Source organism: Macaca fascicularis, chromosome 7 (genome assembly GCF_037993035.2).
Source record: "Macaca fascicularis isolate 582-1 chromosome 7, T2T-MFA8v1.1".
Classification (NCBI taxonomy): domain Eukaryota; kingdom Metazoa; phylum Chordata; class Mammalia; order Primates; family Cercopithecidae; genus Macaca; species Macaca fascicularis.
The window spans coordinates 39,990,402-40,112,297 of record NC_088381.1 but is presented as its reverse complement, the minus strand read 5'-3'; the positions used below and the strand labels follow the sequence as shown (position 1 = coordinate 40,112,297).

Here is a 121,896-nt window from a genome sequence, read left to right as displayed (position 1 = left end):
TACCACCTCAGTGGTTACTTTTGCTTGTTCTCCCATTTGGAACAAGAGGGAATGGGAATCCTTTTGTTTTCCCATAGACACAAATGAAGCAGCCTATGCTGAACCCACTTCTGGAACTAAGGTTTGGTCAGGGCTGGTGCAGCTTTGCCTTTAAAGGCAGAAGGCAGTCAAGCAAAGAAGAAAGTAGCCATTGTCAGTGGCTTTCCTGAGAAGCCAGCCTCAGCGGGTGCCCCTGTGCCTGCATTACTCCACCGTGCCAAGATGAAGTGCAGCGGGGAGCGGGGGTTCTCTTAAAAACAAACCAAGGAACAGTCAAAAGGAAGCATTTCCCAAGGAAGGTGAGCCAGCTACTGCTGCTATTTCAAGCTCATCGATGTGGTTCTCAATCACAGCTGACACCCTAGTTTAGGCTCTGTCTAGGTGTACTTCTCCACTTAAAATGGATGCTGCAGTGCCACAGGTGGTGTTATTAGAAAGCTGCATTATCTTCACTTTCCCTCCCCAATCCTCCGCAAACCAATGCTTTTCAGAGGGTTGGCCCTTAGGAATAGGTGGTTCTTTCAACTTCTTGCAAGGCCAGAGCAGTACTTGTGCCTTCCACTGAGTAAGAGCCACTGCTTCAGCGTGGCTTCCACGTTGCACTACTGCAGCCCTGCTGGAATGGCCAAAGATTGGCAGGGAGCACATTTAGAGCCTCGCCTCTCTGCTGCCGCTCCAGGTAGGCTGCAGGAAGCATCCTGGACTACCAGGGCCGGGGGGAACACGCTCCTGCATGCTGCAGAGGGTCTGAGGCACAGCCAGAGGAGGTGACGAAGCTCTGCCCCTTTGGCCTTGTCCAGAGCTAGGCGGTTTGGCAGCAGGGACAGCAGCCACGCAGCCTCTGACCAGCACAGCTGCCAAAAGAGAATGTGCCCCATGGAATAAGGATGCATAACAGTTTGAACTGCAGGGACCTGTGTCTTCAATTTTAGGAGACTGACAAGAACAGGCAAAGGACGAATGTCAAAACAGGGTTCCGTCTGCAAGAGGCGTGGGGGCAGAGAGGTAGTCTACAGGAACTTAACTGTAAGCAGGATGCTTATTTAACAGTTATTTGCCTGTTTTACCTTAAAAGATGACCAATATCCTTTGCTCAGAACCCCAAAACTCATGCCTCAGGGTACAGTCTAGCTCTAAAGGGGAGGGAAGGGGCCTCATTTTTGTAAGATCAGTAGTCACAAGAGGCTGAGGTGATTTCACTGAGCAAGGGTGAGTGGGACCTCAGGCACCTGACTGCAGGCACTAATCTCCCGGCCATCACTTTGCCCGTACAGGTCACTTCATCCTGTTCCAGGTACAGCAGCTCCAAATCGTGGGGATTCTGTAAGATCTTCCTACCTGTTGACTGAGGAGGCCCACAAGTTGAGTAAGTACATCATCATTTATGTGGCTCCACTGAAAAAAGGTGTTCAGAAATAAGTCAAAAGGAAAGAGAACAGACTTTTAATGATACTTTTTAAAACAGTTCAGGTTGGTGAAGCAGAAAAGGGATGTGATTACAATTTAAATGAATCAGTCACTTGCACAATTAATCTTCTTGGCATCATACACACTGGGTTTTAATGGAAAATGATGACATCACAGCATGACCAACGCTCATGGAAGGCAGTCTAGAGTCCATCACGCTCACACCTGAGGGGGAAGGCATTGCACCCACTGACGAGCCGCAGAGACCTTGGACTACAGACGACAGCACATGCCCACTTTTTCCTCGCCTGCCTATGGCTACTCCTAGTCACCTGGGCCCCAGGCCTTGGCTGCAGGAACGGACTTTTTCCATGGGCTTTTCCAGGGCCCAAGTGAAGAGGCCACTTCAGCAACAGAGGGTACAGGAGAGAGTTCAGGGGCTGGTGGAGATTAAAGTGGGATAAGTGTATCTAAATAGACTTATGTACACTAAACCAATGAAGGAGAGGTTTGGCTTTAAGAAATAAATATGTCCCCAACCCCAGAAACCAAGCTGCTGAGTAGGTTCCACAGGTGAGATACACATTTAACACTCACTCTGGGCCAGTATACTTGACTGGTTTAATTCTAGCATATTTGTCATCACTATACACTGAGTAGAATACAGTGGATAAGCAAAGGTTTCTCCACCATGGAGAGAGATTTGTGTTGCCACAAACTGTTTCTATCACCCACCTGTGTGGGAGGACTTCTGAGAAAGTTTTCTTGTTCCAAGGAGCCATGTGACTCAGTGCGAGGCCCTGCCTCAGCAGAAGCTCTGAGCGAGAAGCCACATATATTGCTGGAGACAACATGGCACACGGGAAAAGCCCTGAAGAGCACAAAAGATCAGCTTTCAAAATAGGTGTGGTAAGGCTACACAGTTAAAAATTAAAATACAATAGGCACATTTACATCACTGGTGTTCAAGTGCACAATTCAAATGGATCCAATCACTTTTCTAAAGAATCTTCATACCATTCAAACGCTTCTGTTCAAGTAAAACCAACCAATAAAAACAAATTCAGAGAGAAGACGTGTTCATCTCTTAAGCCAACAGCATCACCTGTCTGAAGACCACTCTGCCCGACAAAGTAGTCCAATGTTGCTAAAGTTCCATTTGGTATAAAAATACAGCTTTTTTTCACCATCAACTCTGCCCAGGCCCTTACTGTTCAACAGCTGCCCATTCAGAGACTGAAGATGGAAGGATCAATGCTAGAGGTTTCAGCTGTCTACCTTCTAAGCAAAAGAGCCCGGATTCATAGGAGATACTTCGCACGATCACAGGAGACACTCACATTTTAGGTTCAATTAGATGTGGTGTTAATGTGTGATACATCAGATCAGGTTGGAGCTGTCATTTTTGTAGATCAGAACTCGTCAAATAACAGAGTTTCATACAGTTTAACCTAATGTAATTTAGCACTGTAAATTAACTTAAGCACACATTTCCCTATTATCTTTTAGGACTCCAAGTTGTAAGACCTAAACATGATGGCAAAGCTTTATTCTTTGGAGTGAAAATTTAGAGCAGCACTGTCCTACGCTGTCTGCGGGTGCTGAGCACTTGAAATGTGGCTAGTGTGACTGAAGGCACTGAGTTTCTAATTTCAATTTCAATCACATGTGGCTAGGGGCCATTGTACTGGATGATATAAGTTTACACATAATTGCAATTTGCTCCTTGTCATCTTAAAGCGTTTAGCAGATGTGTTCTGGGAAGATGTGGGATTTATCCAGTTAATATTAAAATGGAAATGAAGCTACATCTGATCCCACAACTTCAGATACCCAACCTGAGGGAAAGCCATCAGACTGTTCTTACATTCATAAACTTAAAAATAAAAAATGATCAAGATGTTTTTAATAGAACAGGCTGGGTGTGGTGGCTCATGCCTGTAATCCCAGCACCTTGGGAAGCCAAGGCGGGTGGATCACTTGAGCCCAGGAGTGCAAGACCAGCCTGGGCAACATGGTGAAACCCCATCTCCAGTAAAAATATTAAAAATTAGCTGGGTGTGGTGGTGCCAGCTACTTCGAGGCTAAAGTGGGAGGATAGCTTGAGCCTGGGAGGTTGAGGCTACAGTGAGCTGTGATCATGCCACTGCGCTCCAACCTGAGGGACAGAGTAAGACTCCATCTAAAAAAAGAAAAAAAAATGTCTGAAAGTTTTATTGGCTTAATACAAGATACATTTTGTTCCTTGTGGAGAATTGGTAGGCTACATCTACCAACGCCCCCACAACCAAAAAAAAAAAAAAAATCAAAGGACTGTCTTAGAACACTTGTAGAAACTACAACTGCTTTCTTTAATTGGAATTCTGTTTCCAAATTTGAATTTGAGTTAAATCTATTTTTTAAAAACAAAACTGGCTGGGTGTGGTGTGGTGAGGTGGGCAGATCACCTGAGGTCAGGAGTTCGAGACCATCCTAGCCAACGTGGTAAACCCCTGTCTTTACTAAAAATCCAAAAAAAAAAAAAAAAAAAAATAGCCAGGTGTAGTGGTGGGCATCTGTAATCCCAGCTACTCAGGAGGCTGAGGGTGCAGTGAGCTGAGATCATGCCACTGCACTCTAGCCTGGGCAACAGAGCGAGATTCTTGTCTCCAAAAAAACCCCCAAAAAACAAAATGAAAACTCTCCTTACTCAAAATGAGAATACTTTCAACTTCTCCTCTCAGGATAGGCCAGTGAGAGGTGTTAAAACCCAGAGCAGCAGAGATTCTAGATGTCCTCCGGTGGAAGCACACCCCCAGTGATAAACTGAAGTGCAGGTGATAAGCCAAGTAAATCCCAGAGGCTCACACCTCAGACTCAGGTGCCAAACACAAGCAGTAAGTCTAAAATGGACATGCCGTGACTTCCAGTGCTACAACTAAGGGGGAATGAGAGACTGATTCAAAAAGGAGGCAGACGCCATGGCTTTACCTCACTGTAACACCTATACCATGTCAGTGAGTCACAACATTTTTTTAAACATTACATGTATTTGGTCTTTACTCCCATCTTACCTCCCCGCAAACAAGTACGCCCCAAAACCAAAAAACCAACAAAGACAGTAATTCTTGTATTTGCAGGACAAGTACAACTGAACCAACAAATTTATTTAGTTAGTGCTGATAAACAGCAGCCTTGAGAGACAAGCAGTAATTACCTGGTCTACTTAATGATGCCCTTTGTTATCTTTTACAGGCAAAAAGAATGATTACTCAGCAGTCACTGTGAAATTTTGTGGGCCACAAGTTGTGTGCACACATGATCCTTGATTTAGAGACAACCTGATCTCCATTACAGCTGTGAAAAGACAGCAGGCAGTTGTGTCACTCTTCACAATAAGGAACATATCTTGCTTTCAGCATGTGAGAGGAACAAAAGCATTGATGTAAATGTGCCTCATAGTGAGAACTGAAAACATTAACATAAAATAAAAAAGTCAAATAAGACTAAGTTCTTAAAACTACATATAAAAATTGAATTATTACAACTAAAGCAGCAAATCAAAACGTCTGCTGAGGTTTTCTGGTAGAACAACAACAAAATTAGTTGGTGCCCATGTTCAGTAACTCACTACCATTGACAAAACTAAACCCAAAATAGGAAATTGAAAAGTGCATAATGAAATTAAATCTTGGATCAAGTATTTGTGGAAAACTGGAAATGTTTCTCTGGTATGGTTGATGAATGATGATTTGGAGGAGGTATTAAAGTTTATCTGATCCAGCTTTGGCCTGGCGTTCCACGTAGAAAAGGATGTAGGCCTTTGCCTTCACCACAGTCTCCTCGTCAGTCAGTGTTACAGTACTGTCATTGAAGTGGAACCAGCGGCCTTCGTGAGTTGCGTATGCTGTGTAATGTCCAGAACCAACCCTGTAAAGGCAAAAGACCAAAGGAAAAAAAGACCTCAGAAATCACAAAAAGACCTGTAAACTACATAATGTTAGATTTAAATTTTAGTAAGAATACATCCTAGACTTTTGATTTAAGATGCTTACTAAACTCATGTTTTTACCTTCCTCCAAACTGACCAGAAATCGAGGGTTTGCTACAATGCAAAGCAGATGGCCCTGGACTAATGGAGAAAATACAGAGGAGGAACTCTCAACCTAACGAGCACAGGTCAAGGCCTATGGAAACATGGAAAACTACGTACCAGGTTTTCTCATCAGAATCTTAGGAAAAAACTAAGCTTAACAAAGAAGGGCACCCTTCTCTGACACCGTGGTCATCGGGGCTCTCCCGGATCAGCATGACCCACCCACTCACACACGGAACCTTAGAGTCAGCCCTCCAAGAAAGACAGAAGGCCTGCAGGTAGAACAGACCTTCGTAACTGCCAGCAAAACCCTATTTAAACAATAAAGATCCATCTCATCATTTACTATGATTCAGAATAAACCACCAAAACCAAATTTTAAAAATATTTAAGCCTTTTGCATGCCTACAAAATCAAATTTTTGAGAGGAAAGAAATACCAGGAAGAACAAGTAAAGCGATCAACCCTGAGGAATTGAATGCAGAAAACCTAGGGGAACTTTAAATTTTTTAATTAGTGCTAATAGTTTCAAAAAGATAGTGCAATCATAAAACAAGAATAGGCTGTTATGAAAAAGTTGTCAGAAAAATGTGATTGATGTAATATAAATATTTCATGGAGGAGCTAATCTTTTATTTGGATACAGATGAAACCCAAATTGGTGATTTGGAAAAGTAGGCCATGGCAGTCCTTAGAAACAGAGACAGAAATCATTAAAGAATATTTAAGACATGTGGAAGAGAGATCCAGGAAATTCACTATGCATATAATAGGAAGGTACAGAGAACAAAGAATGGGTTCAGACCTACAGTATAAACATTTTCATGAGCTGAAGGCACCAAACTAAAAGTGTCCCTACCAACTGCCAAGCAGGAATACATTTGATGATGTTTAAGTCCAAAGATAGAGGATCCTACATACTTCCAAAGGGAAAAAAGCCATGCGCCTATAAAGTAGTGAGAATCAGACTTGTCCTTCATAACACTATGTGAGTGTAGATGTTACTTTATTGATCTCACAGCTGTGCGGGAAAAGGATTTTCAACATGGATAGTCGTTTGCACACATATAGTAGTCTTAAGTTTGAAGGTAGAATAGCAACTCTCAGACCAAAAACCAGGTTAGACCCCTAATACAAACTTTTAGGGAAAAAAAATAGTGTTATTTAATAAGACTTAAAATGAATCTTTACAGTAGATGACATGGAGTAAGTTATTCCAAATAATTTCCCCTCTTGCCCCATTTAAATTTCAATTGGTAAAGAAATAAGCAACTTTGGAGTCTGTGGACAAATAGACTGGGTTCTAAATACTGGGTTCAAATGAACCATTCTCCATTTCACTTTTATTTACCTTCCCTTAAGGCTTCACAACATCATCTCAAGAGTACTCTTCTACAGCAAAACTGAAGGAAATTTCACCTACTTTATCTGAATCCATTTTTTAGGGAGAAATATCAAGAGTGGTACAAAACTGCAGGTCATTAGGCTGGCCACCAGGTATTCCCACCCACCAGAAGCTAGCTGTTGTACTCACCCGGAACCATGGTGCACCACCACAGCGGCGAGGTCATACAGGCAGCTCTCCGGGCCACTGTTCTCAGGCTACAGAACAAGGAAGAAGGAGCAGTGGTCAATGACATCAGTATGTCAATGACCTCTAACCTCTCCGTGTGATGACAATCTTACTGAAGAGCCATTTTTTCACCATGCTAAAAAGGTAACCACCTTACCTCTAGTAAGTAGCATTTCATGTCTAGGCCTCTCAATGGAAATTCTACATATGTATCAACTTTATTTCTTAAATATGCTGTCCAGTGAAATCTTTTCAAATGTAAGCATAGCACCTGGAGGACAGAGATGAGGTCAAAGATTGTGAACACCTAAGTTACTTTTCAAAGTTTGATACTACTATCAGTTCAGTAAATAACATTTTAGCTGCCCTCTCAATCATTCTTCCATGCATACCTTATGCATTCATTCTGTAAAGGGTTTAGCTTTTACTGAAAATCCTAGAGACATACAGAACAGTTCACATAGTGTAAAGTTATAGACATAGTCTTAGCAGTCAAGCATTTTTCCCTTGAAATTGCTTCGTAACTCAAAATTCAACACTCACCTTGGGTAGTTTTTGAATCCAAAACTTTTTTGTGGACTTTTGTTTCTTTTTGCATTTATGGCACATATATAACTCTGTCTCATCAAGTTCTTCTAAGTCAGTAAAACTGCGAAGACAATCTAAACAAATTGATTTTGGCAGCATTAAAACAAGATACCTTTTATAGAGCCAATGTACTGTAGAAAAAAGACTGAACTTTGAAGCTGAATGACGCAGGTTTAAAATCTCAGCTTTATTAGCTATACGACCTTAGAAAAGTTAACCTTTCTCAGTTGCAAACTGCAGACAAAAAATAATACCTACTTTGAAGAACTATTGTAAGGGAGACAAATAACATGTGTAAAGCACCTGGCATCATGCCTGACATCTGGTGATCAATTGTGTTGGTTTTACTATTAATGAAAATTCATCTGGATAATTCTGATAAAATGGTTTCCTGATGAATTTAAAGTTTCAATTGTGGTTTTCTGTCAATATGTTACATGATAGAGGACAAAGCTCCAAGCTCATAAAAAAAAAAAAAGTCAAATTTAGATCATTTAAAAATCAACATAGATCACAGAAGGCTATGCTATCAACATTCTCTGTCCAGACTCTGTACTCTCAGTTCCTAGATAAATCACAGCTACATTTTTTTTTCGTTTAAAGATGTAATTGTGTAACCTGGGGTTTAGTAAACTACAGCCCTAAAACATCCAGCCAGCCACCTGGTTTTGTAAATAAAGTTTCACTGGAACACAGCCATGCCCATTTGTTTACATTACTGTCTGGCTGCTTTTACACTACACCAAACTGAGTCACTGGGGCAGAGATCTTATGTGGTGCAAAGCCTAAAACACAGCAAGTCCTCACTTCATGTCATGGCAGGTTCTTGAAAAATGTGACTATGTGAAGCAATTTTTTTCTCATCAATGTTATAACTAAACGTTAAAGGAAACTGTTACTGGAGGAGCTGCTGTATGTCATTTTGCTTTAAACTTGCAGTTTCCAAGAAATTACTGATGACATTAAATGAAGACTTACTGTATTTACTCTCTGGCCCCTTTGCCAATTCCTGATGCAATCAGATATTCATAAATCTATATAAAACGCACGTTATTCTGTAGAAAAATATGAATGCCTATGGACCCCACACTTGGATTTTCTCGAGTACTCAAGGAGCCAGGGTCTCTGTGCATGGCCTCTCCTAGAGTTGTGCAGTGGGCAACCTGTGCGGCCATGTGCTTCTTACCAAAAATAATTCCCCTTCCTCTGCCCAGAAGTAGCCATTATCCTGACTTTTATGTTAATCATTTGTCTTTACAGAGCATGTATGTATCTTTAATGTATTAGTTTACAGTTGGGTAGCAAGCAGAAACCTAGCTGTGTACAGAAAAGCACTCTTGTCTCTGTACTCAAGTTTCCAAGCCATAGTCAGCCTTTGTGTCTGTGACAGTAGCAGACGGCGCCCTTTCAGGGAAAGTTAGTGGAGGCAAGGTGTGGCAGAGGACTAGACAAAAGTCTTGAATATGCCTTTGTTGCCTGATCCCAGTACCTAGAAGGCACATCCTACGCCTGCCTCCCTACAACTCAATTCTCACTTCTTTCTTTGAACCTTTCTCGACCTCCAGTGGACAGTTACCATTCTTTCCTCAATTTTCCACAAATACTAGAATTGCCAACCTGCTCAACCTGCTATTTTATGTCAAGGATGGTTCCTGGGAAATGATATATTATATTTTGACATTACATTTCCTGAAGAAAGTCTCAGACTCTACACTCAAACTTGCAAATAGAGTGATGTTGTTCTCAGGAGCCTCCCAAGTCCCACATCTCTGGCTACAAAGAGCACTAACTACACAGCAGACTGGCTGGCTGGCACTGATAATCCCTTCAGACTGATCACTATGGTGCTTGTGAGCTCTGCAGGTGAAGTCATAGATGCTTTCATCAGCAAGTATTTGTTACATCATGTAAAAAGCTATGGCCTTGGCGGGGACAGGGCGGGTCATAGGGAGAATAAGAAACGAGGAAAGGAAACAGAATTTTCCACATTTAAAATCATCATTTGAACACTCAAACTAGAAAAAGGAGAACTTCAACATGACAAAGGCCATATATGAAAACCCACAGTGAACATCACACTCAATGGTGAAAGACTGAAAACTTTTCCTCTAAGATCAGGAAAACAAGGATGCTTACTTTTGCCACTTCTGTTCAACATAATATTGGAAGTTTTAGCTAAAGCAACTAGGTAAGAAAAAAAACATCCAAAATGAAAAGGAAAAAGTATAATTATCTCTGTTGACAGATCACATGATCTCATGTAAAAAACCCTACAGTTACAAAAAAATTAACTGTGCCTGAAAGCTATGAAATGTTGCTGAAAGAAATTTTAAAAGACATAAAGACATCCTGTGTTCATGGATAGGAAGACTCACTATTGATGTCAGTTCTTCCCAACTTCATCTATAGATTCAGTGCAATCTCAAACCAGCAAATTATTTTGTGGATGGTGACAAAATTAAAGTTTATTATGGAAAGGCAAAAGACCAAGAATAGCAAATACAACATTGAAGAAGAACAAAATTGAAAGACTGATATTACCCAACTTAACTTATTACAAAGCTATAGTACCAAGACAATGTGCTGGCGAAAGAAAGAAAACAGATCAGTGGAAGAGAATAGAGCACCCAGAAATAGACTCATACAAATATAGTCAACTGCCTTTGACAAAGGAGCAGAGACAATACAATGGAGAATGGATAGTATTTTCAACAAATGGTACTAGAACTGGACATTCACAGGCCAAAAAAAAAAAAAAAAAAAAAAAAAAATCTAGACACAGACCTTTTATTCCCTCCACAAAAACTATTAAAATAGATCAAAGGTATAAAACTTTCAGAACATAGGAAAAAATCCAGATGACCTTGGGTTTGGCAATGGCTTTTTAGATGCAACACCAAAGGCATAATCCATGAAAGAAGGATTTATAAGTTAGACTTCATTACAATTAAAAATTTTTGCTCTGTAAAAGATACTCTCAAGAGAATGAAAAGACAGGATACAAAATCAACATACAAAAGTTAGTTGCATTGCTACACACTGACAATGTATTCATTGTTAGGTATTTCCAAAAAGGAAATTAAGATAACTTCATTTATAGTAGCATCAAAAAGAATAAAATACTTAGGAATACATTTAAGGAGACAAAAGACTTATACCTGAAAACTACAAAACATTGCTGAAATAAAATTTTAAAGACATCCTGCATTCATAGATTAGAAGACTTGATGTTGTTAACATGATTATTACTACCCAAAGCAATCCACAGATTCAGTGCAATTCTTATCAAAATCCCAATAGAAATTTTTGCAGAAATAGAAAACCCATCCTAAAACTCACATGGACTCTTAAGGAATCCTGAATAGCCAAAACAATTTTGAAAAAGAACAAAAAAGTTATAGGACTCACACTTTTGATTTTAAAACTTACTACAAAGGTACAGTAATCAAACAGTATGGCACTGACATAAGAACAGACATACAGACCAATGAAATAAACTCTTACATATACAGTCAACTGATTTTTGACAAGAATGACAAGACTACTCAATGGGGAAAGGACCATCTTTTCAACAAATGGTGCTGGGGAAACTGGATATCAACATGCAAAAGAATTAAGTTGGACAGTTACACCATATACAAAAATTGAAATAGATCAAAGGTCTGAAACGTAAGTCTTAAAACTATAAAACTCTTAGAAGAAAACATAGAGAAAAAGCTCCATGACATTAGATTTGGCAATGATTTTGATATGACACCCAAAGCACAGGCAACAAAAGAAAAAATAGATAAGCTGAACTTTATCAAAATTAAAAAATTGTGTATTAAGGGACACTATAAAGAGAAACCACAGAATGGGAGAAAAATATTTGCAAATCATGTATCTGGATAAGGGATTAATGGCCACAATATATGAAGAACTCCTAAAACTCAACAACAAACTGATTCAAAAATGGGCAAAGGACATTAATAGACATATCTCCAAAGAAGCACAAATGACCAATAAACACATAAAAAGATGCTCAACATCACTAATTACTAAACTCAACGACAACAACAAACTGATTCAAAAATGGGGAAAGGACTTTAATAGACTTTTCTACAAAGAGGCACAAATGACCAACAGACACATAAAAATGTTCGACATCACTAATTACTAGGGAAATGCAAATCAAAACCATAGTGACATACTACTTCACAGTTACTAGGATGGCTGTTATTTAAAAGACAAAAACAAAAGCAGAAAATAATGTGTTAGCTAGAAAGTGGAGAAATTAAAACCATTGTACCAGCCAGGTACGGTGGCTCATGCCTGTAGTCCCAGCACTTTGGGAGGCTGAGGTGGGTAGATCACGAGGTCAGGAGATCGAGACCATCCTCGCTAACATGGTGAAACTCCGTCTCTACTAAAAATACAAAAAATTAGCTGGGCGTGGTGGCAGGTGCCTGTAGTTCCAGCTACTTGGGAGGCTGAGGCAGGAGAATGGCATGATGAACCTGGGAGGTGGTGGTTGCAGTGAGCCGAGATCACACAACTGCACTCCAGCCTGGGCAACAGAGCAAGACTTCATCTCGAAAAAACAAACAAAAAAACCGTTGTACCTTGCTGGTGGGAATGTAAAATGGTATAGCCACTGTAGAAAAATTTGGCAGTAACTCAACAAGTTAAACAGAATTATGATCCAGCAATTCCACTCTTAGGTATATACCCAAAAGAACTGGAAGCAGGAACTTAGATACATGTACACCAGTGTTCATAGCAGCATTATTTGTAATAGCCAAAAGGTGGGAACAACCCAAGTGTCAACAGATGAATGGATGAACAGAATGCAGTCTATACATACAGGAGAATATTAAGCCTCAAAAAGGAAGTAAATTCTGAGATATGCTACAACATGGATGAACCCTGAAAATATGCTAAGTCAATCACAAAGGGATAAATACAGTATGATTCCACTTAATATGAGGTGCCTAGAATAGACAAAATTCAGAGTGTAGAATATGAGTTACTGAGAATAAGAGAGGAAAAATAATGAGTTACTGTTTAATGGGTACAGAGTTTCTGTTTAGGATGACAGAAATTTTTAGAAGTAGTAATGGTTGTATAATATTCTGGGTATGCTTAATGCCACTGAATTACACACTTAAAACAGTTAAAATGTTACATTTTATTCTATGTATATTTTACGACAATTTTTTTAAAAATTGTTTTAAGAGACAAGGTCTTCCTCTGTCACCCAGCTGGAGTGTAAAATAGCTCACTGCAGCCTCAAATTCCGAGGCTCAAGCAATCCTCCCCAGTAGCTGAGATTACAGGCGTGAGCCACTGTGCCTGGCTTTTTTTTTTTTTTTTTTTTTTTTTTTTTTTTAAATAATTGACAATATCTGCTTGAAACTTTCACAGGCAAATAAGAGGGCAGGGAGAATATGATGACTCTGAGATACTGTCACCCCAGCCTCTCCATCCCATTAGCCAGATGGTTGTAAGATTCACCAGCAAGACATTGTTGCCCATGCTACCTAGCCGCACAACACTGAGAAGGAGAAACGCCTCAACAGCCGAGAAGTCTTTTTCCCCTATATTTAACCTGTACAGACCCACTTTCTGAAGGGGTCTCCCCATGTGTGGAAGCATGGGGTCATTCAGAGAGGGCTACTACTGAGTTGGTGGGTGGTATTCTAAATCTCCTTTAGTAACTATTTAGAACCTTTAATTTCAGGAATTTGATACCCTGAGGAGCACTGAGATTACTGAAAGAATGTATCAACATTTCACAGTAACTCATCTGCATTTATGTGAAATGCACATAAATACTACACTGCTCTCTTGTTCCTTCTCCCTGCCAGGCAAAGCCCCTGCCATCACCCTGCTCCTTTTCTGAAACCAAAGCGCCTCTCACAGCCTCCCTTCCTGTCCTCATCTTCTCTCCAACGCAAAGGAGGTTCTTTATGCCTTCTCCTAGCATCTTCTTGCTTTCCAACATTTTCTTCCTCCCTGCCTTTTTGAGCTGCTTAAACTTACAAGGTGACCATGTAGTGGTCTCCCTGCTGATTGATGCACAAGATAATGGAGAGTTAGTCCTTTTCATCTAAGGCCATGTGAGATACCAAAAAGGAATAGACACAGTCAGGTCAGGCCCATAAGATGATTCATAAAGAGGCAATATAAGCTGAGCCTGGTTTTTCAAACCCTCAGTTTAAAAAATGATGGCGCCACCTAACTGCCTTGAGAACCCCTCTCTGTTCTCCGTGCTGTTACAGCCTGCCAAGAGGTGGGGACATCCTCAGGATCCCAGCTGAAGCAGAAGGTAAGGAGACTGTTGTGCCCAGGGGGGCCTCCTGGGGAGTTCCATAAGGAAGTGCTATTATAGTAAACCCTAGTTGGATTACAATCTGCGCTACCACTGTCATCTCTTCATGGGTTTTAAAAAGTTTCTTGAGCATCCCTGGAAACCTGTGCCTATTTGTAATCCTCAGCCTCCCACAGTGCTGGGATTACAGACATGAGCCACCATTCCCGGCCCTAAAAAAACAACTTTTAAATCACAGTTTTTAAACATAAAATTTCTGAACTACAGTATGTCTGGATGATAAGCTTATAAGGGATGTGTATGCTCCTCTTTTTACTTTTTTGAGTTTTCTCCAAATTCCTAAATGAATATATGCATAAAGAAAACCATTATTAAAACATATAGGCCAGGCGTAGTGGCTCACGCCTGTAATCCCAGCACTTTGGGAGGCTGAGGTGGGGGACCATTTGAACCTAGGAGTTCAAGACCAGCCTGGGCAAAAGGGCGAAACACTGTGTCTAAAAAACATACAAAAACTGGCAAGCATGGTGGCATGTGCCTGTAGTCCCAGCTACTCAGGAGACTGAGGTGGGAGGATCACTTCAGACTGAGCCATGATCCTGCCACTGCACTCTAGCCTGGGCAATAGAGTGAGACCCTGTCTTTAAAAAAAAAAAAACATGGGCCAGGCACAGTGGCTCACACCTGTAATCCTAGCACTTTGGGAGACCGAGGCAGGCGGATCACGAGTTCAGGAGTTTGAGACCAAACCAATATGGTGAAACCCTGTCTCTACTAAAAATACAAACAAACAAACAAAAAATTAGCTGAGTGTGGTGGTGTGCACTCGTAGTCCCAGCTACTCAGGAGGCTGAGGAAGAAGAATCGCTTGAACCCAGAGGTGGAGGTTGCAGTGAGCCAAGATTGCACCACTGCACTCCAGCCTGGGCAACAGAGCAAGACTCCATCTTAAAAAAAAAACCACACACACACACACACACACACAAAACCAACACACACATACATATAAACGCATGAACACATATTTCTTTAAGAGGAAGACTATCTGATATAACATACCCTTAAACATTCACAGATTTGGCAACTATTTTAACTATTTGAAAAGCCTGAATGACCCTGAAATGTACTTCAGTTCAATATTTTGCAGCAGCATGAGTGTGAATTTCACCTCAGAGCTCACATGTGGAAGCGAATCATATATATGGCCGGTAAAGAGTCTATTAGCAACCAGGCATGGTGGCTTACGCCTGTCATCCCAGCACTTTGGGAGGCCGAGGCAGGCAGATCGCTTGAGGTCAGGAGTCCAAGACCAGCCTGGCCAACATGATGAACCCCATCTCTACTAAGTACAAAAATTAGCTGGGCATGGTGGCATGTGCCTGCAATCCCAGCTACTCAGGAGGCTGAGACAGCAGAATCGCTTAAACCTGGAGGTTGCAGTGAGCCAAGATCGTGCCACTGCACTCTAGCCTGCATGACAGAGCAACACTCCATCTCAAAAACATAAATAAATAAAAGAATCTACTAGCTAGTAAATAAAAGAATCTACTAGCTATCCAGTGTTCACATTTCAGTAAGGATCTGAGGAAGCTGCTTAATGTTTCATTTGTACTTTACCGCATTTCCTAAAAGAAAAAATAAATATATACTTATATAAATATTAAAATAATATATAAGTATATATGCTTATAATATATTCATATATATATATATGCGTACCAGTTTCTGAAACTCTTAAGATTCTCAAAGATTTCAGGGCATATATTTCACAACTGTCAGTCTTCCACATGATATAAACTGTTAAAATAGCATCTCTATGGAAAGCAGAAAATAAAGCTAGTTTGTTGAAGTTATTAGATCAACTTTATATACTATATAAATTTAATTTAGCAAAGCAGTAGTTTGGAATTATACATTAAGTTAATATGCATTTTTTACTCTCCCCCAAGTAGGTATTATAAAGGTGATACACACTGGTTAAAACAAATGAAAAAATAATTCAGTTCCATTTCCCTCCTGAATCCCACTTCCCTGAGATAATCACTGTGAACAGCACAGTATATGCTGTTTAAGAATTTTAGCACCCATATGTTTTTTATCTTACACAAATGGAATTATTCCACACACATACTTCCATGGACAGTTTTTTACTACACAATATTTTGTAGCTATGTTTCTATGGCGTAGTTATTGGTCAACTTTATCTTTCTTAATTGTCACATAATACAATTTATTAAACCAGTGCCCTACTGGTGAACATTTAAATTGTTTGATTTTTTTCAATAACAAAGAGTGTTTCAATTAAAATCTTTTACACATATTATTGTCCACCCTTGTAAGTGAAATTAGTATGTCTAAGGAAATGCTTATTAAAAATGGTGATCACTACCCTCCAAAAACAATCATGCCAATTTATACTTCTAACACCAACACGAGTGTCCTCTTCCACTGACATCCATCTTTATCCTTTTCATCAATCTTGTTTTACATTTTCTTGAATATGAGGATTAACACTTTTTAGATGTTATAATGATCATTTATATCTTACTCATGTACTCTGCCTAAGTCACCTTTTTCATATACGTCCAAATATTTGTCTCAAGTTTATCATCTCTTTTCCACTTTGTCTATGGTCTTTTACCATTGCTCAATTAAATTTATGAAGCATTTCCCATTATAGGTTCTGGCTTAGATTTCCCCTATGACAAGATCATAAAGATGCTTTCCTACAGTGTCCTGTGGTTTTATGTTTCATATTTAAATACTGAAACCTCAAATTAGGGAAAGGATATGAGGCAGGGAGGAAATCAGTGTTTTCCCAAATTAATTTTCATTAACACTAACACCATTTATTGCCTAATTTCTTATTCGTCCCACTGATTTGACATTCTTTGGCATATTGTAAATTTCCATAAATTCGTAGTGCTAGGACATTTCCTATTCCATTGCTATGTTTCTACCTTACTTTCATTTTAAAAACTTCTTTAACTCCTCTTGAGAATTTCTACTTACAGAGGAATTTTTTAATAAATTAGAATAGATGTAGGGAGTAATTTGGGAGAAAATGGACATTTCTGCAATATTGGGTCTTCCCATCCAAGAATATGATGTGGCTCTTTTTATTCAGGCTTTATCTGTCCTTTTATAATGTTTTACTAAAGTACTGCATATTCCTTATTAAATTTATTAAGTACTTTTGAGTTTTTATTGCTACTGTGAATAGATTATTCTGCTATGTACAGAAAATCAGCTGCCTTTTTGCCTAAACTTTTTAGCTCCATGTTTAGAACATATTTATCAAAGTATTACTTGTGTTTGATTTTTTTTAAATTGAGGGCTTCTAGAAAAGCAGGTGTCCTCCTGCCCAGTCTCAACTCTCCATGACAATAGTTAATATTTCTTGTAATTTTCCAACTGATTCTCCTGAAATATTCTAGGTATATAATCAGTCTGTCTGCAAATGTTAATAATTTGGTCATTCTTCTTCTATAATTTATTCTTATTTCTTTTCCTAGTTTATTGCCTTGTTTTTCCAGAAGACGTCTGAGCAGTATTTCAGTAGGTCTCTTGGCTTATTTCCGGCCTTAATGGAAAATCATCAGTGCTTCACCATTAACTGTGATGATCACTGATAGCTGTTAATAATTGTCATCAAGTTAACATTTCTATTCCTAATAAAAGTTTTTTCTTCTCTTTGTTTTTGAGACAGAGTCTCACTGTGTTGTCGAGGCTGGAGTGCAGTGGCACGATCTCGGCTCTCTGCAACCTCTGCCTCCCGGGTTCAAGCCATTATTCTGCCTCGGCCTCCCGAGGAGCTGGGACTACAGGCACATGCCACCATACGTGGCTAATTTTTGTATTTTTAGTAGAGATGGGGTTTCTCCACATTGGTCAGGGCTGGTCTTGAACTCCTAGCCTCAAGTGATCCACCCACCTTGGCCTCCCAAAGTGCTGGGACTACACTGCGCCCACCCCTTTATTCTCCTTTTAATCAGTAATGGATTTGGGATTTTATCGGTATCTTATTTGGACATTTTTGGTTTTTTTTTTTTTTTTGGAGACGGGGTCTCACTCTCTCACCCAAGCCTAAAGCACAGGAGCAGTGAAGGCTCAATGCAGCCTCCAACTCCTGGGCTCAAGTGATCCTCCTTGCCTAAGCCTCTCAAGAAGCTGGGATTATAGGCATATACCACCATGCCCAATTAATTTTTCTTATTTAGAGACAGAGTCTCACTCTGTCACCAGGCTGGAGTGCGGTGGCACGATCTCGGCTCACTGCAAGCTCTGACTCCGTGGTTCAAGCTATTCTGCTGCGTCAGCCTCCTGAAGGAGTAGCTGGGATTACAGGCACTTGCCACCACGTCCAGCTAATTTTTGTATTTTTAGTAGAGACAGGGTTTCACCATGTTGGCCAGGATGGTCTCAATCTCCTGACCTCATGATCAGCCTGCCTCGGCCTCCGAAAGTGCGGGGATTACAGGCGTGAGCCACCATGCCTGGCCTTCTTATTTTTGTTTGGTACAGACAGAGTCTCACTATGTTGCCCAGGCTGGTCTCAAACTCCTGGGATCAAGCAATGCTCCCATCTTAGCCTTCCAAAGTGCTGGGATTACAGGCATAAGCCACTATGCCCAGGCATTTGGCCTATTAGAGCATTTTCATTTGTTTTCACCTAATTATATTTCTAGTATTAAATCAGTCCTATTTGATCTCTGTATATTATTGTTTTAGTACACTACTGAGTTGTATTTGCTAACACTTTATTTAGAATTTTTCGATCTATAATATAAGTGAGATCAAGCTATATTTTCTTTTTCATGGTATCTTTGTCAGGTTTCAGAACTGGGGTTATTTAATGCCTTTTGCAATATGCATATTTTTAGTTAACTTCAAGTTATTTAAGTTATTTAAGATGGGTCTTTCTCACCATGACTTTTGCTTTTTAAAGGAAAACTAAGCTTAACAATTACAAATCCAAAAAGTACACAAGTAGTTCTTGTCAAGTGGACTCAAAACATGTAGAAGACTTACTAGGTAATCACAAGTCTCCATTTCCAGTAAATAAAGAAAGGTCTATGAGTCAAGTGAAGTCCATGACATTCTGGATGTCCAAGAGAAGTGCCCTTAATTGATAAGGGTGGTCAACAAAAACACAATGAGGAGGTACCAGACCCTGTCATGGACTTTTTAAAGCCAACAGTAAGCTCTTAAATAAAAATCAAGCCTGAGGATTCAAACAAAAGCCAGCTGATATTACAGGAAACGCTTTTCCGGCCAAACCCTAAATTACTTAGGATGGTCTGGGCCCCCTGAAGCTAACACCAATCACATCAGAGTTCAAGGATTCTGTGCCAAGGACAATACTCCCTGGGATGCAAGGCGGATGCCACTTGCCACTTTTGTTGTTTGGAGAATAATCGGCCATCTATAAGCTGTGTCATGCACTCTCCTCCTGGATGGGCTCAAGAATTGAGACTCTGCTTGGTATTCAAGTATTCTGGGATAAGTCATAACTGAAATGTTACGAAAGTCAGTAAGAACCACATACAGAACCACCTCAGAATGAGGGAAACAACACAGAAGGAAGGAAGGAAAGAAGCCTAAACAAACTAGTGTCTCTGAGTCTTCTAGCCAAAGATCATCTGGATTTACTAAGTTTTGTTAAATATCAGAAAGTACTGTTCAGGCTGGGTGCGGTGGCTCATGCCTGTAATCCCAGCACTTTAGGAAGCCAAGGTGGGCGAACCACTTGAGGTTAGGAGTTGAAGACCAGCCTAGCCAACATGGCAAAACCTCGTCTCTACTAAAAATACAAAAATTAGCCAGGCGTGGTGGTATGCACCTGTAGTCCCAGCTACTCAGGAGGCTGAGCCAGGAGAATCGTTTGAACGTGGGAGGTGGAGCTTGCAGTGAGCCAAGATCGCACCACTGCACTCCAGCCTGGGCGACAGAGCAAGACTCAGTCTCAAAAAAAAAAAAAAAAACCACAAAAAAACAAAAAGTATTGTTCAGATATATATCCATGTATATATAGTGAGGAACAGTTTTTAAACTAATGTGATTAGTACTATTCTTACTGAAGAGTTTATAAAATGATATAGTTTGAGGCTAATTCCTTTAATTCTCACTGACTTCCACTGTAAATAACCAGGTATTTATGATTAAGTTAGCTTGTATTCACATGCCCTAGATATAAAGAGAAAATGTGTGATATTTGACAATATCAAGCATACTGTGAATTTTCTTAATCTCAAATAGGCCAAAAACAGTTTTGGAGCCACATACTATAGCCATATATTTTGCAGAGAAGTGGAGTGGGGCTTTTTCTTCTGTATTCCTGTTAAGGAGACAACACTGGTCGTGTAGGTAAGGAACAAACTAAGAGCATCCACAAAATGTTTCATATACAGAGTTGTTCCGGTTCCTTACTGGAGTGTAGTCTAGTCATCCCACGTATCATCTGATGGATTTCTAGAAACTACCTGAGCAACAGTGCTACAAGTGTCTGAGACCTCTGCTGCTTCTAACAAGCCAAATGCCTCACATTACACAGAATGCCAGTAACGCAGAGAAGCCTAGCCCTTCTCCAACAGAAAGTTTTATTTCCACTAGGATAATGTGATTCTAGAGTAGTGCTGTCTAACGCAGGAGCCCCCTACTAGCCCCTGTGGTTTCTGAGCACATGTGGTTCAAGTGTGATTAAGCAACAGAATTTTAAATTTTAATTAATTTAATAGCTACATGACTCATGGTTATCATATTGGACAGTGCAGTTTTGCAATAAAAAAACCATCATGACAATACTCCCTAAAATAGAGAAAAGAGAATTACTTTTAGTGAACATACAAGTCAGAGTAGAAACTGTTAGCTTCAGTGTAGAGTTTCTGATAAAATACAGACTCGGCCCTCTTTTGTCTATCCTAGCTGCTTCTTTATATAACTAGCAAGAACAATTAGCCATTTTAATTGTGACCTGTGTGTACACTTATGGTCTACGATAAAATTTTAAGTAAGGTCTTCTGCCTTGATTACAGTAGCTAGTACTCATCAAGGAAAAAATATGTTCAAATCTCCCTAAATAAATGTGAATTTTAACAGTCTTAAAAGCAGGGCCTCAGGCTTAAGCAGCAGTTATATCATCCAGAGATTTCTCAAACTATTTGACAACAATACATAATACCGTAATTTATAAGACTCTGCTGAGTATTTTCTTCCTATAGATGCTAGTGGGATAACCACAGAATAACTTCTGTTTCATCTGGTCAGAAAAACTTCTGCTACAGACCTTCTATTTTAAAGTCAGTATTAAAAAGAAGAAAAAAATGCGAAATATTTTATGCTTCACACAATATCTTATGGCAGACATTCTTATTCAGTAACATTTTGGAGGGTAGGAAAAGACATTCAAGTTTGACTTTTAAGTTATAACACAGATTTATTAAGGATATTAACCACATAGCACATATAGATGAAGCTTATCAATCTATTCCATTATTTAAAGAAAAAATATTTTAGAACATTCAAGTATCTTTACCTCGTAATGAACAAACTGGTCCATTTTCTTGATTCTTAGAGCGCTTACTTCTGAACTGACTTGGAATATCTAATGAAAGGTCTTAAAAGGAGAGATAAGTAAATAAAGAGCTGTTAAAGGCATGTATGTCTACTCAAAAATAATTTCACAAACTGATGTATTTCTAGATTTCTCTTTACACTTATTTTTTGAAGGAAACATTAAAATTATTTTAATAAAATATTATATAGCCACATGCCACATAACTTACCTAGGAATGGATCAAACTTTCTAGATTCTGTCCCACATATGAGGCAGTTAACCTCATTTTGGAGAATGCCTCCGAATATAGCCGTGACAACAGTAGATGCTCCATTTCTAAACAAAATCACCATATAGGAAAATATCTCAGTAAGAAGCCATCTCTTTGACACTTAAAAAACTACAAATATTTGTTAAAGCCCTACAGATGACTCCCTTTGAGGGAATATTTAAATCATTTATTTCTAAGTTAAAAAATAATATAAAAATTTCAAAACCATAGACACATACTAAATAAAAGGTTTAAGCCACTGACCTCCCCCAATGCCTTCATCCAATCCCACTACTTTCCCCAAGAGTAACTAACACTGGCCATTTGCTATCATAACAGATCACATGCATGAGTCTGCACAGGGCGACATGACTCCTTCCATTCCCTCCCCAGGTTAGGCCTCAGAAGGAAGAAACTGCCTTGTATTGGAATCTTTGCAAGGCCTTTCATATTTCACAGGGAACTCTCACAATTACTTGACTTTGAACATCCTTGATCTGAGATAGTTTTAGAGTTTTTATACAGCCATCTGTCAGATTTGGGGAAAAGGAAGTAAAGGAATTTAATACAGATTTAGTAATTACTGCTGTAAGCAGGACTTCACAATTGAAAGTGCTGGATATTACTGTCAAAAACACTTTTTAAAAAGCTCAATACTGCAAATAATTTCCTTGTGGAGATGAAGAATATACTGTTTTAAGAACAATTTTCAAAACCATCTGCCCTAATGTTACTTAACCTTTTCATGCCTCTGCTCCATCAAATATAAAACAGGAATACAGAAGAGCACCCACCACAGAGGCCCAGTGTGGAGACGAGAGAGTTGTGTATGTGAAGTGCTTTTAGAAGAGTACTTACCAAAAATAAAGCACTTAAAGTGTTTGCCACTATTTTATTCGTATGAAGTCAGATTACACCTGCTTCTTGCTTTTATGTTTTTCCCTGCGTGTGTATCTTAAACAGGTACCTCATTCTTCCTGACAGCTACATGGTGTGTCAGAGTATGGACATACAACGGAAGCAAGAACCACCGAGGAAGTGTACCAGTGAGACCTGGAGTAGCAGGCACTTATTATAGCACTTACTACATGCAGGCTCCATTCCAAGCACATTCTTTCCATCTATTCAATCAATTAATCTTCACAACACATCAGAAAGGTAGCTACTGTTAGCCCCATGTTGTAGATGAGGACGCTGAGGTTAAGTTGGCCCAAGGTCATACAGCTGGCCTGGCCTGAACATCTGCTCTAACACGGCTCTTTCTCTTAATTTAACCAATATAGTATTAGTGGGTATTGAGGTAGTTTCAATTGTTTGCTATCATTAATAGTACTACATGTCTATTAGCCTTCGTGCACTTATGAAGTTACTTGAGCCAATACACACTCTTTTTTGCTAACAGCAATATAATGTGGTTTCTGTCACTTGAATCAATTACTCCTAAAACACTGAACTGTATTTTCTAGGCCACTTTAAGTTAAACCTACTGCAATGATGACAAAACCTACTCAAACAATTCTATTTGAAAAGTCTGATTCCTTTTCTAGGAAAAGGCTTCATTCTTTTACTGGCAAAATAAATAGGCTGTAACTTTATTATTACTTTTTAAAGTATTGTTTGTAAGACATACTGTCTTAATAAGTTTTTTGTTTTTTGTTTTAAGATGGCACTGGGGAAGAAACATTGGGAGCTGTAGGATCTAGTGGCCATTTCAGGTTTAGGTTTAATATCTGTGTCACTAAAAAAGTACATAGCAAAAAAAAAAAAAATCCTGCTGAAAATGAAGGGACTCTAACTGACCCTTTCATGCTGATGTTCACTTACAAGGTTGCCTTTAATTAAAATGGAAACTGCTTCATTAAGAATTACATTTAGACTCAATGTAGTTCTTCCTTATAATCACTTCCTCTGAGAAATGGATACTAATCAACTTTTTAGCTGCCTGACCTGTTTGACATTAAGTTTCATACATACCATGACTTAATATTCAAAATCAGTTTCATTTAGTATAACCACAAATGTTTAAATATTGAATACTTGGATAGGCTCTTATAATTCTAGGGTCCTTTAACTGGCACGAATGATTTTCTATGTACTATAAAAATCACATCTGCCACTTACTTCTTCCATGCCACCATTCTCACCTTCACCTTCAGTAGGGGTAGGTGTGTGTGTGCACAAGTCAACAAAGACATTACACAAGAGAACCTTTTTCTAGTTGTAGCAAATATTCTTAGATCCTGAAATGGCTTCTCCAATGCACTGAACGAAATCTGAATTTTTAATATTTGATAATGTTTGGTTTCTGTCCCTAACTCAGTAATGAAACTTGCAATTCCTAATCTTTAAAATGTCATGAAAAGGGATAGATTAATACTGAAAACTCATGAGGCACTAAAAGAACATTCTATGAGTATTACACAGTGTGATTCCACAGGGTGCCCCAGGCATCATGTAAAATCATAAAGACATATACCCTCTCTCACCTCACACAGCCTATCCATGATAGAGCCCATTTCAATATCCTTTGTGGATGAATATGCCATGATAAAATACAAAGCAATTTTTCATTTAATACTCTTTAATTTGGTGCTAGCAGGTAGAACAATTCTCCCAGGTCACAGGTCCTTCCCTTTCTATATTGTATTCTAATTGGAATCACAGCTACTAGGACCTAGAGGGACAATCATTTTGAGAAGTATGGCAATTCACATTGGTTGCCCTTTTCCAACACTGCTTGGTTAGCTATCAGCCTGCTTTGCCATTAAAAAGAAGTAGTCCTACTACATCCGATTCATGGGCTGCCAGGCAATACTACAATGACACCTACATGTTACTTACTCTTTTCTTTCTTTTTGGGGGGAGTTTGTCTTCTTGTAAATCTCTCCCATGTAGCTCAATAGTGGTGAAACTTTTCAAAACATCTGAACAAAGGAGGCTACAACTGACCAAAATCCAGGCTAAAATAACAGTAAATCTTCCCTTCTTCAAGCAAAATAAGTGTTCTGATCTCAGTGTATGTTTGTGGGCTACTAGTACATGGGAAAGCAATCCAAAAAACTTCGTTTTATTCATATTGAGAAGCAAGAAAAACTTCTGAGAACTTACAAATGCCTCGACTTCATTAAAGAACAGATAAACTTTAGGAAAGTTCAAGTCCACAATGAAGCTTTAGGAAAGTTCACATTCGAAATGTTTTAAGCTTTTGTTTTTAGTGAACAAATATTATTTTTGTATATGAAAATTAAGTCTCCTGCCCATCATTCAATATATTTGGAGGAAATCTTTTAAATGCTAAACTGTACAAATATGGTACAAATATTTTCTATTTTTTCAAGATTTAAAATAATCTACACCAAGTAATCACAGTCAGAACTAAATCAGGATGCAAATACAAGATGCCTCTGGTCTGGAAGCAAGAGGCATGTGCTAGTTCACTGGGTCACAAAGTTCAAGAGCACGAAAAGTTCCAGCCAATGTCTAGGAAACCCCTCCATCTTCTGTTATAAATCCAACACACAGTTAACACCAACAGAAATGTCTGAGGCCTTCCTAAAATCAGAAGGAAACGAAATCTTACATGCAACACTTGTTACTTGCAGATAGAGTAGAATTCTCCTGCAGAATTGCTGAGCGGGAAACACCATTGAAACCGCCCTGGAGTTCCAAGTGTAGGTGGTCCAAAAGGTAGCGCATGAATTCATGGGCGTCTTGCTGTTGATAGCCCCTAAAGCAAACAGAAACGGTCACTTATAAGGCTGGGGGGAAGGGCTCTGTGTGCCCAGTCACACCAGCAAGAGGCCAAGGCGTGGGAAAGGACGGCAGCCCCATGCTCACAAGCACAGCGAGGTTTCCTCACCTTCACGCCCGCAAGCTCTACAGGTAACAGAATTTCTCTTCAAGAATGAATTCTGCTTAAAGATAGGTTTGAAAACCAAAAAATATTAGAGCTAATTGGACTTGCAATGATCTCCTCACTTCAGAGGTGAGGAAATTGTGGAGGTGGGGGGGCGGTATGTGACTTCCCCAAAGTCCTACAGCAAGAGAGTAACAGAGATGGGACTACACCTGTGTTTCCTGGTGGACTCTGACTCTTCTCCCTGCCCACATAACCTCTCTAGAAGATGCTCCAATGTCACAGCTTCATCTCTTACCCTCACTAGAAAATCAGGTGTGAACCACTACTATAAGAAAGGAGAATTTAAAATTATTAATGACTCCTTAGATTGAAAGATACTAATTTTTAAACACTGGCTGAAAGGAAGAAAAACTTCACTGAAAGAGTTAAAGATGTCTAACCTTCTCTACCTGCATCCTAACTTCTGACTTAAGACATCTTTTAAATAAATAAATACTTTTAAAAAATGCATTGGCTCACATACAGTTATGCTCTATCCTAAAACTTGAATTTATATAACAACATATTCTTAGGTTACTTCTTACAGTATAGTCAGACAGGAAACTATATGAAATTCTTATACGAATACAGATCAATGACAGAACAGGAATGAAGGCAGACAAAATGAAACTGGTACAGGTGGAAGGTCTGGGAAGTTACTTGGATAAAATAAAGCAAGCATTGTTATATAAAGTACTTTTATAAAACTAAAATAAAAAAGACTTCCGTCTACATTTTGCCAGCATGGAAGGTTCTCTTTAATCTAAATCATTAAGTTTTTCTGGCCTGGTCTTAAGATTCAAAACTCCCGCTACTCTTCCAGGCAGTGGTTCCACAAACAAAATTTCTTCCAACCAGAGTTTCTGTCAATATATATTCTCCCCCTTTCCTGGAAATTCTAAATTATGAAAACAATCTCCCTAATAAATGGAACTGTGGAACTTAAAGTCAGAAGTTACTCTGGCATTTCACTATAGCTTTTTCTAAACTATCTGGCAACTAAATTTCAATATATATGTTCAAGTACTTCTTCTAAGGCTCATCAGTAAAAATGTTACTTTGCACCTGCTTGAGTGTGAAAAGCAGACGTTCCAAATAAAGAAAGTAACATCTCAGAATACAGACACATAAAAGGACTCATGTGATCCCACCACATACTTAACTGTGACGTGCCTGCACGTTACTGACTATTCTGTGTCTTGGCAGTGCCAGTATATAATCTGTATATATTGTATGTAGAAACAGACATACATATGTATCATCTAAAATACCTAAGATACATTAGAATTTTAGGTTCTGCTCATATTTAAAATATCCTTGACATTAAAAAAAGAATTATAAAGTTGTTGTTTTGGCCAAAATATCTGCAAATAAGTTAAATGTATTCCTAACTCGGTATTTGGCAGCAATCATGACTGAATTTCCTCAAAACAAAAACACCAGAAAACAAAATGACAAAAATGAACACAAATGAACTTGTGTTTACAAACACACACACTAATACAAAAGCAAAATTCTTGGCTACAAGAATGAAAATGGTTTAGATATAAAATATCAACAGCATAGTATTTTAAAATATTTTTACAAATATCCCAAAAAGACTATTGTCAAATAAAACTTTAAAGTATCACACGTGGCCAGGCATGGTGGGTCACGACCGTAATCCCAGCACTTTGGGAGGCCAAGGTAGGTGGATCACGAGGTCAGGAGTTCGAGACCAGCCTGGCCGACATAGTGAAACCCCATCTCTATTAAAAATACAAAAAAATTAGCTAGGCATGGTGGCACGTGCCTGTAATCCCAGCTACTTGGGAGGCTGAGGCAGGAGAATCACTTGAACCCAGGAGGCAGAGGTTGCAGTAAGCCCACATCATGCCACTGACTCCAGTCTGGGCTACAAAGAGGGACTCAAAACAAACAGCATCACATGCAAAGATCTATTTTTTGTCTACAAAAATCCTTTACATTGTCTATAAACCTGAGAAAAGCAAGCAAACATAAGAATTATGTTTCAATGCTTATGCATCATTTTAAAACAGTAATTATAACAATAACTGATTAAAAAAATAAAGTTCCATCTTGGGAAGTCAAGGCAAATATATTAAATCAGACTGTACAAAAAGACCTGATTTGAATCATCAAGAGAGTTTCCTGAAGAGTGTTAGCTTTAACCGGGACCCTAGACAAAGAGATAGGGACCACAAGCAAATGCTGTGGGCAGAAGCACATGACACAAGACAGCAAAGCAGCAAGACAGAGCTGTGTTAAGAAAAGCAAGGAGTGACAAAGTCAAGCAAAAAAGACTATCAAAATTACAGAAGCACATTTGCTTGAGCCTAGCACTTTCTCTCTTAGATACCTGCACGTGTATGTAAAAGACTACTCACTGTAGCACTGTTTAGAACAGCAAAGACTAGAAACAGTCCATAGAGCCACTGGGAGGGACTTGGACACAAATGATGATAGAACTAGAAAATGGTCTGAGGAAGCTGTTTGTATACTAGTATGAATCATCTTAAAGGAGGGAAAAACATGATACATCACCAATTACGTTAAAAATTCCATAAACACACACACACACACACACACACGCACTTGCCTGGATATGTACACATAATATCTGAAAGGATACAGAAAACTCTAGTAACTATGGTTGCTTCCAGAAAACAGAATGAATGGCTAGAGAACAAAATAAAACATTCACTGCATATTCTTTTGTTACCTTTTGAATTCTGAACCACATATGTTTTTGCCTATTTAAAAAAATACACTTTAAAGTATTTTTATGAAAAGCAAAAGGATAGAAAGAGCTGAATACACTGAGAAATCAAAAGAAGTGTGGTAAGTACACATGTATATTGGAAAAGGTCAAAACTTCAAGAAAATTTTCCCTGCTAGGTAACTGGCTTTTAGTTTCAGTGGGGAAAAAAGAATAGGCTTAATGATTTCTCTTTCCAAAGCTGCTGATTACATTGAGGGTGTGTGTTTTGGGGGTGTGTGTATGTATATATATTTGTGTATTTAATAGATGAAAGTTGTTTCTACTTCTACATGCATGTTTGTATTTCAGAGTCCTCATATTTCATCCCAAAGGGATCAAGTTCGCTAGACACTGTCATGTGTTAACCAAGGAAAATGGGCTTTTTAAACCTAAAAAACATTCCTTTGGGATTATAAATAAACATAAATCAAGATTCATGCACTTACACACAGGCATGCTATAAGAATCTGACCTGCATACCTCGTAGAGTAAGAGCTGTAAAAAGCAAGCCCCACCTCCCTGCCTCACACCTGGGCATTGTGCAGTGACCCTGCACTAAAGCTTTATCCATGTTATAATCTCAAGATCCAGATCTGACCAAGAGAAAAATTGTTCTTTGATTATATAAAAATGGGGAACAATCTCAATTATTGCAGAACTAAGAGCAAGCCCAGCTAAAGAGTACAAAAGCACCCTATTCTCATCAGCCATTAAAGAAATTTAAGAGTTCATGATATCTGAAATCTTCCCCAGACACTCCACATGCTAAATTCCTCAGCCTGGTTTCCTTATTCCTTCATCAGTAGGAATATTCCAATATGAAAATTAAACAGCTAAAAACTAAATCATGCTCACAGTTGGGCTACAGAAGCTAGAAAGGACAGAGATGTGGAAAGATGTACAGGAAAAGCAGATTTCTACTGTATAAAATATGATAATGTTTCTAAGCTTTCAAGAATGAAGGATCTTGGTCACCATGGGGATCAAGAAAACAGTATCAAATTAGTTAATGGGCCTCGTTCAAGGTATGTGGGCAAATCACTGTCAATACATCTATTATTTGCCAACTCCACAAACACCTGGACTCTAATTTTGGTCATTACCCTACTAGACGCATAAGCTTAAACAAGTTGCTTCTCCTTTCTGTCTCAGTTTTGTCTCCTCTAAAATGGGGGCAATATTTCCTACCTTGACTGGAATTGTGTTCTTGCTTGTTTTTTAATGAAGACCAGATATAAAATACCCAGTGGGTGGCACACAGCAGGCATTCAATAAATGGAAACTATTATTATGTAATAATAAAACACAAAGACTAAACCTCTATCAAGAGTCTACCAGGTGATTATGTTAGAATTTTTTTTTTATTAGGTCCAGACTTGACTAGTGGTAACTTAACTGTCATTCCTACCTTTCATACTTAGAGTCAAGACATTCTCAAATTCTTATGTCTTTCCTGAGAGGAGATCTAAATGGTATGATACATAAAAGGAGTTTCTTTCAAAACAAAGACTACGGTTAACTCGAGTTACTCACGTCAGATCCTTAAGGCTAGACTCTTTAGCAAGGCAACAATTTAAAGTCCTTTGAAGTTAATTACCTTTTAAATATATCTCTATATTAACAATACATCTTTTTAGGCAATAGAGTAAGAAAGATCGCTAAGTTTACTACAGCATGGTGTTTTTTTGTTTTGTTTTGTTTTTTAAAAAGGAGAAGGGATGTACATTAGGTGCCAAAATTGTAACTAGTAAGAACCATGACTTGCTTCAGAAGGGTAAAACGGGCAGAAGGTGGCCAAGGCTGCTGTCAAACACCTGCAGTGCCTCAAAGCTGCCATCATCTGAATCCCTACAGGGATGACAGGCCTACGAGAAGAGGCAGGAGACTCCTCTAATAGCTAGGTGTACAGCAGAGGTGTATTTTGCTCAAGCGAGGCGAGACAGAAAGCATGGGCACCACAGCAGCTCTCTGGCCACACCGGGATGTGGCACAGCCGCCTTCTAGAGAGTGCGTCCCAGGCCCTTGACAACAGCCTTCCCAGAGCTTCCAAACTCAGTTCCAAACAGTTCATATAATACCATGCACTTCTACTGATCATACTAATTTTTTTAGCTGGAGTAACAAGACAGTGTGTGATTGTAATTATTCTATGTTGTGAAAGGATTAAGGAAATTTTGTCCAGTATCTTTTCCTAGTGCACATAAGTTATTTATAAGGGCTTTATGTTTATAGCAACAAAATACCCCACCTCTTGTTAAAGACATTTCTACAGTCTATTATTTAAATAAACACATTTGTTTAGTCAGATGTATTCGATTTCTACTCTTCTTCTTAAAAAGAAAAAATACCAAACTAGCGTTAAGTATTTAGAATATTTAGAATAAAACCACTTCATTAGGAATTATTTCAGGAACAGTATAGACACTAATATTAATGTTTTAAAATACCTTTCTTTAAATAATACTTACCTAAAGTTTGGCATAATCTTCCAAACAACATAAAATAAGGACTCTGGGCTAAATGCAGTCTGGCTGCCTTGCCATAAAGCACAGAGTGTCTTTCTAAACTCTTCTACCAAAGACCTGCAAAAGAGGAAAGGACAGTGCCCTCAGCTTAGTGAGAGGCTACAATTCCAACACAGCATCCACTCGTCTAAAACGCATAACACATACAAAATGAACACTTAAAAAGGATTTGGTCTTTTCTGAAGAAAGTCTGAAAGATAAATAAGAGCATCTCAAAAACCCACATAAATAGCAGTAATTCTGACAAAGCTAATTTGTAACCATATGGTTAACTCTGAGTGTGCCAATGCACCACCGTATTTCTACACTCTGAGTTAAACCATGCAAGCAAACAATACAGCACTGGGTGAGTTATAGGCCAAATTACTTAAGAATGTACGTTTTCAAAATGCAAAACAAGCATTCAGCTCTCTTTCTCCCCCTCCTGCCTTGTCCTTCTTGCCACTCACTAGCACCCTCAGACTCCAGCCTGTGTCACAAACCTTCACCACTCGGCTCTCCACCAGTGACCCTCAACTCCAAAAGTCAGATTTTCTCATGACTATTTTTACGTAAACTTCTCCAGTTTCCAGCAGGAATTTTCTGCTGGAGATCCTGTCACTTTCACCTCTATGTGCACTGACCTGCTCCAGCATCTACTGCTCTCTGTACACCCTCCTATCACCCAATATCCACACTCTTCTTCTCGCATAGGAATAGAACTCTCATTTTTTTCCTGGGCATATAAACTCTCAAAATAAAAAATTGAGTGTGTCCAAATTCTGGGAAATGTCTTAAAAAGAAGAGTAGTCCTATATTAATCCTTTCCTTCTTCCTGCTAGGAATGGGGACGGAGTTGGGGAGCCCCAGCACCATGGTGGACTATGTGGATGGATAGGGCCTCTGGAGGTTGGTGGAACAGAAAGCCAGGAGGAGCCGGATGGCTTTGTCAAACTACCCTGGACAGACAGCCTCTGACTTTTATGTGAGGAAACAAACCATGGATGTTTAAGTCACTTAACTCTGGTTTTCTACACCTGTGGCTAAACTGATCCAACTCAACTTCAACTTCCATAGCTGTCAATATAAGCACCATATTTTTGGATACTTGATTGATATCCCAGAGAATCTCAGTATCTTCTTTCTCAACCCTCACGATCACGTAGGACCCTGGAATACAAATCATGTTTTTGACTTCCTAATACTTGAACCCTCTTCCTATGTTTGAGAATCCCCACTTTAAGAGTTTGCCTCCCACTTCTAAAGCTAAATAGCCAGACACTTGCCTTCTCAGGCTCCCTTGCAGTCAGAGCACAGGTACATAGCCTGTGACACAAAGAAGTGACACATAGTGACACATAGAAGAAGGGACGGCACCAAATCCTCTCTGGTAGCAGTGGGGACAAAGAGCACCATCCGGAGTGCAGGGCAGCAGCATGGCCGCGTCCGCCAGCACCCATCTCCAGCAGTGCTGGCAACAGGAACTCTGCTGCTGCGCTGGGCACCAGAGGCAGTGGCGGCCTTACAGGACAGTTCTGTGGGGTGACTGTGACTGCAGTGCTGCTGCCTCGGACTCCAGACCTGATTTTTCACTCACCCATTATGATTAGCTCACCAATATCCCTGCAGTAAATTCCTTTTCTGCCTAAATCAGCCAAAGGCAATTTCTGCAGTCTGAAACTCAACCCTGCATGACACGAATACATCAAGTACTACGTTAATTCTTCTCTTAACTCATACACATGTATTTTTTCTGCTGTTTCACTGCTGTCCCCTCTGACCTGATTACTGTAGAGTGCAAAGCCTCCTTGAAAGTAGGCACTTTCAACTCATCCTAGATGCTGCTCAACTCATCCCAGATGCTGCTGTGAAGGAAACTCCCTTCAAACACCACTTGTAGTGATGTCATTCCAGCCCTGCTCCACGCCTGGCTTCCCAGTTTCCCTGCACTGTGACTCTGGCCCTGCTGCCCATCATTCTGACATGTTGAGTCCTACTCTCCCTCAGCCACCAAGGCAGGACAGTGTCAAATCACAGGATGGTCCCTCAGAATGAGTGAGAATGGGAGTGTGTGGAAGTGGAGGAGCAGACAGAGAAAACATTAAATACATAAGGAGTATGAGCCACAGTCCTTCTGAAAAAAGAGCTGTAAAATAAGACACGAAAAATGTACCCCCTACAATTGTCATAATGATAGATCTTCTGAACCACAAATAACGGAGGTCTACACCAAATAAGGATACAGGACTGGTTCTTAATGAGCACTTGTCTGTTTTTTCCCCCTCTCTATATCAACCAAAAATTGACTTTATTCCCCCACAACTAGTTTGTTGACTACAAATTAATTTCAGTATCCAAGACAGGATTACCTAATACTGTGAGACAAATCAGTTCACAGGGACTAATAAGATTCATCGTTGCCTACTCGTAGAACTGCATTTCACATCTAGATGCCAATTCTCCAATGCCCAAATCTGCAGTCAATAAGCAGAATGCTAAATTTATCCCTCCTGTTATGGTAAATAAAAGAATCCCAATAAGGTTTTTTTTGTTTTTGTTTTTTTTTGAGATGGCATCTTGCTCTGTCACCCAGGCTGGAGTGCAGTGGCGTGATCTCGGCTTACTGCAAGCTCCGCCTCTTGGGTTAAAGCAATTCTCCCACCTCAGCCTCCTGAGTAGCTGGGACTACAGGCGCCCGCCACTACGCCCAGCTAATTTTTGTATATTTAGTAGAGATGGGGTTTCACCATGTTGACCAGGCTGGTCTTGACTGACCTCAAGTGATCCACCCACCTCAGCCTCCCAAAGTGCTGGGATTACAGGTGTGAGCCACCATGCCCAGCCGGAATTCCAACAATTATTAAGATTGCCAGCTAGATACTTAAACACAATTTTCAGAAGATTTTTTAAGGCATGTGCCTGTGAGCTCACATAATATAATGGAAACCACCAGTGAGAGTAATTTGTTTTGTAACTCAAAGCCAAAAGGACATATTCTTGCAACTCACACATTGTTATCCCCTTGGCTCCTGGTGTGGTATGTCCGCCTTCCTGCTGTTTTCCCATTCCTTAACTCCACAGCGGGCAGTTCTTTGAAATAACAGCAAAACTGCTCAATGTTACTATTTTAAAAGGAAGGGAAAAATATTGTAAAAAGAAAAGAATAGGACTGTAAAGAAAGTTGATGAAGCCTACATATACATTTTGAAACTGCAATTTTTCAATTGTCTCATTTAAATTGTATTCAATGCAATCTCTTGCATTCAGTTTCTTCATTATGATTCTTCCTTCTAAGAAAATAGTATAGACAGATGACTTTGTAAAAAACAAAAACAAAAAAGAACTGAAAACAAAATCCCTTTTCAAAACAATCCCCAATTTTCCCTCCAGTTATAGGAGTCACCATTTCTTTCTTTACAGTTGCTTGTTTCCAGGTATTCAGTAATTTCCTCAAATAAAAACAAACCATGAAGCTGACCATATTATTTTGATACACTGTACAGAATCATAAGGAGAATTCGGTAGTAACTATAATTTCCTCTTTGAGCAAGAAGAGGTAAGCTGAGAGGCAGTGCCTTCCCGGAGAGATCAAACATGCCTTCTGCTTCTTATCAGCAGTGTCACCTTGGGAAGGTCATTTATTCTAGCCTTTGATGTCTCATTAAAATCTAAAAGTATGCAACTTTCAAAATAATTTATTCTACAAAACTTAGATCAGCCTTGTTGACTATTTTATTTTTACTACTTGTCTCATATTTTGAAGACATCTCATCTTATGACCTTGATTAACCCATTTATGCCTAGTGTTCCATTATTGGAATGCTAAGTTTCTGGGAGTTATTTATATCTTACTGCTCAGGGTCATCGACAAGGTCTGGTTTTTCATACAAAAAAAATTGCAACTTCTGGCATAAATGGGTTAAGACTCAACTAATGACTGAAATAAGCTCTTTGAACAAGGTTCTCTGTAATCCAGGGTCTGCAAACTGTGGCCCACAGGCCAAATCTAGCCCTCCACCACGCAGCTCTTAAAGCGAGTTTTACATTTTTAAAGTGTTGTTTTATTTAATTAATTAATTTATTTATTTTGGAGGCAGAGTCTCACTTTGTCACCCAGGCTGGAGTGTAGTGGCACCATCTTGGCTCACTGCAACCTCCACCTCCTGGGTTCAATCGATTCTCCTGCCTCAGCCTCCCAAGTAGCTGGGCCTAGAGGCACACGCCACCACGCCCAGCTAATTTTTGTATTTTCAGTAGAGACGGGGTTTCACTATGTTGGCCAGGCTGGTCTAGAACTCCTGACTTCAGGTGATCTGCCCTCCTCAGCCTCCAAAAGTGCTGGGATTACAGGCATGAGCCACTGCATCCGGCCCTAAAGTGCTGTTTTAATAAAGGGCAGGGTGGTGGGGGAATATATGAGAGAGACTGTAGCCTGAAATACTAAAATGTTTACTATCAGGCCTTTCACAGAAAAAGTTTGCTGACCTCAGTTCCAGCCTATTCAAGAAGCAACCGGAAATAACCGCAAACAACTATTCACTGCCGGACACTGCTGTAAGTATGTTAGACAAATTACATTATTTAATCTTCCCAACTACTCCATGAGGTAGGAACTACTGTCCCCACTTTTACTGATGAGGAAATGAAGGCACAGGAAATTAAGGTATCTTGCCCCAAACCATATGACTAGAGTTAGTGGTAGACAAGATAGGAAGCCAGAGCCGTTGCTCTTAACCTTTAATGTCAGACGCTTAAGCTCTGACTGCAGCTTTACCTGAGTGACTGAAGGATGGCGTTCATGAAACACGTGTTCCCCAAATTCCGAAGGCCTGTGGCACAAATGGCAGTGGTGCTTCCCTGTAAGTGGTGCAAGAAGAGGCCATCAGTAATGCCAAGGAAAGGCCAACTGTTTCAAACATCAAAGCTAAGGCAAGGCCTCTGAAACTCTAGCACCAAGCCAATTTGGAATTGGTCCTTTTCTGTCCAATGAATATTTGAAACAAACTAGTCTCTGTATAAATGTCTGGATATTTTTAGAAGGCTGTTTCTGATCCTGGGGTTGTTCTAAAAGGAAGTATTTTATTGAAAGCTTATGAAGAAATCACCATTAATGAGTACCATGGAGTACACAATGCAAAAAACAGGAAATCCTTAAAATAACATTTAAGATTTAATGCCTTTTTAAGATTCTATAAAAACTAAGAAAAATGGAAAAATATAAATATATATGCCCCAAGTATTTTTGTCCCCAAACTTGTAACTCTAAGCCATATATAAATGACCAACACGCATTTTCCTAACAATGGGATATTAATCTTGAAAAGCTGCCTGAGGCCAGGCACCTCACCCCTGTGATCCCATCACTTTGGGAGGCTGAGGTGGGCGGATCACCTGAGGTCAGAAATTCAAGACCGGCCTGGCCAACATGGGGAAACTCTGTCTCTACTAAAAATACAACAAGGCCAGGTGTGGTGGCTCATGCCTGTAATCCTAGCACTGTGGGAGGCTGAGGTGGGTGGTCTGCCTGAGCTCAGGAGTTCAAGACCAGCCTGGGCAACACGGTGAAACTCTGTCTCTACTAAAATAGAAAAAATTAGCCGGGCGTGGCGTGCACCCATAATCCCAGCTACTCGGGAGGTTGGGGCAGGAGAACTGCTTGAACCCAGGAGGCTGAGGTTGCAATGAGCCAAGATCATGCCACTGCACTCCAGCCTGGATGATAAGAGTGAGACTCCGTCTCAAAAAAGAATATATAAAAATAAAAATACAAAAATTAGCCAGGCGCGGTGGTGTGCACCTGTAGTCCCACCTACTTGGGAGGCGGAGGCTGTGGCAGGAGAATCACTTGAACCTGGGAGGTGGAGGTTCCGGTGAGCCCAGAATGCGCCACTGTACTCCAGCCTGGGCTAAAGAGCAGGACTCCGTCTCAAAAAAAGGAAAAGCTGCCTGAACCTAAAGACTTAGTCTTAAAAATGAAGGCTGGGTTTCCTGATGAGTAAGGAGTGTGAGCAGGTATTAAGAGTGAACTGTTTTCTAGGGCAGAGGAGCACAGCAGTAATGCTGATGGGAAGAAGGTGCTGACAGATGGACTCACTGGGGTCACAGCAATAATCGACAGTACAAGTGGCAAACATTGTGTAAAATACTCCAAATCCAAGACACACATTTATAAGAAAGTCTGTAACAGGTAACTTTACATGTTAGAGTTGTAACAAAACAGTGATTAAATCTCAACTAACTCTTATATTTGAATAAATTTTAATTACTTACATTTACTTTTAATAACTTGCTGTTTAGTGTGGAGTTTTCCAAAAGTTTTCTTTTCCTATGCCTATCAGCTGTGAAAGCTGAGCTATTAAAACACAAACAGATAGTGAAAAAGTTATTAATATATGCATGCTACACCACAGGTCAAAGAATAAACTCCAGCTGCCCTCAAGACCTAGGGCAGGGAGACCTCCCTGACTGCTTCGTCAGGCCCACTGGGGCCCACACGTATTTGAAGTTAACTGAGGAACTCTACTTCCTTGGAAATCCCCACTGCTCCTCCAGCAGAGGTGGGCCAGACACCACTCGTCCAGCAGAGGTGGGCTGGATGCTGCTCCTGGCAAAGCTGGTCAGAAGATGCAGCCCGTGGGACACTCCCCACCACCACTCTCACTGTCTGACCCACTGCGAAGCTTCACAGAGCAGAAGGCTCATTCCTCACAACAAAAGGAAAACCCTGGTCTGACACAACTGTTCTGAAATTTAACAGTAAGTCTCCACATGCTATGTCTTTCTTAATTTCGATATAAAGATGTCATGTTTTGCTCATTTGTCTTAATAGATGAGGATATGATCTGAGTTTGAGGAATGATAAATAAGTTACAGGAATATAGGCACATGTACATTCATTAGATGCAGCTACGCGCCAAAGGACATTCCAAAACACGTCCTTATCAGTGCAGAAATTCTGAATTAAAATCACTCAAAATTTTTCTTGATGTAAGAAATATTTTGCTTAAAATTTATCAGAAAGTTATTTCTATTTTCAAAAGGTCACTTTAAAATTTTTGTATCTCAGGCAAATTAATCTAAAGCAAGTAAAAATTATGGTTAAACAACACAGACTTTTAAGGCTGCCAATTATTTCCCACCTTCTAAAAGTACCAAGTTAATCCAAAGTAAATACATAATTATTTTTTCTTACAGAACTTCCACATGAATTATGTCTTTGAAACATGAGAACTAGTGACAGTTGCTTCAAACCTCAAAATATTCTTCAGAACTGTATGTCTCTCTCTCACAGTACTGGTAACTGCAAGATGAAGAGACCAATCCCATACGCTATAGTGTTCAATTATTCCTCCACAAATTCTGTGAAGTGGGGAAGGTAAACCACAAGCATAGTATATATGTTCTTTATGACAATGCCTAAGAGTTCATTTGCAGTTGTAACCTATATCAATAAGGCATTTCACCTTTTAAAAATGTAAGTTACTACATTTTATCCTCAATGACTCTCAAAATGCAGAATCTTCTAGATCCCTGCTATCTAATATAGCAGCCACTCACTCCAGGTGGCTATTTAAATTAATTAAACTTGAAGTTTAAAATTCAGTGTCTGAGTTGCACTAGCCACTTTCCACGTATGGCTAGTGTTACCATATTAGAGTGGATAGAGAACACTTCCGTCGCTGCAGAAAGTTCTGCTGGACAGTGCTGCTCCATGGGGCATGTGGAATAGTCAAAAGTTAAGTAAAACAAATATGATCGTAGTTTCTAAATTCCACTACAGATTAAACCAACGTTTGCAAAACACAAAAATGAATCTAGGTAATGTTTTTCAACATAGGAAATGGACTGTAAGGTAGACTTTTCACTGGGGCCAAGCAGACGTGTAGACAGGTGGTCTGTGACACCTTTCATCTGATGAAGTGGTCAACGGAAATAAAAGATTTCCTAACTATATAAATGCATGCAGGTTCCCAAATGCCCTCTTTTCCCTTTGATTTAGTTCTGATTAATTTATTTCAGACTGAGAGGGTAGTCTTTACCTAGAGAAAACCATAAGTGGCAGAAAAAATATTCTGGTAGCCACCCACTTCTATAACAAATAATCAAGTTACTAAGACCTTTACAATGACATCACCACACCAAAGAGTGATACTACACATACATTCCTTCAGGAATCTCAGACTTCATGTTTATTGTGAACACTTTCAGAGAAAATTAAATATTTTGGATCTGTGTGTATCTGTCTCTAATCCTAGATAGGGCTCATCAAATTAGAAGAGAAGCACTCTGAAAAAGAGCCAAAAGACGACAAACCAAAAAGTACTTAAACCTGAAGTACTTTAATTGGTTTAAAGAAATCATTATTCTTCCAGTATCGGCTTTATAATCTAGTTAGTCAATGAGACATACATGTCTGGTTTTAACAAACACTATGCAGTATTGCCCTCAAAGAAGTTAGGTTATTTCCTTTCAGTATGCAATTTTGAAACATTCTATGGGCTTTACACTTAAGTTTGTTAAGGCATTCCTGCTTTGTGCATGTTTTCACAATAACTTCTACACACCAACTGCCAAAATAAATTAGATGGCACTTAATGATTTGGTGTGATGTACACAGATTTCACTTGAGTCAGCAGTCATTCCACAGCCATGCTTCTATGCACTGTAGCTTCAAAGGCATGGCTAGCTGGGTTTCTGTTTATTGCTTCAATCTTGGGTCCAGTGAGTTTTCTCTAACTAAGCTATTTGACTATACCAAGAAAAGTCTGTTCACACATAAACAGTTTCATTTCTTTATGATGACAAAGTATTCATAGCTCCTTGTTAATGTCAAGTGATATTTAACTGCCCCTAACAAGCAAGGAAAAGAAACTAGGATCCTGTGCTATTGCATAGATGCAAAGTGGACAATATGTTCATTAAACCTAATTTCCCTTAAAAATGATGCATAAATATTGCATTGGGAGTTATACCTGATGTAAATGATGAGTTGATGGGTGCAGCACACCAACATGGCACAAGTATACATAGGTAACAAACCTGCACGTTATGCACATGTACCCTACAACTTAAAGTATAATAATAATAAATAAATTAAAAAAAAAAAAAAAAAAGGCCGGGCGCGGTGGCTCAATCCTGTAATCCCAGCACTTTGGGAGGCCGAGACGGGCGGATCACGAGGTCAGGAGATCGAGACCATCCTGGCTAACACAGTGAAACCCCGTCTCTACTAAAAATACAAAAACTTAGCCGGGCGAGGTGGCAGGCGCCTGTAGTCCCAGCTACTCGGGAGGCTGAGGCAGGAGAATGGCGTGAACCCGGGAGGCGGAGCTTGCAGTGAGCTGAGATCCGGCCACTGCGCTCCAGCCCCGGCGACAGAGCGAGACTCCGTCTCAAAAAAAAAAAAAAAAAAAAAAAAAAAAAAGTTAAAGGACAAACAATAAAAAAAAAAAAGATGCATAAATAATAGTGCTTCCTAGTAGACCTCACAATACATTTGACAAGGGTTTTCTATTATCAAAAGTAACTCTATGATGATTTCACACCTTTTTCTGCCCTTTCCTTGTACCCTCAAAATTCCCCTTGCAAATAAATAAAACTCATCGACAAAAACCCCACTCAAAAATTCTAAAAAATACTTCAACCCCATTCTTAGACCCTTCTTTTTCCAAAGGCCTATTACTTACTTTTCCAAGTTCTGTAAGTGTTCTCTGACTTTCTGTACCAGTCCCAGCTTGGTGTCATTGACCACAAAATCATCACAGCGATAACTGCAAGGAAAATATTAATCAATGTGTGTAAAGAGCTTGAGGAAACCACAGTAATGAAATCACTAAAAGGCCTGGCTGCTGCCAAGATGATCACATGGCTCTGCAGGCAGTTACTGCTGGTGGTAAGTTTAAAGAGGACCTGGAATTCACAATGGAATGTTTTTCAAGAGTCTTTTTAAAAGCCACGTAGGCAATGAACATGAGCTTCTTTTCATGTTTTTCACTCAAAAGCTCTTCAATTCCTCCTTTGAAAATGAAATAAGCTGCTACACGTGTTACATTCTTTTTAGTGGTGCCTAATACATGGAAAATGAAATAAAAAGCACCGAGTCTTTTCATGTAGCATTAAGCCTAAAGCTTTAAGGTAACACTTCCCAACCCAAATTAATGGGGAATTGGGGGGAGGAGAGATTTAAGTGAAAAGCAGGGAAAAGGTAATTAGCCTGTAGGGATATCTGAATAGAAAAACTAAAGTTAAAGCTGCACATTTTAAACAGAATTTAATTAAAAGAGACTGAATTCAGATGAGTTGAGAAGAATGATCTTTCATTCTGAGGCACTACAAAACAAAAGTATAAAACAGTGGCTATATCATTCAGGCAATTGATAAGTGCTTTGAAGAAAAATATTTAAGCTATTTTTAAAAACCAACACTCTGTGTGTTTTACAAGACAATAAGCAAATAATGTAACAAATCACACATAATATAAACTTTAACTTGTACGCATTAACATTTAATTTTTTCCTGGGATAAGGCCAATTTTAACAAAAACAACTGACAAGCTGGCACTAAGATATTCTTTTGAATATGCAGCTTTGCATGAAACCACTTGTTATTACTACCAAAGAATAATAAAAATAACCCTGCCATTCTCAGCAAACAAAACTTTGAAAGCACAGCAATTAGTAAAAATTAGGTCATCTCTAGCAGAATCCCAAAAACATCTTATATCTGAAAACCATTTTATTAAAAAGAGACAGAAAGAGAGAGAAAGAGGTGGGAAAAAGCAATTTTAAAAGATTACACAAAAAAGCAGGCTTGTGTCTTTTACTCAGAGAAATGAAAATTTTAAGTGGATGCTTTGAAAACTGTCACTACAATGTTATATATGTAATTATTTAACACATACTCTCATTAACTGACCACCCAGGCAGTCATTCAAGATTTCTCTAACATATTCTGAGTGTGTAAAGTCAGTTCCCAACAATTCCACAAATAGCAAAAGCAGTCTTTTATATCCTGGACCATTTTCTATTATCAAAGTACTACCAGCAGGAGAAAAAATTCTTCACTGGTCTTATAACCACCACATAAAGAAATTAAATTAGTGCAAAGTTTTAATTTTTTGCTCCCTCTCAGCACAAATATTAAGAGGATAAGATCTACTTTGTCTGTAAATTTGGGCTTAAGGCATTTGGTACCTCTATAAACCTTAAGCATTCACTGAAGAATGAAATTGTATCGTTACTCTACTCGAATTTCTGCTTACATTTTCATTTTATGTTTGTATAAATTTATGCATGTAGTTTGAATAAAACAATACTCAGTGTTCAAAACTCGAAATGCTAGCATTTATCTGGAAAGTGAAGTCTAAGAGCAAACTCAGATCGCTTTTTATGTATTTATAGGATGCCACTAATATCTAATAGAAAACTGAACCTCTAACTGCCACAAATAAGTGGTTGTTTAAACAAATAAATTATTTCAAAGTAAATTAAACAACTGATTTATTTCTTTAAATTAAAGTAATCCTTTTTGGTATAACATGAAGTCAGCCTTGGATATAAAATTACATTTGTTAAAGTACAGACTCATTTACGGACTTGCTCTGTTCCTCCAGGCCAACTGGGTCCAGTTGCTTTGCCTCTCTACCCTTTCATCACCAAAGTAAGCTGATCTATACTCGAGCTGTGCAAATGTGGCTACGGCAACTGAGGAATACAATTTTAAGTTTTAAAACTTTTAATTAATATAAATTCTTAACTGAAGCAGTGTAAAATCTTTTACAATTAAGCACAATGTTATAGTTTGGTAGAACTGTATTCTGCTTTTATTATTAAATTGTGCAAGATATATGGCAGTACACAGTTGGGTAAATGTGTCATTTCTAGCATTACACAAAAGCATATCACCAATCTAGAACTGATAGAATGAGTCAGTTCAAATGATTTTTCTATGCAACAATGTAGCACTGTAATGGGTTTATTTGAACCTTTTATGCAGATACCATAAGTTACAGTGACACTTATGTAAATCATAATTGGCAATTAAATTAAAATATTTATTTTAATTATTTTATAATTAAATTATTTTTCTAGCTTAAAAATAGAAAAATTTTTACTTTCAAGTGAAGGTATACTACTGAGGAAGAATCAAATGAAAAGAAAACAGACTCAACAAGGTATGTCACAGATTTTACAAAGAATGGCAATTGCAATTTGCTGCAGCAGAGCAAAATTAAAAAGCTGCTGTGTAAAAAAAAAGTTTTAAGATAACAGACAACAGTTAAAAGACATTTTCAGCAAATGCATTTCAATTTAATACAAAATGGCTTGAGTTAAAAAATAATCAATAAAATTAGTCACAATCAGTGAAATCAGAATTAAATGTAAAACAAAAAAATTCCTGAAGATTTTACAGAACTTGAGCTTGTAAGCGGCCAGCTATAAAACAGCTTGGGTTTTTTTTTTCTTTATTTTTTAAAAATACAGCTGGGGTATCCTGTTTCCCAGGCTGGTCTCAAACTCCTGGCCTCAAGTGATCCTCCCACCTCAGCCTCCCACAGTGTTGGGATTACAGGTGTGAGCCACCGCGCCTGACTAGTTCAGATTCTTGTTCAATGTAGAAAACAATTTTAAGATGGTGAGATGAAAAATTAAATTATTTCAGTTAAGGAAATTGTATTTTTAAATTATGAGGAAAAAAACTAAAAAGATATTTTACAGAAAGTGAAAAATCTTTGAGACATCAAGCAACTGTCAGTGAACAAAAAGGCCCTTCTAACAATACTAAAGATCAATTAAGTCAGCATTTGAAAAGTTACAAGTATTTTTAGCTTTAGATGAATTTTAGAAGAGTTAATGCCCAATTAATACTATAGGTATATCTGTCTCAAATGACCTTCAAATTTACAGAGAAATGTCTTCATCTATTTGCAATCTTAAATTTAAAAACTGATCTTATATTGTAGATATTTTTGAATTCTCTACATGTGTAACTTTCAGCTAGATATAAAAAAGTCAGTTTCCAGCAACACAGTGTTCAAACATCTGTATTTGTTGGATTTATTTATCTGATTACTTTGTTCTGCTGTGTGAAACACAATGCAAATATCTGTGCCCTGAGGCAGACTGTATCATGGAGGCAGCTATTAAAATTGTTCAGACTGGGCATGGTGGCTTATGCCTGTAATCCCAACACTTTGGGAGGCCGAGCCGGGTGGATCACAAGGTCAAGAGATCAAGACCATTCTGGCCAATATGGTGAAACCCCATCTCTTCTAAAAATACAAAAATTAGCTAGGCATGGTGGCACATGCTTGTAGTTCCAGCTACTCAGGAGTCTGAGGCAGGAGAATGGCTTGAACCCGGGAGGCGGAGGTTGCAGTGAGCTGAGATCGCGCCACTGCACTCCAGTGCACTCCAGTCTGGCGAAAGGGCTAGACTCTGTCTCAAAAAGACCCCAAAATTGTTCAGTACATATGCACAAATGCTCTAAATCATCACCAGTTTATGGAACTGTTAAAAGAAATAGAAGACAATGAATTTAATGACCACATTATTAGCTACTGTTGGTTGCTTGAGTCAAGGAAGAGTTTTGCAAAGATTTACAATTCTGGTAACTCTAATTCAGATTTTCTTGAAACAAAAGAAATGCTTGCCAATATTCAACAATCAAAGAGTAAACCAGGAATAGATTTTTAGAAATCTCAGTGTGATTTACACTGTTACCCCTATATCACAATGCATATCAATTAGCTAGATTTGAAGACCCGAGGAGAGAAAAAGCTTATTTATGACCTAGCTAGACAAGTACAAGAATTTATGTTAAAACTGAAGCTTTTTATAATACAAATCAATGATTGTACACATTTTTCAACATGAATTAACATGCAGCAGCACAGCACTGTGTAAACTGGCTGCAAAACCTATGAAAAAAAAATACAACAAATGTTTTGTTGATATGGATAAACTTAGTTGATTTTCAATTTATATGATGCCCCTTTGAATTTCATGTTGATAATAATAAGTTTTTACAAGTGTTAGTGGACTTACTTAACCTGCATGGATATTTTGACAGTGCTGCACTTCTTCTGAGTCAAATCAATTATTCTGAAGAGTAATTTTTGTCAATACAGATACAAATATTGGAGAAAAATGATTTGTTTGGTACTCAATTTATTGGAAAACAATGTTTGAAACAGTGTGAATCTACTTTTTTAACTGCAATTTTTATGAATCTAAATACAGATCAAATTTTTTAATGAAAATTTCACGAGTTGAGATATACTTAAAATGTAAAATACACAATGGATTTCAAGGATTTCATATAAAAAATGTGCAAACTATCTCTAATAATTTCATACTGATTACATGTTGACACAGTATTTCTGATATACTAGGTTAAAAAACATACAATCAAAAATAATTTCACCTGTTTCTTTTTGCTTTTTTAATATGGTTACTAAAAAATTCAAAATTACATATGTGACTTGCATTAGTTCTCTTGTATATAGCACTGCTAATGTAGGGAATCTAAGATACTACCTGCCCCAAAATTCTACAATACTAGCATAAAGAGATAAGAAATTAACTTTATTGAACTATAAGAACTCAATTTTATAGTCAGGCATGGTGGCATGTGCCTGTAATCCCAGCTACTCAGAAGGCTGAGGCATGAGAATTGCCTGAACCCGGGAGACAGAGGTTGCAGTGAGCAGAGATCATGCCACCACACTGGACAACAGAGTCAGACGTCAGACTAGTCTCAAAAAAGGAAAAGAAGAAAAAAGAACTCAATTTTAGGCCAGTCGGGGCAACAAAGCAAGACTCCATCCCTGTGAAAATTAAAAAATAAAAAATTCACTGGGCAAGGTGGCTCACACCTGTAATCCCAGCACTTTGGGAGGCCAAGGTGGGTGGATCACCTGAGGTCAGGAGTTCAAGACCAGCCTGGCCAACATGGTGACACCCTGTTTCTACTAAAAAATACAAAAATTAGCCAGGAGTTGTAGTGTGTGCCTGTAATCCCAGCTATTCAGGAAGCTGAGACAGGAGAATCGCTTGAACTCAGGAGGCGGAGGTTGCGGTGAGCCGAGATTGTGCCACTGCACTCCAGCCTGGGCAACAGAGTGAGACTCCATTCCAAAAAAGCAAAACAAAGCCAAAATAAAATAATAAATAAATAAATAAATAGCCAAGCATGATGGTGTGCACCTGTAGTCCCTCCCAGCTACTCGGGAGGCTGAGGTGGGAAGATCACTTGGACTCAGGAGTTGGAGGCTGCAGTGAGCTATGATCACGTCACTACACTCCAGCTGGGTGACTCTCTAAATTTTTTTTTTTTTTAGTTTTTTGTAACTCTATTTATTTTTTTGAGGCAGGGTCTCATTCTGTCACCCAGGCTGGATTGCACTGGCCCCATCTCAGTTCACTGCAACCTCCATTGCCAGGGCTCAAGTGATCCTTCCACCTCAGCCTCCCAAGTAGTTGGGACTGCAGGCACCCTACCATGCCTGGCCAATTGTTTAATTCTGCTTCCCAAAGTGCTGGGCCTACAGGCATGAGCCACTACATTCCTGGCTCTCTCGCTCACGCACTCTCTCTCTACTGAGACAGGGTCTTGCTTTGCAACAATGCTATCACAGCTCACAGCAGCCTTGACCTCCTGGACTCAAGCGATCCTCCTGCTTCAGCCCACCGAGTAGCTGTGACTACAGGCATGAGTAACCATGCCTGGCTAATTCTTTTACTTTTGTAGTGGCAGGGTCTCACTGTGTTGCCCTGGCTGGTCTCAAATTCCTGAGTTCAAGCAATCCTCCCACCTCAGCCTTCCAAAATGCTGGGATTACAAGACTAAGCCACTATGCCCGGCCGTAACTCAACTTTATTTTGGCTGGATTTGTTTTTCACTGGTTTAAAATTTTTTTTTTTTTTAGGTTTTTACAACTATCTCTATTTCTTAAGACCCAATTCTAGGTGTTCCTATAGTCAGTCACTAAGAGGGACATTTATTTTAAGAATATAACTTTTCTACTGTTTGAATTTCATATTATACAAGTTGTATATATTACTATGATTGTTGTTACCGCTATTCTTTTTTTTTTTTTTTTTTTTTTTTTGAGATGGAGTCTGGCTCTGTCGCCCAGGCTGGAGTGCAGTGGCCGGATCTCAGCTCACTGCAAGCTCCGCCTCCCGGGTTTACGCCATTCTCCTGCCTCAGCCTCCCGAGTAGCTGGGACTACAGGCGCCCGCCACCTCGCCCGGCTAGTTTTTCGTATTTTTTTAGTAGAGACGGGGTTTCACCGTGTTAGCCAGGATGGTCTCGATCTCCTGACCTCGTGATCCGCCCGTCTCGGCCTCCCAAAGTGCTGGGATTACAGGCTTGAGCCACCGCGCCCGGCCATTACCGCTATTCTTTAAGGAAAACAGCTGCTTCCACAGGTCCAAACTTCTAAGGTGAGAGTGCCTGTCACGTGGTAGAGGATTAGTAAATGTTAGTTTCCTTCCTCTGTGTAACTGCTAGCCTCACAGCACATTCCTCTCTAGCTGCCTACATTCCCCTGGTTTGATTTCTTTTTCCTCTGTGGTCAGAGGTCAAAAGAAAATAAGTAGCAAAGGTGGGAAATAAATGAAAATGTAAATGTTGCCGGTAGTCTTCAGATGAGAAATTGTCCCACTAATAGTGGTGTTTAAAAAGGCAAACAGACGGATTTGAAAGTTCTAAAAATCTTTTCCTGATTCACTACAATTGTATTGAAGCTTTTTGGTCAGAATTATGCATACCTCTGACACCAGGAAAAAAATTTAGCCACTCTTCTTAATTTTCCCTTCAAGAAGAATATGTCAGAATAAGTGGCACAAAAAAGTACGTAACTCATAGGTTGTGTTTTAAGAACATGTAGATTGGTCCTCTGAAGCCTGGAATGCATATCCCACTTTGAAATAAATGCTATGAAATGCGGTTAAACATTCTAGGTGGAAATAAATGTGTCCCAAAATGTAGCTGAAATCCATAGTATTTGAAAACACTCGATTTCTCCTTTCTTCTTTATATACTACTGGTGCTGAGAAACTGACGGGAGAGGCTTAGGCAGGATTCAGATAACCTGACTGGCCTCTAGGAGAGGAGGCCGGGCTCAGCATCTTCATATACATAGGACTTCATGTGATAAACAGAAGTCAGGAACTGCCTACATTATATGACCAACTTTTAGGCTATAAAATTTATACCTAAGCAAGTTTTGACTTACTGATTTTAAATTACTCTTCAAGAAAAGATGAGCTCTACTTTTTTTTTTTTTTTTTTTTTTTTTTGAGACAAGGTCTGGCTCTGTCACCCAGGCTAGAGTGCAATGGTGTGATCTCGGCTCACTGCAACCTCCACCTCCTGGGCTCAAGCCATCCTCCTACCTCAGCCTCCCGAGTAGCTGAGACTACAGACAAATGCCACCATGCCCAGCTAGTTTTTTTACTTTTAGTAGAGATGGGTTTTTGCCATGTTGTCCAGGCTAGTCTCGAACTCCTGGGCTCAAAGCCATCCACCTGCCTTAGTCTCCCAATGTGCTGGGAGCTACCGTGCCTGGCCTAAAGATAAGCTCTACTTCTGATGGACTTTTTGTCAGATAAGGACTGTATTTAATAGAAAGAAAGAAGTATTTAAGAAAAAGTGAGTACACTGAACATTAAAAAAAAATACTTGAAAATTGTAGTTGGGTATATATTACAGATGTTAGATAAGGAAATAGGATATAAAAAAGGAAGGTAAGAAGGAGACTGGTGTCTTTCTTTACTTCTAAGACTGAGACAAGTAACATTATCATCTTGGCTATGTAAAGATTAGTCTCAAATCCAAATTCATTGAGCCAAATATGATCATAAAGTAGTTTTAAACTTATTTAAGCCAACAGCTAATAAACTCCTAATTAAATGTACAGTATAGTATAATATGCATACTGCTGTTAGACAGGATATATACAACTGATTTTACTACTGTGCACTGAAAAAAGATACATCAAGTAGCAGGTAAATTTTCATAACAAACACAAGCTATTTATTATATTACATAATTAGGGAGGTAAACAATGAATAAAATCAGAGCTTGAAAGTTATTTCAAGTTGACACTAATAAACAACAAAAATGACACTGCTCAATTTTCTCATCACACATACTTTATATGTGCCTTTTTAGATTTTGATTTCTAACGTATAGTATTTAACCTTGCCTAAACCTTGCTACTTTTCTTTCTATAAACTCTCAAAAACTCATCTTTTTTCTCTTCAAACAACATTCTTTTCTATACTTTGGTTATTTCCTTTGGTACATATTTTTCCCTTTTCCCTCAGAAACATTCAAATCCATAGCTATCTGTAACTGAACTAAGTATAGTATTTGATGGTCTCCACAATGTCAGCCTTGCTTAGATATTCTTATCTCCCACCCCTTCCCTCCCAATCTTCCCTTTCACTTCAGTGTTACCTGCTCTAGTTTTAGAGTTAAACTTTCATCCCATATACCACAAACTCTCTTACCCCTCAATATTTTCCATTTCGCACCATTCACTTATTTAATGGCAAAACAATATTCTTCATTCGGTCGTCTCCATCTTCACATTCTTCTCTCCTTCTCCAAAAATGAAAACACGCAGCATGGCTCAATCGTTTTCTCGGCCTAACATTTAATGTAGGTTTACTTCCTTTAAAAAATTCTAACTTTAGAAACACTTGTTTCCTTCCTGTTTTTGCCCTGCACTATATGCCCCCTCTAATTCTAAAAGAAAAAACACTAGTCTACTAAAGTCAAAACAATAACTTTGGATAGAAATCCGGCTACTTCCCCTTTTACTAGTTTTGGTTAATAAAGTTACTTTCTTTCTACCAGACCTCACTTGTATTAACTGGACTTTACAAGCAGTGAGCATCCAGACCTGCATTCAGTTACAAAGGAAGCCTTCAAGCTATTTTCATCAGCTTTCTAATCAAGTTAAAAAATAAACCACAAAACTGAGTATCCACTATATTCTATATATATGTATATACATATGCATTTGTATTAATAAATTATATAAGTAAATCTAAATTATATATTACAAAAAAGTAATTTTTAAAGTGAGCTAGAAATGAAATAAACTATTTTAAATGTCTTGCTATTCACAATATCTTCGTACTATTATTAAACTAATTTCCTTTTTTTTTTTTTTTTTTAAAAAAGATAGTGTCTCCCTATGTTGCCCGGGCTAGTCTCGAACTCCTGGGCTCAAGGGATCCTCCTGTCTCAGCCTCCCAAAGTGCTAGGATTATAGGTGTGAGCCATCATGCCTGGCCATAATTTCTCAAAGTGCAATATACTATAAGGTAAAGGTTTGACATTAATGAGAGTGAATATAGATTCATACTTCCTATCATCTTCATGGTAATTTTTAAACATTTTGTCCAACTTATTAGGTCTTATTAGTCTGTGTTTTTATTAGATAGCCAATTTTATCCTGTAATGTGTCTGATGAGCACGGAGTAGGAAAATGTGTCCATTTGCCCTTTTCTGGTGTTTACATCATCGTCATTACCTTGCAGAATTTAAGACCTTTTAAAACATGTGTCCATTTGGCTAAACATGTTACATGGAAGGAATAAATCCATATAACTAAGCAGATATATAATGCAAAATGCTCAAAGTAAACAGAGGACATCACAGGTGAAACTGATTTAGGAGACTGTGTGTAACCCATGGCACACAATCATCAAATCTACAGACCTCTGGCAGCAGGTGTTAAATATTTGACAAAGGTTTTTCTCTCCTTCCAAATAAAACGGTGCAGTAGTTCTAAATGCTCTTCCCATACTGCCAGTGCATTATTTTGGAGACCACTGCACTAGAAACTAGGTCCCTAGCACATAGCAGCTTCTCAACAAATGTTATTTATTGAGTAAAAAGGTGTGTTTTTGTTTTTTGTTTTTTAATGTTCACAATATGTTTAAGGACCATCATGTAAACCAGGATCTGTCCCAAGTAAACATTTTGAAGACAAAAACTGAGGGAGAAAAGGACTACTTATTATAATATCAAGTTTTCTTCATAAGGGGCATTACCTTCACTTTGTACCTTTCTTTAACACATTTATTCCTAGGTGTAACTGATAGTTTTGTCATTCTGTTGAATACTTTTGCTTGGTCATTTCCATTTTCAACTGATGACTACTAATAAAGAGAAAGCCATTAGTTTGTTTATATTTCTCATACATCAGCTTTCCAAAGTGTCTTATATTTAATCCTCATTGCTGTTTTCTACTGGAGTCCCCCCGGGCTTTCCAGCTATTCTATCATATCATTTGAAAGTAGAAACAATTTTTTGCTTCCAATATTTATGCAAATTATTTGACTTACTGTCTACTGTCTTACTGCAATGGTTAAAACTACCAAAACAATGCTTAATAATAGTGACAATCATGTGAATGATTTCAGGAAGTATTAGTCTTGTTTCTGATATAATGGAAATGGCTTCAGCACTTCCTCATTTAGTATATGATATTTGCTTTCTGGTTTTTGGCAAACTATAAGGGCTTAAGTTTCCTTTTATTTCAATGTTATTAGTTGTTTAAAACAAGAAATGGCTCTTGGAAATAAAGTATATTTTGCTTCCAATGGGACAATAATCTGAGGTTTCTTTTAATAATGAATATGTTTATAGAACTCAGGTGAAATTAACTCTACTTGGTAATTATATATTTTTCTTTCTGATAGCTAACTGGGTTAGCTTTGCTTTAAGTCATAGTTATTTGCAACTACAGTATTTTATTTAGTAAAACTGGCCTATTTTCTTTTTAGAGTTTCTGTTAGATTTCTATCTTAAGGTTTTGAAAGTTTATAACATTAATATACTTAATGTTACATTTTAACAGTTTGAGGCTACACTGTCCAATAGTAGCTAGTAGCTACACGGGGCTATTTAAATATTAAAATAAAAAACACTTAATTCTTCACACTGGCCACATTTAATTGCTCAATTGCTACCATCCTGAATAACATATATGTCATACCCAAGACAGAGAAAAATCTCTACCTCTTTCTCAGCTTTAAAATTCTAAGTTTTTTTCAATTCCTGTTGTTAGTGCTATTGAAGTTACCCAAGTCAAGATTTCCACATTGGCCAGGCGCGGTGGCTCACGCCTGTAATCCCAGCACTTTGGGAGGCCGAGGAGGGTGGATCACGAGGTCAGGAGATCAAGACCATCCTGGCTAACATGGTGAAACCCCGTCTCTACTAAAAATACAAAAAATTAGCCAGGTGAGGTGACAGGCGCCTGTAGTCCCAGCTACTCGGGAGGCTGAGGCAGGAGAATGGCATGAACCCGGGAGGTGGAGCTTGTAGTGAGCCAAGATGGCACAACTGCACTCCAGCCTCAGCTACAGAGCCAGACTCAAGATTTCCACATCCTGTCCTTGAAGAACTAAGAAAATATTCCCAAAGCAAACCATTCTTCACTCACAAGAAGGAATAATCATACAAATAAAACCTTCTTTATGCAATAGTAAAGAAACAAGTCTTTTAATTTACTGGCTACAAAGCTATCTTTCTACAGTAAGCCATGCATAATACTAATACCAATAAATAAATAAATAAATAAAACCTCTTATGCAACAAAAACCCCTGAAACATGACAGATCCTTAAGTTTCAAGCTCCTTTTCATTCACTTCTATGACATTTTGATATTTACAGGCAAATTTGACCTCTGGTTTTATTATAAATGACAGTAATACTGAAAAAAAAAAAAAAGGAAGCTGATATTCTAGTGATTTCATCTATTTCAAACTGAGAAAGGTTAAAATCTAAAATAATTTGTTTAGGAAGCAAGAATATTTTAAATTCTCTTACTAAACTCTGATGTATTGCCACCAAAGAAGCCAGTTATGGAAAATTAGAAGAATACCTGCAGAGCAAACCCATATCCATTGCTTTGTTAAAAGCAAACAAGTACCAGCATATCTTAAGGAAGAGCCTTTTATGTTTTTAGATTACCTCTATTAGAAAGTTTCTTCTTAAACTTCAAAATATTATTGTTAAATAAACAAAACTCTCCCTGTTGTCTAACTTTTTACATTGAAAATATGGATCCAAATAGTTTATAAGAACAGTCAACAAAATATTTTCCTTTTTAAAAATTTTTAATCACAACTGCTGTAGGAAATGATTCATTATCTATTTAAACTCACAAATAAAGCTTTATGTTCACTTTAATTAAAATTGTTATTTATTACAAGTGTTTAAAATCTGAAATTCAAGCCTCTTTTCTAGACAAATGATTCACATTTCACAATATTTCTTCATTTGAAAGGATGCTTTAAAACATTACCTGCCCTAAAGGAATATACTTTTAATATTCCTTTCATAATTCTTCATTCTCAAAAATTCAGCCATTACTGATAAGGATATTAAAGTTGACAAGACTATGTCAGACATCAAAACTTATTGGTTCAGTATTTTAAATCTATTAACTCCAAAAGTCTACCTCCATAAAAAAAATCAAAGTTTCTAATTTTAATCTTTGTTTCTTCTCAATCACAATAATGTACACCACATAAAATTCCATATGTATTGGTTAGGGGAGGGAAATCGGGATGGGAGCAAATGAAATACTACCTAACAAACAGTAAACTAAACACTAGCTCTTGTGTGAAATCTTAGGAAGATTTTTATTTTCATCGAAATCTTAATTTACCTTTCATTTTCAAGTTAATCTGCTTATCTCCTTAAGAAGTGGGTTTGTGTCAAATCAGAATCGTTCCTTTTGGCACTGCTTTCTCTCTTATGAAACAGTAACCCGATTTATATGGTTCTGCCTGGTTAATGCATGCTTCCCCCCTGGGCCCCTGTTTACATCAAGGTGGAGGGGCACTGCTCTATGAGGGTGTCCATCTTGGGAGGGAAATGAAGTAGTTCACCTATATCATGATTTAAGTCTTCTGCAGGAAAAATGTTATATGGCTCTTTAGTCCCTCAAGATGATCAGGGGACACAGTATTACAGCTCTGATATAACCTTCCCCGTTTCTGAAAGACAGTTAACAAAATTCAGTCTTTCAAACATATGTCGCCTACTCTGCACCAGACACTGCATACTTGGGAAGAATACAAAGATCTGAGATATGGTGTCTGCAGTCTCCAAGGACATTTACAACTAACTAACGTGCAGCAGGAAATTATAAGGATTCCAAGAGCTGTGAGTTCAGGAAAGATTACATTCAGCTACAACTGGAACTGGGGGAAGAGAAGAGTTCAGTGATAACTTCATGAAGGATTGCAAACATAGGACAGGGCAGGGAGTCTTGACAAGGGGAAAGTAGGGAAAGAAGAACTGAAAGCCTCAGAATATGTTGTAACTTCTCTAGGGACAGAGCATACTGCAAAAAAGGCTTTGAATTTCGTCAAGATATTTATAATCAAACACCTTAAACCTAATGCACCAGTGTTTTACCTCTGATATCAATTGTTCAGTCTAACCACAAGAAATTAGTGTACAAGGAAAATTAATAAATTGAAGTAAAATTACTAACGGGCACTAGAAAACAACACATGTACACGCTCCACACAGAAATAGGAAATCTGTTTGTTTCTTCATCACAGTGAGGTGTGGGAGGAATGTTAAACTACATCTTCATCAATTTACAACTATCACGGATTCCTTTTAGGCCTTCAGTGTAATGCTACAGGGTGATTCCCTGGCATTTCGTTCTAAAACCCACAAATGAGCCGATAATGCGACCAGCTGCAGCTCCCTTCCTGAATTCAGCAGCTCTGGGTGTCCACACACTTGCAGCTCTGTACAACTTCACACAAAAGCCTGGCAGTCAGCCAAGAAGACTCCATCACAGTATACGCTCCCCAAGGTTCAAGATTTTCCATTTAATTCCAATTCTACCATGAAACAACATATACCTTAGCAGACTATAGCGATATAAAACCAATTCAATTCCCATTTCTAGTTAATAAAATATGCCCCTAAAATGCAATGGATAAAGATACTAAAATATATAATCTACATTTTTAAAGGGCCTTGAATATAATTTCACTCCATCAAGATAATTAAAATTTTCTTAAAGAGTTAGTTTCCTCAGAATCTTACCAACAGCAAGAAAACAACGACAAACTTGTTATAGCACACAGTGATTTAATTGTACTTCCAAAGTCCCCCATTAAGCAATTCATTCACATTGCTAACTGAAAATCAAGAATGAATGTTCTCAGTATCTGGTACTATAGGACGATGTGGCCCATGACAATGTGAGACAGATACTTCAAGAATGATATTAATTTCTGTTGTCTAAAGCAGAAATACAAGCACACAGAAACACACAGTTCTGCGAATTAGGTAGCCACATCACTCTAGTACGGAAGTTTCCTGAGGGAAAGGGGAATGCAAATGTTTGCTTTAACTGCCTGGCTAATGCTTAACTTTGGTAGGAGTGTTTCACAACAGCAAATACAATAAACTGAGCACTAACCTTTGTGTGAAAATCTTGGGAGGATTTTCATTTTTACTGAAATCTTCACCTACCTCTAGCTTCTCTCTCTCCAGGTCTGGACACCTTCCACACAAATGATCATTAAAAACAGTAGTGATCTGAATGAATAACCCTTAAGATGTCTATTCAATAGCCAAAATTTAATGGTGTTGAACCTGTAAAAATGTAAAAGACCCTTTGGGAGGCCGAGGCAGGTGGGTCACGAGGTCAAGAGATCGAGACCATCCTGGCTAACATGGTGAAACCCTGTGTCTACTAAAAATACAAAAAAATTAGCTGGGCATGGTGGTGGGCGCCTGTAGTCCCAGCTACTCAGGAGGCTGAGGCAGGAGAATGGCGTGAACCTGGGAGGTGGAGCGTGCAGTAAGCCGAGATCATGTCACTGCACTCCAGCCTGGGCAACAGAGCAAGACTCTGTCTCAAAAAAAAAAAAAAAAAAGTAAAAGACCTGGCAAACCACTGACCCTTTCTTCTTCCTTTTGATGGGTACCTTCCTATGATACAATTATCGACTAAGGACAATGCGGAAAGGATTCTCACATCATTTCAGTAGAAAGTGAATTAAAAGTGTTATCTGGACTTATCTAAAATCCCCATCTCTACCCAATAATGCCTTCATGTAACATTCAAGGGCTGTCTGGCAATAAAAAATATCTCTAAGGCGATCCTTTAAATGGCTTATTCCCCCCCTTTAATGTCAACAACCTTTTGAATCCAGGGAAAACTGATTAAAACAAGAATTGTTCATCATAATTTACCAGTCACAGAAAGAAATTTGCTTCACACCAAAGTTAAAACTGCAAAATACACTTTCTGAGCATAACCAAATGGATATAGATCATTAAGCATCACTCACAACCTGAATAACCTAGTTCTAAGTAGTCACAAAAATAGATACCTACTTCGTAATTTATATGAAATAGACATGAATATTATATTATAAAGAGAGAACAGAACCTGTTGCCAACCTCTTTTTAAAGGATACTAAAAAAAAAAAAAAAAAAAAAAAAAATAGCGCCGGGTGTGGTGGCTCATGCCTGTAATCCCAGCACTTTGGGAGGCCAAGGCAGTCAGATCACCTGAGTTCAGGAGTTCGAGACCAGTCTGACCAACATGGTGAAACCCTGTCTCTACTAAAAATACAAAATTAGCTGGGCGTGGTGGCACATGCCTGTAATCCCAGCCACTCAGGAGGCTGAGGCAGGAGAATTGCTTAAACCTGGGAGGCAGAGATTGCAGTGAGCCGATATTGCACCATGGCACTCCAGCCTGGGGAGCAAGAGCAAAACTCCGTCTCAAAAAAAAAAGAAAAAAATAGCCTGTAAAGCTACATACCAAATTCTTGACGTTCACCTTTGGGGGAGTAGAAGAGGAGCGTGGAACTGCACTGGGAAAAGGGAGACTGTCAGAATAATCTTTTTTTTTAAACAAAGCAGTTAAAATTTGTAAGATTATATGACAAAAATGTTAACTGGACAGGGGACAGGAGGAACATGGTTTGTTGAGTTCTTTTGAACATGGGTTATCACATTATCCTTCAATTTAAAATAACACAAGAAAAAGAAATTATAATAACAACAAAGAAGTAGATCTATTTCCCTGAAGCTAGGATGGATGAGGAACAGGAGGTGGGAGAGAAGAGGAGGCAAAGAGGAGGAGGCCTAGAAGTTGAAAGGAACAGTGCAAAGTAAAATCTGAATGAATAAAGACAGGCATTCTGGATGGCTCCAGTCCTTTGTGAATCCTAATAGTTCTAAAAGGAGGTAACAGCAGTAATAGCTGGCTTAAAGACTGAGGGCAGGGAGGGGAGGGGAGCACACTTGCACACACATAGTAAGAAATACCATTTCCAGAAAATGTTAACTTACCAGTATGTACTGTAGCTACTGCAATCCATGCATACTGTGTGCTGAGCTTTATCTTGCTTTTCTGATTTCTTATGGTTGGTTAAGGGTACTTGTGCATCTTCATAATGTTTTTTTGCATGGCCATTCACATACCTTACAAAGACCAAATGAAAATTTACTTTAAATATTGCTTTGGAAATTAAAGGAATAAGAAATGATAAAATTAAACATTAATCAAATCAAAATAAGAAAGAAATCCTGTAACAGCAGTCAATTATGTAGTGATTTATTATATTGAATACTTAAAATATGCTCTTTTTTTTTTTTTTTTTTTTTTTTGAGACGGAGTCTCACTCTGTCCCCCAAGCTGGAGGAGTGCAGCGGCACAATCTTGGCTTACTGCAAGCTCTGCCTCCCGGGTTCACGCCATTCTCCTGCCTCAGCCTCCCAAGTAGCTGGGACTACAGGCGCCCGCCACCACGCCCAGCTAATTTTTTTTTTTTTTGTATTTTTAGTAGGGACGGGATTTCACCACGTTAGCCAGGATTGTCTCGATCTCCTGACCTTGTGATCCACCCGCCTATGCTCCTTTTTTTGCAACCAAATACTGTAGTCAACTTTTAATTATATATAAGAGTAGGCACAGGCAAGGAAAGGCATAATCTATGCAAATCGGTTTCAACACCATAGATATTATTTATAAACTCCTTTGCTGCTGCTTTCACTATAGCTTTTTTTTTCTCTCAGACCACTAACCCCCAACTTGGGCTATTATCAAAGACAAGCTCTGTTAAGTAAATTACTCAGCCACTTCCCACAGGGCCACAGACTCTGCTCAAGTTGCTGCTTAACATAAAGTGTGAGAGTCAGAGAAACAGGACAATGTTCCAACTCTCACCAATATAGCTTCCAGTCTTTTATTTAAATGCCTGAATAATCAGCTCCTCTCATATGGAAACATGTTTGTTTAGAAATAACCCAAACAAAACACAAATCACCTTAAGCTTACAAAAACTGCTATTTCTCTACATGGACAAACATAATCAAAAGTTGATTATGTTCATAAAAATTGTGTAACACATTCCAACTCAGATTTAATATTATAGCAAGCATAATGAAACTGAAATAAGGCTCCCTCTGCACATGGTGTACATCCAAATTCATCTACGCCTTCATCTAGAGACTGCACAATTCTGTCACTGACTACCAGCATGAAGACCCTTAAGAGGCAACGTTTCCCAGCTCCTAGAAAGCAGCCAATGTGTGGAAGGCCCACTCGAAAACTCAGTCAAAACAAATGTTGGTTAAATGGTACCAAAATAAACAGATGCAGAGACTTAGATGACATTTTCATCATGAGGCACCTTAACTGCACCAGGAACACTTACCTTGAGGAAAGTAGGAGAGTTATGGTAACTGGGAAGGATCAACTTCAAATCTAGCCCCTCTACCCAGGAAAACTGGGCACATTCAAGGCACTATTAACCCCAACTCAGAATGTGATCATGTTCTTTCTCCATTTTTTCCCTGTACTTTACACTTTTGCATATACCTGAGTCCTCTGTTTATAAAACTGTACTAAAGTGAATTTCAGAGTCAAATAATGATTAAGAGGATAAGTTCGAAAACTAGACTGCCTGGGTTCAAAAGCAGGCTTTATCACATCCTGGGCATGAGAGCTTGGATGAATTATTTAACTTCTCTGTACTTGTTTTCTCATTTGTAAAATGGACGTAATAGTACTTTGTGTGTCATGAGTTTTTAGGTGATTAGATGATCCATAGTTCATAACAAATGAATGTTAGCAATTATTTTATTAGCATTCTTCTTTCTATGCTTAACTACTACGTATTCAGAATCCAAACAACAATTGCTTAGAAGGCAGGCTCATTTACAACATATTTCAAGATAACATGTAACTGTATAGGTCAAGAAACACTATTTAATAAAAGCTAAGGCCGGGCACAGTGGCTCACGCCTGTAATCTCAGCACTTTGGGAGGCTAAGGCAGGCAGATCACTTGAGGTCAGGAGTTTGAAACTTGCCTGGCCAACACGGTGAAACCCCATCTCTACTAAAAATATAAAAATTAGCCACGGTTGGTGGCACATGCCTGTAATCCCACTACTCGGGAGGCTGAGGCATGAGACTCACTTGAACCCAGGAGGCAGAGGTTGCAGTGAGCCGAGATCATCCCACTCCACTCCAGCCTGGGTGACAGAGTGAGACTCTGTCCAATAAATAAATAAATAAAAATAAACGATAAACTCTAAGGTATCATATGGGTTCAATACTTAATCATCTTAATTGCCTATTCTTATCATATATTTATAGTACTCAACCATGAAAAACAACAGTAATTCATTGCCACAGTAATAATACTGAATAAGCACATTACCACTTGCAAATTTTTGAGAACTCATCATCTTTACATAGTCCATATAGTTCGTTTAACTACAACACTGTAGTTTCTAAATGTACTAGATATATAAATAGTTCCGGTACATATCAGAGATAAAGTAAGAAGTATGATTACTGATATTAAGATTAGCAATGTTTTGCCTAATACCTAAATACATTAGTCAAAGAGGTTAACAGTTTTGTATAAACTAGCTAACAGGAAATTAAATATTTCCCTCATCTAGTTTTGAATTTTAACTAGACATTTTGGTCTACAGCACAAGAGGAAAAATTTCACTACATACGTCACAAATTTCCAATAACAATCACAAAAATTTGAAAAATAACTTAAATGGGATGGGGTCATGAAGACCAGCAGAATTTATAACCCATGTGTGCTATTGATAAACTATGTTTTCTAATGGGAAGAATATTCACTTTATGATTTCCCTAAAGACAAGCGGTCTAAAATTACCAAAAAATCAATAAATTTGGCAATGAACACCTGGGATTGCATGATAAAAGAATATTAACCAATCAGCTATGTAAAATGGAGATCCAAATTCAGGCTACTCTGAATTTTCTGTTTAATCTACTTCATCATATTTCTCCAAAACTACGTCAAATTTCTAAATTTAAGCTTGCTTGCAATTGGCAACAGTCCAACTGCAGAGTCTAGAAATTTTTCCATTTATTTTTCCAAAACCTATTTTAGTTTGTTGTTTAGGAACATTAATCTCTAATTTTTGAGTTTGTCAGGTCTTTTGATTGGCACGCGACCATCAAGATTTAGGTTGTAGAGCACTATGAGACTTCTGGAGAACAGAACTACATAAATTTTATTGCATTATAATTCTCACCTCTCAAAATCTAGGAGAGGAATCTGTCTCTTCAAGTGCAGAATTTAAGTGCTTCTACTTTTCTTCTTTTTTTAAAAAAAGTTATCTGTACAAAGTATTTTCAGGTTCCCCAAATCCTAGAGATTTCAAAACCACAACAGCCACAATTAAGAAATGCAGTTAACATTCCAAAGGTACTCTTAAGTGCACATGGAAAAAATAATTCCAGGACTCAAAATGTGAAAAATCAAAACTTCACCGAACAAACAAAGATGCTCTCTTCATGCAATGAGGATTTAAAAATAACAATGGGGAAATATTCCAGATAAATACAATATATATTTCAGCCTATGTAACTCAGTATGATTTCTCATTTCCTTATTGCTAAGCTATTAACTTCTACAGTAAATTCAAAGTAGATTTTCTAAGCTAGAAGAGCAGTGGAAATAAATGTGCTGCTACCAGGCGAAAAACCATAGACAATATTTACTTGAGTTTGTGCTAGAAGAGTTACTATTTAAATAATATTATTTTGAGGCCAAGAACTGGGAAGAAATGCTCAGGTTTAAACTGGGGTGGGGTGAGGCAGAAGATGTTGTCCATAGAAAGTAGTGTTTTAATGGAACAATGAAACATTTGACATATCTTAGGAATTAATAATGAACTCCACAATGAGATCATTTTCCAAAAGAATTCCTTTATCCGTAAATATTTTAAGTTTTTTTTTCTTTCCCAGAAGAATGATATCATACCCGGGATTTGATTCAAAAGTCAGTAGAGGTGGGGATGGGGTAGGTAATAGGTGAAAAAAGATTGCCCCATGTTGATAATTGCTGGGTGAACGGAATAGGGGGTTCAATTATACCATCTCTGTTTGTGTGTGCTTAAATTTTACCCTAATAAAAGGTTTAAAAAACAACCATTAGGTAAACTTGTACTTCAAGAATTCCCTTAGCTCATCTTTCCACTCAAATATTACTAACAAATTGTCTTGGTCATCAAACTAATTCTTCTGAGTATCAATATCAATAATTCTTCTGAGTATCAATGAGAAAATCAATATTTTCTCTCCCAGATGTTTTCCCCGGTTGTATCACAAAACAAAGGGATTCAACTGGAGAAGGAAGCCCTACAGAGAATTATGCATTATGATTAACAATGGTACTAAACCCAAATCAATAAAACTCTGACATAAAGCTTAAAGACAAATTTTAAAAAACAAATAGGGCAGTGAAGTAATAAGTATTTCACCTACCTTCCACAGTGGACACTTGAACAAGTCAAACAGACCCAAGGGCTTTTGTTGGACCGGCACACTAATAAAAAGAAAAATACACAATATACCAATTGTATCATGTTACTTCCCAATTTCTCCCCATTTTCCTGTGATTAAGTTATAAATTCCATGGCTATATAGGAATGCTGAAGTTGAAAATCCGTGCTTTTTGAATGCATTTACACAAAATGGCTGCCTAATTAAGTTATATTGAAAAGAATTTAAATGCATGTCCACAACAGCGGCTCATTTTAATTGCTGACTCAACTCAAATAGCTTAACCACGTTAAACACATATACACTTGTCTCCTTTATTACTTATTCCCTTTTGCCACAGTCTCTGACCAGTCAACGACAGTCTATTTTCCTATTAAAAAACATTTTTTTAAGTCTAGTCATTTAATCACATGTCTCTGCCATGTAGGTCATATACTACTATAAATGACAACTCTTTCGGTTTATTTACTAAGAGGCACAACGTAAGGTTACAATTAGGAAACTAAGCCTAGTTTTCCTAAAGTAATTCTTAGTTGCATAAAATATATGACAACTGCACATAATTCTTGCTGATGGTATAATCAAGGCATTAATTATTTTAGTTGATGCATTATAGCGGTGGGGAAGGCAAGAAGGTATGGAAACGAAATATTGATTAAAATTTTGCTTGCTGTTTACTCATTCATTTTTTAATAAGTCCTATGTAAGTAACAATGATATTCAAAAGGGAGGGATAGCAAAATCACCTGGAAAGCTTTTTGAAAACACCTATGTTCTACTCAAGTATATCTACATTGGGGTGGGGAAAGAAGTACAAAGAATATTTTGTGCAAAGTAGCTTCCCAGGCGACTTCCTAATACAACCCCTTGGGAACCACTAGTCAGCCTCCTAGAGGCACGGGAGGAGCACTGCAGCACAACCACACAGGATCACAGTAACCACCTAGCACGTTGTAGATGCTCAATAAATATTTGTGGAAGAGAAAGTTTAAATTTCTTAGTTTAGGATACCCATCTCTTCCAAGATCTGGTCTCTACCTACATTTCTCTTGCCCAATTCTGTATCACAACAGGCCTTTCTCACTGTTAAAAAAAAAAAAAAAATTAACCAAAACTGGAAATAAGGTGAATGGAGAACTGTAGGCCCCTTTAATGTATACTGAAACACTGTTTAATAGCTCCTCCCAAAGATAGTTAATTATAGTACCACTGACCTGTTTACTTGACTAGGACCCAAATTCCACGAAGTTACAGGTAATGTAGTTTTTAAATAATTTCTGTCCAGCAGACTCCAAAGGTTATAGTTATACTACCCTGTAGGATGTTAACCGATTTTGTATCTAACCTAGCAATTTTATTTCAACGCTTTTATCTTCACTGTCTATACACATTCAGTTCCCAAATACCCGTGGAGCCAGCTTTACCATCTTACTACTGGTGCCCTCATTAATGAGTTAAATAAACCTTTGACTATGTTCATCTCATATTTGTATGAGAGGACGGGACAGGAGGTGAGAATAGAAGAGCACAGTGATTACTGCCTGAGGGACTCCACAGTTTGGCCAGCACAGAACTTTAGTTTTGAACATGAAAGCTTTGAGTGGTGAAATCCCCTTCTACTTGCCAAACGCCTTCCCCTTTTCTTAGTGCATTCATATATTTATATTCACTATCAGGGCCATCCTTGAAGGCACCAAAGGCATTTTTTACTCAACTGGGTCTAATTTTGTTATATGTGCATGTAAACCACATGACAGAAAGGTGTGGAAGAATACCTACCAAACTGCTAAAACAACTCTGTTAGGCAGGTACTTGGGAAGACTGCTGTGAGGGAGACTGCTGGCTTTTTATTTGTACTCCCCCCATGGTGTTTGCCTTACAGCAATGAGAATATGATGTTTTTACAGTTTGAAGAGAAAGCCCAATAAAATGTATTTTACAAAATAAAAAGTAAACTAGGAAACAGCTCACTTGAACAGCTATTCATGGTTTAAGGTATGATTTGGAGGACTGAGATATTATGAACATTAATATTTTGTTTCTCCAGCAAAGCTTTTTTCTCTTAGTAAATATTAAGAACTTTGGGGCCAGGTGCACTGGTACATGCCTGTAGTCCCAACACTTAGGGAGGCCGAGGCAGGCAGATTGCTTGAGTCCAGGAGTTCGAGACCAGCTTTGGTAAAATGGTGAAACCCCATCTCTACGAAAAATACAAAAATTAGCCGGTATGGTGGCGCGTGCCTGCAGTCTCAGCCACATGGGAGGATCAATTGAGCCCAGGAAGGTGAGGCTGCAGTGAGCCATGATTGCACTACTGCACTCTAGTTTGAGTGAAAGAACAAACCATGCCTCAAAAAAAAAAAAAAAAAAAAAAAAGGCCGGGCGCGGTGGCTCAAGCCTGTAATCCCAGCACTTTGGGAGGCCGAGACGGGCGGATCACGAGGTCTGGAGATCGAGACCATCCTGGCGAACACCGTGAAACCCCGTCTCTACTAAAAAATACAAAAAACTAGCCGGGCGAGGTGGCGGGCGCCTGTAGTCCCAGCTACTCGGGAGGCTGAGGCAGGAGAATGGCGTAAACCTGGGAGGCGGAGCTTGCAGTGAGCTGAGATCCGGCCACTTCACTCCAGCCCGGGCTACAGAGCGAGACTCCGTCTCAAAAAAAAAAAAAAAAAAAAAAAAAGATGGATGGAAGGAAGGAAAGAAGGGAGAAGGGAGGGAGGGAGGGAAGGAAGGACGACTGTAACTCAAATCTAGGAGAAAAAACCTCCTATAGGTTAATATTATCCTGAAATAATGACATTACAAGGTTGCGTTTTTGTTTTGTTTTGAGAAAGGGTCTCACTCTGTTGCAGAGGCTGGAGTGCAGTGGCATGATCACAGGTCACTACAACCTCTGCCTCCCAGGCTCAACTGATCCTCCCACCTCAGCCTCCGGAGTAGCAGGGACTACAGGCATCTGCCACCACGCCTGGCTAATTTTCTGTTTTTCTTTTTTGGTAGAGACGGGGTCTCACTATGTTGCCTAGACTGGTTTTGAATCCCTTAGCTCAAGCAATCCTCCATGCCTCAGCCTCCCAAAGTGCCCAGATTATAGGTATGAGCCTCTGCACCTGGCCTAGGCCCAAGTTTTTAACTACCCAGAGATTTTTTTTAATTATGGAGGATTTTGTCCCTCCTTTGTACAAGGAAAAAGAAATCTAGAGCAGAATCCCCACGACTTTGTTTTGCGTATGTTTCCTACCAAGTGTTCCTTTTTTCCTCACTCTAGGATTGTAAACCTACACATAGTACACACAATTTGATGATCTCCTTTTCCCCACTTAACGTGTATGAACACATTTCTTCATGTTACTGCATTTATAACAGGGTATTATAAAGCTAGTCTTATAATATCAACTATCTCACAAGGCTTTATTTTTTTTTTTAATTTCTCAATTAAATTACACATTTAAAAAAACCAAAAAACTCTAAGGCTGAGGAGGTCAAGAGAATGGGAAGTAACTGTTAAATTGGTATAGAGTTCATTCTGGGGTTGTGAAAATGTTTCGGAACTAGACAGAGATGGTAGTTGTAAAAACAATTGTGGATATACTAAATGCCACTGAATTGTTCACTTTAAGATGGTTAATTTTATGTTATGTGAGCTGTGCATCAATTAGACAGACAGATACTTAAGGAGAGAAAGTAAAAGGGAATAAAGTATTGACTTCCAAAATCATTGGAAACAAGTTATTGTGGACTGTGCCTTTTAATATATCTCAAAAACAAAACAAAACAAAAAAACCCACTTTACTACCTGCCAAGTGTGGTGGTGATTGCATCTGTAGTCCCAGCTACTTGGGAGGCTGAGGCAGAAGAATCACTTGAGCCTAGAGTTCGAGGACAGCCTGGGCAACATACAGTACTCTCTGAGGGCATAATACAGTCACACCAGATAAACATTTGAAGGCTAGAAAGATACAGAGGATAGGGTATTATGAGGGATTCTGAAGCCAATAGATGGCATTGCTTTGGGGAATATTCACTCTGTTTATACACACTTCATCCAAATCAAGATGTACCCAGGGCAAATATAAAATAGAATGAAAAACATTGCTTTCAATTAAACTCAATTATTGTTAAGAATAGAACAGGTAATTGCACAAATCAAACAATACTACAGATAATCTTAAAACCATTTATTTTAATCACCTTTAGGGGGACTATCTTATTATAAAAGGTAGTTTCAATTTACAGATAGATGAGATTCAAAAGTTTACCTGCAGGATAAACACATCTCCCATGGAAACAGTATTAAAGGTTTCCAGGGTCGTCTGTAAAGCCCTAAATGAAACATAATATAGCTGAAATACTCAAATACACGCACATACTTATACATATCCCCACGCAATAAAACCACACAGTAATAAAAATATTTTAGACTCTGAATATAGTATCTATTCAGCAAAACACAAAAATATTAAACCAAAGTGTTTATTTTTTTAATCTTAAATGCTAGTACTTGAGAGAAAGGGTGATAAGGACAGACACTTGTGAAGGCTCAAAAAGTGAAATCTGGGAATTTATAAGGGCTCTTTAATACACCCAATTACACTTCAAGGTGATGTCAGGGAAAAGGAAGCCAGGCAATTTATCTCTCACACTGTTACACTTGGCCATAGCAGCGTGATTGGGAGTCTCATAAATGAAACTCATCTTTTACTCAGATTGTAAAATTTCCTCAAACCAAGATACCCTGTCCTCCAGCAAATTTCTTCGGTTTGCTTGGATTCTTCCAACCCTGACCGCAGTGTCTCACCTCTTGGCCCAGAGGCTGGCACTAACTAGGCTGCTTTCACTGCCTCCTTTTCAGCTACAGCTTCAGAATCTTCTTCTATCCCTGTTCTCACCTCAGCCTCAAGTTCTTCAAGTTGGCAGGAGGGCCCCTTTGTATGGAGGAGATGAAGAAGCTCTATCCTCTCCTGAGCTAGAGCCATTCTCCAGAAGGTAGGAGCTATCACATATGCTGGGCCATGGGGAGGGTGGGAAGAGCCCCAGCCTCTAAAACATGCCTCAGACTCAAGTCTTCCTCCTAAAACCACCTAAACATTTAACTCTCCTGAAAACCAGATAACTGAAGGTGCACAAAGGCATCTAAGTGACCTAGAGGCCAAAAGTGGTTTAGTCCATGCTATACTTCCAAACGGAAGGGCAGGATGGCCCTTTATCAAGAGAGACCGGAGCAGAAACCGGGGAGTTCTGTGCCTATAGAGGCCTAGTTACACATGAATCTTTTCAGGTTGTGTTCACAAGAAAAGGAGTTCTTAGAACAAAAGCACATCCACACTGAATATGTTATTTTTACATAGCCACTGATCTTCAACATCCTCTTAGTATGCATATAGAGAATCTCATAATAGAGGATATTTGATATTCGAGGCCTACCAACAAATCTGGAATTCTAAATTTTTGGACAAAAGGTCATACATGACTGCTTATGACACAACTTCATCACCATCTCTACACAGAATAATTTAAGCACATAGCACGGACAGGTAAGCCATATATAGTGCATCCATTATTCACCAGCTGTTTCAATTGGGAGAGAAGGCTCTTTATCTTCTCGAGAATTCAGAAAGAAGAGGATCAGATGACTGGGATTCTAGTACTGGCTCTACCATTACTAGCTACAGAAGAGAGAACATCACTACCATTCTGGGTCTATTTCCTTAGTGTAAAATGAAGAGTAGTTGATGATCATGTTCCCTCTAAATTACAAAATTATGCAAAGAACACGCTGGGCACAGTGGCTCACACCTGTAATCACAGCACTTTGGGAGGTCAAGGTGAGAGGACTGCTTGAGCCCAGGAGTTCGAGACCAGCCTGGGCAACACAGGGAAACCCCATATCTACTAAAAAAAAAAAAAAAAAAGATTAGGCGGGCATGGTGGTGCACACCTGTGGTCTCAGCTACTCCAGAGGCTGAGGCGGGAGAATCCCATGAGCCCAGGAAGTCAAGGCTCCAGTGAGCTGAGATCACACCACTGCACTCCAGTCTGGGTGACAAAGCAAGACCCTGTCTCAAAATAAAATAATTTAAAGAACGTACGGATTGGCAAAAGTTAGATGAAACAATCATATCATCCTCCTCCATAAATAAAATTCTTCCAACTCTACTTTCTACCTAAGTCTCTTAAAAGGCTTAACAAAAATATTAACTGCTAATGTAGTATAATTTCCTAAACCAATGGTTTTCAAGTTTTTCTTGCCTGCCATCATCCCTGAGACACAAACACATTCCTACCACATTGCCCATCAGTAATAGCAACTCACTGCAACAAGGGCGTGGGAAGTGCGTGGAATTACCGTTCAGGATCATTACAGACAAACATGCTGCTACAACAGTGAAACTCAGAAACCATCCCCCTACACAATTTTTAAAGTGCAACACTCTAAAAATATTAGCAACCCATAAGGAAACATCTAGGGTATGTTTTTTAAGCAGGTTCATTTTCATTTAGTTAACATTTATATAGTACATCCTGTGTGCTATAAACAGGTGCTATTTAATCCTCTACAATCCAGTGAGGTACAGACCATTATTTGGCCTGTTTTACAGATGAGGAAACTGAGGCACAGAGAAGTAATGTAATTTGCTAAATTACTAAGTGATAGGGCTGGAAATTAAACTCATAGAGTGTTTCAACGAACTGACTGTTACAAAGCAGTCGTCCAGGAGACTAAAACTTTTGTTTTAAAAAGATAACATGCTATGTGTTTCTGAGTCTATGTATGTATTACATACCTGCATATAAATTTTTTAAAGACTGGAAATAGCTGTTATCAGTTATGTAAAAGGAATGAGATGGGGATAGGAGCCACTATACTGTTTAAAGTTTTTCAAATGGCATCATTTCTTTTATAATAATAATTAAATTTAAAGTGTTTTTAATTTAAATATACTGGTATTATAAACTTGTCCTAATAAAATGAACTTATTCTGAATTTTCAAGAGTGAGTGGAAAGTTAAATCAAAATCCCAGATTACAACTCTATGGATCTATAAAACTACAATCAACAAAAATTTTGAAATTTTGCAGCAGTTATTAAAACACACAAACACACCATGAAAGTATCAATAGTAGAAGTGTTATTCCTCTTAAAACTGGAGGATAGGCCAGCATCATCATAAAAATTCTATAAATATTCCAGTACATGTAAGTAAAAATATATTCCAGACAGACCTAACTTACCTTCCAAATGAAACACTTTTAGATACTTAAGAGCAAGACAAAATCTTCGGTACACTGTAAATCCTCTCTGAACTGCATGTCCACAAGCCTATTCTATGCTAAAAGTTGAGAAGTCTCTTCTATCTATAACTTGAATCCCTTGAAATTATTAGGGGGAGGAGTTGGTGAAGTCACAAAAAGAGAGAACGAACTGAGCCGTAATGTAATCCAGAAAAGAAGGAATCAAGCTACACGAAGCAACTGCCAAGGTGCCCAGGCAGCCCGAGTGCAGCCAAAATCAGTGTCTGATGTCTCCCCAGCCCCGACAACGCTGCTCATTCTGAGAGGGGATGGTTAGGGTTCCCAGGGAACAGGGCAACAGGAGAGTTCTCATAAAGGGCAACGGGAGGTACTCAGGGCCAAAGCGGTGACCAATGCAGAGCTCAGGAAGCCAACCAGAGGTCCCAATACTGGGGAGGAGACAAGGCATGACCACCAAATCCAAAGTGGTCAGAAGTGGCAGCCTGGGACTCAAGGCCAAGATCACAGTACCAAGACTTCAGGTCCAAGGCAGAAGATAAAATTATGAAGCAAAGCTTATCTTGGTTGCCTTTCCACTTTCCCACAAAAAATTTTCCCACTTTCCTCTTTTGCCTCTATCCCTGTCTTATTTCTGACAACCAGTCTCTTCTGAATCATTAGATAAGCAGACTTACATTTGCTGGTAAAGTCAGTTCAGCATTTGTCATAACAATCCTCTCCTTTTTGCTTAATGGCTAATGGTAGATTAAAGATGGCCACAAATTCTTTGACATTCTTCCCATGGAGAGACAGGTTTATGTCCTCATTCTCTGAATCTGGGCAGGCTCTGTGACTGCCCCGACACACTGATTATGGCAGAAGTGGTTCTATGTCAACCTGCAACTCCGGGCCTTATGAAATGCACAGCTCCCTCTTGCTATCGCTTGAAATGCTTGCTCTTGGGAAAGCCAGTCGCCATGTAAGAAGTCTAATTACCCAGAGACCAACATGCTGAGAGAAGACCAAACCATGTGCAGGGAGACTGGGGAGATTATGACACCACTGGGGGACAGAGAGACACCACAGAGCATAGAGGTACCAGACAGGTGAGTTAAGACGACTCTGGAACATCCTCTTCCAAAGTGTCTTCTCAACGCACAGAGTCTGTTAACTCTGTGAGCCCATGTTCTCCACCTGCTGCAATCCCAGCCAAGTTCTTCCTGAATTGTTGGCCCGCAAAATTATAAGCAAAATAAAATGGTTGCTTTAGGTTTCTAGGATGTATGGCTATTTGTTATGCAGCAACACATAACCAGACCACCACTTACAGAGGGAGCAGTATCAGTGACGCAGCACCATCCACAACCACCAAACAACTCACTGGAATGACTGATCTGTTGTTTAGGAAAAGTGAGGATGGAAAAGAAACTTCAAAAGGTTTTGTCCAGTAGGATTCAAAGCTATCCAACGACTATACTATTCTCTCTACAACAGAAGTAGTGACAGTAAAGACTTGATATTTATCTTCAACTAAGCTGTAATTGTCCTTTGGACTAAATCTTTCTGTATCACATCAGTATTTTAATAACTCAAATCTAGGTGTGCCACCTCTACCTCAGGACAACCTAATTCTCGAGCACAAACATCATTCCTAACAATAACTCAGTAACAAGTTTAAAACCTTCAAATTGTCAGAGGCACTATTTCCAAAGAAATCCCAAACTCTAGGTAAAGATCCTTAAGAAAGTGCCATAAACAGTGGCAGAAATCCCTTTTCTCTTCATTTAAAGGCACAAAGCCTTATCTTTCATTCCTTTTGCTTCTTTGGATTATGTTACTTAATGAGCATTCTAGGAAACCCCAGGTTTTACTGAAGGTTGAACTTGAAAAAATGCTTCTAAACAATTATAAGAGCTGAGAACATTACTAATTCTGTTTATATTTCTCTTTACTACAAGAGTTCTGACCTATTCCTCAGCCAGCATGACTTGATCCCCATTATGCCCAGCAATGCCTGATCCCAGGCCTTTGTAGCTGGAACCACTCACAATTTTCTCACAAAATTCCTAGCAAATTGTTCCACAACTGACCTAAAAAGGAAGGGGCACAGTGACCAGGAAACTCTCCTCCACATTGTTTTGGTTGAACCAGGCAAATTCCTTTATCACCTGCCCTTGAACCCTTCCAGAAGAATTCCGTCCCTCTTTTACACAAAAATGTACCAAACAGAATGAGTTGCCTTTGTAGGAATTTGTTCCTCCGTAGACTCAAAATAAATACAATACAGGTCATGTGACATAATGAACCAAGCACGGGCTTCAGAACCAACTGTCTTAAAGTTGTAGCTCTACCGTTTTAGTCTATGACCTTAAGCTAAGTTCGTTTCAGAGCCTGCGTCCTCTCTGTAAAATGGGCCAAATCCCACCTTCTACCTCACATGGCTATGGTAAGGATTTCACAAGACAAACTACATAAAGTGCACACAGCACAGGGCCTAATCAATGCAAAGCACTCAGTGAATGTCAGTTCCACTCCCTCAAACTCCTCCTATACCAGACCTAAAATTAAATTGTATTCAAAACATCAAATACTCAATTTTAATAAACTTATTTCAAAATTGATGTAACTGTTATAACCACCTTAAATGTCAGAATCATTGAATTTTATGTATCCAGTGTAAAATACTTCAGGAAAAATGCATTTCAGAAGCATATTTTAAGAGATAAGGTTTAGATAACAGAATGGCATTTAAGTACAGAAGCAACTCAAGTGTCAAAACTTTATTAGAATACATGAAACTCAGAAGTATTCAGAAGAGACATTAAATCCTGGTTCACTAATCTAATCAACCAAAATATACCCTGGGTATCTACTTCATTTAGTTCACTGCCAGTACATTATCAGTATAGCAATGAATAAAATGTCAAAATTCAAACGAAGATGCTAAGTTCATTAATGTGAACTGTTCCATATTCCAATATCCAATAAAATGGGGTTACAAGCCAAGTCACTTAGAAATATATTTTAATTTCTAACTTTTGTTTTAGCAAAGAGGCGAGTAAGAATTTCATATCACACCAGATTAAATATATGGTTATCAGCTTATTTTTATGGACAAGTAGGTTTTAACCTCTACCCTAAATAATTCAATTCCTCTTCACTCTATTACCTGGTTCTATTTAAGGAGCAATATCTTTGGTTCTTAGAGGCTAATTTTGGGACTGTGCTCTAGCCTACCTTCCCAACCTTTCCCATGTCAGGGGACACAGAGAAAATAATATCTGTTGGCCGGGCGCGGTGGCTCAAGCCTGTAATCCCAGCACTTTGGGAGGCCAAGATGGGCGGATCACGAGGTCAGGAGATCAAGACCATCCTGGCTAACATGGTGAAACCCCGCCTCCACTAAAAAATACAAAAAAAAACTAGCCAGGCGAGGTGGCGGGTGCCTGTAGTCCCAGCTACTCGGGAGGCTGAGGCAGGAGAATGGTGTAAACCCGGGAGGCGGAGCTTGCAGTGAGCTGAGATCCGGCCACTGCACTCCAGCCTGGGCGACAGAGCCAGACTCCGTCTCAGGGGGAAAAAAAAAAAAAAAAAAAAAAAAAATTAATATCTGTATGACATATGCACATTAACTGAAGAGGCTTCTCACAGCCAGAAATGATTTGTCTGGGAGCACAGCCACCTCTAGGCTGAGGGGATCATTTATTTCAACACATATGTAATCCATTTGTGGCCCCTCTGATGGGAAGCTATGCTAGCCAACCTTTTACATGGTTATCTAGCAATGCAGGAGGACGTCTCCCGTCTACTCCAGTGTTCACTAGCTGGAACAAAAGACTAGACGTCATTAATCGCTGAGAGGGCTGGGCACAGTGGCTCATGCCTGTAATCCCAACACTTTGGAGGCCAAGGCAGGAGGATTGCTTGAGACCAGGAGTTCTAGATCGGCCTGGGCAACATAGTGAGACCTCGTCTCTACAATGGGAAAATAACTTGAGCATGGAAGGTAAGGGTTGCTGTGAGCTGAGATAGTGCCACTGCACTCCAGTCTGGGCAACAAAACAAGATCCTGTCTCAAACAAACAAATCACCGAAGGGGACCAGCAGCATCATCTGGGAATCCAAGATGCCATTCCTCTGACGATCTACAGTTCATAACCATCAATCCTCTGAGGCCTATTAGAGAAAACAGATGCTGAAATCCTTATTTCTATCCCATGTAGAACTGTCTTGTTCTACTGCAATTCTATAACTCCAGGGAGTGACCAGTCAACAGTTCAGCATGAAGGAACCTATTGTGAATTAAATTAAATGTAAGCGAGAAGTATCCGAAACAGCTGGTCTGAGCTGAGGTGGCAGAAGAGCACTGATGAGTGTGTACAAGGAACAGTTAACTGCTTAAAACGAACCCTGACCCGGGGTCTATGATCAGCTACTACTTGAGGAAAAACGTCCCCAAGGCTACTTCCAGCTCTCTAATTTCAAGGTTTCCCAACAGAAAAATAATTACGATAGATAAGTATTTCACTTCAACAGCCTTGGATACATTTGTAAGACCGCAGCGGAAGGGAAGTTTGGAGTAGGCAGACAAATAGCTTGAAGTATTATCTTACATATTACTGCTCACACAATTAAAAAGTTAATTTTTTTGTATGTTCTTCCCTGAAGATACCTGATAATACAAAAATATCTTTGTACAACGGTATTAACTGCTGCATTATTTGTAACTACAAATATTGGAAACAACCTAAATGCCCACACACAGGAGATGGGTTGAATTCACTGTGGCACATCCGCAAATGAAGTACTAGAAGCTGTTTTAAAAAAGAGAATAAGGAAAATTCCTACAAACATGGAGTGACATCCAGGATATACAGCCAAATGAAAAAAACGAAGTCCAAAAGAATGTATTTAGTTTGCTATCTTTTGTGGGGGGGAAAAGAAAATACCCATCTGCTTTTCTTTACAAAAAGAAACACAGGAAAGATCAATCAGAAATTAATGAAATTGGTTATCTACAGGGGGTGGATAGGAATGAGTGACAGGCATTAGTAGTGACACTGTTTAGTACAGCTTTTTGTATAGTTTTAACTTTTGGAACCATGATAATGTTTTATATACTCAAAAAGCAAAATAAAATCAGTAAGGATGAGATTTTAAAAATCTAAACTGGGGCCAGGCACGGTGGCTCACACCTGTAATCCTAGCACTTTGGGAGGCCAAGGTGAGCAGATCACTTGAGGTCAGGAGTTCGAGACCAGCCTGCCAACATGGTGAAACCCCATCTCTACTAAAAATACAAAAATTAGCCAGGCATGGTGGCCCACGCTTGTAATCCCAGCCACTCAGGAGGCTGAGGCAGGAGAATCGATTGAACCCGGGAGGCGGAGTAGTGAGCCGCGACTGTGCCACTGCACTCCAGCCTGGGTACAAGAGCAAAACTCCATCTCAAAAAAAAAAAAAAAATCTAAAATGGAAATCAAACACAAACAAATGAACAAATTTTATGTCAAATAAGTGTATTAAAAGGGAGACTAAAACTAAACCAAGTAACTTTTTAACATAATACTTTTTATGTTGTCAGTATACAGACAAAAAGAACTGTAAACAAGTTTGAACTCTAGTTATAAGGGGTTTTCTTTACAATGGTATGGTTCTTACAATTCTGGAACTATATTCTCTGATTATAGAATTGAGCAAATGAGTACATACTCGTAGATAATGGGAACCAGGTTCTTACTGTTGGAGAAAGGTGTTACAAATATGGAAGGGGGCAAGACTAGGCCTGTGGTGTTGAATGAAATTTTTGGTATCAATATAAAATCATGGTGATAAACACACAAATACACACAGACATAAACAGATGTAGATATGTTTATTTATTTACTTATATTTCTTAGCTCTACTGTGCTGAGAGATTTTAGTTTATAAACGTTACTCCCAGCCAAAAAGAATAAGGGCTACTTGGAGAAATGGCTAATTCCAAGGCTGGAACAGGCTAAGTACAAGATGAGCCTGGAACATCTTATGCCAGAAAGTAAGAAAGGGCTCAAAGAATGATAGCGTGTACAAATTACAGCTTAAGGGTGCTCCCACCAGCCAAATATAAGCTAATTTGAGTCTCAAAATAAATAATGAGTACCTTAGAATAAAAAAACAACGATGAGTCCTTATTAAGTAAGCAAATTAACAGTGAGGAGAGAAAGTTCTTTCTTATAGTAGAATGCAAACTAACATGTAGAAGAATTATGAGTCAGAAAATCATCACCTTGCAGTCATCCTACTAATAATTGATTCAGGCAAGAACCATCAATGGATGTGAAACTATTGGATAAAACTTTGGTAAGAAACAGGGTATATACATAATCTAAAAACATTTCCCACAAATTACTTCTTAATAACAAAGGAGAAAACAGTAACTTTATAGCCAATTAACCTACCAAATATTACCTTAATAAAGTAATCAAAGTTAGTATCACCAAAAACAAGACAGACCAATTCTTGATACGATGTCTGAGAAGACACAACATTACTTCTGTGATATTCCTACCAAAAATGCATTAACAGAATCTAATCATGAAGAAACCTCTGAAAACTCAAACTGAAGAACATGATTTATGAAATAACTGAAATGAACTCTTCAAAAATACCAAGACATTATGATGTTGGCTGTGGGTTTAGAATAAGGGAAAAAAAAAAAAAAAAGCCAAAAGCCAAGACATGAAAAACTAAGGCTGAGGAACTACTGGAGATGAAAGAAAACTAGAGTTATGACAACTAAATATAACACATGATCCTTGATTAGATCCAGGGTGGCTGGGGAAGTAAACAGAAAGGAGTAATAACTATGAAGGCCATTGTTGGGACAATTGAGGAAATCTGAACATGGAATGTGCATTAGGTAACAGCATTCTATCAGTATCAAATGTCCGGATTTGACCAATATTCTGTGCTGATTGAAAAGAAAAACCTGGCCAGGCTCGGTGGCTCACGCCTGTAATCCCAACACTTTGGGAGGCTGAGGTGGGCAGATCACGAGGTCAGGAGATCGAGACCATCCTGGTTAACACGGTGAAACCCCATCTCTACCAAAACTACAAAAAATCAGCGGGGCGTGGTGGTGGGCGCCTGTAGTGTCAGCTACTCGAGAGGCTGAGGCAGGAGAATGGCATGAACCTGGGAGGTGGAGCTTGCAGTGGGCTGAAGTCGCGCCACTGCAGTCCAGCCTGGGTGGCAGAGTGAGACACCCTCTCAAAAAAAAAAAAAAGAAAAGAAAAGAAAAGAAAAGAAAGACCTGTTCTTGGGAAAAAACAAAACTATGGATAAAGGAGTGTTATATCTGTAAATTAATTAGGGGAAATATATAAACAGAGAGTACATATATACATGTAAAAACAAATGAGGCAAAATGTGAATGACTGGCAAATCTAAGTATACGGAAGTTCTTTTTACGTACTATTCTTAGCAGTGCTTCTCTGAGTGTAAAGTTATATCAAAATCAAAAGTCTTTTTAAATTTTGAGATTAAAAATCTGTGTTCTTTACTTCCAATTAACAGTTTTTAAAAACTAAAACACAAGGGAGAAGGTTAAATTACCAATGTACAGAGCCAAAAATCTTATAAACCTGGCACCAACTTCCCTTCATTAATGAACGATGAACTAGTCCAATAAAAGTATTACAACGCATTAACTGCAGTAGTCCCAATGACCTTACAACTTTCTTTCACAGGCATACATCTATCCAAAGTCTGGCCTGTGATCTGGCTTTCCAAGCAAGGTCGAACCCCCTGGCTTGCCTATTTTCTCTGCTAACTCTGATAATAGCAACAATATTTTGTTCTGTTTATCAGAGAAGGTAAATCTGAATATAACTTTTTATTCAAATAATGTAAAATTTCAGTTCCGTGATTTAACTCTGAGTAACTAATAAGATCCATTTCTGACAGGGCAAAACATTTTGCCCTAAAAACTGGATTACAAATGACATACATTTAAAAATGGACACCAAACTAAACGTGGCAGACAAATTCTCACTTAGCTCCTCTCCCACCTAAGACCCACTTAAATGACAATAAAGGAAAAAAAAAGATACAAACTCACAAAGATAAAAAGAACATGTGAGGTAACCAAAGCAGACAAAAGATTTCAACAAGTTTTTGAAAGTGAGAAAGAAGTTAGGGGAGCAGTAACAATCTTAGTAGTGCAGAGGAAGCTACAGCCTAAATGTCAGCCAGGAAGAATGCAGATGGGAGGAGCTCTAGGTACAGGGACACAGCAGGCAGCAGGTAAGGACAGGACTGAACATGAGATTAGGGGCTCTAAGGACAACTGAGTCATGGAACTTCTGCAATCTGATCTCAGAACATGAGTGGCCAGGTGCACACCTCCCAGAGGGAAGACCGAAAAACTCAATGGTACCAGAAAAAATTCTCAGTACAGATATGAGTGTCTTCCTCCAATGAAGAAGGTGACTTGCTCCCCACCTCACAGTGAAGCCGACTGTGGACAAGCTCCACCCAGTTACAAAGCTTTCTATATGAAAAAGTTCACTGTTATATGAAAAGACAAAGACAAAACAGATCTTTACAGAAAATCTCCAATCTGAAACAATCATTTTAAAAAGAAAAAGATGAACCCAGGAGAAATAGAAACCACACAGGGAGCACAGCAAAACTTCAAAACCAACACACTCTGAACTGCTGGAGTGGTGAGAAGATAATGCAAAACAATAGCAAGAGGATATGTGAAATGACCGGGAAACAAGAAAGAGCTCTTAAAAATTTTAATTACAATGATCAAAATTCAACAGAAGGGAGGTAAGAAAAAATACCAAGGAAATATACCAGAAACTAGAACCAAAAGGCAAAGAAATAAGAAAATCAGAGACTCCACCCGGGACACCCATCATCCAACTAATAAGAGTTCCAGAAAGAAAAAAAGAACAAATTGGGGGATATAAATGCATGCGGGGAGGAGCACGCTATCAAATTTATAATGCAAAAAAATGTCTTTTAACTCAAGGATGTGAACCTCTACATAAAAAGTCCCTTCAGTTCCCATTAAAAATAAAAGAAAATAAAAGAAAAACTACCCATGCCCAGACATATTTTGAAATTTCAGAATACTGAGGATAAAAAGAATACCCTAAAGAATTCTAGGAAAAAGAATAAAAGGACGTATATGAAGGAGGAAATCAGGAAGGCACCAGGTTTCTCAACAGTAACACTGGAAGCCTAGAAACAAACCAACAATGCCTTTAAAACTCTAAAGGAAAATTATTTTCTTACTAATATTCTCTATTCAGCCAAGCAATCAAGTATAAAAGTAAAATAAAAATGTCAGACTTGCAAGGGGTCAAAAATTTACCTCCCTTAATGTGCCATGGAATTAGAGGAAAAAAAATTTACCTCCTGTGAGAAGGGAGCTTGATGTACTCCAGCAAAACAATGAAATAAACCAAGAAAAAGAAGACATGGATCCAAGAAATAAGCGATCTAATATTATAAGAGAATGACAGAGGGAAAAACAGGATAAAAACCATCCAGTAGTAGGCCTGGAGAACAACTATTTCAAATGAGAGCAGAGGTCAGAGGGCTCTGGAAAGATGTTTAGAAAAGAGTTAGTGCTTGGAGATTATCTAATCCGTTGAACGGGTTGGAAATTATATTCATAGACCTCTGACAGGTTTAAAGGAACATTTAAGAGAAAATGTGTATAAGGTAAACTAAGCAATTTTTAAAAGACGCAATTATTAACTCATGAAAAAATGAAATGTTGGACAAGAAAGAATAATTAATCACTATAGTAACCAAAATATGTAATCTAATTATATTGGGCAGTGGAGAGACCGAAGGGCAAGCGGTGCAAACACTGAAGTCTTCATTTACCACAGCAAGATATCAAGGAATAATACCTAAAAATGGCAAATTAAGAAATAACAGAGCATTGGTTAGAATTACGCAGGTAAATATGAGACAGAAAGCTAAATAGAGCTTACAGAGATTGTCTGTGGACAGCAGGACTGAAAGTGGAGGCGAGGAAGACTACAATTCTATTTTAAGCCCTTTGATACTATTACCTGTCTCTTTATATTTCAGAAATGTGTATTACTGTTCTGAAAACATGAATTAATCTTCAAATAGTAAATTGATGTAACACTCATATCAATTCATAAAATTGCTCAATTTTTATTTTTATAAAACAGTCTAAAATATATTACACAGCATAAAAATTAGAATAGCAGTTTATCATTGGGGGTCAGGCACCTACTGAATTCCTTATTGCCACTGCAGAGTTAATGATATGTGTCCTCCACTAGCAAATGTAATTTCAAAGCTGGCCAAAATTTGTCATCTATATGTTAAGAGATTCAGACACCTACAGAGCCAAAGAAGAGAGGGGCATCTGGTCCTGCTGACTTCCCACACAGAGGCAAATTCTGTCCAAGGGGCTGCCCCCAACCCCCAACTGGCTCTAGCATTTTACTCTATCTTTAAATGGATTCCTTATGCTTTCACCATGAATGGAAACAACATATAGAAACAATGTGTGTGAAACAACATATTCTCAAAAACTGTAATGCAGTCAACAAATTTGTTATGATTCCTTCTACCACAAATTCAGACTTATTCAGACCTATTTTGGTGAAAAACACCTAATGAAGCTATTATGCTACTCTTGATCTTTATTTTAAATACTGGAACTGTGCTCCTCCTACTTCTAAATGAGGGAAAGGACAGTGGGAGGAAGGATTAAAAACCACTAAAGTCAAAGCAGATTACTAAATCAGAGTCAAAATGGGCCATTTTTGCCTTTGGAAGACTAGACACAAATATCTATAAAAAATTATTAGGAGCTCAAATTGTTTCAAAAATAACTTTCCCTATGAAGCTGATCATAAAGAAAATAAAAACAAAAGCCATGAACTATTTAAAAAATTTTGACATCTAATATCTTCATTTATTTAATACAGCAAGATCTGATGCAATTCCATGCTGTTGCCAACAACCTGAGTAAGCACGTCCATGGTGAAACAGTAGTGGTGCTTCAAAAGACATGAATCAGGTCATAAATGTAAACACCACTCAACTATTATTTCAAAATAATAGTTGCAAGTGTATGCAATATAAGAAAAGACTCATATATATTTAAGGAAGCACCCCCTCTCACAAGTAAATAAAATAATTGAGAGGTTTAGGGACCTCTTAACATCAAATACTTTCCTTGGAGAACAGTAGCCTTAATATCTGCATTGTACAATTCTCTTCCTCGTTCTCTGTGGTTATGTAATAAAGGTTAACACTAAAGTGCAAAGTGGAGGGGGAAAAAGTACGGCACTTGTACTTACTAGGAAACTCTTTATTCTTTTAAAATCAATGGGACTTATTTTGAAGAAATAGAAAAAAGAAATACAAACTTGGCAAACACTTATACTCTGCCCGAGGGTTATATAATCAATATTTCAGAAAATAGGCACTTGCAAACTCCAAAACCATTAACTATTTCAGTTTTTTTAAATAGCTGTTCTAATTATTTAACCAAAACCAAGAGTCAGAATTTTTTTACAATCAATAGATAGAATTTCAAACATGACCCACATTTTCCCAAAAATCTGCACTATATATTCAAAGGAAAAAACTAGAAATACATATATTTTTAAATGAGGCTCTAAAAAAACTATATATAAACAAAACATTCAAAGTGAATAAAATGAAACTAATGCATTTAAGCCCTCAGAATTAAATTCTCAGAGCACCAATGTTGAGGTCTAGCAGCTACTTCATACACTTAAGGTGAAGTTTGATCCTTCAGTTGTTAGAAAGCAACTTCTCCAATGCTAAAGTATCTCACTGTTAATATCCAAAATAATTCCCATGGAAATAAGAGTTAATCTCAATTAAACCAAAGAACATTTTATTGTGTGCAACTAAAATTAAAATGTGCTCAATCAGCAATTTTTACAATTGTTGGTCTCACAGTCTCTATATTACACAGTTATTTTTTAAATGCCTGATATCATAGTAGAACATTTTTTAAACATGTTGTCTATCAATTATCTCAGGGAAACATTCCAAGTCAGAAATTTGTTTTCTAGAAATTTCAACTTCATCTTCAAAAACTTTAATCAAAATAGTACCCCAGCATTGTGCAACAAATGTTCAAAACAAAGTAATGAACAATTTAAAATCTATTATTTAAAAAAGAAAACCCACCCGGCCTGGTGGCTCACATCTGTAATCCCAGCACTTTGGGAGGCTGAGGTGGAAAGATCACTCAGAGTCAGAAGTTCAAGACCTGGGCAACATCGAGACTCCATCTCTACAAAAAATTTAGAAATTAGCTGGGCGTGGTGGCACGTGCCTGTAGTCCCAGCTACTTGGGAGGCTGAAGTGGAAGGATCACTGAAGCCCAGGAGTTCCAGGCTGTAATGAGCTATGACTGTACCACTGCACTCCAGACTGGGTGACAGAGTGAGACTCCATTTCCAAAAAATAAATAAGTAAGCAAAAATAAAAACCTGAGCTTGGTCATCAAGGACAAAGATTTAAAGAAGCTAAAACAATAACTGTACTTTCTTATAATCAGTTAAATTAAACCTGCAGGAATATGACGGTTAATTTCCAGCCTGCTTTTTCTGGTGATGAGGCAGTACAAGAACAGTTTATAAAATTAAGAGTCTTCAGGGTGGGTGAAGGATAAACAGGCAAGCAATTTCTACAAAGGCTGTCTTAAACCCAGCTAGAACAAAGAAAAAATAACAGGAGAAAACTTCTACTCAAAAATGGAAACAGCTCACACTGATAGAGCTACTGGATTCTAAAGCAGAGTACAAAGTCTCCAAATAAAATCTAGTTGGTTACAATATCTTTGATATAACCTGGCTTATCTTAAAAATAAACTCTCAATTCCCTCTTCAAAATGTCTTATAAAATTATATTAGCTAGCATTTATTAATTTTTAAGCATCTAGCTAAAGCAAACACTTAAGACAACTGCAAATTTGATTTTTCAATGTCCAAGTTTAATTTAAACAGTTTTCAAAATCTGAAATTGCCTTCCTAAATTCATCTGCGTTATATATAGCCATAAAAAGCACATTGAAAAGATACACTTTTCCTTGTATCTTAAGAAAGGGGGAGGCCAGGTGCGGTGGCTCACACCTGGGATCCCAGTACTTTGGGAGGCCGAGGTGGGTGGATCACGAGGTCAGGAGTTCAAGACCAGCCTGGCCAACATAGTAAACCCCATCTCTACTAAAAACACAAAAATTAGCCAGGCATGATGGTGGGCACCTGTAATTCCAACTAATCAGGAAGCTGAAGCAGGAGAATCGCTTGAACCTGGGAGGTAGAAGTTTCAGTGAGCTGATACCACGCCACTGTACTCCAGCCTGGTGACAGAGTGAGATGCCATCTCAAAAAAATGAAGAAGAAAAAGTGGGGAAATCTACTTTAAGATCTGCAGTTATTGGCCAGGAGCAGTGGCTCACACCTGTAATCCCAGCACTCTGGGAGGCCAAGGCAGGAGGATCACGAAGTCAGGAGTTCAATTGAAACCCCGCCTCTACTAAAGATACAAAAAAATTAGCCGGGCATGGTGGTGTGTGCCTGTAATCCCAGCCACTCAGGAGGCTGAGGTAGAGAACTGCTTGAACCCGAGAGGCAGAGATTACAGTGAGCTGAGATCGCGCCACTGCACTACAGCCTGGGCAACAGGGTGAGACTCCATCTCAAAAAAAAAAAAAAGATCTGCAGTTATTAGTTTTTATGGTCTAAAGACTATAACTTTTACAAGAAATACAATTGGAAAATCTTAGAATAACTAAATGGAATCAACAAAGTACACTGATTAAAGCAAAGATTTCAAATAACCTCTGAGCTACTGGAAGCAAATGCAAAATCCTATACCTTAAGAATTCTCTCCTTCCTCCACCCTACAACAAACCATCTCCAAGAAGAATCTTCTCTAACAGAAACAAAATGAAAAAATATGGGGGGTGGAGAGACTTCAATAACTGAAACCCATTTTTAAAATAACCAAAAGCTAATTGCATTTTATCCATAGCTATAGTGAGGAAGCTGGTTTATTATGTCTGAACCAATGCAATATGAATTTCGGCTTACAAAAATATTAGATCTGAGTATAACAAGGTTGACATTTAAAATAGTTGTTTCTTCCAAACTATATCACCAATTCCTTGCTCTAACTTGCCAGCACTTTCAATATTAAATTGGGTGAGGGTGGTAATAAAATACCTAATTTTAAAATAAGTAATTTTTGAGATGTGGAATTTAAAATATATTTTCGTATCAAAAATCTTCAAAGGAATTAAAGTATGTGCTCCAAACATTTTATATTCATTAAATTGTCAAGCATTAAGATACTGAATGACAAAATGAAGACTCCTTTTTTAAAAAAAAAAAAAAGCAAGCTAAAAGTCTGAACAATATTAGAGTTTAAGCTTTGGGCTATTTTTAACACCCCCAAGCATCTTAAGCAACTCGTAACCTTTGTCTCAGATTCATAATCAATAAAACAAGAAAAACTAAAAGAATGCATAATTAACTAAATTAGTCAGCATTAAATGCTAGCAAACTGCTTTGAAGTTACTTTATGTTGTTCTCAGTTCTCCTCCTACTCAGTAAAACCAATAGATGAGAAAACATCTGGAATTACTACAGATAATCACATCTGCAGACTCGCAGCAGTTAAAAAGATGATCTCTCCAAATTTCTAAGCCAAAGTTCATTCAACAACCCCAAAGATTTTAAGATACAACTGCAATGAATAATTTTAGGTGAATTTCTTTTCAGTCTCAAGGATACCTATTCTTACCTACATTCTCAAAACAAACCACTACACAGGAATCTCAGAGCATCTTGAGGGGTCTTGGCACAAGACAATTCTAGGTAAGATGAACAAGCTGTTACTGTTGTTAATGCTATTCTCAGCATTCTAAACTGTCAATCAAGGTAAGCTTAATCACAAATACACCCTCCAAAAAGTACTAGCCCCTACTGAGAACCCATCAAAGTACTTCCTTCCAAGCCATCTGTCCAGGAAAGCTCTATTAACACACCTAGAATGCAATTGCTCTCCTGTCTAAAGAGGCAATGCATAAACATAAAATATAAAAACATGTTAAACAGCATATCTTTTCCACTTCAAACACTGATAATCTACCAACTAAATCTATTTATTTTAATGCCTTGGTTGAACACAAACCTCTATGTATATAGGTCAGAGACTGCAGCTTAATCAAAGGAGACTAACGTTTTGTTTTCAAAGAAGGAAAAATATTAAAAACAAACAAGCTCAAGAAGCAGAAAAAGCTCAAAAGGGGAAAAAAAAGAGCAGGTTAGGTTAGGGGAAATGTACATGTTAATTAGTCCCTGATGGAAGAGGGACTCAAATTTTAAAACAGTAATTTAAATTACTCACTAAGCTACACACTAAATTACTCATTGGTCTATTCACTGAGCTGCAAACACTACAAAAACATAAGTATTTCTAAATCTAGCTTGAAGGATCCAAAATCAATCTTTTATATTCCAGTGGAGAAGGAAATTACATAAATTTCAATGAGGACAAAGTAGGCTGTTACACGAGTCTAAGGCTAATGGTGTACAAGCAAAGAACGAGGAGAAGAAATTATTTTGAGGATAAATAACAGGAAACCACACCAAAGAGTTCGAATTCTTCCCCCAACTCCATCATTTCTTCTGCTTAGACCATGAAGGATGTTCTTTATACACTATTAAGCATATTACTAGGGAAATAACTTCTGATCAATGTGTCAAAACTTTTTCACAACAAGGAAATGTTAAGCTCAATCTCTATACTGCAGCCTCTTTAAACAAAACACATACATGGAGCACACTGTAAATTTCACACATTTCACATCCATGACCAATCATTTAGAGATTCTGGAAATAAGCTGAGACTGCTTTAAGATTCTGGTGGATGGGGTGGGGGAGGAATACTGCAGAAAGACTAGAAAGACATTTGACTTAAGCTTTATAAATATTACCAAAAAAGCTTAAATTCTTCAGAAGGATATATAAAACTCAAATACTAGTCTTTAGAATTAATGTTAAAAAAATTATCACCTGTCCACTGATTTTTAACTACCCCATCCACATTTACAACTAAATTGTCCACCTGCCCATCTATAAATACAGACTACCAAAAGAACACAAATTCATTGTGATAACAACACTGCAGATGGTCACTTGCTCACAATCCAGCCAACATTTACTGACTAAAATACTGGGAGTGCGGGCTAGTAAAAGCATTCTGGAGGAAAGCTCACTCTGCATTTATTTTCAACATAAAGACCCTGCCAGACACATCTAAGTTAAAGTTCCTTTATTTATTAGGCAAATATTTACTAATTGCTCTATTGTTAGGCACTTAATAAATTCATCACAGAATGTTACTAAAAGCAGTAAATGCATTTGACCTAATGACAAGCAATGACTGTATTTAGAAAATTTAGTTCACTGGGCAAACAAGAGTGTTAAATGTAGGTTGTGGAGAAATACGATACAAAATAACCCATCACTCCATCAAGGTTGATGTCTTACCTTTATCACAACCTGATCCGTCCATTACAAATTTATTACCACTGACAACCAATAATCAACACCTCATCCTACTGAATGGATCTCTTAAAAAAGGGTTTATCTCCAGTATTTTGGGTGGAATTATCTGCAATTTTGGGTGCAAAACTGCAGAACATTTACTTGATCTACATTTACTTTTCTTGGGCAGAGTAATATGAGGGCAAGTGTGTACTGAAAACTTAAAGAGGCACTCTCAACTCGTTGAAGAATTAATCAGGGAAAAATTAGCATACCTATCCTACTAAATATCTCTAATTTAACTGGCTGTTTAACCCAAACCCTCAAGTTCAAATGCTTGGTCTTTGGCTTTCCTTAGTTATGAAAACACTTGTATTCAGGGCATCTTTTTAAACAATTTGTGTTTTTTCCCACTGGTTAAACTCTTTCCACAAAAATAAGGAATGCCCAAGCCTCCAGCTTCTGAAAATAACTAATCTGGTATGTGCACATAACAAAAAGCTTGAGAGAATGCCCTAGCTTTTATTTAAAACTTTTTCATTTAAAACTAGAATCCTTTAAGCAACAATTAGACAAAAATCAGCCTTTACGTTATTAGGAGATTGCTATTTTCAACATTTACCTTAAACCACATGGATGTATCTAACTAGTTAGCTTCCTGTCTCTCCCCCAGCTACATTAGACTGTTACCTTTTTTGAGAGCAAAGGACTACTAGACCCCATGGTTTATTTCCCAGCTAATACATTTCAAAAACCTCAGGTCTCTACAGAAACATAAACGTTGCTAGCCTTAAGGATTTCTCTAACTTTTTAAAGTTATTGTGATATGAGCAGCTGTCTAACTGTTAACTATAGCTTACACAAGTGGGTTCTCAAAGTGTGGTCCTGGACCTTTGAAAGTTTCCAGGACCCATTCAAGGGGTCCAGAAGGTCAAAACAATTTTCATACATAATATTTAAGATGTTACTTTTGTTTACAGTCATTCTCTCACAAGCATGCAGTGGAGGTGTTCCTGAGGCTACATGATGTGACATCTCAAGAGACTGAATGCAGAAGCAATATAAGAATCCAGCTGTCTTCTATAAAGCTGAACAAAGAGTTACAAAAATGTAAAATGATGCCACTCTTCCCACTAAATTTTTGTTTTGAAAAACATTTATATAAACTCTCAATTTATGTTACGGGTAGTGGGTCTACTATTATTTGTGAGCATATTAATAAATACATATTTTAAGTTTTTCTCAGTTTTAATTTCTAATAAATATCATCAACAGATATAAGCTACACAAAGGCTCTTTGGGTGCTCAATGATTTTTAAGAGTGTAAAGGGGTCCTTAGCACAAAAAATGTAAGAACTGCTGTAATACACAATTATATAATCTAACACACAGTGCCTTCCATGGATAAGAAGCTCATGTTAATTCTGATTTTTAATTACTTCTTACTTCTTGTAATCTTGTTGAGTTCTGTATCTCCCTGTAAAGCATCATTCAGCATAAAGCCAGTCTGTTCTAGTCCCCATTTAATGGGCTTTGGATATTTAATTATTCAGAGTCCTGTTTATAAAGATGTTCTGACCTCTTGAACAGTGTATACACACACTCTCAGCGTTTTCACACACAAAAATTACCTTGTTCATCCTAATAGCAACCTGTGAAGTAAATACAAAGTATTACCCCCTTTTTTTTGTTTTTTACAGATTATATAAGGAAACTGATACTCAAAGAAAATAGAACTAGCCGGGCGCGGTGGCTCAAGCCTGTAATCCTAGCACTTTGGGAGGCCGAGACGGGCGGATCACGAGGTCAGGAGATCGAGACCATCCTGGCTAACATGGTGAAACCCCGTCTCTACTAAAAAATACAAAAAACTAGCCGGGCGAGGTGGCGGCGCCTGTAATCCCAGCTACTCGGGAGGCTGAGGCAGGAGAATGGCGTGAACCCGGGAGGCGGAGCTTGCAGTGAGCTGAGATCCGGCCACTGCACTCCAGCCCGGGCCACACAGGGAGACTCCATCTCAAAAAAAAAAAAGAAAATAGAACTATTTGTCCAATTAGGTACTGCTAACTGGTAGAACCTAGAATGTTGTAGCATTTTGCAATTTGCTTGGCTGTCTTGCTGTGGTATAATTGCAAACTCGCAAAGAAAATAAGGCAAGGGCATTACTTTTATTGTCCCAGTGCCAAAACAGGGATTTTCCCCTCCTGAATAAGAACGTAATCAGACTCAATACCCAGTCACAGTATTATTCAACACATTGGCTACCCTTTTGGTCCCCTACCAAAAAACCAAAAATAAAATAAAATCAAGAGTGTGGGAGAAAAAAAAACACGACTATATAACACTCCAAGATAATGAGTTAGTTAAGGACTCACAGATTAATCATTTTAATCACTGAAACAACAGGCACGCAAGAACAAGATCAAGCTTAATACAATAACGCTAGATTATATCAACAAATGGATGCCAACAGGTTAAGACGGGAGGCCTACATAAAATGGGTTCAATTCAGAATGTGGACTCACACAAAGTTGCCAAACTCGCTTTATTGGTTCTACAAATTCAAGCAAGTGACTAGAACCAGGCTTGCAAAGCTGTATGTCAGACACACTTTGTTGCAAGATGCAAAGACGCCATTCTACCCGTTGGAGAGAAATCACCCCACACTAGTTTATTCTTGTTATCAGCACATCTCGTTATGCTCCATTTTAACTTATTAAGTTCCTCAAGAGATGCTCAATTTCCTGCATCTCTTTTTCACAGTCAAGTGGACTCCGTGACTGATAGAGGCAAGACTGACTCACAAGAGGGTATCTGCCACTTGCACAGTTCTTTTCCTTTTTTTAGATGTATGTGCTCAGTGAAGCCATTTTTAAGTTTGATGAGATTTTACCTAGAAAATGCCGAAGTGTGCTAATTGTCCATTTTGTCTTCCTATAGTTTACTACTGATGAGCAAGAGTAATCCCACCTTTCCCTGTGAGGTAGGCTTTTCCTAGTGTTTACTTTGGTCTTTTTTTTTTTTTTCTTCAAATTTCTTTTGGGAAAAAAAAATAAGTTATAATTATAGCACCACAGCAATAGCTACAGTTATAGCTAATGTACCACCACAACCAATTTGTAAAGCAGTGCCATACACCTTATTTGTTGTTCCATACTCAACATTCCGACAGATTTACAGGTAAAAGCTAATTTACGTAAGTTTCTGCATCCTCACAAAAGAACTGTAATATTGCTCTGTGAAACCAATTAACCGTTAATTTTTAAAGGCTTCATACAGAAAAACAAATCTGACTTTACATAAGGCAAGCAAAGCATCAGACGTCTGAGCACGCCAGGAAACCGCAGTTATTTCTATTCCTTATCCCAGAGTATATTTTTCTCTGTGGACCTACCGATGTTTTTTCCAAGGACATAATCACTATTTAAGTAGTAAGCTGTCAAAAGTGCTAAGGCATTCTCTAAACTATCTTCCCAGCTCCGGCCCACAATGGAACATGTCACAGCTAAATCATACCATTGCCGTTTTTCTGTATTTCTTCAAATGAACTTAAGATTTTTGAAGTGCACAGTTCGAATTGTACACTATTAATATAACCCCAGATAGCAGTGATCATCTCAAGCTAATAAACAAAGACTAGCGGTGGCACCAGGGCCCTACCAGGAAGTAATCAAAGCCGTGTGGCCGGTGCGATCCTAAGAAGTCGCTTACAGCAGACAATGAGAGGGCACTGGGGCTTCCAAGGGGGCCAGCAGGAGGAGTTAAAACGCTTAAGTACTCAAAAGCCTTATATAAACCTAATAACTGTTTCACAACACAGGAACTCGGGAATCCCAACGCAATTTCGGACAACCCAAAAGGTCTGAAAAACAAACTCGAGCCGCCCCCTCCGAAGCAGCTGTTGGCTCAGCCTCCGAGCTTCTCAGCCCGCAGCCTGTTTTCAAACTTCACCCTTCCTGACAGATGAAAGACCCCGACCTCCGCCGCCCGAGCTCCGAGCGCCTCTCGGGGTTTCGAGGTGCCCGAGCCTGCGGAGAAGGGAAAGGAAACCCGGGCTGGGGTCGGCGGCGGAGAGGGGCCCCGCGCGCCCCGCAGCCCAGACAAAGCTGCGCCCGGAGAGCGGCGCTCTTCCCGTCCTGTCCGCGGAGGAGCGCGGTGCGAGCCCCGCCACACGTGCGGCCGCCCCTCGGGGGCCGGACACCCGCCCCACAGGCGACCCCGCGACACGGACGGGCACAGCCCCCGGCCACGGCAGGGCGGGGCAAGGGCGCGCGCAGCGGGCCAGGGTCCCCGCCCGCCGCTGCCCCCACGCGCTCGAGGCCTCCGCGGACTCCCGCCCCTCGCGGCCCTCTTCTTAGCTGGCCCGGCCGTCGGGCCTCGGGAAACAAAGGAGCCGCCGCCGCTCCCGCCCGCGCCCGCCTCATCGCATACCCTCCCCAGCCCGCCGGGCCCGGCTCGCCCTCGCCCCTCTCCGGGTCTGCGCGCCGGCCGCCTGCGGCCCCTAGACGGCAGGCCCGGCAGAGCCGGGGCCTCGGGTGCGCGGCGGGGCCGGCCCGTGGCCGCACTCACCGCTGCAGCACCAGGACGACGGGGAGCCGTTGGGGAACTTGGCTGCGTCCGGAGCGATGCAGACGCTGGAGCTCAGGTGTGGACACTCCATGGCCACGAGGAGGGCGGCTGGGAGGACCGCTGCTCCAGGACCCGGCGAGGTGGGGGCGGAGGAACTCCGGAGGCTCCGTCTGGGGTCGCTCCTAGCCGGGCGCTCGGCCGACGGCGGCTGCGTCTCGAGCCCTTGCGTCAAAGAAAGCACGGGCTTCCGGGCGCCGTGTTTTCTCGCCCGCCGTCTCCCGGCGCCCCGCTCCGTAGAACGTGTAACTCCGAGATCCGGGTTCTGCAGCCACCACTAGACTGGAGGCTTCCGCCTTCCCAGGCCGGCCCCTCCCCGCCCCGCCCCTGGGCAAGCCCCGCCCCAGGGCCCGCCCCTGTCCACCCTGCGGGGTGGGGTCCCGGGGCGCTCCAGCTGGTGGCGCAGAGTCCGGCTGTGCTTCGAAGTGCCTTCCCTAGTCACGCCGCTTCCCCGGCCCCGGGAAGGGTGGGGCGCCGAGTAGGGCACCCCGGGCCGTCCGCGGCGTTTCCTGCGGTGGGCGGAGGAGACTGAACCTACGTGGTGCGGACCACTCCGTGGCTTCGTGGTAAAAATCCGGCCGCTCCAAGAACATTAAAACCTCTCGGGCAGACAGGCACTACGGCCCTCATTTTATACACGAAGAAACAAGCTGGGGAGGCCAAGGGCCTGGCCCCGGGGGAGGCGGGCAGCGGGTTTCATGGGTGCCAGGGCAGTCCAGACTTAGCGTTCGGCTCCTTGCGGCAGGTGCGATCCGTAGCCCTTTCTAGGTTCTGAACACGTGGTGTTAGCCAGCCACCTACATGCTGCGTGGCTGGGCCCACAGGGGCGCCCACAAACCCGCGTTCAAACCCTGTCACTGTGACTCACCATCTGCGTTACCTCCAGCACGTCGTAGGACTTACAAGCCTGGAAGTTCAAGTGAGATTAACGTAGCCTGGGATTGCTGGGCAAGCTAAACTCCCCATTACCAGGCTAAAATAAGAAGGGAAGGGATCTAGCATTTGTTAGACACCTAAGGTCTCCCAGCCAGGCACTTCACATACCGCATTTAAGCCTCGTAACAGCCAACCAGCTGTTACCATTCCCTTTTTCCCGCGGGGGAAACCGAGTCTGTAACTTGTTAATCTGTATGGAGATTGGATCCCTGACCCTCTGACCTCTTTTTAGTAAGTGATTAGGGAAGAGGGCAAGCCTCAAGGGGCCCCTTGGGCTGGCATACCCTGGATGGAGCCTGCGATCTCACTGGGGCACTTGAGGACGTCCGGGGCTATTACAAATATTGCTTCCAAGTTGGGGCTCCTTGTAAAACCCGGCGAAGGAGCCTCGGGGCCAGAAGGCGAGCAGGGGGAGGGGGAAGACTGATGTGGCAATCCTGCGGCCACGGCGAGAGGAGGAAGGAAGGTCAGGAAATGATTAACCGGGCAGGGCAGTGGTTAGAGCCGGGCACCTCCCCGCAGTGCAGTCCTAGAGCAGCCAGGGACGCCCCGTCAGTCACTTCTCACTCCTCCCTACCTCCCACGCCACAAGTCGGCCTCTTCCGCATAGACCTCTGCCTAATGGTATCCACCCACGGGGGTGCGGCACCTCTGCTCATCCTTTCCCGAGAAGTATTTCTGATTCCTCAAAGATCTGCCCTTTTCCAAGTGGTATTTGATTGCTGTTAGAGCAAGCCTCGGCCTAGGATTTTTATGGCAGTGAGGCATTGTGGAAAGTGCGTCTGCCTAGGAAGGCAGGCCGGCACGGGTTCAAATCTTAGCTCTGCTGCCTACTTGACGGCCAGGCTTAGCAAGTGTCTCTAGCCGTTCCAAGCCTTTTCTAGATCTGTAAAACTGGAAGAAGAATACTTGTCTCGCAAGGAACGTGGGAATTCATGACAATTGCCACCCCATACTAGGTGGCCAATAACTTATAACTTTGTATTTGTTTTTACTGACACTAGATGAAAACTCCTTTCCTGGGAAGTGGGAGGAGGAGAAACAATATCTGCCCTTGGCTCAAGTTTTTCCACCCATCTCTCCATGTCAACCTATTTGTCTTTAAGACCTTGGTCCACCAACCTTCTGTTTCCTCTGGATACCCCACCCCCACTTAGCATCCATAGCCCCTTGTTCAGCCCTGGAGCATGACCTCACTCAGGCCATGCTTCATACTGGTATATAATATTTCTTCACTCTCTCAGAGACTCCATTTCCTAATCCCCTAGACTTCAGTTTAAACATCACTTCCTGAGGGAGTCTTTTCCCAACCCTGTCCCACCCCCAGGGTACCTCCCAGTGCGTGATGCCCTTGTCTGCCCCAACACCGGCTTTTAAAAACACTTTAAAACACACACACACACACACACACACAACAACAACAACAACAACAACAAAAACCAGAGACAGTGTCTCCTTTATTGCGCAGGCTGGTCTCAAAATCCTGGGCTCAAGTGATCCTCCCACCTAGGCCTCCCAAAGTGCTAGGATTACAGGCATGAGTCACCGTGCCCGGCCTAAAAACACTCTTAATGCATGTAATTATTTGTTTAATGTCTCTCTTCCCCTTGGAGGTCCATAAGGTAGCAAACAAGTCTGTCTGGTTTTCTGCTTTATTTCTAACATGCTATGTAGAACATGGAGGATGTCCAATAAATAAGGGAATACATGAATGAGTGAGTGTGCGGTGTGTTAGCCATGTCTGCCATGGGCAGGAGCTTAGCAAGTGGCCCAATATTTGCCAATATTTGACCCCTAGAGATGATCTCTAAATTTCCTTTCAGTTCTAGCTTTATAATTTTAACGGGATCAGGAATGTGAAAGTGCTTTGTGTAAGGTGTAAACTATTTTAAGGAAAAAAAGAAAGTTTGTATTAGTGACTGGTCTCCCCAGCTAGAATTAAAAACCCTTGGGAGCAGGGGCTCTAATTTAGTCCCAATTGTGATAGTCCCCTGAGGGCAAGCTCTATCAGGCAGTCCAGAGAAGTTGGGCAGAATCAGAGAGGCCCTCCTGGGGCTTTTGCTAGATTTCCCTAAAACAGCGAACTTTCCTGCGTCTTTGAAAGTTTTCGTAATAAGAAAATAGTGGAGAAAAAGAAACCCGCAGTGAGTAAATGAGTCAAATGGGGGAAGACCATGATGCACACTGGGAAATCTGCCTTTTCAGTCCCTAGTTTCTTCAGCTGCATTTAATACAGCATTCGCGTTTTTATTCTTGGCCCGCATCCCTCTGGCACTGAGGAGCTCTGACTTACATCCCAGGGAGCCCTGATGGTGACGAGCCAGCCTCCAGCCTCCAGCTCCCGTGCTCTTGAGTGCGCGGCTCCCGGGATTCCCCACCCAGCCCTCTGGACATCCGGGGGCGGGGAGGGAGGGTGGTTTCCGCGGCAAAACCTGCCCGAAGCGGCGGGCCTGTTTTAAAAGTTTGCATTTTTCAAAGGGGAGGAATGCAAAATTGCAACCGTACTATCAAATGTTTCTCTCTTAAAGGATAATTGTATATATACATGGAAGTGGCGTGGGTAATGAGGGGAGGGCGAGGTCATATGTTGCAGGGGAACCACTTCAGGAAAGGTCTCAAGGTTGCCGCGATTTTCCTAATACCTTAAACTTAGGACTTTTGGTGGAATTGATGGTCCTTAACCGACCATTACAAGGCAGACCAGGCCCTGGGGAAAACTAGCTTTGACTATCCCCACCCAGGGAAGGCTCATTGGAAACACTCCGAGAGGTGGCTTAATTATTAATATTTACCGTAGAGATTTTTCTAGGAGCAACGCCTCCTTGGGAAGCCAAAGTTATATCAAGAGGAGTCTTGGTAAGTGTTGGGGGCAGGGAATGGGCCGCTGCCACTCAGAGACTCTTCTGTTGCCTGGTTTAATTTTCCTAGTGGCACCTATCTGATATTTCCTTGCATGTTTACTTGCTTATCTATTGTCAGTCTCCATGAGAACAAAGATCTTGCTAGTCCTGTTGGTTGTCTGATTTCCAGCCCCTGGAATACAGCCTGGCAGGCCCTCAGTAACTATTTGTTGAATGACTAAATAAATGGAAAGGGGTGGGTGTGGCCTCCAACCACCCAGTTCTCCCTTCCCCACTCAGGAATACTGGTGGTGTCATTCTCCCCACTACCCATTCAGCCCTTTCACATCGTCTCCCTGCTGGAATTCTTCAGTGGTTCCCCATCTTTTGGATAAAATCCAAAACCCACTGCTCTCACAGGTACTAGGCCCCTCCCTTTTATTATAGCTTCTTCTTTTTCACTGTTACAGAAGTGCTTCAAATAGTCCCCACATAGAAAATGTGCTCCCTCATACCTCGGTGTCCTCCCCTGTCTCGTCTCTTTCTTCTTGGTCTGCTCCTAGTCCTTCCCCATGAAGCACATAGCCTCTTCCGGGAAGCCCTCCATCACTCACCCAAGCACACTTCTCACATGGTGCTGTTATTTTCTGTTCACATTTCAGTCTCTCTTGGGAATAGGTGTTTGTGTGTGTGTGTGTGTGTGTGTTTTCCATCTGAGAATTCTCAGCACCTAGTTCAGCAAAAGCAGATCTTAAAAAAAACGATTTGTCCACTGAATGTTGTTGGAAGTGCTCCTTTTTAAAGCGATTACAGCAATAATTGTATGATATGGTCGCCTAAGTATTCAGAGAAATGACCTCAAGTGTTTGAGAAGAGAAACCTATATTTTATTGGGTCCCAACTAGGTGCCTGATACTGTGGCACCTAGTTGGGACCCAATAAATACTATGATTTTTATTTCTTTTTTAATCTTTCTGCCACCCCTACCCCCCCAAAAAAACCTGGGAGGTAGATATTATCATCTCCATTTTACTGGTGAGAGAACTAAAGCTCAAAGAATGTTAAATAATTGCGCAAATTTACACAATCAATAACTGGTCTTTTATCAAAAAAGGTAAAGTTTCACCCCTCATGCACATGGTCATGTATATGATTTTGCAGTGTTACACAGGAGAAGCCAAAGTTCCGAATAATGGAGATGCTTCATGACCACAGGACACAGACAAGCCTCTGAGTAACTGAAGAAAGATTTGTGTTTGGTGCCATTGTCGTAATTATAAACGGCTTTTAATGCTTTCCTCTTTATCATCGAAGTCTCCTTTTATGAAGGAGATGAGATTTTCTTGTTTAAAGACCCACTTTGCAGATAAAGCACTGACAGATTAAGCAAAACAGTGTGGCTCTAGCACCAAACAACTTATTTATTTATTTGTTTGTTTATTTATTTATTTATTTGAGAGAGGACCTCTTTTGCCCAGGCTGGAGTGCAATCACAGCTCACTGCAGCCTTGAACTCCTGAGCTCAAGCTATCCTCCTGCCTTAGCCTCCCAAGCAGCTGGAACCACAGGTGTGCCGCCACACCTGGCTAATTTTTTAAAAAATTTTGTAGAGATAGGGTCTCACTATGTTGCCCAGGCTGGTCTCCAGCGGTGCCTGCCTCAGGCCCCTGAGTTGCTGGGATTACAAGCATGAGCCACCTTGCCCGGCCCCAAACAACTCTTTGAGAGTGAATAAGTCACTTCTCTCTGGGCCCCAATCTTTCTTTCCATCTGTAAAATCAGGGGATTGAACTAAATGACCATTGAGGACCTTTCCAGAGAGAGAATCCAGCAATCCGGTGATAGTTCACAGTCGTCCAGTGACATGAGCAGAGGCAAGATGGCCTTTGTATGCTGTGGGAGAGACTGCTGTTTACACCAAATCTGCTTTCTTTTCCCCTTGGTTTCACAACTCGTAATTTCTCAGCTTCGCTTGTAGCTAGGTGTGGCCATTTTAGCCAACGATGTCTGAGCTGAAATCACAAGAAAGCCTTGGCTAGGGCTGGGCGCGGTGGCTCACATTTGTAATCTCAGCACTTTGGGAGGCCGAGGCAGGCGGATCACAAAGTCAGGAGATCGAGACCATCCTTGCCAAAACATGGTGAAACCCTGTCTCTACTACAAATATAAAAATTATCTGAGTGTGGTAGCGTGTGCCTGTAATCCCAGCTACTCGGTAGGCTGAGGCAGGAGAATGACTTGAACCCAGGAGGCGGAGGTGGCAGTGAACCGAGATCACACTACTGCACTCCAGCCTGGGTGACAGAGTGAGACTCCATCTCAAAATAAATAAATAAATAAATAAAGCTTGGCTGGGGCTGTGAACAGCTGCCCATGACAAAAATACTTCCATGTCCAGTTTTGTTTATCAATAACACATGAAGGAAATGGGAGAAATACATTAGGCCAGGCCTAGAACGAAACATGGGCCTTCTAGGCTTGTAGTCTGCCCTTTTTGTGTTCCCTCTTCAAATATTCATTTATTTGGCACATCTTGTCTGTGCTCCTACCACGTGCCAGGCACTTAAGATTCAGCAGCTCAGTGCTACATCAGTCTTCCATTCTGTCGACATCTCTTTGCCACTATCAGGATGGAAAAAGTTGTGGTATCACTTATTTCCCCTTGCTCATTAGTTGCCTGATTAGACATCAGAACCTCTGAGTTTCAGTCAAAGGGCTGTCTAGATTCAGAGCTTTAAGCCTTTTAATTGTGAAAATGACATCACTGTAAAGGGCCTGGCCTGGTGCTTGGCACACAGTAGACCTTCCATAAATGTCTGTTTTCTTGAGACCTTGACAAAGAGGAGGATTGATGTGGGAGGTGGCACAGAAGGTTAGATTTTTGTCCTTTTAGAGAGATCTGAGCTAGATCATTCATTCAACAAATATCACTGTTGCACTAGGCTTTGAGATAGAAGAGTGTGAAACACACAGATTAAGCCTCAAAGGGATGAGGCAAGGTATAAGACAGATAGACTAGCAAATAGGCAATTGCAACACAGTGTGATAAGTGCTAGGAGGGGAAGTACAGGATGTTTCTTAGCCACAAACAAGGGGCAACTAACCCAGGCTGGTGAGTGGGGGTGGGGGAAGCATCAAGCAAGGCTTCCTGGAGGAGGTAGCATATGACCTGAGACTTGACGGAGACCTAGACATTAGGAAGGTGAAGTATGGGGAAGGAGTGGGAAGGGTGCATAGTGTCCCAGGCATACGGAACAGTTTCTACAAAAGCTCAAAGGCTCAGAGAGGATTGAAACTGATAGTCTGGCTGAAGAGTCATGTACAAGGGGATGGAAGGCTGAGAGATGAGGCTGGCAAGGTAAGATGATGAAGGGCTGCTGAAGGGTTGTCACAGAACTGTGAGTAGAGGATTCTGGATCCCAGGACCCTGACATCTTTCAGGGTGGCGTTTTGCGAGGTCCTGGGAGAGGGGATAAGGGGACAAAGATACAGAAAGAAAGGGGAGACAGAGTAAAGAAACAAACTAACAATTACTAAAAATCTATAAGATGTTCATAGCCTGGGCAACATGGCAAAACCCATCTCTACAAAGAATACAAAAAGTCATCAGGTGTGGTGGTGTACACCTGTAGTCCCAGCTACTTGGGTGGCTGAGATGGGGGGGATCACTTGAGCCCAGGAAGCCAAGGCTGCAGTGAGCTGTGATCGTACTCTTGCACTGCAGCCTGGGTGACAGCGTGAGACCCTGTCTTAAAAACAAAACAAAAAAAAGTTTGATTGTATTAGTCATCTGAGAAATGCAGATAAAAACCACAGTGCCTACCTAGCTAGAAACAAATAGGCAGGGGTTAGAATGGAGATGTGACTCTCAGCCTCACGCATACCTTATCATTACCAGATCTCTCCCAGACTGCGTCCCTGAGGAGTTTACAACCCGCTGAGAAGGAGAGACTTATAGACTTTAAGAAGTGAATTGTGATGGGGAGAAGAATCCAAGGCTGAGGGAACCTCCACCTCTGTCTTCCCCTCTTCCTTCCTAACCCTAATCTGAAGTCTCCATTTTTCTATTCAGAATATTCAGCTGACCAGAAAATGAATTTCCCAAACATACAGAACATAGATTTTCATAGTCCCAGACCTTTCCATGAGGTGCTTGATGCATTGGAAAAAAGCAGGGCCAAAAGTCAAATATCAAGCAGGCTGGAGTCCTGCTTCTACTGATCTTGGACCAGGAGCCTGACCTCTCCTGAGCCTCCATCTCTGAAATGAGAATTAGCTGCTTCCAAAATGGTGCCATCCCTACTTTATCTCCCTCAGCCAGATACTTAATGTTTGGAAAGAGAGAGTAAGGATTTCTATGTTATGATCAGCACCATTTTCTGAAGTTGCTTTTGTGCATTTGTGTAATCATACCACAGGTTATAAGCATATTTCATAATGAAGTCATTAAGAAAGCTCTGTGCTGACCCCGTTATAAATATTTTCTGGCAGCAATAGCAGGGGGAAAAATACATGTATAGTTAACATTACTACTGTCCAAAGAACAATGGTGAGAAAGTAAGGAAAGGGGCTTAGAGCTCTTTGGCCTTTCTCAGTTACCTGTGGGACAGCTGGGGTCTTCCGGCTAGAAATGGAGCCCAAAAGCAGCAAGGCTTCATGGAAAATTATGCTTCCTAAAAGCCCCTGGGGCAGAGCAATTAGAGAACTGGCAGGGTCAGGAGTTTCATAGAGGAGGAAGCTGATCCCAGATCCAGCATCACAGAGTCCTCTGGTCAGCTTCTGATACCATAATGCTCCTTGCTTGCCAGGTTCTGTGCAAAGCAAGCTACAGAAGAGGTTTTGGGGCTCTGAATTGGCCTTTTTCCAGTGTGCAAACGGTGCAAGCTGATTTTACTGGGGGAAAAGATGACTGCAGAGGGAAAAACACCAAATGCAGCAGTCAATATAGTAGTTCCCACCATCAACAACCTCCACACTCATGCCCAGGAGCCCTCTGAAGGCAGTGGCAGCACCAGGATAGAGTGCCTGGCACAGATGAGGCACTCAGGGAATTACATTGATCTGGAAAATAAATGTGCATTAGCAGTGAAAAGCTTACTCTAAAGCTGGTTCTGCAAGGAACTGGGAACAGCTGTTGGCCTGGGGGTGGGGAGGCTGGGAGAAGAGAGGGAGGGGGAAATTACTTTTTCATTATATACCATATATGAATTTTGTACCATTGGTTATCAAAAAAGTAAGCAATATTTAAAAAATTTTAAGCCTAATGTTATTCCCCAATCAGGGAAATTTGCAGGACAATGGGAGGGAGAAAGTGGGTTTTTAGAGTCAAACTAACTTGGGTTTTGACTCCCAGCTAATCCTACTACTTCCTAGCTGTGTGTCTGAAAACAAGTTACTTACCTTTTCAGAGCTTTATGCTACTTAACTGTAATGGGGAGAATGAGCCTCCGCTGCATTGTGATGTAGGTGAAAGTGATAACAGCAACACTTAGGAGATTCACTATGTGCCAGGCACTCTTCTGAATGCTTTCTGGCTGTGTGTGGATTCATTTCATCATCAAGACACTACAAGAGGGATATTTTTCTTTTCTTCCTCCCCATTTTACATATGAGGAAACTGAGCCATAGGGAGACTAAAGAACTTGCTTTAGTCCTTTAGTTCTTTAGGCAGGCTGTTTACCTCCCAAGCCCAGCTCTTCCTACCTCTACACTGCTGCCTTGAACTGTTAGCATCCTCTTCCTTTCAATTAGGAATTCTTAAAAATGCAGACATTTTCAAGATCCAAAGAAATGTCTTTCTCATAATGGGCTGTTGGATATGCTCACAGGCTAGTGAGGGCAGTGCTGGTTGGGGAATTAGCAAAGCAGGTGAGAGAGAGAGCATTTCAACTCTAATGAAGGTAAGAATTTTGCAATCAGAAAATGTAATTTAATTGTAGCATAGCACAATCATAGCTCGCTGTAACCTTCAGCTTCTGGGCTCAAGCGGTCCTCCTGCCTCAGCCTCCCAAGTAGCTGCGACTACAGATATATGCTACTATACCCGCCTAATTTTTTAAACAATTTTTTTTTTTTTTTTTTTGCTGTTTTGCCCAGGATGGTCACAAACTCCTGGGCTCAAGTGATCCTCCTGTCCTGGCTTCCCAAAGTGCTAGGATTACAGGTGTGAGCCACTGCACCAGCCTATTTTTATTTTAAAATGTTTAATTATATATTAGAGGAGGATTCCATAAGGTCTTCAGGACTTAGGGCCTCCAAAAACATTAAAGGGTGGAGCAAACTTTTAGTCAGGGTTGCCTCCTCGATCCCCCTCAAATGGGTCCTCGGCTGAGTCACCTTCTGCTTATATTGCTGACTCTGTGGTCACCCATAGTAGGTCTTTTTGTGGTTGACATCCTGATACTAACTTGTCTGTGGTCATTTACCTATTCTACTTCTAAGATTAAATCAAAAAACAATCACAGGGCCAGGCGCTGTGGCTCACGCCTGTAACCCCAGCATTTTGGGAGATCAGGGCGGGAGGATTACTTGAGCCCAAGAATTTGAGATGAGCCTAGGCAATATAGTGAGTTCCTGTCTCTACAAAAAATATTTAAAAATTAGCTGGGCATGGTGATGCATGTATGTAGCAGTCCCAGTTACTTGCGAGGCTGAAGCAGGAGAATCTCTGGAGCCCAGAAGTTTGAGGCACTCCAGCCTGGGCAACAGAGCAAGATGTTGTCTCAAAAAAAAAAAAAAAAAAAAAAAAAAAATTCCCAGTGACTTGAATGTTCCAGGCAGCTGGTTTCTCAATTTCATTGACTTTTTACTACACTTGGAAAATAAAGCGTTTTTTTTTCCTGCATTTCTTTAAAAGAGTTTCAAAGAAATGAGCCTGAATGGGCAAGGGGTAAGGACACTTTTTTTCCTTAGGCTGAATTGAAGATTCTTCCTCCCCATGTCCCAGAATGGTTCATTTCCTTCCAATTTCCCTTGTGCATCCTCACTACCCCTCCTACTCTAGGACCTTCAGTGTTTCCTTTTGGTCTTTCCTTGTCCCTAAGAATTAGGCCACTCGCCCTTCTGAGCCCCTCCGCAGGCCTTGGAGGGGCTTTAGGCTCAGCCTATGCTCAGAGCACTCCCAACGCTGGACCATCCCTCCTCTTCCTGCCCCCTCAAGTGTCCAGCCTGGTGGTGGACCTTGGCCAAAGAAGAGATGAACCATGTGAAGACCTCATCCCTGCCTCCCACCACCAGTTTTCTTTGCAAGCTTGCATCATCTCTTCCTGCCTGGCATGCTCTATCGATAAGCAGCTTTCAGCAGCTCCTTACTGCCCCCAGAAGCAAGCCCAGACTTTTCCCCTGGCATCTGGACTCTCCTCCATTCGATTCTGACTGACCTGTCAGGCTTGCCTCTCTCCACACCCCGACACAGACCTGACTGCATAGCAGATCCTGAATGCTGTCACCCTGGCTCCTGGCTCGAGCTGTTTCCTCTGCCTGTTTCTCTCCAGCCTGCGGAAGTTGACCCATCTACCAGGGCCTAGCACGAAGCCCATTTCTAGAAAACTTCAGCACTTATTCATGTTCTCTCTCCTTTCCTTCCCTCCTTCCCTCCTCTCTTCCTCCCTTCTTTCTGTCTTTCTGTCGAGCTTTCTCTCTCTCTCTCTGTTTCTCTCTCTCTCTGAGTGTATATTGATCTCCCTCCTCAGCCACGTTCCTATGGGACTCCCCTTCTACCTCTGAGACAGCACTTACTTCAGGCTGCTTTGGAGTAGAGTTCTTCATGTTCACACCACCTCCCAGGTTAGAAATTGCGCTCCTGGAATTCAAGAGCTACCCATTCTTCATTCATGTGCATATTGATCATCTGCTGGCCACATCCAGGGTTTTGCACCTGGAATAGGTTCCTAATAAATGTTTGGCACCTGGTACAGTGGCTCGAGGGACAGAGTGAGCCTTGGCTTTAGCAATGGACAGCACACCTCCTAATGTGTGACCTCGGACAACTGACTTACCCGCTCCAAACCCCTTAGGTCCAAAACCTATAAAATGGGGCTTAAAATAGTGCCTACGCCATAGAGTGGTGAGGGATAAACGAGATAATGTGCAGAACATGTAATGCACACTTACCACTCATAAACTAGGCATGAGTCACCAGCTTCATCCTACACACACTTTCAGAGATTTACTTTTGCCCTGGATCCTCTGGAGTGGGTACTGGGGAGAAAGTTACTAGGATATTCATGTTGAAAGACAAAGATGACCTCGACGCAGCCTGGTCCTGGCTACAGAAAGGATGGTTAAGTCTGAATGGATTCTAAAGAAATCAAGGGCACAAAGCTGGCAGCCCCAGGCCCTTATAAAAGGTGGGGCCTCTCTCTTCCCAACTAAAGAAATCAGACACTACCTAGAAAACCAGCTCCTTTAATCTCCTTACGCTAAAGATTAACACCTACCAGAGTCCCCCCGCAAAGCCGTCTTCGTACTTTAATGTGAGCCTGAATAATTGGAGTACAGGAAAGGCAATCTGGAGCATGGAGAAAGGGAATTTTCAAAGGAACCTGGCCATTGTGTCTCTGGCACTGAGGTTGAGGGGAACAGAGGCCAGGAGGGTAGGACTCTAGAAAGCCAGGGAGCCCCTCCTGTCATTGAGACACACACTCCGGCCAAATGGACTTCTGCCTTTTCCTTGGATTCCAGGAGCAGCGGTCCTGGACAGGGGCAGTGGAGGGTGAGGTATGGTGGGGAGGGAAGGGTGGGTGGGAGCAGAGCAGTATCCTCCCTCTGGCCACTGTGGTTCTCAGCGTACATTCTTACATGGGTGTTTTGATATATTTCAGCCTCTGAGAATGTTGGCAGACCACCAGCTTTTCTCAGGGCCAAGCTCCCTTGAATAAGTCGACATACTTCTGCACACCATCCCCACTAGCCTGTCCACCATCTAGGTTCCTGCGATGGAGTGGTGGTGGTGTGGGATTGGAGGAGGGGTGGGGGGATTGAGGCTGGGGACAGAGCAGTTGCTGTGGAAGATTTGAGTCCTGTGTGGCAGCCTTTCCCTTGGAGACAAGATCCTGGGCTAGGCTGTTGGCACATGAATGACTTTTGGACTACAATCTACCCTTTTACAGATGAGGAAACTGGGACCTAAAGAGCCCGAGCCAAGAGGAAAACCTAAATCTCACCCCAGTCCAGGGTTTCTGTCCTGTTTCTCTATGACAGTCCCATAAAGAAATTTTGCTATGACATGATGCACGTGTCACAAAGTTGAAAAGGACAAATCTGGATTTAACTAGAAAGTGTGAGACCTGCTTGCTCAATCTCACATTGGAGCCACAACTTGCTCCTCGCCTGACTTGTAGCTTCTCATCCTGTGGTGTGGGGAGGGGTGGGCAGAGGGAGGACTGGTGCAAACAGTGTCTAGATTTCCTCTCTGATAGACCCCTGGGGTGGAGTTGGAAAGGTCCAAGGTGAGGTGTGAGGGTTTTGACTTGATGGGTCTGCTCTTTTGAGTGCTGGGCAGGTAAGCAGGCATTCCATTCCTCCTTCCCTAAAAGATCTGTAGCCTCTTTAGGATCAGAGGAGGCTGGTGTGCAATGGGAATGCCACTGAGAGGTGGCGCCTAGCACCCATCCAGGAAAAGGAACAGAGTGAAAAACTGATGATGGTGACTCACATGAGTTAAAAAAAAAAAAAAAAAAGCAGAAGTAAGCAAAACTGGCATGGGTATGACCAATGGAAAGGCTCAGAGAATGGGGATGTAGAAAGGATTGATGAAACTCTCAGGGGAAATTCATTCACTCAGTCAAGAGCTCTTTAACTGAAACTTACTCTGTACCAGGTTCAGTTGTCGGTACTGGAGAAATCACACCAAGAAGGCTGCAGAGACCCATTGCAAGTGACCCGGGAAGAGGAAAACTCAGTCATGGGCAGACTCCCATTTAAATGGAAATCAGAGTTAAAGGAGGACAGTGGGAAGAATGAGATCTTGAAAAATCCATCAGCAATTTCGGGATGATAACGTCTGCACAGATGATATTTTTTAAAAACCTGGGAGAACGGAGTCAGAGGGAGACACAATTTGAGAGCTACTGTGGCACTCTGGGGACTAAAGTGTTTGCACCACATGCTGGGGTAATTCAATCACTCAGCAAGCACTATCTGAGCACCTGTGTTTCTCTGGCCACACTAGTCTCCCTGCTGTTCCTTGTCCTCACCAGGCATGCTTCCCTACTCTGCCTTTAATCTACAGGGGCACTATCATAGCTCATTGTAACCTTGAAATCCTGGACTCAAGCGATTCTCCCATTTCAAACCCCCCAGTAGCTGGGACTACAGGCCTGCACCACCATGCCAGGCTATTTTTTTTTTTCTTTTTTGGTATAGGTGGGGTCTCACTGTGTGCCCAGGAGGTCACTATCTCCTGGGCTCAAGCCATCCTCCCGCCTTGGCCTCCCAAAATGCTAGGATTACAAATGTGAGCCACCACACCCATCCAGAGTTCCCCCTTTTTTTTTGAGGGCTTCCCCCTACTCAGTAGCACCATTGTCTTAGGTCATTTTCTGTTGCTGTAACATATACCACAGATTGGGTAATTTATAAAGAAAAGAAATTTATTTCTTACAGTTCTGGAGGCTGTAAAGTCCACATCTTGTGAGGGCCTTTTTGCTGGTGGGGACTCTCTGAAGAGTCCGCAGGTGGTGCAGAGCACCACAAGGCGAGGGGACTGAGTGTGCTAGCTCAGTTCTCTCATCCTCATCTTATAAAGCTGCTAGTTCCATTCCTGTAGTAACCCATTAGTCCATCAACCCATGAATCCATGAATGGATTTATCCATTTATGAGAGCAGAGCTCTCATGACCCAGTCACCTCTTAAAGGCCCCACCTCTGAATATTGCTACATTGGGGAGTAAACTTCAACATAAGTTTTCGAGGGGACAAATATTCAAGCCATAGCAACCATTTAGCAAATGCATAAACAAGCTGAAATTGTGGTGACAAGAGAAGGCACATCACTGTCTCTCATTTTTCTTTGTTTTTATTTTCTACTTTTATTATGATTATTTTTTAGAGATGTGGTCTCTCCATGTTGCCCAAGCTGGCCTTGAACTCCTAGCCTCAAGTGATTCTCCCGCCTTAGCCTCCCAAAATGCTGGGATTACAGGTGTGAGCCACGAAGTCCAGTTATCTCACTCATCATTGTACCCTAGTGCTAGGCACATAGTAAGCATTGAGGACATGTTGAATGAATGAATACAATTTTTAAGCACTGAGGAAACCTATTTTAAAAATTGTAAATGTTATTATCACAACTTTGTAAAAAGTGCATTTTAAAATGTTTTTAAAATCCTCTAATAAACACCAACAGTAAGCCGGACATGGTAGTGTGTCCATAATCCCAACTACTCAGGAAGCTGAGGCAAAGAGGATCATTTCAGCTTAAGAGTTCGAGGCTGCAGTGAGCTGTGATTGTGCCACTGCACCCCAGCCTGGGCAACAGAGCAAGACCCTGTCTTTAAAAAAACTTGTAAAAAGAAATACCAACATCTGTTGAATGGTGGAGTTCTGAGAAATGTTTTCTTGTTTCTTTTCTTTCCTTCCTTCCTTCCTTCCTTCCTTCCCTCTTTCTCTCTTTTTTTTTTTTTTTTTTGAGACGGAGTCTCGCTTTGTGGTCCAGGCTGGAGTGCAGTGGCCGAATCTCAGCTCACTGCAAGCTCCGCCTCCCGGGTTTACACCATTCTCCTGCCTCAGCCTCCCGAGTAGCTGGGACTACAGGCACCCGCCACCTCGCCCGGCTAGTTTTTTGTATTTTTTAGTAGAGACGGGGTTTCACCGTGTTAGCCAGGATGGTCTCGATCTCCTGACCTCGTGATCCGCCCGTCTCGGCCTCCCAAAGTGCTGGGATTACAGGCTTGAGCCACCGCGCCCGGCCTTTTTTTTTTTTTTTTTTTTTTTTTTTTTTGAGACAGTCTTGCTGTTGCCCAGGCTGGAGTGCAGTAGTGCAATCTCGGCTCACTGCAACCTCTGCCTCCTGGGCTCAAGCACGCCTCAGCCTCCCTAGTAGCTGGGATTCCAGGTGCATGCCACCATGCCCTTCTAATTTTTCTATTTTTAGTAGAGATGGGGTTTTGCCATGTTGGCCAGGCTGGTCTTGAACTCCTGACCTCAAGTGATCCATCTGCCTTGGCCTCCCAAAGTGCTGGGATTACAGGCATGAGCCCCTGTACCTGGCCTTTTTCTTTCTTTTCTATATTTTTCCCATTTTGTGTACTATAGTAACATTTTTAATAATGAATAAAGTATATTTTAGTCCCCTCTACACCTTCCTTCCTCCCAAAAAAGGAATTGTGAGAATTACAATTTACAACCTAATATTTTAAAAGTCTTGTGCCATGTAAAGTATAAATGATGAAGACTGAGAAACCATGACCTGAACTTTACAATGCAATGAAATAAAGTTTATCACACTGATGGGTTTGACAGTATGCGTGAGGATTGTGTAGCTGGGCATAACCAACAGTTCTCATAAAACACTTTGATTGGTATTTCTTGAAACAGCCAAACTGGCCTCTGTCAGATGCTTGGGGAAGGGGGGCAGGAACTGGATGGGGGGTGTGTGGCTCTGTTGGCCTCAGAAGACCTCTGGATCTATAACCCAGGTATGCCACTTTGCTGGCAGAGAAGGCCAGGACCTGGGAGCTCTGAGGACCTCCGGCTGACAGATTTGCAGCCTCCAAGTGGAGCTGGTGCTGCTCAGACTTCACAAAGAAGCTTTTCACCACAACAGGAACAGCACGAACACCCCATCCTCTCCTTTCCTTCCCTTCCCAGCCTTCTGGATATGGAGAGCTCATAAGGGACTGCCTGAAATGTCATCAATAAAAATGTGTTGGGGCAGCAGAATGATTGCCTTTGAGAGGATTAGAGGAGAGAATATTCATTCACACAACAAATGTTTATTGAGAATCTACTATATACCAAGCATAAGGGAGGTCCTGTGCATACGTGGTATCATTTCCTTGCATCAGCCTGATGAAGATGGTATTAGACCCACTATACAGATAATGAAACAGGCTGGGAAATGTTAAGTTAGTGACCCTGAATCACACATTTAAGTAAGTGGTGGTAGTGGGGAGGGAGGTGGAAAGGGAGGGAGGAGGGACTCAGACACAGCCCTCTCAGCGGTGGAACGCCTGTGTTCCCACACTGCGCACTGCACCACAGCGAGGCATCCAGACTTCGTGCTTACAGCCTTTGTGACCATCAGCAGCTACTCCGGGTCTCGATCTCCTCGTTTATAAAAATAAAGTGCTTGAGTGGCTCACACATGTAGTCCCAGCACTTTGGGAGGCCAAGGCGGGTGGATCACTTGAGGTCAGGAGTTGGAGACCAGCTTGGCCAACATGGCGAAACCCCCTCTCTACTAAAAATACAAAAATTAGCCAGGTGTGGTGGCAGGCACCTGTATTCCCAGCTACTTGGGAGGCCAAGGCAGGAGAATCGCTTGAACCGGGAGGCAGAGGTGGCAGTGAGCCGAGATTGCACCACTGCACTCCAGCCTGGGCAACAGATCGAGACTCCATCTCAAAAAAAATAATAAAATAATAAAGTGCTTGAGAAAATACGTTTCCCAAGTGTCCCAGCGCTGGGTTCTTTGTCACAGTGTTTCCTCCTCTTGCCTTTTTCCCCACCGTGATCCCTTTTCGGTGATCCTCTTGCCTTTGTAAAAGCTCTGCCAGACCAATTCTCTGCCGCCAGCTCAGAGCTCCCCTGGGGACTCCGGTCTCTCCCCAGCTCGCCCCCTAGGGGACACAGGTGGTGCTGCGGGAGCACGGGCTCCCAGTGAGAGTCCATGCAATTGTCAGACCAAGTCAATATAATCACGGGTTTGAATTCAACTTCGATTGCTGCTTTACCTTTAAAAAAAAAACCATGGATCTAGAAAATATCCAGCCCTTCCCACATTCACCAGGGCAATGCTGCTGAAACATTTAATGACGGGGAGTATTTGTAGCCTGAAGACCTACTGGTTCTATGAGTCATATTAAAAAATGGGATTATATGTTTACTTCCTACACCTCAGTTTCTTTTAGGTTCTGTGAAACTACTGATTGATCCAATGCTGATTTTGCAGGGATGCCAAAATGTGATTATAAAACAATATATTTGTCTCTACTTGGTTATTTTTATTAAAATAATCAATTTTTGTTAGGTAATATATGCATGTGGCACAATATCCAAAAATCGCTAAGAGGTTTTCAGTAATTATCATATGACCCGGCAATTCCACTCCTGGGGATATACCCAAAAGAACTGAAAAACAGGTGTTCAAACAAAAACTTGTATACAAATGTTCACAGCAGCACTTTGCATGATACCCAAAAGGCAGAAACAACCCACATGTCATCAACTGATGAATAAACAAAATGTGGTTTCTCTATTCAATGGAATATTACTTAGCCATAAAAGGGAAAGAAGTACTGATACGTTCTACAATATGGATGGACCTTGAAAGCATTTTGCTAACTGAAAAAAGACACAAAATGCCACATATAATTTCATTTGTATGAAATATCTTGAATAGGCAAATCCGAAGAGACAGAAAGCACATGAGTAGTTGCTGGGGCCGGAGGTAGGAAGGAATAGGAAGTGCTAATGAGCACTGAGTCTCCTTTTGGGTGATGAAATGTTCTGAAACTGGATGCTGGTGGTGGTTGCATGACATTATGAATGTACTGAATCATACACCTTAAAATAGTTAAAATAATGCATTTTATGTTATGTGTATATACCACAGTAAAACAAATAGTACTCTTCTCTATCTTTCCAGAAATGATGATGATAATTATTGTTATTTTGAGACAGAGTTTCGCTCTTGTTGCCCAGGCTGGAGTGCAATGGTGTGATCTCAGCTCACCTCAACCTCCGCCTCCTGGGTTCAAGTGATTCTCCTGATTCGGCCTCCCGAGTAGCTGGGTTTACAGGCATGTGCCACCATGCCTGGCTAATTTTGTATATTTAGTAGAGACAGGGTTTCTCCATGTTGGTCAGACTGGTCTCGAACTCCCAACCTCAGGTGATCCATCAGCCTTGGCCTCCCAAAGTGCTAGGATTATAGGCGTGAGCCACCACACCTAGACTGTAATAATTTTTATTAGTTTGTTTTTTGTCTTTGTTTGTTTATATGTTTATTCTTCAGAAAATTTTGAAGTTTTTTTGTTGTTGGTTAGGTTTGTTTGTTTGTTTGTTTGTTTTTTAGACAGAGTCTCACTCTTCTCACCCCGGCTGGAGTACAATGGCACGATATCGGCTCACTGCAATCTCCGCCTCCCGGGTTTAAGCAATTCTCCTGCCTCAGACTTCCAAGTAGCTGGGATTACAAGTGCCTGCCATCACGCCCAGCTAATATTTTATCTTTTTAGTAGAGATGGGATTTTGCCACGTTGCCCAGGCTGGTCTTGAACTCTTGGCCTCATGAGATCCACTTGCCTTGACCTCCCAAAGTATTGGGATTACTGACATGAGCCACTGCACTGGACTGTAATGATTTTTATTAGTTGTTTTTTTGCCTTTGTTTGTTTATAGGTTTATTCTTCAGAAAATTTTAAAGTTTTTTTGTTGTTGTTGTTGTTTGAGACGGAGTTTTGCTCTTGTCTCCCAGGCTGGAGTGCAACGATCTCAGTTCACTGCAATCTGCGTATCCTGGGTTCAAGCAATTCTGACTCAGCCTCCCAAGAGGCTGGGATTACAGGCGCCCTCTACCACGTCCTGGCTAGGTTTTTGTATTTTTAGTAGAGATGGGGTTCTGCCATGTTGGCTAGGCTGGTCTCGAACTCCTGACCTCAGTAATCCACCTGCCTCGGCCTCCCAAAGTGCTGGGATTATAGGCATGAGCCACCACGCCTGACTGAAGTTTTATATACTCAAATTTGATAATGTTTGCCTTTATGGTTTCTGTATTACATGGCATGCTTAGACAGAGCTTCTTCATTCCAAGATTATAAACATATTCAACTATATTTTCTTCTTGTACCTTTTTTTTTTTTTTTTTTGAGACAGGGTCTTCTTCTGTTGCATAGGCTGGAGTGCAGTTGTGTGACCATAGCTCGCTGCAGCCTCTCCTGGGCCAAGATTCTCCCGCCTTAACCTCCTAAGTGGCTGGGACTACAGGCACACAGCACCACACCCAGTTAATTAATTAATTTTTTTTTAGTGGAGAAGAGGTCTCACTAAGTTGCCTGGGTTGGTCTTGAACACCTGGGCCTGGGCTATTCTCCCGCCTTGGCGTCCCAAATTATTGGGATTACAGGTGTGAGCCACTGTGCCATCCCCTTTACTTTTATGGTTTCATATTTGACATTTAGGTTTCTATTCATCTGGGATTGATTTTGGAATCAGGAGTGAGGTAGCAGTATAATATAAATGGTTTTCCTAAATGGAAAATGATGTGTAGCCTGTTGTCTCGATACTATTTACTGAACAGCGCTTTTTTCTTCTTTGATTTGAAATGCCAACTTTACAAGTATTAATTCACATATACTTGGGTCTACATCTGGATTTTTTTTTCCTATTGGTTTATCTGTCTATTTCTCAGTCTACAATGCTTTGTTAACCAGAAGTCCGCATTCAATTGTATAGGGTCTTCAATATAAATACTGCTAAATTTGACATAGGTAACTCTTGAAAGTTAGAACACAGGAAAGGGAGGGTCGAGTCTCAGAGTTTCACTAAGGCAGCAGTCCTCAAAGTGTGATCCAGGGACCCTCAAGGGTCCCCAAGGCCCTTTCAGAGGGTCCACATGAGCAAAACTATTTTCTTTTTTCTTTTTCTTTTTTTTTTTTTTTTTTTGAGACATAGTCTTACTATCGCCCAGGCTGGAGTGCAGTGGCACAATCTGGACTCACTGCAAGCTCCTGGGTTCAAGCGATTCTCCTGCCTCAGCCTCCCGAGTAGCTGGGATTACGGGCACACGCCACTATGCCCGGCTAATTTTTGTATTTTTAGTAGAGACTATGTTTCACCATGTTTGCCAAGCAGGTCTCAAGCTCCTGACCTCAGGTGATCTACCCGCCGTGGCCTTCCAAAGTGCTAGGATCACAGGTGCGAGCTACCGCTCCCAGCCACAAAACTATTTTCATAATACTTTTCACTCTCATCCTGTCAGGGGTATGCTGTGGAGTTTTCTGGAGGCTGCATGACACATCCACAATTATCTGAAAAGGCTATTAAAATACTCCTACCTCTTCTAATTACATATCTGGGTGAGGCTGGAATTTTCTCATATACTTCAACCAAAACAACATATTGCAACACTTGAATACAAATAGAGATTCTAGTTATCTTCTAGTAAGCCAGACAATAAAGAGACTGTAAAATATGAAACAATGCCTCTCATCTCCCTAAATTTTAACATAAATAGTTTTTTTTCATAAAATGTGTTAACATCCATTGAGTTTATTTTTATTTTAAAGGTGATTAATAATATTTTAACTTTTTTCAGTTTGAATTTCTAATACTGTAAATATAAATAAATATAGCCCACATGAACAAAAGCTTTTTGGGGTCCTTGATAATTATTATTAGTGCAGTGGCACGATCACAGCTCACTGCAGTCTCCACCTCCCGGAATCAAGCAATCCTCCCAAAGTGCTAGGATTGTAGGCGTGAGCCACTGTGCCCATCCTGATAATTTTTAAGGGCATAAGAGTCCTAAAACCAAAAAATATGAGAAGTAGTGCCCTAGGGTATATACCCAGGAGTTGTGTGATGTAGGGGCATATTCATCTTTAAATGGTAACTCTGATAACCACTGATGATTAAGTTGAGTTTGATGTCATTTATATAGAGCCCCCAAAACAGCACAACTAAACTTTATACAGCTCAGAAATGCATGCATATTTACTAAAACTGAAAAAAAAAATAGAAGGCAAGGTTAAGCTCACAATGTAGGATAGTGGTTACCTTTCATGGAGAGGCAGGGGGATGGAGGGAGAAGGGGCAGATTGGACTGGTTCTTAGGTACAGTGTTTAGTACTGTGCTTTATAACTTACAGATATGCTGCATTTTCTTTCATATGTGTTCAATACTACATACTTTTTTATTTACTAAAAATAAGAAAGAAACAGTTTCTGCCCACAAGAGGTTCCCTGTCTGGTGATTGTGAGTGGAAATCACATTCCTCTTCCCTCTGAGTTTCAGCTCATTGAGAAACTGACCAGGAATCAGATAAGCTGAAAGTCCAGGCTCTATTATCTGCAAAGCTGGATTAGAGAAGGTGGAGGCCAGTGGTTTTCTCCTCCTTGCCTACCTGATCCAGTTGGTCCTGTGCAAACCAGGGAGTCCCCTGCTGACCTCTCCCCAGCTGGCAGGATCTGTCTGGTGGAGGAGGAGACCCAAAGTTATGCAGGCGTTAGGGGATGGCACCTGTGATATTAGAACCCAGATCTATCCTCCTCTAAGGGTGATGGCTTTGGCTGACCCTTCTGGGCCTCAGTTTCCCTTCTGTAAAAAGGAAGTCACATAGTACAGATGTGTCATGAGCACTAATTGCATATCTTAGCACAGGGGTTGGCTTTCCTCCTTCCCTTCAAGTGCAAGCTCAGGCTACACCCCTAGGATGACTGTACCCACCTCTCTGGGTTTGACTGTTCTCAGTCACTTTCAGGGAAGAGATCTATCCAGAGAGGGCAATACTATGACTCATGTCACAAGCGACACATCTCATTCCACATCATTCATTCTCCCATGTTTCCAGTGCTTACATCTTATCTCCTCACTGGGAAACTGTAGGGGAACTCCCCTCCCTCCCTCTCCTTCCTTCCTCCATTTATGCTGGGTCACTCTCAGGCTCCCCGCAGAGACTCACACTCGGGGACTTGATTCAAAGCCAGTCATTTACCCCAGGCAGCAGCTATGAGAAACCAGGTGGACGCTCCAAGCAACGAGCTAAGAGAAACACTCCCAAACCAACAGAATGGGCCCTCCTCCTCTCAGACACCAGACAAAGGTAGGCTCAGCTGGGCTGCATTTAAGAGGCTGATGGCCCTGATCTGCAAGCCTGGTTTAGAACCTGCCCATTCAATTTGGTTTTGATTCTATTCAATTAGATTTAATTCCTTTCAACAATGAAGTGTCAGGTGCTGGGCAAGGCCAGTGTGTTTAAACCTCTGAGGCTCACCTCCCCAGAAAACAACTTTGTCAGTGACAATTCCGGAAGTGGAGTCGAATGCAAAGGTATTTTAACTGGGACAAGGAATGGAAGGAGAGGGAACTGCAGGCTACGTAGGTTTTGTCATGATTGAGGAAGCGAGTTCTCTGCTCCTCCCACTGAGGCCTCCAAGCCTCACCAGGGAGATGGGGGATTCACATCAAACAGGCCAAGGCCACAGAGGGCTGGTCGCCCCTCGGTGTAGCTTGGAAACCTGTGTGTGCTGTGGAGCGGGAGCAGGAAAACCAAGGGAAAAAGAGCACATCATGAGGGAAGAGACAGTTCAAGCTGTCCCTTTTGGTATCCTCCCTATTGGAAAATTCCAATTCTGACATTCCAGTTCTTTCTTCCTTCTTCTTCCTCCTCCTCCTCCTCCTCCTCCTCCTCCTCCTCCTCCTCCTCCTTCTTCTTTTCTTCTTCTTCTTCTCCTCCTCTTTCTCCTCCTTCTTCTTCTTCTCCTCCCTTCTCCTCCCTTCTCCTCTCTTCTCCTCCCTTCTCCTCCCTTCTCCTCCCTTCTCCTCCCTTCTCCTCCCTTCTCTTCTCCTCCCTTCTCCTCCCTTCTCCTCCCTTCTCCTCCCTTCTTCTTTCTTCTTTTTTTTTTGAGACAGAGTTTCGCTCTTGTTGCCCAGGCTGGAGTGTGCAATGGCGCGGTCTCAGCTCACTGCAACCACTGCCTCCCCAGTTCAAGTGATTTTCCTGCCTCAGCCTCCTAAGTAGCTGGGATTACTGGCATGTGCCACCACACCCAGCTAATTTTTGTGTTTTTAATAGAGACGAGGTCTCACCATGTTGGTCAGGCTGGTCTTGAACTCCTGAGATCAGGTGATCCACCCTCCTCGACCTCCCAAAGTACTGGGAGTAGAGGCTTGAGTCACCTCTTGCCCGGCCTCCAGTACATTTCTAATACATTGAAAAAATTTCCATCTATTTTGAGGGAGCAAGTCTGATCACAAGACAGTAGGAAGAGGTATCAAAGTGAGTGGGTGAGAATGAAACAAGTTACACTAACTAGTAAATTGCAGGAGACACTGTACATGTCAGCCAGACCTCTAAAGAGACAAAACAAGATCAAGACAAAAAACCCAGCAGATCTGAAGGTTTACATTCTTGCAACCACAAATGGGAAGTGAGCTCAGAGCCCAGTGGAGTTTAACAAAATAAAGTTCAAAGTGGAGGCTGCTCTGTGCATATTCCACCCCTTGGTTGCCCTGGCAATGAAACATCTGCCTTACAGTAATGAAATCATATTGAGAAGAAACCCACACGCGCAAGAGAGCGTCTTTGCTTGCAGACTTGCTGTTGGTGTTGCATCTGCCTGCAGCCACCACTGCTTTACTCACTGACAAGGAACGTAGCGGGAAACCCCAGGAACCCAGGCCTGGGAGGTCTCAGGAGCTTCACCTCCTGGAGGCCTGCTCAAGGGGCTTGGCCTCAGAGACCTGCACTCAGGAGGGGTCAGAGACAGTAGAACCTGGGGTCCGCTCCTTGGCTAGCTAATTAATTCTTGAGCATGTCATGGAGAAGGTAAAATGAGTAAGATGAGATCCCTGTCCTTGAGGGGCAGAGAGAGTAGAGGTGCATGTATACAATTAGTTGTGATAGAAGGCCGAGTTGAGAGGGCAAACAGAGTCCTACAGAAACTCTTTTCTTCTTCATTGTTATTATTATTATTATATTGAGACGGAGTCTCACTCTGTTGCCCAGGCTGGAGTGCAGTGACGCGATCTCGGCTCACTACAACCTCCGCCTCCTACATTCAAATGATTCTACTGCCTCAGCCTCCTGAGTAGCTGGGATTACAGGCGTGCACTACCACATCCGGCTGATTTTTGTATTTTTAGTAGAGACTTGGTTTCACCATGTTGGCCAGGCTGGTCTTGAACTCTTGACCTCAAGTGATCTGCCCGCCTCAGCCCCACAAAGTGCAGGGATTACAGACAACCATCGTGCCCGGCCTTCTTTTTCTTATATAGGTCATGTTTTTATGGAAAGAAACTTAGCAAGGATGAAAATAAGCAAATGGAAAAAATGAAAATCACTCCAAATCGTATCAGCCAGAGAGAACCACCATTAACATGTTAATATTACCATTAAAGGTGTATCTTTTCAAATGTTTTCTCATGCAAATAGATGCATATGTTAAAATATATATTTGTTCTGTCTATATAAACATATTTTTTCTGAAACAAGATTATATTATATATAGCATTTTACCTTTTGGCATCTAAAAATATACCATAAGTATATTTTCAAGGAACACATATATACAACTGGCACCGACATATTTAATATCTGCACTGCTTCCATTATTTGACCTTGAAATAACTTAGCCAACCAAAGTGGAGAGATGGGAGGTTGCTGTCCTTTCCCTCAAGTCGAGTGACGGGGTTCCGAAGGCAACACACATTGTGGTGCACAGAGCCCGCGCTGGTGTCGAATCCCGCTTAAGAAATCTCAAGGGCGTGCAGTCTGGCTGGTAGCTGATGGACGGGATAAAGGGCAGAAGCTGTGCTGGGATCAGCCACCACTCCCAGGGTTGCCAGAGCCCAGGATTTGCAAGCATTTCCCAAGGACCACAGGGCCAGAGAAACAGGTTGCTTGGTGATCAACATAAAGGTTACAGCAGAAGGGAGCTTGCACTTTATTTTGATACTAATGAGCGTCCATTGGGAGGCTGAGGAGGGAGATAGTTCTCTTAGAGCCTGGCGGTAGGAGATGAATGTCACTGTGTGTAAGACACCTGGAAGGAGGGAGACAGGAGAGCAGGAAATCAGTTCAGAGGCTGTTATCAAAGTCTGAAGAGAGACATTTCCTCCTTCCACAGGAGTTACAGAATCTGGGCTCAAGTCCCACCTCTCCCACTGATGAACTTGAATCAGTCACTTCACCTTCCTGAGCCTTAATAGTTCACCAGTAACATGGGCATAAAAACAACCTCAACGAGGTATGAACATGTTTCACAACTTGATAGAAGTGGTGGTTGTACAATATTATGAATGTACTAAATGCCACTGGATTTTATACTTTAAAATGGTTAATTCTATGTTATGTGAATGTCTCCTCAGTTGAAAAACAGAATAGTCTGTAGGGTTGTTGTGAGGATTAAGTGAATCTGGTGGGTTTGTTTGAATAGTCACTCTTTTTCTTTTCTTTTTTTTTTTTTGAGACAGAGTTTCACTCTTGCTGTCCAGGCTGGAGTGCAGTGGCACAATCTTGGCTCACTGCAACCTCCACCTCCCTGGTTCAAGCGCTTCTCCTGCTTCAGCCTCCCAAGTAGCTGGGATTACAGGTGCCTGCCACCACACCTGGCTAATTTTGTATTTTTAGTAGAGACAGGGTTTCACCATGTTGGCCAGGCTGGTCTTGAACTCCTAACCTCAAGTGATCCACCAGCTGCAGCCTCCCAAAGTGCTGGGATCACAGGTGTGAGCCACCGCGACTGGCCATTTTTTTTTTTTTTTTTGAGATAGGGTCTGGCTGTGTTGCCCAGGCTGGAGTGCAGTGGTGTGATCTAGGCTCACAGCAACCTCCGCCTCCTGGGTTCTAGTGATTCTCCTGCCTCACCCTCCCAAATAACTGGGATTACAGATGCATGCCAATTTTGGTATTTTTAGTAGAGATGGGGTTTCACCTTGTTGGCCAGGTTGGTCTCTAATTCCTGACCTCAAGTGACCAGTCCACCTTGGCCTCCCAAAGTGCTGGGATTACAGGCATGAGTCACTGCAATTAGCCTGAATAATCACTTTTTTTTTTTTTTTTTTTTTACAAAGTCTCACTCTGTTGCCCGGGCTGGAGTGCAATGGCGCCTTCTTGGCTCACTGCAACCTTCACCTCTCAGGTTCAAGCAATTCTCCTGCTTCCGCCTCCCGAGTAGCTGGGATTACAGGTGCCTGCCACCACGCCCAGCTGATTTTTTGTATTTTTAGTACAGACAGGTTTTCACCATGTTGCCCAGGCTGGTCTCGAACTCCTGACCTCATGATTCGCTCGCCTCAGCCTCCCAAAGTGCTGGGATTACAGGCGTGAGCCACCGTGCCTGGCCCCAAATAATCACTCTTATGTGAGCAAATGTGAAACTGCCTTTCCATCTGGCTCCTGGCCACAGCCTCATCCCAGTGCTGGTGAGAAGAGGGAGGGTCTCCACCTGCTTCAGTCAGGAGTCCACTGAAGAGACAGTATCCCCATGGGTGCTGTACAACGTGTCCTAGAGCAGCATTCAACCTGGCTCCCACCATGGAGGACACCAGAGGGGGAAGCCACATCTGTGCTGGTGTCGGTGTGGGCGGGAGAACTAGAATCCCTCCTTCCAGAGCTCCTTCAGTGCTGGCTCAGCTGAGTGACCACCCAGGCTGCCTGAAGGTTCTTGCCTCCCCAGATCCCCAGCACCCAGCTAATGCTTTCTTTTGAGGGTCCCTCCCCATGTCCTCCCTGCTCCTGGTCTTCCAGCTCTTAGGGAGAAGCTGTTCTGCTGAATTCCAATCCAGAACTTGCTTTCTCACTCACCACTAGTTAAGAGATGCATGTAAATCTCCTCCCCCCGACCTCATGCTCAATATGTCATTGATTCCAGGCTAACATTTTCTTTCACTGACTCAATGAGGACAGATGACATCTGTCATTGATGGCTCCTCCCTCATCTATCCCTGGTCTGTCATGGTTATCACATGATGAACTCTAGGAAAATAGTCATTGAGGAAAAATGGATGGCAGAGAACGAGGAAAAAGAGACCTTCTTAACATTTGTTCCCAAGCCAGACCATGTCAGCTAAAAGCACACCCAGTAGCCCTTTGCTTGCCAGCACTTTAGACATCTGGCTTTTCTGGAGGGAGCTATCGCAGGAAGACAGATGTAAAAAAGTTAGGGCTTTTCAGACTGCAGGGGAAAAGGAAAAGGCCAAGAGGCCAGTCTCAAGCCCCTGCCTTCCTCCTAAAGCTAAAAGTGCCCATCACGCTGAAATGGCACAGCAGAAGAACTGGCAGTGACCTTGCCTTCCTCGTTTCAGCATGAAGAGCTTCTACCCATACTTCTGGGAAGCTTTGCCCATCCCCCACAAGGAGATGTTAGGACTCCCTCCTTTGTGCTCCTCAAGGGGTTGTGCCAAGGCTCCATGTGATGTCAGGTGTGGAAGAGCAGAATGCTTCGCACAGGGCCCTTCGTCTCTCCCCTGCGGAAATGTTTCCATGAGGGTCGCTGGACATCGTGTGGGTATGTGAATTGACAGTCTAAGCTATGAAACACCGTGTTAAAAATAATACTCATCTGGCTGTGTGTAGTCAGTTGCTTGTACCTATACCTGAGCTGTGAACTCTTTGAAAACAAGAATATTTGTTTATTTTTTTTTTAAAAAAAGGAGGCTGGGCGCAGTGGCTCACACCTGTAATCCTAATACTTTGGGAGTCCAAGGCAGGTGGATCACAAGGACAGAAGATCGAGACCATCCTGGCCAACATGGTGAAAACCCATCTCTACTAAAAATACAAAAATTAGCCAGGCATGGTGGTGCTCGCTACCCAGGAGGCTGAGGCAGGAGAATCACTTAAACCCGGGAGGCAGAGGTTGCAGTGAGCCAAGATCGTGCCACTGCACTCCAGCCTGGGTGACAAGAGCAAAACTCTGTCTCAAAAAAATAAAAGGAGCGTCAACACCTAGCACAATGCTGGGCACAAAGCACACACTGACGGACGCGGAGGGCAGGGGGACTGTCTTCATGCAGACCCACACCTGGGCAGGAGGGCTGGCACCTGGCTCTTTAGAGCAGCCTTGGCTAGCTTTGCTGGAGTCAAGGCCCCTGACTGGCTGCTCATCTTCCCTTGTAGATGACTGTCGTCCTGCTTGCTTTGACCTGCTCCCAGCAGCTCTTGCTACCAACTCTACAGACTCCTGGCACCTCCCACCTGTTCACCCAGCATTCAAGCATGACCTGTTTCCTCAGTTCCTCCTACCACCCCCTACCGGCTTCTCTGACTGGACTAGTCCTCGCTTCCCCAGCACTGATCGCTGTATGACTGACACACGATGTCTTAGCAGGCCAGGACAATCAATGGATATCACATTATGGAGACCATCAATGCTATGGACTGCTGGGCGAGCGGTAGAAGACAGAATATGGGGATATCTGGGTTCAAATCCTGGTTCTGCCACTAGCTAGTTGTGTGACCCTTACCAGTTGCTGAACTTCGAATCTCAGTCTTCTCATCTGTATATGGGGATTAAAATGAAAAAACCCAAACCCTATCTCATAGGGTTACTGTGAAGAGTAAATACTATGGCACATATTAAGTCTCTGGCCTTGTGCCCGACACTTGGCAGATTCTCAATAAGTGTTTGTTCTTTTCCCTTCCTTTTTTTCCACCAAGATCTCTTCCAAGTCTAAAAGTCCATGAGCCTTTGAAACATATGTTCCCTTGTCAAACTATAACTTGGAAAGGTCAAGAAGCTGCTAGAAAGTTTATCTTTCCCAGAGCAGCAAGGATCCCAGGTGACAGAAGCAGCCTGTGTGTCCCATATTACCCTGGAAAAGATCTCTCATTCCCTGTCCAAAGTCCGACTAATGAAGAGAGGGTGTTGTAGGCAATCAGAGTTCATAAACCACACTTGACTAAGCAGATGAAAGCAGGTTCAGTCTGCAGAGAAGCTGTGAGTGAACAGAAAGCCCAGAGAGGCCTGGGAATGCCCCCTGGGGTTCAGAGAGAGAGCAGTGACCTGAGAGTAGATGTGTCTGTAAACAACTGGGAGCAAATGGCTTAGCCAGGAATCCTTTGTGCTGGGTCAGGGAGGAGCCTGCAGCCTCCCACACAGACTCCCATGGAAACAGATAGGCAGAAGTGAGGGCAGCATTCGCCCCGACCCTCTGCTTCAGGCAGGTGAAATGGGTCGATTTTGGAGATGTCAAAATGAACAGAAAGAGGAGGAGCAAGAGGCAGTAGTGTCATCTTCTGTTAACCCCAAGAGCAGTGGTTCTCAGAGCAAGGTCCCAGGGCTAGCTGCAACACCAGCAAATCTGGGGTTGCCAGAAATGCAGATTAGCAGGTCCTGCCTTAGACCTAATGAATCAGAAACTCTGAGACTCAGACCCCGCAACCTGCATTCTATTAACACAGACTCTGATGCACACTAAAGTTTGAGATCCATTGGCCAGATGCTTTTATTCAAAAATGGGAAACTTCCTTCCTATTTTGAAGCGGTGGGAGATGGCACGACAATGGAATGGTCATAATCTTTAGAGACAAGATGTGAATTCAGATCCTGGCTCTGCCCCTACGTGGCGGTATGATCTTGGACAAATCCATCCACCTCCCTGGACCCTGATTTCCTCACGTGTAAGATGTCTACCTTGCAGGGTGTGGTTAGGTTTAGAGAGAATGTAAGGGAAGCACTTTTCAGAGTGCCTGGCACGAAGTGGGTGCTCTCCATCACCACCGTCATCATAACCACGATAGCCGTGGACAAGCCCCCGGGTGAGTAAGAGCTGCATGCATTTAGGGAAAATTGCCAGGCCACACGGGACCCATCTTGCTTTCTGAGTGTTTAACATGTTGCTCAGAATGGTATTTGATGCCATATATCACCTGGCTCCATTTTCATGAAGCTAGGAACCTAAAGACTTAAAGATAATATTTCCTTTTCAAACTTCATGAGAAACACATCTCTATCTAATTTGGACATACCAAGTGAAACCCCAGTGAGGAAAACCACTCTCATTATAATATGACCTCAGTGTTTTCTCACCCTACCCCTTTCCCTGTTCCTTTTGGGTAAATCTCTTAAGCACACAGTAGCAGTGGGCAAATATTTGTTGAGTGTCAAATGAGTGGATTGGCTCAATTTGACTTTAAAATGCCCTGCTGTTGTGCAATACGAAGAACCAAATTCATGATCGGGCCTTTAGCCTCCTAAGCTGGAAACATGATGGGACTGACCACAGCACCCACGTGGGTAACACATAAAAATCTCGGGGAATCAGACACTGAGGGGGCTGTATGAGACCAAGTTGGCTAGCACAGGTCATGTAGGTGATGGTCTGAATTTACAATGAGATAGCTATGGCCCTTAGTCCCTGATAAAGGCCCATGCTCCAATAAAGTTCAAAAGAAGTGGACACTGGACACGTCCACTTCCCCACCTTCTTTTTATTATTATTATTATTATTTGAGATGGAGTCTCGCTCTGTCACCCAGGCTGGAGTGCAGTGGTGCGACCTCGGCTCACTGCAAGCTCCGCCTCCCGGGTTCAAGCGATTCTCCTACCTCAGCCTCCCGAGTAGCTGGGACTACAGGCATGTGCCACCACGCCTGGCTAATTTTTGTATTTTTAGTAGAGACGGGGTTTCGCCATGTTGGCCAGGCTGGTCTTGAACTCCTGACCTCAGGTGATCCACCCGCCTTAGCCTCCCGAAGTGCTGGGATTACAGGCATGAGCCACTGCGCCCAGCCCACTTCCCCACCTTCCAAACCAGCTGGGGGTCTGCCCTTGCTGACCAGTCACTTGGTCCCATGGCCTCTGCAATGCAGAGCAAACTGGAACCAAAGCACCAAAAATGTCCTGCCAGGTTGCCTTCTAGGGGTGTGAACGTACATACTGCCCTTCCAGTTCAGGCCCGATGGGCTTAATTAATTCAAGCCCTCAGCATCTTCTTTTACCT

At 40.8% G+C, this 121,896-nt stretch overlaps 1 protein-coding gene across 19 annotated transcripts; it reads right to left on the bottom strand.

Annotated features, from left to right (window-relative positions):
• Nucleotides 1-1,466: 1,466 nt before the first annotated feature.
• USP3 (ubiquitin specific peptidase 3) lies at nucleotides 1,467-90,473 on the bottom strand. 19 transcript variants are annotated; one of them, XR_012415030.1, is made up of 18 exons: nucleotides 90,235-90,473; nucleotides 65,646-65,798; nucleotides 61,829-61,889; nucleotides 57,356-57,487; nucleotides 40,668-40,751; nucleotides 37,252-37,333; nucleotides 35,756-35,838; nucleotides 33,990-34,103; nucleotides 30,946-31,059; nucleotides 25,399-25,545; nucleotides 21,777-21,883; nucleotides 21,527-21,607; nucleotides 7,638-7,756; nucleotides 7,252-7,365; nucleotides 7,056-7,123; nucleotides 4,643-5,355; nucleotides 2,182-2,317; nucleotides 1,467-1,886 (listed from the first exon to the last, which is right to left on the bottom strand). XR_012415030.1 is itself a non-coding variant. In XM_073995980.1 (17 exons), exons 3-17 carry the CDS (start codon nucleotides 65,668-65,670, stop codon nucleotides 5,190-5,192), a joined length of 1,497 nt encoding a protein of 498 aa, XP_073852081.1. In that variant the 5' UTR covers nucleotides 65,671-65,798; nucleotides 66,109-66,172; nucleotides 89,326-89,717; the 3' UTR covers nucleotides 1,467-5,189. The 19 variants fall into 19 exon arrangements, 11 of the variants coding, with proteins under 11 accessions (XP_073852081.1, XP_073852082.1, XP_073852080.1 ...); XR_012415029.1 differs by having other exon boundaries at nucleotides 1,467-2,317; XR_012415027.1 differs by lacking the exon at nucleotides 65,646-65,798.
• Nucleotides 90,474-121,896: the final 31,423 nt, after the last annotated feature.

Excerpts from the sequence above, each read along its gene's own strand:
- USP3 (XM_073995978.1), bottom strand. The coding sequence starts at position 90,325 with ATGGAGTGTCCACACCTGAGCTCCAGCGTCTGCATCGCTCCGGACGCA. Across the intron at positions 37,334-40,667 it reads CACTTACAGAACTTGGAAAA|CTCAGCTTTCACAGCTGATA; the intron begins GTAAGTAATAGG and ends GTGTTTTAATAG. Across the intron at positions 31,060-33,989 it reads AGCCAAGGGGATAACAATGT|GTCTTTGGTAGAAGAGTTTA; the intron begins GTGAGTTGCAAG and ends CCTCTTTTGCAG.